This window comes from Zootoca vivipara, chromosome 14 (genome assembly GCF_965207765.1).
Source record: "Zootoca vivipara chromosome 14, rZooViv2.hap1.1, whole genome shotgun sequence".
Taxonomy (NCBI): domain Eukaryota; kingdom Metazoa; phylum Chordata; class Lepidosauria; order Squamata; family Lacertidae; genus Zootoca; species Zootoca vivipara.
In genome coordinates, this window is record NC_142597.1 from 3,859,210 (window position 1) to 3,991,099 (window position 131,890).

Sequence of the window (131,890 nt, forward strand, 5' to 3'; positions counted from 1 at the left end):
GCTTGAACTCAGGACGAAAGGGAGAAATGTGCTAAGAGGAAGGCACATTTGGCAAACCCTCACCGTGATTAACCTCCACATGGAAACCCACTGCAGGAGGACATGTGGATCCAGAATTGGCCTCCACAGTCATTTACAGACCCACTGTTAAAACCGTGTTCATGGAAGACAATCGTATTCAGCTACAAGTAATCACTAGAAGCTGTTGGGATTTTTTACTCTTTGAAGCAGCTTCCCACAGAAACAATTAATGATTTGGCCGAAGGCCAGAAAGACTGAGCAGAGTGAGTTATTCAGCCTGGAGATATGGAGCCTAGAAACAGTTCTGCTATTGGACGAGGTCACCCTGTGTGGTCTGAGGAGAGGTGTCTTGGTGATTGATTGTACTGTAGTTGGAGTTTGTTTGAGAGAGAGTTAAGATCCGTGTCTGTATCCTGTATATAGTAACTTGTGAGTCTGCTGTAAATAATATATATCTGTAGTAACCAAGTTACTGGTGAGCAGCGTTTGTTCCTGCTTCATCCTGCCAGCTTGCAACTGAATGCTTCTGGACAGCCTGCGTAAACTCTGCAATATTAAACAAAAGCAGCATGCATAGTTTGTACACAATGTGCAGGCTGCAATTCTATACACACAATTCAGTAGGGTTTAGTTCTGAGTAAACGTATGATTGCATTGCTGGAAGCTTCATAAAAACGTTCAGAGGTACCTAGGTCGTGCGATGCTACGGTATGCTTATCTACTCCAAAGTTAATTACCACGGAGTTCAATAAGGCCCACTTCTAGATGAATAGGATTAGGACTGCAATCTCAGTCTTGCCAGTTTGCTGCCGCTGAATTCATCCTAAAACGGGATGCTTCACCCGCCTTTCTTCTTTTTTGACCCCACCTAGCCTTTTTCACACAAATGCAGAGCAGCTTTGCGTATTCAGAAGCGAGTTTCTTGTAATGGTGAGAGACAGTGTATAACCCATTTCCTCCTAGATGACTGTGGAAGGGATGTTGCGGCGCTCGCTGGAGCCGGCTGCGCGCTTTTTGCGCCCGAGCCAAGAGGAGGAGGTGGCACTGAGCGGCTGCTCCAACCACACACAGAAAGAAAGCGCAGGAGAGGGGAGGAGAGGGGAGAGGAGGAGGAGGAGCTACAGCAGCTGCGGTTGCAATTGTAATTGCAGCCACCGCCGGCGGAGGGAGGAGCCTCCGCAATAATCGCCGCCGCCGCCGCCGGAAAGCAGAAAGGGGCGCCGAAGCCGCCGCCTCCCCGGGGAGCCCGTGCAGCCGCAGGCCGGGCCTTGCGGTACGTGCATTCGGCGGGGCGACGAGCCGGCTGTCCGTCCCTCGGCCGATTCCCGGGCCTCTCTCGCCGTTGCCCCGCGTGGCTCTGGCCGGAGACCCCCTGCCGCTCTCCGGTGGAGGGGGGCAGTGAAAGGGGGCGCGCGGCGGGGCTGCTTGGCGGCCGGGCAGCTGCGTGAAGCGGCCTCGCCGAGGGAGGGAGGGAAGGCGCGGCGCTGGGGCACCGCAAGGACGGAGCCTCCGGGCGGCGCCCCCTCGCTTGCAAGGCCCCCCGGACCCTGCAGCGCTTTCGCGGGGGCGGGGCGGCAAAATGGTTCCGATTCAAAGCAACCTCTTGACATAACTCGCCTGCTTCCTCGAGGTCTTTTCGCCCGTGGAGCAGCGAGGCCGGCTGCTCTTTCCCTTTTACCTCTTCCCTGCTCCCCACCCCTGTCTTTGTCTCCTAAAAGTGACCCCCACCCCCACCTCCACCCCCTGTCCTGGGTTTGCCACCCTGGTCAGTTGACCCATCAGACGTTGTCACTCGACGAGGTATTATTGGATTGTGGCTCAATACCGTCAGATGTTTTCTGGTGCTTGCTGTCTGCCTAACCCAGCTGCCTGTTAAAAACTTGTCTCTTTGAAACAGAGATGCTATTTTTCATGGATTCCCCTTTTTAAAGAACTTTGCAGCTGTCCCACAGCCCTGGTCCTTCGAGATGACACAGCCAAATAGAATGAGGAAGGGCCATAATAGCTCACTGGTTAGAGCAGTGTTTCCAGAACTTGGGTCTCCAGCGGCTTTTGGACTAAAATTCCCATCATCCCTGCCCACTGGTCCTGCTAGCTAGAGATGATGGGAGTTGTAGTCCAACAACAGCTGGAGACCCGAGTTAGGGAAACACTAGGTTAGAGCATGTGCTGGGCATACAGGAGCTCCAGGTTCAATTGCAGCATCTCCAGGTGGGGCTGAGAGACACTTCCTGAAATCCTGGAGAGCTGCTGCCAGTCAGTGTAGGCAATACTGAGCCAGGCAGACCATAAGGCAGCTTCCTATCTTCCTAAGAAGTTCACTAAGTCATTCACATTTCTGGTAACCTAACTCACCTGCATTCATTTTACAGCAGGTTGTTTTTAAAGTTACTTTTAACTGTTTTACAATAAATTTGCTTTTTCAAAAAAGAAATGTAACCTGCAAATGAATATCAAGCCTGTTGATTAACTTGTCATGCTTAACTGTTCTAACAAAGTGAATATGTTTCTTTTTAATCAGTCAGATGGCTAACCCTGCTTTGTCTCCTCCCGACAGGCCACCACCCCACTGTCACCCTGGCGCTGCGCTGTTTGGACGGTGTATTCCTTTCCCCCACGGAGAATGACTTTGTCAACAAGATTGTGGAGGAATTGGACCACTTCCTGCTTCACAACCAGCTGGAGAAGTAAGTGGCTCCTGTAAGCAGCTGGCGGATGCTGTCCTCGTCTGCTTTAGGCCTTTGTATGGTAGTCTGCCACAGGTGAGGCAGTGAGGTGCCCTCTAGATCCCTGACCATTGGCTATGTGCTGGCTGGAGGCAGCATCCAACACCATGCTTGCTAGCGCTGGTCTCCCAAGTCCAGCGCTGCAGGTGCCCAAGCTGGAAGGCGCCTTGGGTACCGACCATGTTCGGAAAAGGCTAAGGACCTAAGAAGAGCCATACTAGATCAGACCAAAGGCCTGTTCAGTTTCACATCCTGCTCTCATAGTGGCCCACCAGAATGCCTATATAGAAACCATGCAAACAAGAGCTCAGCACAACTGCAGCCTCCCCCCTTGTGATTAGGGTTGCCAGACTCAATAATAATAATAATAATAATAATAATAATAATAATAATAATAATTTATTATTTATACCCCGCCCATCTGGCCGGGTTCCCCCAGCCACTCTGGGCGGCTTCCAACAAAACAGAAATTCTAAAACACAGAAATCCATCAAACATTAAAATACAGAGATCCATCAAACATTAAAAGCTTCCCTAAACAGGGCTGCCTTGAGATGCCTTCTAAAGGTCTGGTAGTTGTTGTTCTCTTTGACCTCTAGTGGGAGGGCATTCCACAGGGTGGGAGCCACTACCGAGAAGGCCCTCTGCCTGGTTCCCTGTAACTTGGCTTCTCGTAGTGAGGGAACCGCCAGAAGGCCCTCGGAGCTGGACCTCAGTGTCCGGGCAGAACGATGGGGGTGGAGATGCTCCTTCAGGTATACCGGACCGAGGCCGTTTAGGGCTTTAAAGGTCAACACCAACACTTTGAATTGTGCTCGGAAAGGTACTGGGAGCCAATGTAGGTCTTTCAGGACCGGTGTTATGTGGTCTCGGCGGCCGCTCCCAGTCACCAGTCTAGCTGCCGCATTCTGGATTAGTTGTAGTTTCCGGGTCACCTTCAAAGGTAGCCCCACGTAGAGCGCATTGCAGTAGTCCAAGCGGGAGATAACTAGAGCATGCACCACTCTGGAGAGACAGTCAGTGGGCAGGTAGGGACTCAGCCTGTGTACCAGATGGAGCTGATAAACAGCTGCCTTGGACACCGAGTTGACCTGTGCCTCCATGGACAGCTGTGAGTCTAAAATGACTCCCAGGCTGTGCACCTGGTCTTTCAGGGGCACAGTTACCCCATTCAGGACCAGGGAGTCCTCCACACCCGCCCGCCTCCTGTCCCCCACAAACAGTACTTCTGTCTTGTCAGGATTCAATCTCAATCTGTTAGCCGCCATCCATCCTCCAACCGCCTCCAAGCACTCACACAGGACCTTCACCGCCTTCACTGGTTCTGATTTAAAAGAGAGGTAGAGCTGGGTATCATCCGCATACTGATGAACACCCAGCCCAAACCCCCTGATGATCTCTCCCAGCGGCTGCATATAGATGTTAAAAAGCATGGGGGAGAGGACAGAACCCTGAGGGACCCCACAAGTGAGAGCCCAGGGGTCTGAACACTCATCCCCCACCACCACTTTCTGAACACGGCCCAGGAGGAAGGCGCGGAACCACTGCATGACAGTGCCCCCAGCTCCCAAGCCCTCTAGACGGTCCAGAAGGATGTTATGGTCGATGGTGTCAAAAGCCGCTGAGAGATCCAGCAGAACAAGGAAACAGCTCTTACCTTTGTCCCTAGCCCGCCAGAGATCATCAACCAGTGCGACCAAGGCAGTTTCAGTCCCATGATGAGGCCTGAATCCTGACTGGAAGGGATCCAAATGGTCCGCTTCTTCCAGGCGTGCCTGGAGTTGTTCAGCAACCACTCGCTCAATCACCTTGCCCAAGAATGGAAGATTTGAGACTGGGCGATAGTTGGCCATATTGGCCGGATCTAAAGATGGTTTTTTTAGAAGCGGTTTAATAACCGCCTCTTTCAGCGGGTCTGGGAAGGCTCCCTCATGGAGAGAAGCATTTACCAACCCGCGAAGCCCATCGCCCAGCCCTTCCCGGCTAGCTTTTATAAGCCAGGATGGGCAAGGATCAAGGAGACAGGTGGTTGGTTTCACTCGTCCAAGCAGCCTGTCCACATCCTCGGAGGTAACAGATTGAAATTGATCCCACAAAACTTGACTAGACAGGACTCTAGCACTCCCCCGCCCCGGCCCTGCTCCCACGGTGGAGTCTACCTCTTCCCGAATCTGAGCGACTTTATCTGCAAAAAACTTTGCAAAATCATTGCAGGAGATCATGTGGCCCATACTGGGCCCGGATGGAGCAGGTGGTTCCGCTAAATTGCGAACCACCTGGAAGAGTCTCCTGCTGCTGTTTTCTGCAGATGCGATGGAGACTGTGAAGAAGGTCCTCTTCGCCGTCGCCATTGCCACTTGGTAGGCTCGAAGTTGAGCTCTAGCCCGTGTCCGGTCTGATTCAAAATGAGTTTTCCGCCACCGGCGCTCTAGCCGTCTCAATGACTGTTTCATCACCCTCAGCGCCGGGGAAAACCACGGGGCTGTCCGGGCTCCATGCAATCTGAGAGGGCGCTTCGGAGCCAGACAGTCAATAGCGCTGGTTAACTCCGCATTCCAGCGGGCCACCAGGGAATCAGCTGAAAGGCCATCGACATGGGATAAAACATCCCCTACCACTCTCTGGAAGCCAATTGGATCCATTAAGTAGCGGGGGCGGACCATCCGAATCGGTCCCACCTCCCTGCAGAGGGGAAGGGTTGCGGAGAAGTCCAGTTGCACCAGAAAGTGATCTGACCATGGCACTTCTTTTGTTTCGCTTTTACTTAATGTCAGATCACCACCATCCATAGAGGTAAACACCAAGTCCAAGGCATGTCCGCGGCTATGAGTTGGGCCAGACTTATTCAGGGACAGCCCCATGGTGGCCATGCTTTCCACAAAGTCCCGAGCGGCTCCTTGTAAGGTCGTGTCGGCATGGATGTTAAAATCCCCTAAGACAACCAAGCTAGGTGTCTCCAGGAGCACATCCGACACGACCTGAAGCAGCTCGGGCAGGGAATCCTTGGTGCAGCGGGGAGGTCGGTACACCAAAAGGAATCCTGTACTGCCCCTATTGCCCAACTTCCAGAACATGCACTCAGAAAACTCAGTCTTACCAATAGGACGCCTGGTGCAAACTAATGACTTCCTAAAAATCACTGCAACCCCCCCTCCCCGCCCAGATGGCCTGGGTTGCTGTGCATAAGAGAAACCTGGTGGGCAAGCAGCGCCAAGAACGGGCCCATCGGCTTCATCCAACCAGGTCTCTGTCACACATGCCAGGTCAAATCCTCCATCCACAATCAGGTCGTGAATGGCAGTGGTCTTATTCATCATCGACCTGGCATTGCACAGCAGCACCTTCAGGTCATGTGGGTATCCCTTGCTGATTCCAATATCCGTCCGGTCAGGACCAGACCCGGAGGCAGGGATAGTCCTCAGACAACGACTAAGTCTGCCTCCTCGGTAATGAATAGAGGACAGGACTTCTGTGCCTTTAATTGCCCTGCTCTCTTTTGAGTCTGGAAACCTTAAAGAGAAACCAGCAGACCCTTTGTTTAATTTCCAAGCAAAGGGTCTGCTGGTTTCTCTTTAAGGTTTCCAGACTCAAAAGAGAGCAGGGCAATTAAAGGCACAGAAGTCCTGTCCTCTATTGAGTCTGGCAACCCTACTTGTGATTCCCAGCATCTGGCCCTCAGCACCTGCTGCCTCTGACTCTGGAAGCAGAGTGAGGCCATTGTGGCTAGTAGCCACTTATAGCCCTGGATTTCTCTGACCCTCTTTCAAACCCATCCAGGTTGGTCTCCATCGCTGCTTCTTGTGGAACTGAATCCCACAGTTTAGCTATGTGGTGTGTGAATAAATACTTTCTTTTGTCCATCCTGAATCTTCCAATGTTCAGCTTCATTGAATGTTCTAGTGTTACGAGAGAGGGAGACGAGTTTTTCTCTTTCCCCTTCCTCCATGATGCACATCATTTGACACACTTCTATCATGTCTCCTCTTACTCACCTGTCCTCTAAATTAAAAGCCCTAAATGCTGTAACCTTTCCTCATAGGGAGTTTCTCCATCCCTTTGATCATTTTGGTTGCCCTTTTTGAACCTTTTCCAACTCTGCAATATCCTTTCTGCGATGAGATGGCCAGAACTGTATACAGTATTCTAAATGTGGTTCCATCATAGATTTGTATAACTGCATTATCCTATTGACAGTTTTATTTTCAGAATTTGCCTTTTTCACAGGTCCCACACATCAGGTCAACAGTTTCATTGAGCTCCCCACTACAACTCCAAGGTCTCACTTCTGGTCAGTCATTGCCGGTTCAGACCTCGTGTGAAATTATTATTTTATGCCCCTACTTTACACTTGCTTACATTGCCATTTTACTGACCATTCCCTCCATTTGGAAATGTCTCTTCGGAGCTCTTCCCTTTCTGTTCTAATGCCCTGCACATTTTAGTATCATCAGCATACATGGTCACCACACTGCTCCCCCCAGCTCTAGATTGCTTGTGAACAATTTAAATAGCACAGGCCCCAATACCAATCAGACACCCCACACCCAAAAATGGAAAAGGGAAAAAGAAAGGCTGAGCAAACACAAAGTGTGCCTTGCTCCTTACTTCTACCCTGTATCACTGACAGTTTCTCCACAGGGTTTAGGAGTCCTGTGCTAGTATATAGCAACGATTCGTTGATAAACCTGATTTAGTTCCATAACTTGCAGGCACAGAAAATGGAGTTCTTTAAAGGTATCTACTATTCAAGGTTGCAGTGAGACACTACCTGCCCAAAGATGAAAAAGAGGAAGGTGCTTTATATGGCTTAGATAATATGTGCACATTCTGTTTCTGCCATCGCCTATTTGTTGGCACCTGTCTGTCTCGAGATGGCGTGGTCCAAAGGAAAGCAGAGCAAGACATTTGGTACCAGTTTGGCGTACAAGGCACCATCCAACTGCCTTAGGGACTTCGCTCCGGCTTTGTGTAGGGTTTCCTCCTGGGTCTTTTCTTCTCCTGAAGATATTCCGCTAGGCAGCGGAGGCTTAGGATCAGAGTTTTCCTTCTCCTAGGTGGGCCCCCTTCCCAGGTAGACGAGCCCCACCTGCCCCTCACTTCCCTCAACAGCATATGCAGAAACTGCCTTCTTGACTGTTGAGCCCACTCTTGGTCTTGTCCGCTCCATCCACTGGAGCCTGTTTTCACATGCATTTATGCTTAATATGTCTGATATCTCCCTCCCCATTTTTTCAAACTACATTATCAGCTGTCCAAATGCACATTTTTTTCCAACCTCACATTTGGTGTTTGACTGCACAGTTATACCTCGGATTAAGTACACTTCAGGTTGAGTACTCCGCGGACCTGGAAGTGTTTACTTCCGAGTTCTGACGTGCGCGCATGCACAGAAGCATTCTGTATGCTTCGCACATGCGCAGAAGTGCTCTATCGGCGCTTCTTGCATATATGCTATCGCCACTTGGGTTAAGTACTTTCCGGGGTGTGAATGGCACCCTGGAACCAATTAAGTACTTAACCCGAGGTACCACTGTAAATGTTAATTTTTTTTCATCTACAATACAGTGGTACCTCGGTTTACAAACAGTCCTGTTTATGAACACCTCCGTTTATGAATGCCGCGGACCCGGAAGTGTTTACATCCGGGTTCCGCGACGTCAGAATTTATTTTATATTACAGTACATTGATTATTGCCTTCATTTTATGGATCAATGGTCTCGTTAGACAGCAAAATTTGTGTTAAATTGCTGTTTTAGGGGGTGTTTTTCATTGGAGCAGATTAATCCACTTTCCATTACTTTCAATGGGAAGTTCGCTTCAGGTTAAGTACGCTTCAGGTTAAGTATGGACTTCTGGAACCAATTAAGTACTTAACCTGAGGTACCACTGTACCCTAAAAAAACCACCCTTGATGGTTAGAGATGATTTGCTTTGTACTTCAGTGATATCTGGAGGGCTTTAGTCTTCCCCGACCCCCTTCCTTATGAATGTGAGCTGTTTTTACCCCAGCTGCAAAATGGCCAGAAATTGGGGAACATCTGGAACAACCTCTGGGGACTGGCTGGTGTGACCACTCCCTACTGACTATTCTGTCCTTTCCCTTTCCTTTCCCAGAGTCCTCTTGTTTCCTCCGTTGTCCAGTCGCCTCCGGTACTTGATCCACAGGACTGTGGATGATGTCGACCAGCTGAGCAGCTTTTCGGTTGGAGAAGGCTGGAGGAGGAGGACAGTGGTCTGTCACTCAGCGATCAGGTTGGACTCTCACAGTTCTACAGCCCTTGACTCACCTTCTCCCCAAGGAGAAACTTGCCCAGCCTGTGGGCTGAATTCTTACCTCCCACAATTCCCGTGGGGCATTTTGACAGGTGGGTTGAGCTGCTCACCTGTCAATTGTCTGCTGTCAGCAGCAGCATTTTTCTCAGGGGGTTGCAAGTGCTGATGGTTAGTGGGGTTGGCAAAACCCTCTTTCAGCAGACAGCTCCAACTTCATCTGCCCCACATCTTCCATATAGGACATCCGGTGTGGGGCAAGTGGGCATGGCCTTTGCAAGCCAAATTCAGACTCCAGTTGGGAGGTTTCCCACTGCTCGGCTACACATTGCATCCATTATGTAAAATGTAAGCCAGGCTCCTGAGTGTTGAGGAATTCAGAATTCTGGGAAACAGGAATTCTGGGAAACACGAGCTACTGGCTGATGGGATTGATGCTGACAGCGAGCCCCTTTGAAGCTGACATCGGGGGGGGGGGTGTTTGATAATTGGGTGGCCCATTGGAAAGGTCTATCAGCTCCTACTCTATAAGAAATATGTAAGCAGGACATGATGTTCATGCGCAGCCATGGTCTTAAAGCGGCAAACCAGGGATGTGGTCAGGGATGATGGGAGTTGTAGTCCCAGCAACATCTGGAGGGCCACAGGGAGATTTAATTTGGAGTAAACTTGCAATAGGGTTAGGTAAGGCTGGATTTCTTAGTGAGGAAAGCGCTTTGTTTTTGGGTCCCGTGCTGGAAAGGGAGCAGTTCACGGGGAGTTAATGCGTGACGAGCTCCTTGGAACATCTCCTTTCTGTTGCTGTTCTTCCTCTTTTGGGTTTAGGTTGCCAGATGAACCAGATGATCAAAATGGCTCCTGTAGCAGTGCCCCCAGCTCAGGCCACCCTCCCCAATCGAGAAGCAGAGGAGGCCGGCCCAGAGGAGGCCCACATCACATGGACATGCTGGCAGATGGCTCTCAAGCCCGGAGAGGAGGTGGCCGGGGCAGGAGGCAGCCCCGGAGGAAGCCGGACAGAGCTCTGTATGTTCCCAGAGCCATGCGCAAGAAGCCTGAGGGCTTGAGGCAGGAAGGTCCAGAGGCCTTTGCGAGTGAGGGGTCCGGCTTTGGGGTCAGTGAGGATGATCACCAGGTGTCCGGTGCCAAAAGGATTCCAGCTGCCAACAGCTTACCTGCCAGCAGTGATCCCTGCATGCCTCACCCAGAGGCTGAAAGCCCTAGAGAGATGTGTGCAGATAATTTGGAGCCCAGTAGTGTAAGTGGCGAAGGGGCTATGGAGCACTCAAGCTGCCTTGTGTTGGAATGTGCACCTAATCCATTGAAGCCGGATGGCCAAAGCAACGTCAGCCAGGCAGTCTCTGTGCTGGAGAGCAGCCCAAGCCTGATTGCACTGGGAAGCCTCAGTAAAGATAGCAGAGATGCTTTGGTCCTAGAGTGCTGTGAAACCTCAGGCCTTTCGGAAGAACAGAAGAAAGAGCCTTCTGGTGGGGTGCTGTCCAAAGAAAGTGGACACCATCCTTTGCCAGAAGGCCAGGATGAGAGACCTCTAGAAGCTGTTGCTCTAGAGTTGAGCGTAAACTTGTCAGTTGCAGAAGACCAGGATTCCCCTGTACTGGAAAGTGGTGTTTTCCCACCTGTACTGGAAGACCCTGTGAGAGACATTGCAGGTGCCATTTTGCCGGAGCCTAATAATGATCTCTCCCTTGCAGAAGATAAGGATGATGATTGTGCTTGTGCCACGGAGGTAGAATGTAGCGAGATGCTGCCCTTGCCGGAAGATGGTGCTGCTGTGAATGACCTTGCATTCCAACGAAGCCCAGAGGCATCAGCACTGGAAACCCAGGAGAAGGACTGCACTGAGGCCTTGGAGTGTAGCCAAACAGAGTCCTACGGGGATGCTCAGGGTCAAAGTAGTCCTTGTGGCTCTGGGCCAGATGGGGCACCCGCTCCTGTAACTGAAAATGGCAAAGATCGACCCCTGTTGGATCCTGAGGCTCCCCCCTTTTTGAGTACTTCTCTATCTGATCCTGATAAAGCCGTCCTCGTATTTGAAAGCCAGGAGAAAGCAGTGGTAGACCTGGAAGGCAACCAGTGGCCTGGGCTAGAATTCTCTTCTGGAGATCGAAGTGTGGGGCACTCTGCAGTGGAGGAAAAGGACAGCATCTTTGAGGATGATTGTGGCACTGAACTCTTACAAGAGGTAATAGTTTTAACTTACAGACTTGTTTCTGAGTGGGTTGGTTCAGGTGTAACAGTAAGCCACGGTTTAGCACTATGGTTGTGGAACACTAAGGCAGCTTTTGCTAATCAGGAGCCCTTTCTGCTGTGCTGCCTGGCGCTCAGCGGTGGAGCAAGCCAATTGGGCACCTGGGGTGGTGTGCGTGCCTTGTGCCCAGGGGCGGGGCTGGCCGGGGCAGGACGCTCCGTGGGGCCTCCAAGGGCCTGCCTCCTCCCACTCTACAGCCCTACAGCTGAGGGGGAGGTGGCGGGCGGACTGTTTGGGGCAGTGTGGAGCCTGCGGGCATGCTGCAGGCCCCACGGTGAGTGTCGCCCGGCATTTCGTCACCCCCCTCAGTGGTGACACCCGGGGTGGACCGTCCCGCCCCCCCTTCCTTCGCCCCTGCTGGCACTGATGGGAGTTGTGGTCCAAAACATCTGGGGGGCACCAGGTTGGCAAAGGCTGTGTTAAGCCATTCAGTATGGTTTCTTTTAGCCACTTTGTGCCCGGGCTGCTTGTTGGTGCACCCAGCTCTAGTAATTCCACTTTGCTGCTTCCTCTCTTCAGCAGGGAGACGAATCACAGTGCAGCTGGTTTGCATCACATCCCAACCAGCATTTGTGGCTTGTTTCTCCCAAAGAAGCCATGATTGGGTCACACAGAGCAAACCACATGGTTTTGTCCCCACTGGCATGAGCGCATGGGGGACTGTGGCTCCTGGGCTGAAAAGGCTTCCCCATCCTGGTCTACTGTGGCTGGCAGTGGTGCTTCAGGTTCTCGGGAAAGGGGTCTCCTGTCACCTATGGAAGCTCCTTTTTGTCTGGAGCTGCCAAGGGTTGACTCTGGTGCCTTCAACACTCAAAGCAGGATGCTCTGCCATGAGCTACAGCGCTTTCCCAAATGATTAAGAACTTATGAAGCTGCCTTCTACTGAGTCAGACTCTTGGTCCATCTAGCTTAGTATTTCCTACTCCAGGAAGAACCTCCAGACGTTATTGGGCTACAACTCCCATGAGCTAGCATGACCAGCTGTCAGGGTGATGGGAGTTGTAGTCCAACTACACCTGGAGGCATCACGTTTTCTACCCCTGGTCTACATTGATGGGCAGCAGCTCCCCCAGAATTTCAAAGGGGGTCTCTCCCACCCCTACCTGGAGATGCCAGGGATTGAACCTGGGACTCCGCAGGCAGATTTGGGTCCTTTATCCCTGACATAAGATCCTCCCTCAATTTCAGCAACAAGCAACCAAAATGCTAAAGTAGCAGCATAAAAAAGGATTACTCTGGGGCTCAGTCAGCACCCCAAACCCCTCCTGTGTAGAGCTGCCCTTTGGCACAAAAAAGGGAGAGTTGGATCAGCAGAATTGTGGGGGGAAACTGTTACTGGATCACTCCTGGACCATCCACTCTTGCCATTTTAGCAGTCATGGCTTCCCCAGAAAAATCCTGGGAACTGTAGCTGGTTAATGTTTTCCTAATTACTCTTAGCAGTCTGTGCAAACTACAGACCCCAGGATTCTTTGGAGGTTGCTACGGCTATTAAAGTGGCCTAACGTGCTTCGACTGTAGGGTGTGGATGTGTCTCTGGACTGTACCACTTGAGGCTGCAGGTGGAGTGTTGCACGTTTGAAGGCTCCCCTGGGAGGAAACCCCTAGGTTGTATTCAGCTGTGTCCTGCCTCAGGGGGTCTCCTCGGGGCAGGACTAGCACGGAATACCACCTGCTCTTTGCATGTAAAAAACAAGCTCATAGAGCAGGTGTGGGGATGTTGCTGAATAGGCTTTGGCGAGTTATAGTTTTCAACAGATATATCACCAGCTAAAAATTGTGAGATACCAATATAGCATGATGCCTGAAATAAGGAGGAAGGAGGATGTAAAGTGGGGAGGAAGCAGTGGCTGAGGGTTGGTTCCTGGATGTGGACTTCAGACCAGTCCTAGTTATTATAATCTACTCTCTCCTTACTGGTCTCTCTCAGCCAAGGCCAGTGGCTGGGCTGTGGAGGGAGGGAGATCAGCAAAGTCAGAGGTTTATGTTTTGTGATCAGGCGATAAGGTAGACTTGGCTTGGCTTCTGTGTTTGCTATGCTGGGTCTTTAGTCAGAGGCGAAAGGGCAGGCGACCCTGATCTTTGCACGTGGGCAAGCTATTGGGGAATCTTCTTCCCCTTCGGAAATATCGGGCACAATATATTACCAGGTCAAAAATTATGAAACGGTTATCGTGATCTGGACTTCAAACCGGTTTTGGACAATGTATCGATACCACACTCAACCCTATTGCTGAACTACAAGTCCCATCAGTTAGCATGACCGGTGACCAAGGCTAATGCAGTTACAGTTCAGCAACTTCTGTAGGGTCAAAGGTACCCCACAACTGATGTGGAAGAAAACAGAAGACTAGCATTCTAGTTTTCTACTTGCAGGGTGATTTTAATGGGGAAATGTTGAAAAATGCAGCAGTACACCTGCATGTTGAAGTGGTACAGTGATCTAGAAAAAGCTTTGGCACCTGTTTCTGCCGATGGTGTAGCTTGATCCTGACTGTATTCCATGTTCAGATGTTTCCTATTCTGCAAATATTTCTTGATCCTGCAATGTGATTTCTCTTCTTTTTTCCTGCCCCCAGATCACAAATTACTTGACCATAAAGGACATAAGCATTGAGAAAATCCAATATGATTACTCCAGCTATGGGGAAGCACAGATCAATGAAGGAGATTTTGGCCACGTGCTAGAGATATATGATTTTTCTCCCTTGCTAAAAACTGAGCATCTTCTGGAGGCCTTTGCAGAGTTCCAGTAAGTAGATGGGCAAGGGCTTTCTCTTCCTGATTGGGACTGGCTGAATGCTGGAAGCGGTGTTACACTGAATCAGACGGCTGGCCCATCTGGTTCAGGGCTGTACATACTGGCTGGTATCTATGAAATTTCAAGCAGGGCATGTGCCCAACTCAGACCTGGAGATGTTGGCAAGCCAGAGGCATGATGCAGAGTTTAGGGACACATTCCAGCCAGGGAAAAGCATTCAAGGAGGAAGCAAAGCAGGGCCAGTGAGAGGTGTGGCCTGGGGGCAAGGGTGTACAACTGGGAAGGTATGGGTGCCGTGGAGAGAGAGAGAGAGGCCCTCTGTTAATCCTCTTATCTGGGTGGAACTATCCGTGGCTTCATGTAACTGACAAGCAACACTGTGGTCTGTCTGTCTTTTAGAGAGAGTGGATTTAAGCTACAGTGGGTCGATGATACTCATGCTCTTGGGATCTTCTCCAGTTTGGCAGCAGGTAATTTTGGATTTTCTGTAGGAATGCCTGTGAGTTTAGGGCTGACCGATGTCTCTCCTGCTTTCCCCTCAAATTGTGTCTGGTGCAGTTCCCTCTCCTTCCCAGTCCAAAATAGGAAGTTGGGAAATGGAAATTGGAAGGGGCAATGTTGAGCCCAAGCCTTGCCTTCCTAATGCCAAACCATGGTTTGGGGTTGCATGGGAACCAAATGTGTGTGATGTGCATCCCCTCTGGCTCCTGCTGCCGCTTGTGCACCCACTCGGTGGCTGCATGTGTAGGCAGGAAGCAGCTACAAGGATATTCACCTGGAGGGGTGATGGGCGTGAACAATATTCCCATTTGACACTCCCAAGCACTGGGCAACAATCATGGCATCAAGCTATGTTTTGCTCCAGTAATAATTTGATTCCATCTGTGGCAACCCTGGGAGAGAGAGTTCAGGTCAGCCTTCCACAAGCTGGTGCCCTCCAGATAACGTGATTGGACTACAATGCCCATCAGCCCTAGGCAGCATGTGCCTGCTGGGATTGTTGGGAGCTGTAGTCCAAAACCATGCTTGGTCTTATTTCTGAAAAATCACACTTTCTTTTTCAGCTTCTCAAGCCTTGGAACAGAGCTATACCTCCCTAAAGATCCGGCACCTAATCCACGGTACAAGGCAGTCAAAAATCAAGGCTCTTCAGCGGCCAAGTAAGAGCATTTTTGAAGCTGCTGCTGCTGGGTGTGGTGAAAGACCTCTGGCACCCTCAAGCCCACCCCCCAATAGGCAATGACCTACTTATATATGTAGATGGATGTCTGTCACTTTACTGCTAAGGTCTAAAGCCCCATCTGCTCTGCATGTGTAAAGCAGTTTCATACCACTTTAAGTGGTAGTGACTTCCCCCAGTGAATTCTGGGAGCTGTACTTCGTTAAGGGTGCTGAGAGTGTTGTCTTCCATCAGAGCTACAATTCCCAGAGTGGTTCAACAGATAGTCCCTCTTCCCAAAGAACTATGTAAGAGGACGCGGGTCAGAGTGCTGCCCTTCCAACTTCCTCTTTTGTCTCTTTGTACTTCCTCCTCACAAAGAGGACCCTGGCTGGGGCTTAGAGGCTCATGGCTGCCAGGCCACCACTTTTCTGATCTGAGGTTCAAAGTCTAGCGAATGAGCAAACAAGGATCATACAGTGGTTTTTGAGCCTGGTGTGGCAGATGCAGGAACGCTCACTTGGGTGGGGTAAAGCAAGGGCTGGAAACTTCAGGCCCAGTGGCTTCTGGACCTCTCTCTGACCCTTGAGACTTTCCACAGGCCACATGCTCAGTGGCTCGGCTTTGCTCCTGCCTTGCTTGTTTTTCCTCATTGGGACTTGTCCTTGAGTTCTGATACTAATGGAATTGTTGAAGTGGGAGCTGTGATCTGGGACTGAAAGCTGTTGGCAGAGTTTGCCTGGAGCAGAGGTGGTGGTGGGGAAGTTGTGGCTCTTCTTGTTTCTGGACCACAGCTTCCATCACCCCTGACCATGAGCCATGCTGGCTGAGGCTGATGGGAGCTGGAGTCCCAACATCCTCTGCATGGCCACAGGTTCCCCACCCCTGGCCTATAGAGAATGCAATGGATAGTGTGAGCATTAATGAGGGTGAGACCAGCTGTGAAAGGCAGCAGCAGCAGCAACACACTGGAAAAGAGCAGGACTCAGTTGCTGCAGGGAGCCAGATTGTCAGCATATTGCATAGGAAGGGATATGAAATGTCAACATTGTGTGTAGAACGGATGCTGGTTTTATATTGTTTAAGCTTTAAACATATTCTGGTTTCAAACGCATCCCAGTTCACGACACAATTATGAAATAGTTTGCATTTGCCACAGTGGTTTGTTTGCTAAGTGGAGTTTCAACAAACCACAGTACCCCATGTTTGGATGTAATGGGAAGCTGTGGCTCGTCTCCAAGGTGGATGCCTTCAACGATTTCCTCCTCCACACATCAGAAGAGGGGAGAGTATCCAAGTCAGTTCACAAACACATTTGTTTATCGGGAAGCTAGAATTCCTGTTACTGTGAACTGGCCCAGTGAATTTAGCCAGGCACTTAGCAGGAAGTGGGCTGAGCTAAGAAGCTTTCTCTCTGAGGTGCTGATTTTCTTTTTTAATATATTTTCAGGGAAGTGATTGTGTTCATGCGTGGCTTTTTTTAAATAAATAAAAATTGTCTTAAAAATGATATTCATCACTTGCAATGTTATGCCCCATCCAACTGCCTTCATGTCTAGACCAGCCCATCTCCGTACTGTGGGAAGAGCACCTGGGAGTCCAAACCCCTTTTGCCAGACCCTTCACAGACTCCCCACCCCGGACAAGACTGCGTCTCTCTCCCACCGCACCCCTTTTGCTCCATGACTACTTCTCCTCTTCCATTTTCCCCCAGAGCTCCTTCAGCTGGCCAAAGAGAGACCTCAGACGGACGTGGCGGTGGCTCGGAGGCTGGTGACCAGGGCCCTGGGATTACAGCGCAAACCTCCACGGAGCTCCGGCTGGCAAGTGCTGGATCCAGCAGAAAGCACAAGCTTGCCAGAGTAGAAAACAGGTTGCCCTGTGTGGCTTGAGGTGATGGTCTGGGGTGGTATTAAAAAACTGTGTACTCCTCACATGGTGATTGCAGGCCTCCTCTGTGCTCAGCTGGCTCGGTGGTGGGTGCAGGTTTCTTTTAGTATTGAAGTAGTAAGCAGGTGGTGGTGATAGTGGCTGGTTGTGTTTGAAACTGGAAAGGGATTCCAAGCCCATGTGAGTTATTGTTGGGCACTGACCTTCCTGGACGTTTGCTGGGAAGGAGGCTGACCTTTATACAGACACCACAAGAGGGCGCTCTAGCACAATAAGAGAACTGTCCCAATTAGCCACGTGCAATACAGTATAACCGAAATACCTTACAAAGTTTTTTTCCCTATGTATATGTGACTTGGCTGATATTATTTTAATTTAAAAACCTGCGCTCTGAAAAGTTGGCCGGGGCTGGGATCTGGTGTTTTGTTTGCACGGGACGTTCCTTGGAGCCATTAAGGTGGAACTAAACAATTTTGGTTTTCCTTTCCATGTCTCTTCCAAACCTATCGTGAAGTGGAGAGGAGAGTGCGCAATTTCCAGGGGTGGGATTGCAGAAGGTGTACCCCCTGCCCCCTCCATTCACCCATTTCACGTTCTGAGTGTGTGTGTTTGAAAATCAGGTTTGGATCTCCTTGTGGGGGGAATGCAGCAGCTGAAGGATCAAGTGTTTCTCCCCTCCTTGCCATTTGTCCACTAGACATTCTCCCAGCAGAAGGACTCACTGTGCTTTGAAGAGATGAGATGGAGGCAGAATATATACTTAAGGGGTGGGGGACTCTCTGCCTATTGTTGGGTCGCAAATCCAACCATCTCTGACCCCAGTGCAAATGCTTGCTGGGCTTGACGGGAACCAGAGTCTTAACAGCATCAGGAGGGCCAGAGATTCCCCAGCTCTAGTCTGCTGTTGGTGAGCACTGGCAGGAAAACTTCCATTCAGTTATGTAGGAAGAACCAATGAGACACACATCCCTGCCCCCCCTCCCAGGGCTGTTTTAGTTTACAAGCAGACAGGAGAGAGACATGTTTGCAGGAGTCAATATCTTATTTACTGAAGTTTGTAAATATTTTTTTCTGGGTTTTCTTCTTTAAAATTAAAGCTGTTAATACACAAATCAACATGCACGGTGGTTTTTTGGATCCTCTGTTGCCCACTATCTTGTAACAACTACTTCCTGTTCTCTTCTTGCTGGTTCCTTTTTTGGGGGAAGGGGGCCCCTTCTGGATCTTAAGTTCTCCGTTAGTGATAAGAGAGAGAAAACTGCCCATTTGCTGTAAGTTGTGTTTGGAAAAAAAACAGCCTGGAACAAACAAGTATAGGAGTTCAATCCTGCCTGGCAGCCTACCCCCCCCCCCATTCTCAAATTGTGGGAGGTGGCTGTAATTCTTCAGTGGTCAAGAAGCGGCACTTGGGTCAGGTAGAGAGTCATCTTCTCTCTCTCTCTCTCTTTGGGTTGCAAGGCCACAGCCAGCACTTGACTTTGCCAAGCTGCGTGTTGCTGCCAGTTACCAATGGAAGAAGGGGAAAGCCGGTGGCGAGCTTGGCTTGGCTTAGCTGCAGCCTCAGGACCATGGAGCGTCATGGATTGGCTCCATGGCCGTGTCTAGCTCCCTGCTCCCATGCCGCTCCACCTCGGTAACCAGCAGCAATGCTCAACATTGGGAATCCAGGTCAGCCCATTGTGGCTCCGCTTGAGCCGGCCTGCTACTGATTAAGCCAGTGCTTCTCAAACTTGGATCTCCAACTCTTGTTGGACTACAACTCCCATCACCCGTAGCTAACAGGACCAGGGCTCAGGGATGATGGGAGCTGTAGTCCAACAACAGCTGGGGGACCCAAGTTTGAGAAGCACTGGAAGCCCTTGCATTGGACTGAGGCTCAGGGGCTAAATTGTTGAAGCACTGGCTCAGTCAAAGCCCTAGTCAGGAGCAGGCAGGGTGACCACTTCAGGTTCTACTTCTATTGCTCTGAACAAGGAGCAAGCCTTTAGCCTGCTTAGCTAAATTATGGACTGACCTCTGCATACCCACCTGTTTCACTTCAGCAATGTGGGCTCTTCCCAGAGTGTATGGGCACCAGAAGCAGCTTGAGGTCACATGGAAAGAGTTTGACTGCTGGCCGTATCAGCCAGGGAAGGAGGAGAACTGTAGAGCTTAAGCTGATAGCCAAGCCTTCAGTTACCATACTGAATTGAACAGCTGCATGAAGGTGTGACGGGTGAGAGGCATCTCCTGCTTGCATGCTTCTGTGCTGGCAAAGGACCGCAGCTCAGTGGCAGAGCACATGCCTTGATGCAGAAAATCCTATGCTAATCCTTGGCACCTGCAGAACATGGCTTGTTGATCTTAAAATTAAGTAGCCGGTGATGGAAGGCTCTCCCTTGGAGATCCAGGAGTGCCCCTGCCAGTCAGAGTAGATGGTGCTCAGCTGGATGGATAAATGGTCTGACTCGCTGGAAGGCAACTTTTGATGTTCCTCTAATCCCTTCTATTGATTGCCACTCAGAATGGCCACATCCTGGGCAGCATGGGATGTAGCTGTGTTCTTGATCCCAGTATTGCATAGGTGGTCCTACATTGGAGGAGCTGCGCTGGCAGTTACTTGGCGTAGCATAGCTGCCAGGCTCAAGTAGGTCTCAAGAACAAGCCTCCCTCTTCCAAAATGAGGCAAAGTTTCTGAGAAACTCCAGTGTGGTGGAATAGGTAGAATGCAGATTCCTGCCCCCCACTCCCTTGCAGAAGTAGTCCGAGACCTTGCCTGGCCCAGCTCCTGACAACATTTTTTTCTGTTTTGGTTACAGCATAATGGGAGCAACGGTGGAGGGATGGAGGTGGCCTATGTTGTGGTCCTCAGGCTATTCTAAACTACTCCTGTCAATCATTCACAAATAAGGCCTCTGGATATCTCATCCAGCTCCCTTCTCAACTTGGTGGATGCTGTGTGGCTTCTCCTGCCCCTCATGTGCCAGGCCTGCTTGACCCCCCCCCCCATAGCTTGCTTTGCATCATTGCAGTGTGGACTTTGGGTGACTTGACATACTGCTGGCTTTGGTTCCAGGTCAAATGATCACACTCATCACCTGCTGAAGGAACAAAGTGGCCAGTCCTAGCCTGGTTATGTGAACTGGCCGTTAGCCTCACAACACCCCTGTGAGGTAGGTTATATCATGGGGGAAAGAATAACAGACAATGAAATCCTCCTTGTGCATTACTGCAAAACATCTACAAGCAGTAAGCATCACCATCAAGTTATTCATATAGTACTTTGCATAGCTAAAATGTCTTTCCATAATCCTCATTTATCATGCAAAAAAAAAGGTCTAGCGACTCTTACTCTCATTTTGCAGCCTGAACTGGAGGATGAGAGAATGGGTTTGCTGTGGAAAATTCAGTCCTTGATTAAGAAGAGGGGTGAACCTAGTTCGCTTTTTAGACTCTCCACTAGCGGACAATACAATTCTGATAGCACCGTGTGTGGGTCTATAGTTCATTTCTCCAGTTATAGAAGTTTTTTTACTTTCACACATCACACAAGGGAGGTGATGGAGAGGTTCTAAGAAGGGAAAGCTCCCAAATCACTCTTGTGCTCTCTGCCTGAGCTTTAGGTATCCTTTTAATTCCTTCACTCATTGTACCAAAACAAGTGGGGCATAGAGCCTGTTCTACCAATGGCCAGTAGCTATGGCAGAACCTCTAGGGACAGATACAGTACACCTCTGATTTTTACCTTTTTACCTCTGATTACCAGGTGCTTAGGACAAACGGGGGACAGTTATCTTTGTTGTCCTGCTTTTTGAACATCCTGCAGCATCTGCCTGTCTGCTTCTGGAAGCAGAACGCTAGACTAGATGAACTGTGGTCTGCTCCACAGAGGCAAGGTTGATCTAATTCTGTCTTGCAGTCCCATTCTTTAACCATGCAGCAGAAGAGTAAACAAAACAAAATGCAATAAAAGGACACCAGCTGGTTCTAGTCACTGGCAATAGTACAAATCACACCAGCTCTTTCTTTTCCTGGACAAAAAGCACTTTAAAAGATTCAAGTAGGGTGTAGATTTGTTGGCACCTGTTGCAATGCAAGTGCATGGCCTCAAACCAACAGAGGCACATGTGCTCAGCACCATTATGCATTTACTAATGTGTATGTTTTAAAAAGCTCTCCCTCCCTGCACCATCACAGGATAGTCTGACTTAATAAGAAGGGATGTGTAACCTTGAGGGCATAAAGCCATTAGTTATCTTTGGTAGTGGGTTTCTTGTTTGCAGTATTCATGGTGGGGGTGGGAAGTGAAGGGGGTGGCAGGAAGGCATGGGTCAAAGGGAAAATGTAGGCAAGGGAATAGCTTACTGCCTTAAAAAAAAAAAATCACAGTCTAGTGGCATCAAAAACCAAGATATATGGAATGACTTGGTAGATTTTTCCTCACTGTGGTCTCTCAAACCTCCTGTCAAAACTGAGTGTCAGAGGAGGGATGGTGCCAAGGATGTGACAGTACAGGAAATTAATACGACAGAGTGCCTCAAGACCTCCGTGGGTCATGATTCCTTTGTTCTGCGTCAGTGGTGTAGAGTCAGATTTTTCAAATCTTTATCATGGCAGAACACAAAGGCCGAGAAAGGAATTCCCTTAAAAATGAAGATATTTTGGCAGCATCAGGCATCCTTTACGCAGCTTGTGGGCAGGTGGCGCTGCTGCCTTTGTGCACCGCAGTGAGCAAAGGCCTGATGAGAGCTTGCAAATAATTCCTTGTGAATAAGTTAGGATCCCCACGAAGGGTAGCGAGGTCTTGCAGGTAGTGCAAAATCGTCATTCAGCTGGAATGGATGTGAAATAAGTGTCAACCCGTTTTCTTCTGCTGAACACCATAAAGTAGGCATGGAGCACACACTTGAAAATAACTTACAAAGCTAATTTTAAAAGTTCATAGTTGTTTGCTTGATTACTTTAGTTTTCTGTGCAGTGGTTAGGGAAATCTTGAGAAAAGGCATTCTTCCTTCTTTGAAAAGAGGGCAATTAAGACACTTGGTTGTTTAGGAGTCCATTGAAATCAAACTGTTCTTCTATTTCTTCACTGAAGGCATCAGCTGTAGTCGGGGTGAGGGGGAGAAAAATGGGAAAAGACAGTGTCATAGGAAGTTTGGCTACCTGTGTCTGAAAGCAGAAGGCCATGTGTTAAAATTGTCCCTTACTAGGGTTGCACTTTCTTTAAAAAGTCATGTTTCATTTGTTTACTTGTGTAAATTACTCTAGCATTTTTTTGTAATGAAGTGGTACATAAGTTAAAAAAAACAAACGAATGAGAATTCAGATAAACAAGTTGCAAACAAAAACCAAGTAATTTCACTTGCAGCCTGTACAGGTCACAGAAATGTTACAGGGAGGAGTTAGGCTGAGTCTGCGTGCCTTGCAAACTGGAGACCCCAATCTGCGTGTCTGGATAGTAGAAGAGCTAAATATTTTGTGCCAGTTGCGGATGGAAAACACAGAAGCGACAGGCAGATGAGGAATAGTTGTGTCTCATGGGAAGCTCCTAGGGTCCTCATACAGGCAACATCCCATTTATGAACACTCTATTTGCACACAACTGCACACACACACACATGGTGCCGGGAACCTGGAAATGGGGAGCACCCTGAAGAGTCCTGGCTTGTGAGCAGACTCTCCCCAGAGCCTGAGGGTCTCCTCATGAGCCGGAGTCACACGGGGGCTTTGTTGAGTCCTCCTGACAGCTGATGTGTGGGGCAGCACGGCAGCAGTTGCCACTGCCACCTTCTCCCCACATGCCAGCTGATCAAGTCCTGGTTCCCCTTCAGGGTGCTCCCAATATAAGGGATTTGGGTTATGTGTGGGGAGGCCTGGAATGTATCCCCCGTCCAAATGGGGAGTTGCCTGTATTTTAAAACTGCCTAAGAAATGTAGATTTTATCTGAAATTTGGCTGGTATTGAAGGAGTAGTAGGATGCCTAGCAATGTCATGCCAACTGGGTGGGAAACTCCCAAGCAACAGACAGCGTTACAGGCCAAGTTTCACAATGACATCCATCACAAGAGGAAAATGAATGGGAGTTACAGAAGTGAATAAACTAGTGCCCATTAACTAAACAAATGACATTCTAACAAATGGGGGGCGGGGGGACAGAAAGGAAGGAATCCTTGTACACCCCCGTTGTTGGGAGACTCCAGCCCCCCCCCAGCCTGCCTGGTCAGGGGTGACAGCACAGCAACACCTGGAAGGCCCCAGGTCCCCTCTGAATCACCACCTTGATGCAAAGCTCATCTTTGTCACTAGACTCTTCTCTTTTCCTTCCATAATGAACTTACCTATATGGCAATTGTACATCCAGACCCGGTGAAGTTCGTACTTGCACTTGCACTTCATGACGTTATTGGAATAATCGGACTCTGCCACTTCTTTGTTTGGGTTGACAATGATCTGGGAAAGGACAGACAGAGGGATCTTAGGGCCATCTTATCTAAGACATAGATCCTGATCCAGAAGTGGGGAAACTTCTTTGTGCCATCAAGGTGCTTCAATTGTGTCTCTGATTCAGGAGCTGGGGCTGCATGTAGTCAAACTATCCTGTTTGCGGAGGTGTGGAATATGCAACTCAATAGGTCTACTCAAAGTATGACTAATTTTGGAGACCACAGTTCTCTGCACTCTCTCACATCCTGTTTCTTTGTGTCTGAACTTTTTCATCCTTTTTGAGAACTTAACATCACATATTAACAGCATAAACAAATGAAAACAAATCTATTTTCCTGAAATTATTTGCTACTCATTCTACACAACTTCAGACACAATTGTTCACCATTGTTGGGTGGGTTAAACACAACTAAATATTATTTATATATACGCTACAGAATTAAAAAAAAAACTGGATTATTTTAATGCGGTTTCATTATCATTTTTTAAAGACCTTGTCTATATATATAAAAATGTTCCCACTGTGCGCGCGGATGTAACACCCTTCCTCCGTAACCTCTGAACCGAATTGCATCAAATTAGGGCAAAGTGTATCTTGCCCATCAGGGAGGGATCTGGTATAAAAAAGTTTTTCCAAAAAAGCACACATTTCACGCCTAAAATAATGATTAAACACGAAAAAGTGGCGCCCAAATTAGACATCACCAGCAGAAGCTCTGAAGACTCCAGCAGCATCCAATAGAAAGGCAGATCGCCCACTGCTGCCTCCAAAGCCACACCACCAGGTGACATCACAAAATTCCACAGCAACCAACCGAAAACAGGCCTTTTGCAGCAACAAGGCCCAACATTGCCCAGCAGACTGAATCGGCTGCAGCAGACTAGGCCGCTTTCCAGACTAGGCCAAGTGGAGGTAGGGGCCTGCCTGGGTGGGGGGTGGGGGGTGAATAGGTCATAGGTTGGGACAGGGTGGGCCCATCACAGGGATGAACCAGGGGATGGGGGGAGGAGGGACAACAGGGTGGGGGGGAGACATGGATGTGCCTATGTAAACATAACACACGAAAAACGGGGATTCTGAAGGTGAGGGGCGTCTGAAGTGGGACTCTGAGGCTCCATTTAACAAACTGAGCCACTGCAACGCGTGGCAGGGCCAACTAGTTACTTATAAAAATCATAAAAACAGTCATGAAGGCAAGAGGAGTTCAAAAACAAGATAATAAAATAATAAAAAAGCTTAAAACAAAATGAATAGCATAAAATATATTCCATGCTGTGATGCAAGGCTGATACTTATACCAAACATATCCAGTATTTATGAATAGACCTTGATATTTAATGTGACCACAAGCAGGATTTTAAAAACTTATTCAAGTTGTCCTTTGCTTTCTATTTGCCATTAACTCTGAAGACGTATCTTGAGCAATGCATATTATGGTTTTGTAGGTTGCCTAATGGTCAGTTCACAAGTTGCAAAATATCTATAGGATTCCTAAATCAGGGACAGGGAACTGGTGTGGCCCTCAATCTGCTGCTGGACTCCAGCTTCTCGCCCCCCAACAAGCATGGCTAGTAGTCAAGAATGGCAAGTGCTGTAGTCCAACAACATCTGCTGGTCCCAAGTCAGCCACCCCTGTCCTAGAGCTGAAACGCCATTCTTAACTGGCCCCTTTTATATGGCTTTTAAACATGCAGTACTCCTTGCCATTCTCTGCAACCTGAATGCTACTATCCACCTAAAAGGTTTACTACCACTTGGTTTTGGTGATGGCATGAACTGGCTCTTAGCTACTCTGATAGCACTCCAGAATCTGAAGAATCCCAGCCTACCCGGAAGAAGTATTCTCCTGGCGCAAGATCTGTAATGTCAATCCACTGGCAGTCAATGTCATGCCGGTACACATCCCAGCATCCAACCGAGATCCCTTGCTCCCCAAAATTGGCGCATTCATATTGCTTCTGGAAACCTACAGGGGGAAAGAAAGCACACGTGGAAAAAATGTTAGCAGCAGTGTGGTGCCGAGAGGCCCTTTAGAAAGTCCTGGCTTCAGGTAAGTGTTTGGGCTGTAGAACTTGAAAGCCCAACCTTGTTGCGATGCTCCAGATGCTTAATTACAGCCCTGGATGTCAGGGGACCCTGGGAGGGGAGCGAATTCGCCCAGGAACAGGAACTAAGGGGACCAGCCGAGCAAGAGGGGGGCTGGCTGGAGCGCAAGCCGGAAGGCGGTGCAAGGGCTCTGAGCGAGGCGGAGGAGCTCTGGGATGCTACCGGCGCACGCGCAGGAGAAAAGGTGGCTGAAGGTACTGCAGCAGGGGAGGTATCAGAAGTGTGAGAATCAAGGAGGCTGTTTAGCAGTTCGAGGGAGGGGTCTGGTCCTGCTCCCTCCCCTGAGGTCCGTAGACAGGAAAAGCATCAGGAGCAAAGAAGGAAATGAAGCGGGCCGAGGTTGCTTTGCTGGCGTAGATCCGGATTCTGACTTGGAATAGGCGGTCATGTCTTTTTGAACTCTGAACTGTACATATGTATATAGCATTAAATTCTGAAAAGCCATCCCTGAGTCTTGGTGGTCTTTGGTCGTGGGAAGCTGCACACCAGCCCCTCCCAGGTTAGTTGGCAATGGCTATTTTCTCTCCTTTCCCCAGTCTTGCCAGGGGCTGTTATGCCTCCCCTCCAGCTCTAGTGTTCTGCTGAAAGTGTCAAGCAGTAAACTAGGGGTTCCAAGTGGGGATGTAACCATGTTTAAAGCAGAGCTAGTCTTGGGGCCTCTGGAGCAGAACCTCCCTTTCCAATGAGTCTCTGCCTCACCCCACTTGCCCCAATTGTGAATGAATATTGTCATCAATTTGCAACAGAAAGAGGACCGCAACACAGCCAAGTCAAGACAGCCAAGAATTCACATCAGTTCACAAGCTGACACAAAAATCCTCACACATTTGCATATGTGTTCTCATAATATACATATGCAAATTTGCCTGCTATACAATTTTTCACAAGCAATTTCACCCTAACTATATGCATTTTCACATGTTATGTTCAGGAATGTTTGCTTTCGGGGCCAAAACTTTTGTCAGTATAAACTGCTTTGTATGACTCTTCTAAACAGCTTTCAGGTGGTTCCCCCCCACCCCCCAATCAAGCAAATTTAATGAACTAAATAATAAACTTTTTGTTGCTCCTGTAGACCTGCACTGTCATTTGAAGAAGTGCAAATTTTGAAGGATTGTTACATTTCATTTTGTACATATTCTGTTTTGAGAATCACGAATTCTTAAATGTGAATTGCACATTTTTCTCCATCCATCTTTAGTAGACCCCCAGTAGAAATGAGAGCAGAATGGGTTATTTTACATTAGAGTGTATTTTATGAGTAAATTAGGAATGTATGTACCGTCTAGGCATTCACTGTCTTCCAAGCAGAAGCTGGCCTTGTGACCTTCTGCTACCTTTGTCCCATTGAGGTCCAGCAGATCATAATGTGTGAACACTTCCATGCTGTGGTAATGCCTGCAGGAGTAAGAAGAAAGCCAACATTTTGATTAAGGACAGGTTCCATACTTCTACAGTAATGCTGCCCAGATTTATTGAAAGCGCCACCTGGGGTGTAGCACCTCTTATTTTGGGAAGCAACTTCATCCCTAGATCTTCCTGCCTCGTGGGCTGTAGACTATCACATATCAGGACGTCATTATAGCATATGCAATGTTACAGCCAAAGCAAGAGCAACAGCTTTATTCACTGGGAGGAAAAAATGCTGTTTTCCAGTAGGATTGGTGATGTGGAGCCAGAAACATAGTTCTAATTCCCTGGAGGACATGCCATCCTTTCCTTAACCAAGTTATTAGCAGGCATTTTTCAGACAATGCTCAAAAGCCAGATCAGAATGTACCCCAAATGTGGGAATTTTGTAACAAAAATTTAGCCTTATAACATTAATATAGAAGCAGGATATTAACACCATATGCAGCCATTTAATCTGGGAATTCATGTTACTCTGACCCCAGACAACAGCACATTTGAGTCCATGTGCCATAGCGCATTGCACAAGATCAAGCCAAGCACATGCTTTAGGAACATAAGAGCAGCCTGCTGGATCAGGGCAGAGGTCCACCTGTTCTCACAGGGGCCAACCAGCTGCCTCTGTGAAGCCCACGAGCAGGATGCGAGCACGAGAGCACTCTTTCCCTGCTGCAGTTTCCAGCAACTGTTATTCAGACGGATACAGTCTCTGACCATAGAGACAAAAACATAGCCATGATGGCTAGTAACCACCATGAATTTGTCTAATCCAATGGGTGGTCATCACTACCTGCTGGGGCAACAAATCTCATCATTTAATTCTGCACTGTATAAAGAAGTACTTTCTTTAGTCTATCCTGAATCTTCCACCATTCTAGTTCTAGTATTATTAGAGAGGGAGGAAAACTTCTCAACCCACTTTCTCCATGCCAAGCATAATTTGATACTCATCTCGTTTCTAAAACAAAATGCCCCAACTGCTGAAAGCTTTCCGCATAGGGGAAATTCCCACTCATTTTGTCCTCGAGGACTGGGAATATTCTAGCTGGGTGTATCGTAAGCCAAAGCACCTGAAGCAAAGAGGTCCAACTCTGCTCTGCTCAGGCTCAAAACTGGGCTGCTCAACCCATGTGGCAGTAAAACAGTTGACAAGCGTGTTAAGTTTCTTCACAAGAGCAAGTTGCAGTTATTCCAAAGAATAAAATGCCAAAAAATAATCTGCACTCATGACCAAACTGCGGGAGGCAGGCAAGACAGGAGTGCCTGGCGTGCTCTGTTCAATGGGGTCACGAAGAGTCGGACACGGCTAAACGACTAAACAACAACAAATGGGGCAGATTGTATTGTCAGAGGTCCACAGAACCTCACTAGAAGCACTCAGCATATCAGTTATATTTTTGCTGGGTGCTTTCAGAATATTACTATTTTGGGCTGGGTTTCAATAACATACTGATAAATTAAAATTACACGATTAAAGTGTAACTCTTGTGCAACAAACCTCTCCCCGACTTTCTGCAAAAAGGAAAGTGACAGGGAAAATGCACTGGTCAATGTGAAACAACACTAGCTTGACACAACATCTGCATACGGACCATGTGCTCTTCGAGTGAAGAGGGTGAAAGGGGAAGCTGCTCCACCAGCCAACCCTCCCCTGCCTGCCTTCTTACTGACAACCAGCTCAAGGTGCGTCTCTGCCTCTCAGCTGCCTTCTCTTTAGTCTCACGGCTGCCCCCGTAGAACTGAGCAGCAGGAGCAAGTTGGCTCTGTCTCTATCACTGCCCCTGCCTCCCTGCCTCCCACCCCAACAGTGCCAATGAGCACCAGCCACCACTGGAGCTATGATCCCTCTCCAAAAAGCACAAACGTGAAACCCTTGACCAATTACTTGACGGCTATCATGGACTTGGGCTTGAGACTATTAGCATGGTGCTCTGCTCTACTGAGCTAGCTAGTGAGAAACCTGTGGAGAGGATGCTAAGGGAGAGCCATAGCATCTCTCAAAGAGCCACTGTTCCCTGTTTTTTGCCTTCAAAGCACCTAGCACCTTTATCCACGAGTTAAGCCCTACACTCAGGCAACGCTTGAGTCTAGACGAACATTGAGATTTGCCCCATTTGGAAACCAAGCTCCTCTAATGGACACACCACAGTTTAAGGGAAGGGAAGCCAAGCAACTGAAAAGTGGAGCTTGCTTGCTCTTTTTCACTTGTAAAAATAAACCATGGCTTAATATTAAAAAGCTGATATTCAGTATCAGGTAGCAGCACCTAGTACACCCATCATGTTTATTCTATTTAAATATGTTGACCTAAGGGGAGGGGGGGCAGAAAGGGAAATTTTAATTGCCCTGGAATCACTGCCAGATGTTCTTTGGTTTCCTTTTACCTGCCTGTTAAGTAGCCCTCCCTGCCTCCCTGGTTTTGTATCCTGGACAAAAATGCTCAGGAATAGGCTGAGATGGTCAGGGAGCGGGAGAAAAATTTGAGATGTCCACACTATTTACATTGAGGTTGGATGCTGAAAGTATTTCCAGTGCAAAAAAGAAAAAGAAATAAAAAGCTTTAAACCTCAGGTCTGACTCCGTTGCTAAAATATGTCTGCTCTTTCAGATAGTTGTTTATATTATGGTGTTTACAGACTGGAAATACTGAAGAGGAATGGAGTCTGTATTCCTTAGTGCAAACAGAGACTGGCTTAAACACATGGATGGGCTACAGCTGCCTCACTTAACTCGATCTTCTTTGGAAATGCCAGAGAGGAAGCGCGCTGGGGTGGGACTCGTCTTTTTCTTTTTCTGGTGGGCTCTGGGATTAAGCAGAAAGAGGCCTGTAGAACTCATGACCCACCCAGGTAGACGTGGCCCAACAGCCACCAGAGGTTGGTAACTGTTATGTGTTTGCAGCTGACTGAGTGCTGCAAAAATGGGGAGGATGGGGTCTGTCAAAGAGGTGGTGAGCCCCATAATGCTTGCTGAATTTGGTTTGGTGAATCACAAGTTATTCAGACGTGTGCTAGATGGGAAATGATGCACCCCTGCATAATTCAAGAAACTCACCCTGTCAGCCCAAAGATTACCGCTAGCATAACAGGACTCCCTCCCCCCTTCCACACATGCATTTTGATGTGATTTCGAACTGCTAGGTTGGCAGGAGCTGGGACCAAGCAACAGGAGCTCACCCCGTCACAGGGATTCCAACCGCCGACCTTCTGATCAGCAAGCCCTAGGCTCTGTGGTTTAACCCACAGCGCCACCTGGGTCCTGGTAATTAGGCCTAGTGGGGCCTAAAAATATATGCAGAAGAGATACTGAAACTAGCTCACTTGCTGCTGGCAGCTGTGGACATTGAGTTTTATCCAGCGTTTTATTCACAGGGCTGCCCTACATTTCACAAGGATCTTAATCTGCCTTTTATCGAATTTACTGAGGCCAGAACTCTGACCCCCCCAAGTTTTTTTCTACTGGGTAAATCCACAACGGTGGTGGTGAACAACAAAGTCTTGCCTGTGACAGTCATGCCAAATCCAGGAATGGCGTCCACTTTTGGGGCGGAAATCAGCCTGTCCATTGTTGTGGATCTGGGATGAGAAACGCAGGAGCCTTCTATAGCCAGTGGAAATGGACGTGTTGACAGCTGAGGAGGCCAGGCAGTTCTCTTCCAGGGCACACTGCAGCATGAACATGGGACGGTCTTCCAGGTATGATGTGTATTCCACTTCCTTGGCATTGAGGACAAGGTCAGCTGCAGCTGGAGGCCAGAAAAGAAAGGGCAGTTCTTAGTCCCAACCTACAGACTTTTCAGGCCAAATATGATGCCAGCACCCTCCATGTTGCATTAGCTGTGTTTTTCCGTACTGCACAGCTATGTTTTCCTAAATATCACTATGCTTCTTACATCCATGGGCTTAGTGAGGTTGTCCCAAATGTTGCGTGCAGAGCATTGAAGAGTTCTGGATTCTTTTTTGTTAAAGCACGACATCAGATTATTTCTTTTTTTAAAAAAAAAAAAGTTAAAAGCTTCATTTAAAAAATCCCATGTTGCTCTAACAACAACAAAACGCCCAAGATCCCTTTATAACTCCCTACACAGAGTTCTTGGGCAGCTTGAGATCTGCAAAGCCCTAAGCAGGCATCCCCAAACTGCGGCCCTCCAGATGTTTTGGCCTACAACTCCCATGATCCCAAGCTAACAGCACCAGTGGTCGGGGGAGATGGGAATTGTAGTCCAAAACATCTGGAGGGCCGAAGTTTGGGGATGCCTTCTGAAGAAGTGTGCATGCACACGAAAGCTCATACCAAAATATAAACTTAGTTGGTCTTTAAGGTGCTACTGAAGGAATTTTTTTATTTCCCTAAGGGGAGTCCTTTATGGGACTACCTTGTAAGCTTTAAAGTGAAAGGCATATTAGAGGTATTAGAGAACACAATCAATCACCAGAAAGACAAGCAAAACTACATACCACTCAGACACCTTTTAATTATATCACAGTAAGAAATACATAAATAATAATAATAATAATAATAATAATAAATTTTTATTTATACCCCGCCCTCCCCAGTCAAAAACCGGGCTCAGGGCGGCTGACACCAACAGAATTACAATAAAACATAAAAACAATTAATTAAAATACAGATTAAAATACAGTATTAAAATTTAAAGTGCAGCCTCAATTCAAGTATTCCATAAATCCAAGCCATGAGGGAGGAAAAACACAGGGGTCAAGCTGAGTCTAACCCAAAGGCCAGGCGGAACAGCTCTGTCTTGCAGGCCCTGCGGAAAGATGACAAATCCCGCAGGGCCCTGGTCTCCTGGGAAAGAGCGTTCCACCAAGTTGGGGCCAGTACTGAAAAGGCCCTGGCTCTAATCTAGCCATCTTATGGCTCGGGATCTCCAGAATATTGTTGTTTGTGGACCTTAAGGTCCTCCGCGGGGCATACCAGGAGAGGTGGTCCCGTAGGTACGAGGGTCCCAAGCCGCATAGGGCTTTAAAGGTCAAAACCAGCACCTTAAACCTGATCCTGTACTCCACCGGGAGCCAGTGCAGCTGGTAAAGCACTGGATGAATGTGATCCCGTGGCCGGGTCAGCTTTAAGGGCAGCCCCGCGTAGAGCGAATTACAATAGTCAAGCCTGGAGGTGATCGTCGCATGGATCACTGTGGTCAGATCAGGATGAGAGAGGTAAGGGACCAACTGCTTGATACGGCGGAGATGGAAAAATGCCACCTTTGCTGTGGATGCAACCTGCGCCTCCATGGAAAGAAAGAGATTCTGGAGGAAAGTGAATCCCTTTTATTTCCCCCCCCCCATTTCTTGGACCTATTTGTCTTCAGTTTGGCAGACATAATTTACTCTGGAGGAACTCCTGTGCCTAGAAATTCCATCCATTTTGGCCAAGAGGAAAAAGTTGTGGATTTTTAGATCCCTTGTAGTAGTGAATGGGGGAACAGACACCTTCACTTTATGCAGAGATGCTTCAAAATAATAATTTGAAGCAGAGAGCCCTGAGTGACTCAGAAACAGATCTTTAAAACAGAGTTTTAAAAATTCACCAATACATGGCAAATCTCGTTTATAATGGCAGCTGTCAAAACAAAACAAAACAAAACAAAACAAAACAAAACAAACAACAAAAGGAAGATCCAGGGTAAAAAATATAAATGGGAGGTTTGCCTTTCTGGTACCTAGGAAAGGAAGTTTCACAACTCACTTTCTGTGCAGGAAACGCCAGCTGCATAGCGCCCACCTCCTCTGGGGCAGGATACGTGAGTATCGTGGCGGCAGTGTGACAGGGCCATCTCTGTCCCAGAACATTTCGTCCCACTCATGAGGACATCACTGGCGCTCGTTTCTCCATACCAGTACCAGGTTTCCTAGCAGAAAACAATGGAAGCAGAATTTAACGCTAAAAAAAAGAGAACAATGTATGGTTTAAAATAAAAAATAATAATTGCAAGTTCAGGGAAACATGGGATTTGTCATTTTTGAGGCTCCCAAGACCCAGCAGCCTACTTTGCATGGAACACTTGAAGATGCTGGAGGCAGCTTCAGACAATGTCACCTTTTTCATTTTGCAGATTAAAAGGCTCCCCATCAAGGAGTCTGAAAATCCTGGAGCTTGCAGCAACAAAATCATTAAACTGCTTGTTCTCCTGATGCTAATGTATAGCACCACTCCTTTACTAACTAAAAGAGAGAGAAAATAAGGCACGTCCCTACTCTCCCATAGGAAGAGTGGCTTCAATATTCAACCTTATCAGTGCAAATGAAACTGGAGCTGCCTGGCCCAACTCCTCATGCCACAACACCCCCCCCCCCCATGATGTTGTTCTCATCAAAATGTCACCCCACACACCCAGGCCCACTTAATCCACATTTACTGTTTTCTGTTTACTTCTGTTTTACTTATCAGATTTTACCAGGACTGGCAAATCTGAATTAAACGGGAAAGCAAAAAGTGATGACGTTTTGATGCCGCACAAAACTTCTAGGCACGATTAGCAGCGAATACACAATCATTGGAGAGTGGAAGCACCCTCAGGGGTACGCGAGGAGCCTTTCAAGAACTCTCTCCTGCAGGAGGCAGTGATGGCCAGTAGAGGATCAAGCAAACACATGGAGGATGAAGCTAACAATGGCTACTAGCTATGAGAGCTACTGTCACTGTCAGAGGCAGGAGGTTTCTGAACACCAGGTGCTGAGAATTGCAGGTAGAGAGAGGGCTGCTGCACTCAGGTTCTGTTTGCAGGCTTCTCACAGGCATCTGGTTGGCTACTGTGAGAGCAGGATGCTGGCTCAGATGGGCCTTTGTATTAAGAAAATTTTAAAAAACTATCTTATAACTATCCCATGCTAATCAGTGTATGAGTCCCTCCCTACTAATCTAAATTGAGTTTGTTTTTTTCTAAAAGGTCTGTGAATCTCCTGTTGCATTAATCTGCCTTATAACTTAACACAGGCAGTGTCAGGACTCAGCTACATTAGTAAAAAAAAAACAACCACAGCATTTTGAATGCATTATAAACATGCAACACCAGATGGTGCTGTAGAGCAAAAAACTTTTCTATGTGATTTTACATAGTGTTTTTATTCTTTTGTTTTAACAATTTAATTTATGACTTTTCTCCTGTGTGTAGATCAGGCACCCCCAAACTTCGGCCCTCCAAATGTTTAGGACTACAATTCCCATCTTCCCCGACCACTGGACCTGTTAGCTTGGGATCATGGGAGTTGTAGGCCAAAACATCTGGAGGGCCGCAGTTTGGGGATGCCTAGTGTAGATCCACCCTCAGTCTGAATCTATTTGTGGTTTTTGTAGCTATTCCTTTGTTCCTATTGATTATTGCTATTATTCACTGCATTTCTTGAATGCTCAAAGTGCTACACCTTATAGTAGGCTTATAAGAGGCTACTATGATCACCACCACGTCTCAGCTGAGGCTGAGATAAAGCACAGGACTCCCCCAGTGTATTCCAGGAACTGTAGTTTACTCTTTAAAGGTAAAGGGTTGCGCGCTCATCTCGCATTATTGGCCGAGGGAGCCAGCGTATAGCTTCCAGGTCATGTGGCCAGCATGACAAAGCTGCTTCTGGCAAACCAGAGCAGCACATGGAAACGCCGTTTACCTTCCCGCTGTAGCGGTTCCTATTTATCTACTTGCATTTTGACGTGCTTTCGAACTGCTAGGTTGGCAGGAGCTGGGACCAAGCAACGGGAGCTCACCCCGTCACAGGGATTCGAACCGCCGACCTTCTGATCAGCAAGCCCTAGGCTCAGTGGTTTAACCACAGCGCCACCTGGGTCCCCAGTTTACTCTTTACAGAGCAACAATTGCTAGCACTGTTAACAAACTACAGTTCCCAGGATTCTTTGGGGGAAGTGATAGTGTATATGCAGTCCCATAACGTTTTGAAATCAAGTTTTGAAATTTGAACTTCCACAGCTGTGAAAGTTACAGAGCTGTACTCTTTCCTCTCACAATTTAGTAAGTAAACTCAATGCATGCTGTCATAGTCCTGGCATAGGTGGGGGAACAACGCAGAACAATGCTGTGTCAGTCATCACACATTCTTTACCCAGACATTATTGGGGGGTGGGGGTGGGGAATCTGCTGCCATTCATTGTCTCTTGCAACACCTAATTAAGCTCTCCGAGGTTTTTTTGCTACTATCTGATCCTTGGATCTAGGAAGCATCTATTTAGCAGCTGGATCCCAGACCGCTGACGTTTGCCCAAGAAGAATTAATTGAATTATGAGCAAATTAAAATGCCACCTCCTTGAACTCCCTGAGTAATGGAGACCTGGCACCTGTCCTGGAAAACAGGCAACAGCTCAGTGTCTTGTCATGCATTTTCTCCCATTGAGCTAACCAGGAGCCAAGCACAGGAGATGGGCTGAGGCTGGAGTGGCTTTTTCCTCAAGTAGCTGCCCTGCCCAAAAGTACAGGACTGACCACTACTGCAAAAAAAGGGGGGGGGACACAAAGCTGTGGTATGGAAAGCTTTAAGAAAATATCTATGCTCACTTAATAGAGGCGAGAATATTCCTTGCTCTCTTTTTCTGCTAGTTCTTTCAAATCACTGTATGAAATTCAACTCTGCACAACCCTCTGGTTCCCTGGCCCTCAGTCCCCACATCAAACCTTCATGAGACACTCCTGCCATTCGGAGGAATTTTTATTCCTGCCAAGCAAGCCCAATCTTTCACTTTCCACTCAGTAACTGCACATATAGTCACCATTCCATGACTGGCCCTTCCTCCACGGCAGTCAGAAAGTGATCAGGGGCATTACAGCAGCTTAAGCAATGGGAAGGCAAGGCTATGCAGCTGACAGCCAGCCAAATCTATGTACAAAGTGATAATATATTAAGCTCCTGTTAACATTTGATGCACCAAATCAGGCGTAACCTTACTTTATTTACAAATCTAAGCAGTGCTTTTTCTAAAAAATGTTTAGGGGTACTCTTATTTTCCTACTCATATTAAAATATTGCCCCTCAATGAGGCCAAACTTAGATTCACAAGATGTTTAGGGGTATGCATACCCCTGTTTCCCCCCAGAAAAAACACACTGAATGAATATAAGAGTAAAAGCAGAGGTAAACAGCAGGCACTCCTGCAAGGCAGCAGATATCAGACCCCTTTTGGGAGGCCTATCATCGCCCAGAGGCCTTTTCAGCTAACTTTCGACTTTCTCTGCCTTTTCTCCCAAACTACCAACTTCCATTTGCTATCTCCCCTTAGCTCTGCATGTGCAACCTTCCCTAAACTCTGATGAGTGTCTCATTCGAACAAAGATATCATCAACTATTTTCTAATCATAGATTGTATCCAAGGCAGGTCCCATTGAAATAAATGGACTTAAAAATTACTCATGGCCACAGATTTAAGCGGGTCTCCTCTAAGCAAGGCTAGTGTTGGGCACAATCCAATGAATTCCCATCTGTGTAGAGTTCACCTGGCTCTGAACCAGCAAGCAGTCTAATCAAGGACTGGCCAGCCAGCAATGTAGCACCATTATTAATATGTCAGTACATCTGCATGAGGGACGCGGGTGGCGCTGTGGGTTAAACCACGGAGCCTAGGGCTTGCCGATAAGAAGGCCAGCAGTTCGAATCCTCATGACGGGGTGAGCTCCCGTTGCTCGGTCCCAGCTCCTGCCAACCTAGCAGTTCAAAAGCACGTCAAAGTGCAAGTAGATAAATAGGTACTACTCCAGCGGGAAGGTAAACGGTGTTTCCATGTGCTGCTCTGGTTCGCCAGAAGCGGCTTAGTTATGCTGGCCACATGACCTCGAAGCTGTACGCCGGCTCCCTTGGCCAGTAAAGCAAGATGAGCGCCGCAACCCCAGAGTCGGTCACGACTGGATCTAATGGGCAGGGGTCCCAAGATTGGAAAGATTTCAAAATGTATTTTAAAAAGCATGGTAAAATTGAGTATTAGGAATGGATTTAGAAGTATATAAAAACTGCAGGTTAGAGAATTAGGTTAAATATGTTGTTAGATTGAGAGAATTGAAATTGGGAGGATTTTAAAATTATGAATTAGAAATTGCTAAAGATGAATAGAAATGAACCGCAGATAGGGGGAATTCGAGGAAGTCCCCTTGCAGAATGTTAAAGGGAAATAGTTTACTGTATTTTAGTTTTCTTTTTATTGTATATTTCTTATGTTGTTTTATGTTAGTGATATGTTTGTTTTATGTGTTGTTGGTTGTGTTTAATTATAAAATGAATAAACAATTATTTTTTTAAAAAAATAATGCTCAGGGGTCCCTTTACGTTTACCTTACACCTGCATGAGAGACCTAGTGTGAACATGCTAATGCTGGAACTGTACCAGTATGAGTGAAATTGTTGCTTCAGAGCTGAAGAAGGAAAATGGTCTTGGTAGGGATGGATGGATGTCTATTACTGGTCCATGTCAGTTTTGCATGTGTTCATTCCAAAGTCCTCTGTATTATGTTTCCACAGTAATCCACGATTAAAATAATAACAATTCTGCACATGAAGTCGTATTTAAAGAACAAGGCCAGTATCCAGGTAACACATCCCATTGGTGCAGGGATTTTCTATTGTGCAATGGAACGTTCCCCCTCGCTTCTCTCCATGCAGGCCACACACCCTTCCCAAATCTGCTCCAGAGGGTTGGGGGAACCCCTAGAACAGTGGTCCTCAACCTTGGGCCTCCAGATGTTTTGAGACTACAATTCCCATCATCCCTGACCACTGGTCCTGCTAGCTAGGGATCATGGGAGTTGTAGGCCAAAAACATCTGGAGGCCCAAGGTTGAGGACCACTGCCCTAGAACACATTTAGGGGGTGCACAGGGGCAGGAGGTGAGAAGTTCCATTGTGAAAACGAAATCATGTGTCAGTGGGAAATGATAGTTGACAATTGCCTACTATTTCCTCTCAAAATAGGCATTCATAAATATATTTATTTTTCATATGCATTTTGTTACATTTTTGTTATGTGAAGTACTGCCTCACAACATTCAGAAAAGTGCAAATTCCAAAGAATAACTGCATTCCAATTGTATGTCACTCTAAGTGCTGCAGATCAGCCCATTAAATTAGTTCTAGAATTCTCAAAGAATGGATTCCTCAAGCAGACCCACTCCAGCTGGACTTTCCTCCCGAGTTGTTAATATTGTTTATTGTGTTTTTAAAAGATATGACTGAATGCGACTTGTAAGGCACTTTGGTATGATCCAAGGGTTATCTCAAACTACTATGTTCTACTCAGAGTAGACACATTACAATTAATAGGACTAAGTAAGCAATACCCATTAATTTCACTGGGTCTTCTCTGAGTATAAGTAACACTGGCTATAAGCCTATACCCTGAAAGGCGATTGTAATAAATAAATAGCAAGCAACCTTTGCTGGGGACTGGCTTGGTCCTACAACCCCTGGTCTATCAAACAAGCTGGAAGGTTGGGAAATGCAACAGACTGTTCTTGAAGGTTACTCCAACCATCCTAGCCTCTCCTCCTCATCTGGTGGTCTGATGATGCAATTCATTGTGAATGCAATGATTCTGGACTCGCTATAGCAATTGGGCAGCCAAGCTTTGAATTCCCAACTCCACCCTGAAAACCACAAATCATCTATTAATTTATCAGCTTGATCTGTTTTGAGTCAGAAGTGCTGCCACAATAATATTGTTGCCTGTTGTATAAACGAGGCCTCCCTTGCAACATCTGTGTGTTTGGAAGGACAACAAAAAGTTCACTCTGTAGCCAAGATGCACTTTTATAACTAATACCATGGAGATGGTTTGTAAAGTATTGGAAATTATTAAAAGTTATGATAAGATCCTGAAAAGATGGACACCACGTCAATAGCAATGGGGCTGTTTTTAAATGCAATACTGACAATCCTTTTTTAGTACTGGAGGTGAAGTTTTCAGTGTGGTTTGGTTTTGGAAGAAGGGATGTCATTAATGCTTTAGCTGAGATTCCTGCATTGCAGGGGGTTGGACTAGATGACCCTTGGGGTCTCTTCCAACTCTAAGATTCTATGAGAAGCCAATTGTGAACGGGGCCTATTGGCTAGCTGCTGTGAGATCGCTAACACTCCAATTCCTGGAGCAGTTTTTTAAACATTATTACCGGTATTATTATTTTAAAGAATCTTGCTAGCATACCTTCCTTTTTATTTAGTTCCACACAAACACCTCATTTAGTTCTTAACTATATTTTGTTTAATTTTTTTAAACCTCCTGTTTGGTTTAAGGTATTTTTGAACTGATTGAAATGTTTCTGAGTGGCTCAGATTTACTTTCTAATGCTTGATAAATCATGCATGTGACCATCTTATTGAGCATCAGGCACACTGGCTTGCCCCTGCGATTAAGGGGGCCGGCACATGCAATGTGCTCACATCATGCGCACACACCACATGCACTTCACGGGACATGCCGGTGAGCCCCCGCCCCACATGGCTTGACATGTGACATGAGCATATAGGGAGGTGTGTGCATGAGTGTGGCATGTGCACATCACCATGGAATACTGAGGGGCTCGGCCCCCTCCTTGAAATTTTTTTTGGGGCCCTTGGCCCCTTGGCTCCCCCTAGATGCTGCCCCTACTGAGCATGCAGGAGAGGCATATGTGTGTATATGTTTGTGAAGACCGAGAGCTAACCTAGCACTGAACTCGCTGCCAAGCAAAAGACACATTGTGAAGTCTCTGGTAAAGGACCCCTCATGGCTGCTGTTAAGACATTATGCATGTCCCCACACTCTCAGCTTAAAGGTATTTTTACAGGAGACTGAAATTGGCTTTCTCTATATACAGGCAGTCCGCATTCCTGTATTTACTACATAGGAAGATGCCTTATACCAAGTCCATAAAGCTCGGTATTGTTTACACTGGCTGGCAGAAGCTCTCTGGAATTTCAAACAGCATTCTCTCCCAGAGCTACCTGCTTCTCAATAGTTGATGGAGACTGAAACTGTGACCTTTTACATGCAAATTGTGCGCCCTGCTCCTTAGCTTCAGCAACATGTGGTATAAATGCAAGAAGGGCATCAGATTAGCACTACAGTGGTACCTCGGTTTATGAACACAATTGGTTCCGGAAGTCTGTTCATAAACTGAAGTGTTCATAAACTGAAGTGAACTTTCCCATTGAAAGTAATGGAAAGTGGATTAATCTGTTCCAGACAGTCCGCGGAGTACTTAAACTGAAGTGTTCATAAACTGAAGCGAACTTTCCCATTGAAAGTAATGGAAAGTGGATTAATCCGTTCCAGACGGGTCTGCGGAGTACGCAACCTGAAGTGTACTTAACCCAAAGCATGGGTGTAATTGGTTCCGGAAGTCTGTTCATAAACTGAAGCATTCATAAACTGAAGCGAACTTTCCCATTGAAAGTAATGGAAAGTGAATTAATCCGTTTCAGATGGGTCTGCGGCGTTTGTAAACTGAAAATTCATAAACCGAGGTGTTCATAAACCGAGGTTCCACTGTATTGTCCTCTTTGGGCAAGATCCAAGGCAGGGAGGACATCATAAAAGGATATGCTTCTGAAGGGTGAACGAACTGTATGTACTATTGCTTCTGCAGTAACACATGGTCTAGTTAATTACATTGCCAATAGCCCCCTTGCACGGCTGCACACACACACACACACACATAGGGTGCGCCCTGTTCCACGCACAAGGGTTGCCGTATATTCCAATCAAGGGTACAGCCTGGAGGAACACAAGGGCCTTTTCTCTTGCAAGTATCAGTAGCCCCAGCCACAGGAAATGCCCCACATCAAACAGCACTGGCCCTGCTTATGTCAACACAGCTGAGAGATCAGAAAGCATGGTGTTCCATGGATGTAGTTGCCCTCAACTCTTGAACTAGGAATTGGCAGCCGCACAAGAAAATAAACCAAATCTCTAAAGTGAGGCCTTCCAGCTCCAGTTTTAAGAGGAACACACAGCAGACTGTAGCACTAGCTCCCCTTCCTGCCACCTCCTCTAGCCTTGACAATTCAGGTGTGTTTGGGCACCAGCTTATTTCCTGGGGAAATGTCCCAGAAACAGTTGGTGCCTTTTTGCATCATATTGGGGGTGGGGTGGGGTGGGGTCACCGAAGGGAGCTCCATTTTTGGGTACTGTTGCAAAACAGAATTCCTCATCTAAGAAGACCTCACTTCCTAGCAGCGTCCTGCATAATGTCTGAACAAGGTCAAAGGCTGTGGCTGCAGCCCTGCTCATTCTGCACCCAGTGTACTCTCACTGCTAATCCAACATCTAGCCTGTCCTTTCTTAGGAAATACTGCATTTCGATGCATTTCCCCTCAAAGTAGATTTGAACTGAATTGAGAAAAACAATGAGCTAGCTGTGTTTTAAGCTGGCATTGTGTCACAAACTGAATGTATGATCTTCTCCCTGTGAAGAGTTAATCCAAATTCATTGGCTAGGAAGGACTCTTTGTCATCACCTACCCACAACAGAATGGACAAGATCCACTGGTGAGGATAGGCTTGCCATATTTTGAAATGCAAAAAAGAGGATACGTTTGCCAATGGTTTTTTTTGGGGGGGGGGGCTGCATGTGCATTGGCCAGCAAGTGAAGCAACTGACATGAAGTTCTCTGAAACTAAGGAAGGAGAGAAGTGTCACGCACCTTCATGGAGGGAAGGGAAAGGATGTGCCCTGGCTTCCAGGGGGCAGATAAGCCATAGCGTTATTTTGTTTTTATTCAGTTTTGCTTCTTTTTTGGGTTATTTCCTCCCTTCCTGGCCCCCTCACACCCTTGGTTTCTCCACAGCCTCTCATGCTGCTAACTCACAGACTGGCACCTGGGAGCTCAGCCTGCCTCATGAGGGGGGAAGGAAAGTGGCTGGTGGGGTTGGAGAGGTTGGGGAAGCGGCTGTGGCAGCAACTGAAGAGGAGACGATGCTGGTCACAAGCCCACAGGACATCTTTGGGTTACCATGACCAGGACAGCAGAGGCTCTGGGCTGCCAAGGGGAAAGGCCAGCTGTCTCTACACATGTCCACCCGCCCACTCGTTCTCTTTACCATCCAGCCATGCACTCTGCAGACCTCGCCTGCTGCCTGCCTGCCTGTCTCCTCCCTCTTGCCTGCCTGCCCGCTCCTACACAACGCACACCAAGCACGCCGGCAGGACACAGATGCACTTTAGGAAAATAAGATTGCACCTGCGCATGGGGGTATTTAAGTGCCACCAGAAGTGCACACACCATGGAGGATGAAAGGGATAACACTGCCACCTGGACTGTGTGTGTGTTACATATGTGTGTGTATGCCTCCCCCCCAACCCCAACCCCCCAAACCCGGACATTTTGCAAAATTAAAAAAATCTGCCCAGATAGAAATATTAACACTAAGAAAGAGGATGTGTCCAGGAAACCCCAGGTGTATGGCCACCCTATGTGAGGGGAGCACTGGTCTATCTTCTCAAATGGAGCTGCAGGTGGCAAACTGGAAGTCTCCTAGACAACAGATTTACTCACCAGTAGTACCCAAGCCTGCTGTTTCATAGAGTTGCTTTTCTGCTTAGCAGAGCCTTTTCCATGCAGACAGAAACCAAAATTCTCTCCCAACAATAGTTTAAACCCAACACATTTTATAATATAGACCAAAAGAGCTCTAAGAATTGGAAGATTTGAGTGTTGCCTAGATGAAGATTTAACTTTCACAACCTAATTAATTAAGGTGTTATAAGTCTTGAGAATTTTGTGTCTTCCAATAAAGCAGGGCTGGGGAATCATCTGGACAGTGGGGCAAACCTGGCCCACCAGGCACCCCCCATTTGTCCCATGCTATGGGGAAGCCAAGCCCACAACTGGGGTTTCAAAGGGCAGACATGTTACACCATAGTGACGGCTGGTGATTGACAGTTGGTGGCATCTGTCAGATATAGCTTGCCAGGGGTGAGAAAACAAAGAGCTAGCCCAGGCATCCCCAAACTGCAGCCCTCCAGATGTGTTGGCCTACAACTCCCATGATCCCTAGCTAAGAAGACCAGTGGATGATGGGAATTGTAGTCCCAAACATCTGGAGGGCCGAAGTTTGGGGGTGCCTGAGCTAGCCCACTGGCCAAAAAAGGTTCTCCATCCCTGCAGCAGAACATCCTGGGAAGCAGAAAGTTCAAAAAGGAATATTTCTCCTAGAAAGGAACCAGGTGTTGTGAACTTTCTGGGTTAGCTAAAGTGGAAGGTTCAACTGAGGTCAGGAGGCCAATGCAATTGCAGCTTCCACAACTCTCTGCAGAGAAATGCAAGTTTCCCCCCTGGCAGGAAAGCCAAAGCGTGGCTGAAGAATAGCAATGTTTCCTTGAGCGGAAAATGCTTGAGTATGGCATCAAGTAATGAACAATAATTGTGAATTTAAGTCTTAAATGGCCCAGGAAATTAGGGCCTCGTCACAGCATTCAAAAAATATATCAGAAAATAAGTGGGTGACTGCATAAAAGAGGGGCCTGGGTTTGGGAAGAGCTGCTGACGCCTCTCCGTAAAATAGAACAATCCCCATTTATGTAACTCCCTGAGCTCCTTGGAGGAAGGGTGGGGATACCAATGTGATTAATCAATAAGCTCCATGACAGCTGATGACAGGCAAACTGAAGCCAGAAGCCAGAGGCCCAGAAGGGAAAGGACTTCAGGCAATGTGGATATTAAGGCAGGTCTGTCCTCTTAACAAGCATGGGACTACTGTGTTTCTCCAAAAATAAGACACCGTCTTATATTTATTTTTCCTTTAAAAAACCCCATGGTGGCTTATTTTCAGGGGATGTCTTTTTTTAATTAAGTATGTAATATAATATAATATAATATAATATAATATAATATAATATAATATAATAATATATATTATATTATATTATATTATATAAATAATAAGTATATTAAGTAGTTTAACCTACAAGTTTAAACTGCCTATCACTATGGCTTATTTTCGGGGTATGGCTTATTTTCGGAGAAACACGGTAGCTCTGCGCAGCCTACCTGTGGATTTGGTACCATCCTCATCCCAACCAAAAACACTCACCAAAATATAGGTGGTCTGCTTCTCTCGTGCGGTTGGATATGATTTCATCTTAAACATTCTCCTGGAGTTCTTTCATTTCTGTATTGCATTTTACTTGTTGCAGCAAAGCTATTATACTGTCCACTTTCTACCACAGTTGCTTGTCTTACGGTAATACTTCAAGAATTTTCAATGGGTACTGTAAGACCATATGGCTTATTTCACAAAGACATTGTAACTCTCCTGCAGTGACCTAAAACCAACACTACTACTGTACTTTCTCCCCATGGGTACAAATTGCCCATAAAGAAGAAGTGGATTATTTGGGTATGTATAGATGAATGTTCAATTTCCACGACCCATTTCAAGTCTCACATGGCTCAATAATTTTAGGCCTCCCTAGTTTTGCCAACTTTTAATACAAATGAGGTTGCGATTCTCTGATGTATGACTGGAACATTCCTTAAAAGCAGAAGTTAAGGCTGCTTGTAGCTCATGCTATTGGAATTAAGGTTAAGGTCTATTGACAGCTGGGCTGCTTGTACACACTGAAGCCAATGTGAAGCTCCAGGTAGTTCCCATCATGCATATGAAAACCTCAGTGCACTGTGGACCAAAAGTTGAGTGTGCCCCTAACAAAGGAAGGGGAACCGGAGGCCCTCCAGGTTGTTGAACTAGGGCTCCCATCATCCCTAAGCATTGGCCAAACTGAGTGAGGTTGGTAGGAATTGGAGCCCAACAATATTTGGGAGGCCACAGTTTCCCATTCCTACAAAATGCAGCCATCATTTTTTTTCCTGTATTTTTTTTTGTAAAAGAAATATGTGGATGAAGAACGTTTTGTGTTTGTGTTTGCAATTATGTTGTTTGTTAATGTTTTTAACAAGAAAATTAATAAAAACCTATTTTTTAAAAAGAAAATGATAGGTGGTTCCCATGTAGCAGGTTAGTGTTCAAATTGGATCCTAGGTAATACTGCTCTTAGAATAGAATCATAGAGTTGGAAGAGACCACCAGGGCCATCCAGTCCAACCCCCTGCCAAGCAGGAAACACCATCAAAGCATTCCTGACAGATGGCTGTCAAGCCTCTGCTTAAAGACCTCCAAAGAAGGAGACTCCACCCCACTCCTTGGCAGCAAATTCCACTGTCGAACAGCTCTTATCCCATTGGCCCACTAGGAAACCAGCCAAGAGTTATCAGCATACCTGGAAGGCATGGGCAGCATAGCCAAGGCCCAGCTGGCGACAGACCACCATGGCTTCTATTGTGCCCCATTTGTCACTGCAGACTGTGCCCCACTTGAGTGTGCCATTGTGCTCCCGGAGGACTTCCACCCGGCCTTCGTAGGGTGTGCGGCCACCACTCAAACGTATCTGTAGATTATAAAAGAAGAAAAATAAAAATAAAAAGTGATAGCTCCTGTCACCAAAACAAACCTGGTCCTGTGCAAACAGCAAAGGGGACCAAAATTCCTTTCCTGTTGAAACATGTTACTTAGAAACTTAAATCTTTTGCGTTTCTGCGCTGGGATAAATATGAAAACCTTTCGGAAAGCACTAGACAAACAGCAGTGTGGACAAGCAGCTATGCACTGCCTCCCGTGTTGGAGGTGGATGGCCTGTGAATACTTTGCTGGTAATGAAAAGCATTGTGCTCCTTCCTGCAGGCTTCCCATCAGCATCTGGCTGCCCATTGTGAGAACATGATGCTGGGCTAGCGCTCTTCTTATGTTCCCACGGAGTTCAATGCAGCTTACTCCCAAGGAAGTGTGCACAGGGCAATTCTACACAGAGCACTAAAATGGGGAAAGGAGAACAACAAGAGCAACAAGAACAGTCCCTGGCAAATAAACTTATTAAAAGTCAGTAGCATCTTCCCGGCTGGCCTGTGTGATTTCTAACAGCTAACACAGTTCTGTCTCTAGTTGACTTGCAAGCATCCAGATAATCATCCGAAGACCTCCAGTTCGTAATGGCTGAATTGCACAAAGGGTTCATCCACACGTCTGTTTGTCCTGTTCCTAGAAAGCACAAGGCTGAGTGGTTTTTTTGCATGTTTGGTGCTTTTAGGCACAGGGCTGAGCAGTTTTGGCTTTGCGCCACTGCTTTCCCCTGGAAAGCCAGCTCTTTAGAACTAAATAGGAACAAAATGCAATCTGTGGGAAAGCCCAGTTGCCGTTTGTTCCAATTCAGTGGTTAAGCAGCAGGGCAAACGGAGGTGTGGATAAGCCCAATGTTGATATAGTTTATGTAGAACTATGGGCAAGATCACGGACCCAGGTGGCGCTGTGGGTTAAACCACTGAGCCTAGGGCTTGCTGATCAGAAGGTCGGCGGTTTGAATCCCTGCGACGGGGTGAGCTCCCGTTGCTCAGTCCCAGCTCCTGCCAACCTAGCAGTTCGAAAGCACGTCAAAATGCAAGTAGATAAACAGGAACCGCTACAGCGGGAAGGTAAACGGCGTTTCCATGTGCTGCTCTGGTTTGCCAGAAGCAGGTTTGTCATGCTGGCCACATGACCTGGAAGCTATACGCCGGCTCCCTCAGCCAATAATGTGAGATGAGCGCGCAACCCCAGAGCTGGTCACGACTGGACCTAATGGTCAGGCGTCCCTTTACCTTTACCTTTATGGGCAAGATCACTATGCTGGGATGTGTGAAAACATTCTGAAGTTCAACAGTGGCCAGTGCTTTAAGTGCCCAGGGTGTCACTCCATTCACTTAGAGATCAGCTGGATTTAGCGACCTTCCGGCCTCCTCTGGGACCTACAACCTTTTACAATTGGCTCTAATGCTTCATCGGTGGGTTTATGGGCTGAGATGATTGGGAGCTGCTTGACTTTTTGCTTGCTGAACTTTCCACTTCTCTGCATCACTCATTATAGGAACAACTTTTAAAGGCCTTTCTTGCCCATCTGTCAACCGCCCCCTTAATGCAATTGCATATCGATTGGTGGTTAATTTGCCAGTAGCTGTGCAGATGAAGTCAGTCATGTGGGACCTGGGAACTTTGCTGTTATTTTTGACTTCAGCAGACTTGTGGACTGGCCACCACTCAGGATCGGGTCTCAGAGTATGCCCCCTTCCCCCAGGACATGGGGCCTGGGTTTAAGAAAAGCCTTGTACATAGCAGAAGTTGCAGAGCCTCTTTGGCTGAGGGTCTGAAACAGATGTTGATGTGATCTATGCCTATAAGTAATCTCTAATGCCAGGTATCACAGAGATGGGCACAAATGTTTAAGTGTGAGAAGGGCTTCCGATCAGCTCCAATTGTTTGGTACAAGGCAGCTTCCTTAGTGTCATTTAAAGTTGCATATTTGAGAAAGTTTTAATGCTACCAGCAGTGAGAAGCACCGGAGTGTTTATGAAGCACAGATCTTGAAGAATGACTAGCATGTTCTGCTCTCTGGCTCTAAAAGAACACAGATGTTAAAGTGAATGGAACAAGTAGAGTCTGGCCAAATGATCAGGATACAAATCCCACAACTTCAGTGGTCTGCTTGCCAGCCAAGATCTTGAGCCAACATTTGAAGGTGACCTCAATGTGAAGGGATGAGCAAAACCTCTTCTCATTCTCATTAAAACTAAATACATATTTAGTAACACTTTTAAGAAGTAGTCCAAAGCATCACCTTGGGGTGGGGTGGGGACACAATAGCTACCTGAAGAGCCTTATTTGAACATCTGCAGTGAGGTTGAATATGATATGATGGCCTCTTCAAGTGGCTGCCATTTTGCCAATATAGTACTGCAATGTAGCACATCAAGTGCCCATTTGCAAATATGTTAGCACCATTACATAGGACTGTAATGGATTTTGTCTTTTGCTTCAGCCTAGACTGGAGTTGCCCTTAGCTCCTTGACCCATACTACTCTGCTGCTATGATCCCCCCCCCCCAATACAGGTAGAACAACAAATCCACAAAGACATTCCCAAGTGTTCTTTTGGCACAAAGCACATCCCTTGTGTTTCCTTAGCAACACTACTGAACAAGCAAGTTGTATCCCAATAATACTGAAGGGGAATAGCTCAGAGTAAAAACATCCAGCACTCTTCTCAACATTTTGATTGTGGCTGTACTATTTTGTGCTTCTAAAATTGAAAGAAGCCTATTTTCTTGGTGTTGCCGTAATTATCAATGCATGACATGTCATTGTGGCATACCCAGGGCTTTTTTTCAGCTGGAACTCACCGGAACTCAGTTCCAGCACCTCTCAGGTGGGCACCATTGCCATTCTAAAAGAATGAGGAAGGTTCCCATGGTGAGTTCCAGCACTTCCTTTTCTAAAAAAATACCTGATGAAGGAAGTAACATTGATCAGAAAGCCATGGGCACAATCTGCTTGGAAGTTCTCCTGCACCTTGAGATGTCCTTTTGACTAGAGATACAAATACTTCAACCCTGAGATCTTCAGCACGCACAACTATTGTCTACTATTGAGTTATGGATCTTGATATGACCAGGCAAGGGATGGAGAGATCTGCATTCAGGTTAATGTTGCACGACTCCTCCTTCTATACTCCAGCTTAAGTACTGCAGCCTTGAGGATAAAAAGACCATGCCGCGTTTTCCCTTCCCTTCTGCTACCACTTTGTTCAACATCTTGTGTGATGAAAAGTGCAGGAGAATTCAAAAAGCTTGCCCAAAACTTTCTGACATTTTGGTTGATCCTAATAAAGCTGTTGTGGCACTGTGGATTTTGGATTTCACCCACAATGGGAAAGTTTTGATGTCATAATAAACACTAGTTACAGGTAGGTAGCCGTGTTGGTCTGGCATAGTCGAAACAAAATAAAAACATTCCAGCAGCACCTTAAAGACGAACTAAGTTTTTATTTTGGTATGAGGTTTTGTGTGCATGCACACTTCTTCAGATACCAAAATAAAAAGCTCATACCAAAATAAAAACTTAGTTGGTCTTTAAGATGCTGCTGGAAGGAATTTTTTTATTTTGTTTCGACTATGTCAGACCAACACGGCTACCTACCTGTAACTAGAACTATGGAAGGCACCACATTGAGCCACATGAGGTATCTGAAGAAGTGTGCATGCACAACGAAAGCTCATACCAAAATAAAAACTTAGTTGGTCTTTAAGGTGCTGCTGGAAGGAATTTGTTTATAATAAACACTAGTTTAGCATGACAAAGACCTACTTCAGAAAGCCTCAGGTTTGCTCATTCCCACCTCTTTTCTCTTCCTCTGGTGCTTAAATGCAGCTAGTTGTTTCATAAACTAACAACCTGTATATAGTGGGTTATGAAGCTAGTTTGTTTATTTTTAAAAAACCATGGTAAACATTAGTCAAAGGCTAGCTTAGGATACCTATGGCAACTAAACTGTGGTTAAGGGAAATTGGAAGCAAAAGCCATGCTAGAGGAGAGGCAGGCAGGGAAGCATGCAAGCCCTTCCCTTGAACTCATCTAGCTTCATTCTTGGCATGTTCAACTATGGTTTAGTGTGACATTTTGAAATGGTCAGCATGGTTTGAACTTTCCAACTTTTGCAGTAGCTGTGGAAAAGGGTGCTGGCTTTCTGAAATATTCCTGTGAATTAGCTCCTGTGAGTTAGCTCAGAGTTTATTTTCACACTTGTTTGTGTAGGGAACTGTTGCTTGTGGAAAATATCATAAATACCAAAAAAAAGCAGAAAAATGGTTCTCCCATTATAGACAAGACAGCTCTGTTCCTTACCTGGTTTTGGAACCCCATAGCTGGAACATTGCATCGAACAGAAGCATCTTCTTCATGAGTGCAACTTCCTAGCTGTGTGCTGAATTTGCAGTCTGTGAAAGACTTTTCAAATCCTTTGCAATTTGCTTCAGTGACATGAATGGGGCCCATACCTTGAAGAAGGAACACAGACATTCTCAATTTTCTACAGCAAATAAGATGAAGAAACAATGGATTTCGGATATCATACTTCAGAACTATAAACTTATCAAATCCCAAGATCTAGAAACTTCAGATACTAACCCAAGAAGACCACAGAGTAAGGATTTCTGCTAATGCTTCATGCCACTTTTTAAAAACTGCTTGAGAAATCATTTCCAGTAGTTTATTTTGCTACAAATAAAGAGGCCAGAAAGAAAAGAAAGGCCAACTTTCCACCTCTCCATCATTTACAAACTTCAGCTCGGGAACTGAAAGCAAAATATATATATTACCCAGCACTTTTGGCAATTTCTTCCCTGTCAGGAACCTGCATTTGATCAAGCTCTGACATTTCAGTGGGAACTAGGATACTTTTTCCAGGGCAATATAAAAGAACAGAAAAACAAGTAACTTCAAATACAGGTGGGCTACTTGAGGAGTCCAAGATTGTTTGGCCTTCTGAGAATACAAAAGGATTCCACAGGATGTTTTGAGCTTCAATAAGGCTTCAATAAGTATTTTATCATCAAAAAAAATTTGGTTTTTTGGGTGTAGAATGACTCACACTTCCCACTTTAACATAGATAAAACCAGGACCTAGTTAGCCAAAGTTGATTGCTTGTTAAGCCTGAGGCCCTTTCTCCAATAAATCTGTTGCAGCCTGGACCTATGTGTATTTACTGAGAAGTCTTGTGGCATTGAATCATAGAGTTGGAAGAGACCACAAGGGCCATCCAGTCCAACCCCCTGCCAAGCAGGAAACACCATCAAAGCATTCCTGACAGATGGCTGTCAAGCCTCCGCTTAAAGACCTCCAAAGAAGGAGACTCCACCACACTCCTTGGCAGCAAATTCCACTGCCGAACAGCTCTTACTGTCAGGAGGTTCTTCCTAATGTTTAGGTGGAATCTTCTTTCTTGTATTATGAATCCATTGCTCCGTGTCCACTTCTCTGGAGCAGCAGAAAACAACCTTTCACCCTCTTCTATATGGCATCCTTTTATATATTTGAACATGGCTATCATATCACGCCTTAACCTTCTCTTCTCCAGGCTAAACATACCCAGCTCCCTAAGCCGTTCCTCATAAGGCATCGTTTCCAGGCCTTTGACCATTTTGGTTGCTCTCCTCTGGACACATTCCAGCTTGTCAGTATGCTTCTTGAACTGTGGTGCCCAGAACTGGACACAGTACTCCAGGTGAGGTCTGACCAGAGCAGAATACAGTGGTACTATTATTTCCCTTGATCTAGATGCTATACTCCTATTGAGGCAGTCCAGAATTGCATTGGCTTTTTTAGCTGCTGCATCACACTGCTGACTCATGTCAAGTTTGTGGTCTACCAAGACTCCTAGATCCTTTTCACATGAACTGCTCTCAAGCCAGTTGTCTCCCATCCTGTATTTGTGCCTTTCAATTTTTTGCCCAAGTGTAGTACTTTACATTTCTCCCTGTTAAAATTCATCTTGTTTGCTTTGGGCCAAGTTGTCTAATCTGTTAAGGTCGTTTTGAAGTGTGATCCTGTCCTCTGGGGTAGGTCCCTACAATACAATAGAGGTCTTAGTCTCTAACGCATTCATGATGATTTGTGTTCACAATGCTATTGGGGCAGTCACACATGGTTCTGCTTTCAATATTATTTGCAAAACCCTGCAAAGGTTTTGGTGCAATCTTAGCATTTCATTTCCAGTGAGTGCATATCTTGTAGGCAGCTGCCTAGATGTCATAGCTCTTCATACCACAGGTGTTCACATAGAAGGTCGGCATAGTTCGAATCCCCGCGATGGGGTGAGCTCCCATTGCTCGGTCCCAGCTCCTGCCAACCTAGCAGTTTGAAAGCACGCCAAAAAGGTGTTTACGGTGCGCTGCTCTGGTTCGCCAGAAGCAGCTTAGTGATGCTGGCCACATGACCCGGAAGCTGTCTGCAGACAAACGCCGGCTCCCTCAGCCTGTAAAGTAAGATGAGCACCGCAACCCCAGAGTTGTCTGCGACTGGACTTAACTGTCAGGGGTCCTTTAAAAGGTAAAGGTAAAGGGACCCCTGACCATTAGGTCCAGTTGTGACCGACTCTGGGGTTGCGGTGCTCATCTCACATTATTGGCCGAGGGAGCTGGCGTACAGCTTCCAGGTCATGTGGCCAGCATGACAAAGCCACTTCTGGTGAACCAGAGCAGCACACAGAAACACTGTTTACCTTCCCGCTGTAGCAGTACCTATTTATCTACTTGCGTTTTGACGTGCTTTTGAACTGCTAGGTTGGCAGAAGCAGGGACCCAGCAACGGGAGCTCACCCCGTTGTGGGGATTCGAACCGCCAACCTTCTGATCGGATAGCCCTAGGCTCTATGTTTTAACCCACAGCACCACCCTTTTACCTTTTTTAAACTGATGTGAAAATCCCCAGTTTGCCAAATCATAGAATCCTAGAGCTGGATCTGCAGGATCCTGCCACACAGGATGCAGTTATAGCATCCTTAACAGAGGGCTCTCCGGCATCTGTTTTAAAACCTCTAATGAAGGAACCTCTAATACCTGAGTCAGCCTGCTGCAGTGTCAAACGCCCCTTACTATTAGAAAGCATCACCCACTGTCTGGCCGAAATATGTCTCTTTGCGATTTCTACCCATCAGGTCCTAGTCCTGCCACCTTGAGACACAGACAAGAAGTTTGCTCCATATTCTGTTATGACAGCCCTTCAGATATTAGAAGACCACAATCACGTCTTCTCTTCTCTTCTCCAATCTAAGCATATCCAGCCTAGATGGGTTTTAAGGACTTAAGAAAGGCCTAAAATCCATTTACGCTAGCATTTTGCCCCCAACATACAAAGCCACCTTATTGGTTACAGCATCGATCCATCAAACCAAATATTGCTTGCTCTGGCTGGCAGCAGCAACTTGCCAAGGCCTCAGGTAGAGAAAGGTCTTTTTCAGCTCAGCCACCCAAGACGGTTTAAAAAAAAAAAAAGAGTTTCCAGGGTCTGACTGTGTAATGTGGCAGCAGGCAGCACGCTTGAGCTCATCACGTGGCAGCCAAAACTTTTCGGGTGATGGCTGGCACTTCTGCAGCCATAACTGCAATTAAATTCACATCAGAGAACTCTTGTGTGCTGCTTGGCTGGCAAGCCTGCATTTTTAAGATTCCAGAGAGCTGCAGTGTGTCTCATACGTTTTTATTCCTTTTCCTTTTCCTTCACCCCAAACCACACAGCTCTGGAGGCATTTCACCCTTCCATTATGTTTTATGGTGTGGCTTTTGGTTAGGTAGTGGATAGTAACACAGGCCAGGGGGACGATTTGGAGGCTTGAGGAAGAGTCCGTGGAAACAATTGCCTCACAAAGCTGCGAGGAACCTTTTCCCCCAGCTTGAGGACCATGCTCCCTGCTGGGGGCCACATGCCCGCAATGGATGGGGCCACAGGCAAAACTGGGTGGAGCAGCCCTGGTAACCTTTACCCTGCATACAGCAGGCTACTTTCTATCCCTGTGGCCCTCCAGATGGTGTTGGACTCCAATTCCTCTCAGCCCAGGACCGCATGGCCAATGGCCAGGGGAAGATGGGAGTTGTAGTCCACCAACACCTGGAAAGTCATAGAGTTCCCCATTCCTGTTCATCCCTTGAGTCTTTGTCAGGAAAAAAGACAGGGTATAAACAAATATAACCATCATCTTAATACTCTCAATGGCAGCAGCTTTCCAAGGCTTGCCCAGCCCTTGACACTTGGTCCCTTTATTTAAAACCAGAGGTGCTGGGGAGTGAACCTGGCAATTTCTTCACACAAAGCAGATGCTCAGCCACTGAGTTCTTCATCTTGCTGTCCCGATAGCCCACCCTGAAGGTCCCTTCACAGGAAGCATGCTTACCTTGCCCAAGCCTTGCACCCATAATAGCCTCTTTGGCAGATCCAAAGCCTAGCTCTCGGCAGACCACACTTGCAGAAATGAGGTTCCACTGGTCATCGCAAACAGTTCCCCATTCCCCATTCATCAGCACTTCAATGCGGCCTTCACCAATCTTGGCTCCACCCTTTAACCTCACCAGTGGAAACTAAAAGATAAAGACCAATGGAAAAAAACCTTTAAGTTCATAGGAATGTAACCATCACAGGCAACTGTCTATAACGTGGAACAATTTGCTTCCTACTAGGAACTGGAGATGAAATGAACTCAGTTTATAGATGCAATTTTCCTGAATACACTACTGGAGGTGGCAAATTGTTGTTAAAACACACATTGTTTTGTAAGGAGAGAAGTTTAAGCGGTGCAGCAACCTAGGGCACGATTCATTGTGGGGATAGAGGAGTCGTTTCCTCAAATTTTCAATCTTTAAATCAGTTCTTCACATTTTCACAGCAATTTGCTATTTCTTTTTTAAAAACAAAACAAAATCATACACAGTTTTGTACAAATTATTTGGTCAGAGAACTGCATCACAAAATTTGGGGAATGCTGAATCTTGAAGAATAGATGTGTTTTCAGTTTATATACTGGTTTGAGAAATGTGAACAAGGTAATTTCTCATTCAAATGCAAACAAAATGAATTTTTCCCCTCCCCCCAATTTATGGGCACTTCAAGGAATATGAGGTAGTTCCTGACCTACTTTCTTTTTAAACTCTGCCTTAAAAGGGACAGATTAGGCTTCGCAGTAGTTCACAGGTCAAGAGGAGCTTCTGCGTCCCCTCCCTATGACTAGCTGAAGCAGGCTAGATTGTGTAACCCAAACACATATGTGCACATTTTCTAAATTTGGATGGAGGGGGGGTGAAAGATGAATTTGCATGATTAATTTGATTTGTTTGACAGTATTTTGTATCAGGTATAAAGATCTCATCTTTCAGCCTTTACTAATAATGATAATGATTTTTGAATTCCAGCTCCTGAAAAGTTGGAATTAAAAAGAGACAGAGCTATGTCCACTCTTATGCTCATGTTCCTTCAGGTCCCCAAATCCAACAAGAACATCCACAGCTGTGAGCCATAGGAAATATTTTAAATAAACTGAAAACAGGTTCCTCATCCAAGGACACGATGTACACACTCCCCCATAAGGTGAGAGGACTGAAAATCCATGCTTATATATATATACAAAACAAATAGAGCAATTTTTGGTGCTGAAATAAATGCACTCTCTGATAACTCATACAGGATAACAGGGCTGTTCCAGGAACTCCACCCTGGCTAGGTTAGTCTGAGATTCCATTAGGGGGAAAAATCCTCCTACTCCCACAGAACTCAGGTGTTTTGTGGATGCATTTTGGAATCAAATGATGGTGTGATAGAGTCATCTGAGCCAGACCAGAGTCTAGTGATGCAGTGCCTTGAAATTCCACCAGAGGGCTGGAGCCTCTCTCTGATTGGCTACCAAGAGGGGGGTGGAGCCAGTGCTTTGGGAGGGAGAATAAAACGAGCCATTTTCTAAGATAGTTGAGCAGATAATTTAAGGGAAAGAGCTGGAGGGGTAGTCAGTTCTGGTCTGTGTGTGACATCCACTCTGAGGAAAATATCTCCAGCTAGAGAAAGGGGTGTCTCAGTTTAGATGGGAAGACAGGCTGTCATGTCTTGGGAGTGTATTCAGGCAGGAATTAACTGGAGGGCTGAGTCTGAGCCAGGGAAAGCAGAAGCTGCAAGGATACCGTCTCCTTGGGTCTCATTCCAGTCATGAGGGGAGAGAAGCTTTTGCAGCTGCATGATTTGTGAAAGGCTGGAGATTTAAAGAGCATCAAGTGTTTGTAATCTGGAGATACGTACTGTAAACAAGGCAGGCTTAAGGCTTGTGAGTTTACAGCTTAGTGAGTATTTCATCTCCACAGCACTAAATGGAAAGGGCAGGTGGGCAGGTGGTCTGCCCTAATGCTTGTTACACAAATAACGTCACAGTGCATTGCATTGCAAGGATGTTTCTCATGTAGATCTAACGCAGGCACCCCCAAACTTCGGCCCTCCAGATGTTTTGGACTACAATTCCCAGCATCCCTGACCACTGGTCCTGTTAGCTAGGGATCATGGGAGTTGCAGGCCAAAACATCTGGAGGGCCGCAGTTTGGGGGTGCCTGATCTAACGTCATCAGTGCTTTCTTTCTTCATTTACCCTTAACATGGAGTAAATATGCAAAATCTCAAATGGTTCTCTGAGGCCCTCCCACTCAGCTCTGGATGAAACAAATGAGATGCAAGGAGACCACTCCCACCAACTAAGGATACCTCCAAGTACCACCAGGCCACAGCAGCTCAGGTCCCTGACCTGCTGCATCAAGAACATACCATAGGAAGTTGCTTTAAATTGACTCTGTACAGTGGTCTCCCTAACCCAGCATGGTCTATACCAGGCATCCCCAAACTTCGGCCCTCCAGATGTTTTGGACTACAATTCCCATCTTCCCCAACAACTGGTCCTGTTAGCTAGGGATCATGGGAGTTGTAGGCCAAAACATCTGGAGGGCCGCAGTTTGGGGATGCCTGGTCTATACTAACTGGCAGATAAAGAGGAGTCTCGCCCAGCCCTGCCTGGAGATGCTAGGGATTGGACCTGGGATCTTTGCACAAAAAAAAATGTGGTCATTCCACAAGCTAGGAGCTAGGTCCAGGGAGGGAGGAGAATTTTGTTCAGTCAGCCCTTTTGAGTGAACCGGCCTAATTCACACCTTCCGGACTAATACACGGATCAGAACATAACTCTCTTGTAGATTTCAATCGTCTCTGAATTTTGTGATATAGTTCTCAGCTCAAAAGAAGAACCAATATGTGTGAAGAGATCCATAGTTTAGAATATAACACCTTCAGATATACTTATATTGAGATATAATACATATTTAAATATGAATGTTCATATGGTTGTTTTTTTAAAATCACAAATTAATGTGGAAATGGCAGAAGAGACTCATAAATAAGCACATGTGAAACTGACATAGACTAGAAATAGACCAATCTGCCCACCCCTGGCTAGCTGTGTCTGGTTGAATGTGCCACAGAGACTGTACTACACTCCCTTTTAATCAAAACCTGCTGCTCACACCCACTTAGAATGGTTGCAACATTTTGATTTCCAAAAGGTCGGGCATCCTGCCAGTTGCTTTAATTTGCTCTTAATAGCATCTGCCTGTTCTGGGCAAAATCTGGGCAAAAGGACCCAGCACCGGGGCCACCGCTGCAGCAGTGAAGGCTGGACAGGGCGACATTCCTTAAACTTGCAATCGGGCCCAGCCTTCACAGCTGCAGCGGTGGCCCCGGCACTGGGTCCCTTTGACAATGGGGGGAAGGTGGGGGGGAAAGGAGGGAGGGCAGGCGCAATTGGGATCCACGTCAGCTGTGCGGCTCCCTTTGACATGGGGGGAGGGGGGAGAGCTGCTTGGGGGGAGAGAGCTTTTGCCTTGCTTTCCTTCCCCCCCCCCTACTTAAACCATAGCTGCCAAGTTATCCCTTTTTAAAAGGGATTTTCCCTTATGCTGAATAGGCTTCCTCGCGAGAAAAGGGAAAACTTGGCAGCTATGCTTAAACTCCCCCCTCCCGCGTCCAGTTAGCCACCACCTTCCACACAGCACCCTGCGCAGGCTCCTGGCCCCTCCAATGACAATGGGTAGATCACTGCCAGTTTTTTATACTGGGAGTAGATCGCAACCTTTTGTAAGTTGGAAGCGCCTGGCCTAGGCTAATCAATCCAGCTACATACATCTGACTACAACCTAAATGGCATCATGCTTCCTGTGTTGCAATTTCTATCTCTCCTATGAATGTAGGAAGCAAGGTGTGACACTAAAGCAGGGGTCAGCAAACTTTTTCAGCAGGGGGCCGGTCCACTGTCCCTCAGACCTTGTGGGGGGCCGGACTATATTTTGGGGTGGGGGAAATGAATGAATTCCTATGCCCCACAAATAACCCAGAGATGCATTTTAAATAAAAGGACACATTCTACTCATGTAAAAACATGCTGATTCCCGGACCGACCGCAGGCCAGATTTAGAAGGCGATTGGGCCAGATTTGGCCACCGGGCCTTAGTTTGCCTACCCAGGCACTAAAGTGTGGCAGCTTTTTTCTACAAGATGGGATCATGGGTCCATAATCTCCAGGAGTGATGCTAACCAGTTTCACCAGCATCAAACATTCATCTATATAAAAAAAAACTCAAAACCAATGCTTGTACTGTATGTTCCTTTGGGCAGTTTATCCATTACAAGTCACAGTTATATAACGGAAAGGAATTGTCCACATTTAACATTTACATAGCAAGAATAGCAGAGAGCACAAGAAAAACAAGGAGCTGCAAGTTCAGCCAAGCCAGCCAGCTCAGCAGTCAATTGGCTTGAATAGAAGAATTTTGAACAAGAATGTGGCAAGTGTTTTGCCAAGAGGCTTGCCATTTCCAGCACTAAATGGAACGGACGCTTTCCTCAGTCAAAAAGCATCCCAGATCAAAATATGAGGGAGCCTATAAACAAGGCCTTGCACAATAGGAAGACTAGCATTGCTACAGTACAAATGTTGCTCTGATGGACTGAAGACAGATGGAACTTTTTAAGTAGTAAATGTAGCTTGAGTTGAGTACATCTTCCCTACCAACAAACAAACATGCATGCATTTCTGGTAAGCTTTGGAAAACAAGAGGTTCAGCGTGGTTGTTGCTTTCTTGCACCATTCACTCTGAATTGGGGTGAGGGGCTAGTTGCGATGAGTACTCATTGGTTAATGCCCATGATATCACCAACGAAACCATCCCTTAATTCCTGCACCACTTTTGCAACTGGATAGATGAAAGATGATAGATAGATACCGTAGATAGATAGATGATAGATACAAGTTTCAAAGGTGGGTTCATACTGTGGTTGGAGAATCTACTAAGGCAACTGTTGAGAACACTGTTATCCCGTCACTGCATCCCAGAGAGTATGTGTATTCCTACAGCTCTGTAAATAATGCCCAAATATGCACAAGGAATTCATGGAAAGGTGCAATGAGTCACACTGGAATATCTTATTCCATTGCTCATGGTTGTGCAAACTTTCAGTCACATTAACTGTAAAAGAAATAGGCTTAAGCTACAGTGCTGTGGGCACTGATGTACCCAGTTTAATTGCAAGAGCTTCCCCCAAGGACATCTGAAGGCTGCCATTTTGTGATGAGGATACAAAGAGTTTCAGGGCCGTCTTAAGTATATTTGGCGCCCTGGCGCCGTGGTGCGACGGATCCCTCCGGCGCCCCCGCCCTGCCCTGTTTCCCAGCGCAGTGGGCGGCCGGAGCTCCGCGGCGCCCTCCCCTGGAGGGCAGGCGCCCTGGCGCCCTGCACCACCCAGCCTGGCCGTAGGGCCGGCCCTGAAGAGTTTTCTTTTAAAGATCCATAAACCTCTCACATGGTTCACTCAGCTCCCAAGATGCCATGGCTGGCTAGAGCTGACAGGAGTTTGCAAAGTCCAAAGCGTCCAGAGGACTTTAGGCAGACAAAGGCTGATTTACAGTGAAGACATGTTTGAATGCAAGACATTCAGCGAACAGGACAGCAATAGTCCACTTACTCAGGCCCCAAACTCACCAGGTCATGGTATCATTGGGCATCTCCCGCTAGGAACTCAGCCAGGGAGTGTATGCCCTCTCCGTGGCTGAAGAATGTGGGCAGGCATTCTCCCATTGGGAAATTAGCCAGTGTGGTGTAATGGATTAGACACACACTTGGCCTTGGATTAAGGAGACAATGGTTCAAACCCTTTCACAGCTATGAAAGTCACAGAATCACCTTGGACCAGTCATTAGCTCTCATCATATGAACATAAAAAGGGGAGGGGAGAGAACAATGGATACCTCACTGAGCACCTTGGAGGAAAGGTGGGATACATGAGCCACATGATTGGTTGAATACCCACAGCTAATTTCAAGCTCCACAAGTTTATGCTCCTCAGCAATAGCTGAACATATTTCTGTCTCTCTTACCTCGGGTTGGAAAGCTTTTCGGAAACCGCTGTGGCTGCCAGGGGCAAAAGCATGCCCAGGGTAGCAGCTCACCACTGCAGGCATCCCATTCTCACATGTTGCGTTCCCACTAGCTGTACTGATGCGATTGCCCAGTTTGCAGCTGGAGATGTGTGCCTCATTGCCTGTGCAGTCCATGGAATAAGCCCAATACGTGTGCTTTCTTCTGGCTGCCGTCATCCTTGAAGGGAGGAAGAAACTGGAATCACTGAGAGCCACATGCTGAGATGACAAAAAGTTGTGTTTAGCCAGATTAGTCGAAGCAATAGGTTTGTCCTTATGGGCCAAGTCCTGTGACACTCACATGCAAGCCAGGTAAATTTACACAATCAAATAAATTAAGCATATTCATCCAAATGCATATACAGCTGAGATACAAGAAAGAAACAGGGAAGAAACTCATTAAGAACACATCTCTTATACATAAAAGAAGAGCTCTCAATTCAGGACCAGGGTTTGAGCTACTTCAATATGGCTTTAAGGATTCGACTTCTTGTATAGCAGGACAGGGGAACCTGTGGTCCTCCACTTGCTAATGGACTCCAACTCCCATGAGCCCCAACAGGCCTGGCCAATGGTCAGGGACAATGGGAGAGCAAGTCCAACTGAATCTGAAGGGACCTGGTTTCACCATCCCTGCTACACATGGCAGTGAAAATCTCAGAATGCTGTGTTGTGCAATGCTTTGAGGAAACCTTCCACTCTGCCTAAATCCATGTAGTTTTTTTAAAGGAATTATCTACTTGTGTCAACAATTTAGATTGTGAATTGACAAAAGAGACTTCCAGGTATGCCTCTGAAGCTCAGATACCGTGGGGCCAAGGTAGGGAAGGACGTCAATAGCCCAGGTTCAATCCCTGACATGCATGGGTCTGGGAAACAGTCCTGACTGAAAACCTGGAGAGCTGCTGCCAGTCAGTGTCAAAAATACTAAGACAGATGGACCAGAAGCCTGACTTGGTATAAGGCAGCTTCCTATGTTTCCCATGGACAATGGTCTTCATGTCCTTCTTGTGGGCTTCCCAGAATCTTCGGGTTGACTAGTGCATGAAACAGGATGCTGGACTAAATACACCATCAAGAAGGGCTCTTCTCAACTTGGGTGGTTTTAAAAGAGGATCAGACAAATTCATGGAGGGTAGGACTATTAAGTGGCTACTAGCCACGATGGCTATACACTGCCTTCACCATCAAGGTAGCATAAAAACAGAAAAAGCCTGCTGGATCAGGCCACCAGCTCCCCTAATAGAGCATCTTGTTCTCAAAGTGGGAAGCCCCAAAACAGAACACCATACCAATTTGGGATTCCCCGAAACCACTGTTCAGGGATATACGTACTGCCTCTGACAGTGGGAGCAGAATAATAAAAAAGGTAAAAGACCCCTGGACAGTGAAGCCCAGTCAAAGGTGACTATGGGGTGTGGCACTCATCTTGCTTTTCAGGCCAAGGGAGCTAGTGTTTGTCCACAGACAGCTTTCTGGGTCATGTGGCCAGTAGGACTAAACCGCTTCTGGCGCATGGAGGACTGTGTCAAGTGATAAATAAGTATTGCTGCTGCGGGAAGGTAAACAGTGCTTCCATGCGCTCTGGGGGTAGAATATAACTATTGTGACTGGTAGTACATCTTGAACAGCAGTTGCACAAATAGGGTGAGTTCTGTTGAGCTCAGGTCCTCCTCGCAGGCTTCCTTCTCATGGGCATCTATTTGCCCAACGTGAGAATAGGATGCTGAACTAGACGGTCCTTTGGTCTGATCCAGGGGGCCTCTTCTTATGCTCTTATGGTACAAGAATGAGTTAGAAAATGGCCTCAAAGAGTTCAATGAAACGAACAGTAGGATAGGAAACTCCCAGAGCTTTAAAGTTTGTTTTTCCTTTAATTATAAAACTGCACTGTCAAATGCAGAACCCAAATTACATTCCAGGGTGAGAGTTTGGCAGCAAGGACGATGATGAACTAAGTTGTTTTCTTTAGCGAAATGAGGCATCTGGGAATCTTTTGGCTTCCCACCATCGTGAAGTTCAGCAGTCTCACGTGGAATGCCTCAGCATGTAAAAGCTGAGGTTACGCTTTGGGAATAAAAATTCTTAGTTCTGCGGGCAAGAGAGGTGGGGAAGGTTCCTTTTAACCCACAGCCCCCAAAAGTACAGTCAGCTTATTGGAGTAGAAACCCATTTTGGAAACTGGTTTTCCAGCTGTGGAAACCACTGTGTCAAGGAAAGGCCCCACCAGTGGAAAAGGCTAGTTACAATATTATGCAGAGTGAAACCAGAGAAATTAGAGGCATGTTAACAGGGCTTCAGAGTCACGTGCAAAAAAGACTGGATCCAAGTGACTGGAGTCTTTGCATTCCCTTTAAGGCAGTATGTGAAAATACAAAGGCAGTCATAGCTGCCAAGTTTTCACTTTTCTCGCGAGGAAGCCTATTCAGCATAAGGGAAAATCCCTGTAAAAAAGGGATAACTTGGCAGCTATGAAGGCAGTATTAAGGAACACACTGGGAAAAGAGAGAGCTGCTAGATACCAACCAACATCTGGAATCCTAACATGGGTATTCTGGGGCTCAGCCTTTAAAGAAACTCATACCTCACATCCCTAGCAAAATTATTCTCAAGCTTTTCTGCCTTCAGAGACCTCTATTCCACATCTCCCACAAAAATGACCTCCACTATTACAGAAGGTTCTGTGTCATGTTTAAATGCACACGCTGAGTTTCATGTCAGGCACATTTAGGATTGCTGAATATGTAAATTTCAGTTTCTAATTTTTCCAATATTAAGTTCAGTTCACTACATTTCCACATTAGTGTGCAAATAAAGTCCTCCTGAAAATTCATCAGCATGTTAGAGCTAATTTCTTCTACTATGCATATCTTGCATGCAATTTTCTCCAATATTTTAAGATTTTTTTCACTAATATGTGCATTTATATGCACACTTTACCCTAGTATGTGCATTTTATACACATTGCTAGACATCAGAACTGCATTGCGATATTCAGGAAACACAGAATCTTTGCATGGATGAGACAGTTCCTAAGTGCTGCATGGGATACAAGCCATTGCCATCAAATGCCAGCCTATAATCTGCCCCCATTTAATCTGGAGATGTTCAGGTGGGGCAGGATGTAGTACTTTGGCACTGCCACTAAACCTCAACTTTTGCAAACCGCTGCTGTAGGGCACCAGTGCATGCAGAGCGCAGGCTGACAAGATACAATTTCTGGTAAGGAGCAGATGACCAGATATAAATTGACAAAGCACCACATCATGTCAGCACCATGTCAAAAAGAAGCAAGTCTCTCTCTCTCTCTCTCTCTCTCTCTCTCTCTCTCTCTCTCTCTCTCTCTCTCTCTCTCTCTCTCTCTCTCTCTCTCTGGATTCTTTCACAATGCATCAGGCTGAAATATAAACAGTGGGTTTTGAAGATTCCAAGAGGGGAAGAGAGCATTGGCGTAAACATGTGATATTCTGTCCCCATGCACTGGACACAACACCACGTCACCTGGAAGCACTTATTTACTGATGCCTGTGGAAAAAAACAAAAGCATCTGGACTTTGAAAAAGAAAAAGCCTTTCCATGCTGCTTTACATGATTCCAATCCAGGAGGCTTTCTGTTTTGACTTTTCTCACTAATGAAGAACAACAAGAAACATAGTGGAATCCTGTAAGCAGGAACCTTACTGGGAAACAGCCTTTTGACAAGCCAGAAGAACAAGCATAAAAACCGCAAATGTTGAGCCTTTGGACCTCCCTCCACAGTTGCCTCACAAATCATGGTCTTCAGGCAGGAAAAACAATACAAACAGTTTCCTAACACAAGCTGTTCTGCAGCTGCCTGGGGGCCTCCCTTGTTATGAAGGAAATTAAAGGAAGAAAAGAAGCTGCCTAATACATTGACAAGGGGGTGGGGGACACCAAAGCAATTTGCCTAGGTTTTTGCCACTTCTTTTGGAAACCTCTAGCTCTAAGCAGGGACCAAGAACACAACCATCCCCTTTTAAAACCCTTTCTTACTTGTAGACTCTGACATTGTATTTCTTCTCTGATGGAAACCCAAACATGCCACAGATAACACGTGAGTTTTTTGTGGTCCAGTTCCTGTCACAGATTCGTTTCCAGACGCCTCCTTCTTTCACTTCCACGTAACCCTCTGTGACGGGAACGCGCTTGCGAATAGCAGAGAGGATGGGTCGGATCTGGGCATCTTCCACCTGGATGTTCATGTTCTAGGAAAAGGAGATGGAGACAGGAAAAGGTTTGTTGCTAATCCACTGGCCACAAGGCAGATACAAAGCAAGCAAGCAAGAAATAGATCACAAACAACAGATTTGTTGCGCTGATAAAACAAATATTATTATTACTATTTTTATTATTATTAATTATTCAATTTATATACCACCCTTTATCAAAAGATCCTAGGGCGGTATGGGTGGTTGTACACACACACACACACACACACACACACACACACTGCTTTTTTTCCTGCACAGGAGTGTCTGGCCTAATGAGCATAGCAACTCATCTCTGACAGGTCTTGTCCCCATGAAGCAGTTGCAGAGACGGAAAGTCCCTCCCCACAGCTGCCTAAGTCCCCTCTTCTCCAAGGTTTACCCTAAGCAATCCGAGACTGTCCTTGTGTGAAACTAACTTCTGCTCCACCCTCTTCATGCCTCTCTTGGTCCTCCAGGAGCTTGTCACAGCAGGAGAGGAAGACGCCTGTGCCTCTTCACCAGCCTGACTCATCTCTGCCTCTTGGCCTCCCTCCTCTCCTGCTTCCACTTCTACCTCTGAGTGTGGACTTCTCTCTGTCATGGACCACCCCACCCTGTGCTCACTAAGCCCTGTTTCCTCTTCAGCTTCCGACACCTCCCCTTCTTATTCTTCTCTCTCTTCTTCCTCCTACCACTCACCGTCGTCCCACCACCAATCCCCGGGCTCTGAGCCTTCTTCCCTTGGGGGCTCCCCTGCTGGTGCCTCCCACCATTCCTCTGTGCCCAACCAGTCTGTGGCATCTGCGGGGCTACCTTTGGCAGACACAATCTCTAGACACAATCTACATTTGGGTAGCCTGATCGGGGGTGGGGGTGGTAAGGAGTTTCCTAGACAAGTAACCAGTTAGTGTGTGAACACACACACCCAACCACTAACTATTGTTGCAGCCCTGTGGCTAGTTGAAAGAAAGTGACTTTTAATGAACTAATTATAACTGAATCATAAACTGGAAATTAAAATAATGCTGCAATTGTAAGCATGAGTTGACTTTCAACTCCATCAAAACTAATACAATTTACTTCAGAGAAAATGTGTTTCAGATAGGAACTATTTTAAAATACACCATTATTTCTTTTGCAGGAATCTAACATGTGGCGCAATCCTGCATCCTGGTTTACACTATGATTCTGACTTACTCTTCAGTCCTGACTACTGGCTATTCCCACAGATTCTAGCCCAGCTCAGAGGGCTGCCTGGAAACCTTGTTCATGTGCACCAGAAGGACAGGATACAAACAACCAGATAAATAAAATTTGCTGGCTAAAATTACGCTGTTTCTGCTTCCAATAGCTATGCCTTGCAAGAGTGGAAAGGGTAGATAGGTTTAACTAGCAATTTCCTAGGATTTCTGTGCTTGCCTCTGTGAAATTAATTCTCCTCTGGAGCATGTCTGGATTTCCCTTTCCACTGAATTGATGGGTTATGAGTCACGAAGAGAGACTGATTTTCACATCCAGGGCCTACGTGACAGCAGCAGCATGCAAACCTCATAGGAACTTCGACCCCCAAAAGCTAGAGCAGGCCAGGTGGGGGGCTCATAGCTGCAGAGACAGGCAGCAAAAAGGAAGAAAAGGAATCAGGGGTGGGGGTGGGAAGCTCACTGGAACTTTCATAAAGTACCCCAAAGAGCTTGTTTTCCTTTATATACACGGTTTGTTTGCCATTATGTCACGACTGTGGAATTTCCCCCTTCCTAGGTATTTATAAATGTAATACAGTATCCCTGAAAGTGAATTGGGTAGCATTGTGAAAAATAGTTGCTATTTTTTAAATCTACTGTAATCAAATGTAAAGAAAAGCTGTTAGAAGTAAGTTGCATATGGCCTCAGCTTCATTAACTACAAACCCCAAAATCTGGGATCCTCTCAAAACTGGTTTTTGCAGTGAATTTTGCAGTGAAAACCCCACATTTTGCAGCACCACAAATGGAGCAATAGACCCCCTGCAGGGCTGGAGATGGAGTCCTTCCAGCTATGGCCTCCTGACTTGGGAACACCCCAGGCTGTCTGGCACCTACCCTGCTCTTCATTAAGTGTAGGGCAAAGGCTCTTATAATCTCTTATGCCTTCCCATATGGCATTTGTGTTTCTATTGCTGCTCACAGCTGCCTTATAGCTTTGTCCTTTTAACATGAGCAACATGGGCTCTACCAGAGGGGAAAGGGAGAACACGGTTGCTGTTTCTTTTTACTACTACACTGTGCACCGTAAAATGAAGAGCAAGATCAGACACTTATTGAATGTCTTTTTATTACATTTATATCTTGCTTTTAATTCAATGAGCTTATTTATTTATTTAATAAATAAAAATAATAGAATCACAGAAACGCAGAGTTGGAGGGGATCCCAAGAGTCATCTATTCCACACCCTGCAATACAGGAACCACAGCTAAATGAGGTACTTTCTACTCTGCTATTTTATCCTCACAAAAACAGTGGTTGGCTCAAGGCACCCAGAGAGTTTCATGGGTGAGTGGGGGATTTTGTTGGAAGCCGCCCAGAGTTGTTGTTGTTGTCTACCAAGTCCAATGTTCTAACCACTACTCCATGCTGCCTCTCTCTATGAAACGCTCTATAACATATACATTTTTGGACCGTTTGTATATAAACAGAATATGGAAAGATGGGCTCAATGTGGCACATCCAATGTGGCTCCCCCCTTTCTAACATCTAATGGTGGTTTTACCCAGCCCTTGTTTTCTCATGGGGCGTTTCCAACAATCATGCAGTAGTTTGGCTGTTTGAATTTTCCACCACCTGTCCATGATAGGCAGGCAGCACATGCAATTGAGCAGGGTGGGGGGCACACTTTTGCCTAAAGTCAGTTCATCACCATGCAAACAGGTCATATGTTGTCTGAATTTTTGTAACATATGTTGATTTAGCCAAAAATTGCCTGTTTCCCCTACAAGCAGTCATGCAAATAAATATCGACCCTGCTGAACATTAAAGTCATGAATTCAAACATTTGTTCCAAGGATTCAGCTAAAATTTCCGGATTAAAAAAACTACTTTTCCCCCTCTTCTTCGCAATAGATTTCCAGATTTGGTGTTCTTCAAAACCAGGCAAAGTTCTGGTTCAGCAGAATGTCAAAGAGAGAAAGTGATGAGTCCCAAGCCCAAAGCAGAACGAGTTGGACTGGACAATCCTATCAATCCACTTTAGCTGAAGAGTTGTAAACAGTTGTCTGGACTCCCTGAAGCTACAGCATAAATCTGATCCCTTCCTAGAGGAAATGGGCCAACTATCTCCATATTCTGCTGGAAAAGTCCCTATAGCTCAAGTGGAAAACTAGTGATTCTCCAAGTGTTGTTGTATTCCAACCGCTACCAGCCCCCAAGCAGCAAGGCGTCCTCAGGGATGATGAGAGCTGTAGTTCAGCAACATCTGGAGGGTCACGGGTCCTTCATCCCTCCCCAACTGCAAACCCTCATTACTAGAAGAGGCAACTGCAGTGAGACATTAGTTTATATTAGTTCATAACTCACACAGTCTTTGGTCTCTATCTGCTGGATCATCCATCGCTCTACCTCCTGCTCCTTAGCAACACAAGTGTCCTCCTTATGCAGTATTGTTTTATGGCTGATTGCTGCTGGAACTAGGATGAAGTAGTCTGCTTTTCAGTATTAAACAACCCCGCCTCTCACTTTAATAGCTGAATGGTGAAAAAGAGACAACCCCATCACAGATACTCCGTCCCCTAAAATATATTCAGTGAATACCTGGAGATATTGGTCTTAGTACAGTACTAAAGAATTTCAGAAGCAAGCCCTGAAAAACACGTCAAGATTGCTACCCTGTGCAATGGTGTTGGCCAGGCATTGTCTTCAGGCAAGTAGCTGGAAGCAGAATTAAAAGAGAAGTTGTACACAGCACTTAGAGTGATAACTTTCTTCATAGCCAAAGTCCTTCTGTGACGACCCTGGTCCCACTCTACCTTACTATCACTGCGACACAGGAATCCAGAGGGGAAAACACCTACCCTCTTCTCCTGGCGCCTCAAAAAATAAACCCCTTTTACTAATGGGTTTCTTAGTAAGGAGAGCCTTCCAGCTTGCGTGGCCTGGTACCTTGAGAAACTCTAGGCTGTCCCCCAGGAATAACCTCTTGCCTCCAGTAAAGGGTCTCCCTCAGTTGGATTCCCCCCACCGTAGAAGTTTGCCCTATGCACTCTGGCAACTTCTTGGCACCTCAGGTTACCCTTCTTAGCCTCCTCCGTGTAACTTCAGGACACAAACCACCACCTCCCTGCCTGAGGTGAGTTTTGCCCTCTCTTGAGTCACCACGGTTGTGAGTCCTGGTACCTCGCTGGAAAAATACAGACGGACCTCTTGTTGGCAAAAACAGAGATGAAGTTTTATTGTGTTAAAAACATAAGTGATTCTTTAACGTGTCATTTATTAATTAGCTTTGTTCCAGTTGTACAAAATAAACTCAGTCAAACATTTAACTTTAAGTTTTCCTAGCCTCTTAACTGTCTTCATACAAGCCACCTCATAACACCACACCACACCTTCCTCCCTCTCCCTCCTAACTGACCAAAACCGACACTCCCTCCTTTCAAACCGGGCACAGTCCCGCCCCCATCAGAGTTCTATGCCAGTCAGGCTGGAGGTGGGTTAACTCTTTGCCAGCCGGGCAGAAATAAACATTTTAAAAGTGCTTCAATTTGTCACATATCTCCCCCACCACAAAGACATTGCGTCGGCTTGCTCTTAATTAACTAGAGCAATGCCAAAGCAATGGGCTTGGGGTCCAAAATACTTCAATGCATTCTATAACATTCATATTACAAAGTCAACTAAATTAACATCTCATAAACTTGTACACAGATAAACCATGTTTGGCATGTGTCAGATTATAACGCCTAAGCACAAATGTTCTGCTAGGGTTATCACCGTTTCATATAATCATTTGCACCATTCTATACCTCTCAAAAATACCTGGATAAAGCGTCCGCTATGATGTTTTCCTTCCCACTTATGTGCTTGACATCAAAGGTGTAATCCTGTAACTGCATGCTCCACCTGATTAACTTGCTGTTGTTACCCTTCATTTGGTTTAGCCATTTCAGCGGTGAGTGATCGGTATATAGGGTAAACTTTCGGCCCCACAGGTAAGGCTTCAGTTTACCTACGGACCACAAAATCGCTAGGCATTCGAGTTCTATGGTAGAGAGGTGCTTTTCCCTCTCCAATAGCTTCCGGCTGATATATAATACTGGGTGTAAAAACCCTCCTTCTCCCTCCTGTGCCAGCACTGCACCTAAACCAACACCTGAAGCGTCCGTCATTAAATTAAAAGGGCAAAAGAAATCAGGTGCTTTTAAAATGGGCTCTGTCATCAGAGCAGCCTTTAAAAGTTCAAAAGCTTGTTGACACTGTGATGTCCAGATAATCTTGTCCGGGCGGCTTTTCTTCGTACAGTCACTCAACACAGCCGCGTGAGTGCTGAACTGGGGGATAAAACGCCTATAATAACCTATAGCTCCTATAAAGGCACGCACCTGCTTCTTAGTTTTGGGAGCCGGCCAGCTTCTGATGGCTTCCACTTTGTTAGTATCTGGCCTGATCACTCCCCCTCCGAGAACATGGCCTAAGTATTTAACCTGTCTTTTCCCCATCTGACACTTAGCCGCTTTTACTGTTAAACCTGCCGCTTTTATCCTCTGGAAAACCACACTTAGGTGTTGTAAGTGATCTCTCCACGATGGGCTAAATACCGCTATGTCGTCAATGTAAGCAAGGGCGAACGTATTCAGACCCCTTAGCATCCTATCGATGAGTCGCTGGAACGTGGCTGCCGCGTTCTTTAATCCAAAAGGCAACACTTTAAATTCAAACAACCCATCTCTAGTGATGAAAGCGGTTTTGGGCTTGTCTAAGGGATCCATTTCCACTTGCCAGTACCCTTTTGTTAAGTCAAGTGTAGATATATAATTCGCTTTTCCTATGGTCTCAACCAAGTCGTCCACCCGTGGCATGGGGTAAACGTCCGGCACGGTCACCTGGTTCAACTTTCTGAAGTCTACACAGGGACGAAAGGTATTGTCTGGCTTCCTGACCAAGAGCAGGGGCGATGACCAGGGGCTGTAAGAGGGCTCAATCAATCCCAGTGCAAGCATCTCCCTGATCTCTGAAGAGACCAAGTCGGCGTGCTCCCCCGTCACTCTGTAAGGAGGGGTAGCTATGGGTCTTGCTTCCCCCGTATCTATTTTATGAGTTGCTAGGCTGGTCCTCCCTGGGATGTTTGAGAAGATCTGAGCAAACTGAGCAAGGACTAATTTTAACTGCTCCTTTTGCTCTGGGGTCAGACTTTCATCGAATGACACCTCTGCTAGAGTTGTGCCCTTACTTAGTTCTCCCCACCCAGTTAAATGAATTCCTTGTGTCACCTTCCCCTTTACTTGCAACACCAACTTATTTCTGTCAAAATAAGGCTTAAGTAAATTTACATGAAAGTTTTTACATCGGTTCCCTTCCCCATCTAACTCTACCAAATAGTTCACCGCTGATATCCTCTCGACCACTTTGAAGGGACCGTCCCACGACATCTCCAACTTCTTTCGACGTCTTGTTCTTAACACGAGCACACTGTCACCAGGCTGGAAAGTTCTGTCTCTTGCGTGTGCATCATACCACTGCTTCTGTCGACGCTGTGCCTGTTGCAAGTTGTGAGCAGCTTGCTCCCGTAGCTCTTGAAGGTCGCTCTGCAGCTCCTGTAGATACGTCACAACATCAGGGCTGTCGATCTGCTCCTCCCCTGACCACGCTGCTTTCATCAAGTCTAGGGGTCCTCGTGGCTGTCGTCCAAATAGGAGTTCAAAAGGACAGAACCCTGTGCTCTCCTGCGGCACTTCGCGATAACCAAATAGGAAGTGTTGCAGCCTCTCATCCCAGTCGTTAGGATGATTGATGGAATAGGTTTTTAGCATCCGGCTCAGGGTCGAATTAAATTTCTCCGTCAAGCCATTCGACTGTGGATGATAAGCCGTAGTTTTAACATGCTTAATTCCACAAAGAGTTAAAAGCTCTTCCATGGTCTTGGACGTGAAGGATGTCCCTAAATCTGTTATAATTTCTTTGGGGAATCCAAGCCTTAAGAACACCGACATGAGGGCTTTTGCTACAGTCTTTGAGTCAATGTCCTTCAGAGGTATTGCTTCTGGATAGCGCGTAGCATAATCCACGAGGCATAAAATAAATTTATTCCCACTTTTTGTAACTCTGGAGATAGGCCCGAGGATGTCCACTCCTACTCTGGAAAAGGGCTCAGTAATTACAGGAATAGACTGTAACAAGCCTCGCGTTTTGTCCGCTCTTTTGCCTGCTTTTTGGCAGATCACACAGGACTTGCAATACTCTTTGATGTCTTTGCCCATCCCAGGCCAGTAAAATCTTGCTTGGATTCTATCACTAGTCTTTCTAATGCCTAGATGCGCTGCTGAGGGTGCGTCGTGTGCCATTTGTAGCACTTGCAACCGGTATGCTCTTGGCAACACTAACTGTTTCTTCCTTTCCCAAACAGCAGCAGTTTTCCTCCTCCTAGAAATTCTATACAGTCTTCCCTCAATGGTGGTAAATAAGCAGGGGTTCTCCACAGTTACTTCTGCAGTAGGACTTTGTGCTTTACCCCACAGCTCTTTTATAGTTTCATCCTCTTTTTGATCACTCAAGAATTGGGCACCGTGCTCCTGGACCACTGGCACGCTAATCAGCCCTTCATCCTCACCAGGTTCTATGGGTGTCTCTATAACTGCAGGAGGATTACTCTCAGTGACTTGAGACTGTGACCTAGTTATCACTTGAATACGGTGCTTCTGACTAGCTAGGTCATTCCCTATTAAAAAGGGTACCTCCAATTCATTTAGGATTCCAACTCTCCATTTGCCACAAAATCCTTTGTAGGTAATATCAACTTCAGCTAATGGTACTTCAAAATGTGGGCCCCATATGCCTTTTAAACTATAGGACTGACCCTTGAGGTACTGCTCCTTTGGAACAAATTGTGATTTGACAAGTGAGACTTCTGCTCCTGTGTCCCTCAAACCTAAACAAAACTGACCATTTAATTCAATTGGCTCCATGTAATCTTGGTTGCACTCCTGCTCAGCCCTCCAGACCTGCAAGACTTTAGAAGTAGTCTCAGCTGGACTGTCTGTTTTCTCTGAGCCTTCTGTCTGAGGCGAGCTATTTTCCTGTGACTGCATTACCAGTTTTACTTGTTTAGCTGCAGTAGGTGTAGTTTGCGACTTAACCAGCAGGGGGCACCTGGCACGTACATGGCCCTCACGATTACAGAAAAAACAAGTGATTTTCTTAGACCCTGTCTTGTCAGAAACTGATTCCCTGACAGGAAAATTTTCTTGCCTGTCTTTATTTTCTCTGTTTCTCCATGGATTACCCTTCTGTGAGTGTTTTGGGAATGCTATTTCATTGAAATCTCCTTGTAGTTCGTCTAAGACCTCAGCAACCCCTGCCACAGTTTTCAGTTTTTTATCCCTCAAGAACCAACGTAAATTGCTAGGGATTTGCTTAAAAAATTGTTCTAAACAAATTAATTGTTTTAACTCATCAAAGTCCTTCACTCCACTCCCTTGAATCCATCTGTCAAGTAATTTATCTAAGCGGCTAGCTAGTTGGGCATAAGTCTCTTTATGTTCCTTTTTTGCCTCACGAAAAGCCTTTCTGCTTTGTTCAGCCGTGAGTCCACATCGAACCCTGACCCTTTGCTTAAATACTTGGTAACTTGACAGCTCTTCTTCCCTCAGGTCAGCATAAATTTCACTTAGTATCCCACAAATTTGAGGTCTTAAATAAAGCATCCAGTTCTCCTCAGGTATTTGAAATTCCACACAAACGCGTTCGAAGGTAAATAGAAACGATTCGACATTATCGTCTTTTCCAAATTTGGGGAACCTTTTTAAATTAATTGCGATACTATCATTATTAACTGGGCTACTAGTTAATTCTGATCGCAAACGTATCTCTTCAAGCTTCATTCTGTCCTGTTCTAATTGAACCCTTAACCTCTCGGACTGCATTCTCTCCTCAGCTTCAATTCTAGCTTTTTCCCTCTCACTATCAATTCTAGCTTTTTCCCTCTCACTTTCAGATGCTATCTTTTCCCTCTCAGCTTCAATTCGGGCCATCTCAATTCGTAGTTTCATCAGTTCTACCTCAGAACCTGGGCTTCCCTCAGCCCCTTCCGTTCTTTCATCTCCTTTTGCCTCTCTGGGTTTTCTTACGTGAGTCATTTTCCTCACAGGAAAATCTTGACAGACTCAAACCAAACTAGGCGCGTGAGCTTTTAATTTCGATCACGACGCTGCCACCAAAAATGTGACGACCCTGGTCCCACTCTACCTTACTATCACTGCGACACAGGAATCCAGAGGGGAAAACACCTACCCTCTTCTCCTGGCGCCTCAAAAAATAAACCCCTTTTACTAATGGGTTTCTTAGTAAGGAGAGCCTTCCAGCTTGCGTGGCCTGGTACCTTGAGAAACTCTAGGCTGTCCCCCAGGAATAACCTCTTGCCTCCAGTAAAGGGTCTCCCTCAGTTGGATTCCCCCCACCGTAGAAGTTTGCCCTATGCACTCTGGCAACTTCTTGGCACCTCAGGTTACCCTTCTTAGCCTCCTCCATGTAACTTCAGGACACAAACCACCACCTCCCTGCCTGAGGTGAGTTTTGCCCTCTCTTGAGTCACCACGGTTGTGAGTCCTGGTACCTCGCTGGAAAAATACAGACGGACCTCTTGTTGGCAAAAACAGAGATGAAGTTTTATTGTGTTAAAAACATAAGTGATTCTTTAACGTGTCATTTATTAATTAGCTTTGTTCCAGTTGTACAAAATAAACTCAGTCAAACATTTAACTTTAAGTTTTCCTAGCCTCTTAACTGTCTTCATACAAGCCACCTCATAACACCACACCACACCTTCCTCCCTCTCCCTCCTAACTGACCAAAACCGACACTCCCTCCTTTCAAACCGGGCACAGTCCCGCCCCCATCAGAGTTCTATGCCAGTCAGGCTGGAGGTGGGTTAACTCTTTGCCAGCCGGGCAGAAATAAACATTTTAAAAGTGCTTCAATTTGTCACACCTTCCTAAAGTGTTTATTCACAATTAAGATCCCTTACAACTTAAATTAAAAGTTTTATTTCTGCAAGATTACTTCCCAGTTCAGGGGGGATTATAGTGGGGCAGTGAAGGCTTCAATTTCTGGAATCCTCTCATTTTTTTTCTTTTATTTCTTTTAAGGGAGGACAGAAAGTAGCTGAACAGAAAGCACAAAAAGAAAAATAAATGGCACAACAGGCAAGGAGGAAGCTTTAAATTACAAGCACAGTAGCCCCCCAAAGCCTTAATTATGCTTTGCCTCTCCACAGTAGACAGAATGCTGCTGCAAATGTAACATTTTACTGCAAAAAACCACTAGCAAACCATGGATGACATCTGAAAAAATACATGAGGACAGCAGAAAAACCACTGCAAAAATCTAGCTACAACACAGTTAATGCTTTATAAAAAAGTGAGTAAATAGATGATTACACTGCCAGAGGAAAGTTTAGTGTGAAAGCCACCCTGATCTTTCTGCTTTATAGGCAAACATGTCAGGCTCGTATACTAACAATTGTAGCTAGTGAAATCACTTTTAAATTGGCCTTGAGAAATGAGTTGCCAACACATTGGGTATTGGTGTAAAAGGAAAAAATGCCACTCTGGGAAATTTTCCCTGCTTCTGTGGCACACCAGTCCTTGTTTCTCTTCCTTAAAGTTTCTAGTCCAAAAAAAGAAGATTCAAGTACTGCAAAATAATAATAAAAAATCCATCCCTCTTTTGCTCTGATTTTCATCCTGTGTTGGCTAAGAACACATATGAACAATTTCATCAGCAATATTTCATAGCTTTTATCCTCAGAGGATGTTTTAGTCTGCTAATGATTTTACCAGGTCCACAACTCAACATTTAAGATCTGCCTGAAACGCTAACTTAAGCCTTTGTCCCATTTTCTTTCCTGCTTCCCAGTTCAACTTCATACAGGCACACAGTTTGCACACCTATAAAACAAAATAGGCCCACTAGATCTGCTCGTGTAATATTACATTGACTAAAATGATGGTGTAAAAGATATCAGTTGAGTGTTTTTCCAGACTAAATACTGTTCCTCATCATGGAAAATGAATTTCTGGTGCTAAGGGAAATGGTGGGCCCCATTTTAACTTTTTTTTTAACTTGTTTAGCTGATTAATCAATTATGGTCAATTTAATTTAAAACAATAAGATTGACTAAAAAGTGTCAGCAGATTTTGTTTTTCAAATCAAGCTCTTTTAAAAAGGGGAAGGACTGTGATTCCATGAACGGCTATGTGGTTCAGTGGTTTGCATGCTTCACATGCAAAATGTCCCAGGTACAATCAGTGGCATCTACAGGAAGATGGGAAAGCCCCCTGCCTGAAACCTGTAGGGCTACTGCCAGTCAGTGTGGACAATCCTGAGCTCAATGGGGCAGTGCCATGGACTGGCTGGATGAAGGGAAGTGTTGGGAGGCACCAGCAGCGAAACCCCAAGGACATCCCCAGGGGAAGAAGGCGCAGAGCCCAGGGATTGGTGGTGGGACAATAATGGGTGGTCAGAGAGAGAAGAAGGAGAAGACTGGGAGGAAGAATTGTCGGACACTGAAGTGGTAACAGGGTTTAGTGAGCAGGAAGCTGGGGCACAGAGCAGTCCCGATTTAGAAGCTGGAGAGGATGGAGGGCCAAGCGACAGAGATGAGTCAAGCTGCTGGAGAACCCAGGGAGTCTCCCTCCACCTGCTGTGACAGGCTTCCCCTCCCCCCTCCCCAAACATGCAGAGAAATGAAGAGGGTGGAGCAATGGGAGACAAGACAATGGAGTCTTAGGCTGCTGGGGAAGGAATGGGGGAAGAGGGGCCTTAGAGAGGGGTGGGAAAGCAGAGACCCTCAGTCCTCGCAACTGTCACATTGGGGCAAGATCTACAGGGAAGAGTTGCTGTGATCATTAGTGTTATGTATTAGCGTACATAGTTTAGGAGGGAACTTTGAATTATGTTAGATGCATTGTTTGAGCCAGCCTCTATAAAAGCAGGCCAGCTCGACAATGCGGTTCAGTTCAGTTCAGTTCAGAGCTTCTTGAAGAATCGCTGAAGTTTGTGAGTTCAGGTGATACAACGTACCATGAAGCAAAAGCTTCTCTCATCTGCATGGAAGGAGAAGAGGGGGAAGCACATAAACCCAGGGCCCACTGGGTCTTGTTCCTCCTCATTCATGCCACGCTGGTATGATTTAGCATGATGTCAAATGCAAACAATTTCCTCTTCGACTGGCAGCATCTTTCTAGGGTCTCAGGTACAGCTCTGCCCATCACCTGCTACCTGATCCTTTTACTTGCAGGTGGCCCCAGGAGTAAACCTGAAACCCACTGGATGCAAAGCAGATGCTCTACCATTGAACCGGCTCTGAACATTCCCAATGAATGAACTTGAGATGCCCAAGGGGGAAATCAACTAGCCATGGGAGGAAGAGCTGGATACTACACTGGGGTGAACATCTGAATATTTTGAAGAACTCTTGTACTGTATATATGTACAACTGACAGACGGAGAGTTGGAAGTTTCTTTTCCTTTCTTTTCTGTTCTTTTATTATTTTCTCATTCCTTTAATATTTATATCCCTTTGTTATCTTTCCTTTTCGTTTTTTGCTTTGTTCTTGTTTCTGCTTTGCTCTGTTCCATCATGTTTCTTGTTGTTATACACTCGGGGTTAATGAGGGGTTGGCATGTAGATGGGGGTGAAGGACCCTGTGGGAGAGGCAGGGAAGAAAGTCAGGGTGGGAGGCTGGGAGAAAAAAGGGAAGGGTTCACCTCTCTCTGTGTGAGACAAGAGTTAAGATCTACCTGTGAGAGAGGACTTTGCATTCTTCCTCCTTTCTCTTTTTCTGCTTTTATTAGTTTCTTTTTTATTGCAATGGATTATGAAAGGTCTTAATAAAATCTTATTGGAAAAAGGGAGCCTCCTCTGAACATTGTGATCACTTTGCCTGGCACAAACGTTTGCTTAGGGTATCCCATTCCTCTGTCTGAATTTTCCCATGGGTCTGGACAGCCACAGCAATCTAGTGTTCCTTCAAGAAGCTGAAGAATCCAAGGAATTTCACACCAAGTACATTTACGTATGTACGGTACTTAAGAGTGTCTCAGATGTGACGTTAAGGGGCCACATCAGTGGCAGCTGCTATCATCATCCGGCTACATACACATTTCAACCTTTGATCATAGAACTATTTTCCATGCCTGTACTCCTACACCACACTCACAACATTTTTTTCTGGCAGTAGTTATACAAGTGTTATGGGCATATGTACCACTGGGAATTATACTTGTGATAAGAAGCACTGGATTTGTCAGCCTGTTGTCTCAGCTAGTGGTCATAGGAACTTACAACAAAACACGGAATGGATAAAAAATTCAGAAAATGTAAGATATTCCCATAACATGATAGAAAGTAAACATGAGGAGCATGGAAATGCATTGAAATACATTCTTGTTCTACAGCAAGCACCTATCAGCATCTTCATCATATTATAAACTAATAGCAAACTCAGTTCTCCAACTGTGAGTTTGTAGAATTGCACCATACATGAACATGATGGAAGCGTTAGCAAGTTTGCAGAAGTACAGTGATACCTCGACTTACGAAGACGATCCATTCCGCGGCCGTCTTCGTAAGTCAAGGTTTTCGAATGTCAAAGCGCTGCTCGTGTGCATGCGCGAAGCGTGATTTCGCACTTCCGGGGGGTTGTCGACTTTGGAAGTCGAAACCTTCGGAAGTCGAAGTGTTCGGATGTCGAGGTATGACTGTATAGGAAAACCTTAGGAAAGAAACCCCAAAACAGCCTAATGAAGACTGAACATACTGAATACTCATGAAACACTGTCTGACTGTTGCAGGGGAGGAATGGAAGACTGGGAGAGGGGAATTTAATAGAGTGTGACGAATCTGCTGGCAGGAATCTGCCAAGAATCCGCTGGCAGGAACCCTTAAGAGCAGCACTGCGCCTGGCCACACTTCTAATACTGAAGCTGGAGTCATAAATTAGGGGTTAAGTCACTTGAAGGTAACAACAAAGTGGAAATTAATACAATGTATTATTGCCAAGGGACGTGGGTGGCGCTGTGGGTTAAACCACAGAGCCTAGGGCTTGCCAATCAGAAGGTTGGCGGTTCAAATCCCGTTGCTCGGTCCCTGCCAACCTAGCAGTTCAAAAGCACGTCAAAGTGCAAGTAGATAAATAGGTACCGCTCCGGCAGGAAGGTAAATGGCATTTCCGTGTGCTGCTCTGGTTCACCAGAAGCGGCTTAGTCACGCTGCCCACATGACCCGGAAGCTATACGCCGGCTCCCTCGGCCAATAAAGCGAGATAAGCACTGCAACCCCAGAGTCGGTCACAACTGGACCTAATGGTCAGGGGTCCCTTTACCCTTTACCTTTATTATTGCCAAACAAAAACAGTTTCTGCTGGAGCTCCTCTCTGTTTCTGCTCTTGGCTCCCCACTCATCCCCCAGGGATTATCTCTATAACGCCATCCTTATGTTCTCTGTAAGAAAGTCTCTCTAAATTACAACAACCATTCCTGTTGGTAGTCCAGATAGCTGGGCAACAAAGTGGCACCACCCAAAGATAGGTCAAGAACTTCTGTCCTAGGAAATATTGAGGGTGTCTTGGGGGGCCATGTTCAAGTGCTTTCTTTTTTTTTGTCTTGGTGGTTCTTAACAAAACCCCACACTTTACTACTGAATCAGAGCAAACAATCCATGGGAAAACCCAAATTGCATGCTGACTAGAGGGATAAAAGAATGGACACCTCAACTGGGATTTAAAAGGCCACAACTTTACTGATTTCAGATGTTGGTGAACCTTGGCATAAGCATTGGGTGTGGAGACGTCCCAGACCCCTTGCAGGGGACTGGGGCATGACAGGGTCTGGTTGGGTAGAAGAATCCATTGCAAAACATGGGTTTATGCAGATGGGCCAACCCAAAGGCTGGGGGAAGCTGTATGGCCCGCTAGTCAACAACCTCTGGCTCTATGGACAGAGACTTCCCCTCAAGACCCCTTTAACGGGGTACCCTGTAATTGCTGCCGCAGAGAGGGGGGTGAGTCACCATTCCACCCCCGCCCTGGTCAAGGATGGACTAAAGGATTCCACCCAAGGCCTAAACCCAGTGCTACAGGAAAGGCGAAACTTGCGGGCAGGGGAAAATCCTTCCCGGCTCCAAGTACGGCAACTGTCAGAAGACCATAGCAAAGCCTGCAGAGGTAGAAAGGAAAAGGGTGAAAGGAAAGGAAACCCACATGAGCAACAGCACAGGGGTGGGGGTGAGCTCCAGGGCTGACTGGGCTTCTGCAAGAAGCGTCGGCCTGCTTTTATGCCCGGGGAGAAAACATGAGCGAAGTCTAGGATTCTCAGGTCCGCACCCCAAGCCCCGCCTCCCGAGTCACCGCTGATTGGCTGAATTTGAACTGTGGGCCTAGTGGTGCCCACAATGCTCTGCAGCGGCTGGGGAGGTGCGACAATAGTTGCGGACACGTGACAAGGCTCTGTGGGCTTTGGAGGTGCCGCAGTGGGCCACAACCGCCACTCACCACCAAAACAGGTAAGCAGCCTTTGTTGATTGTTCCGATTCAACATTAAAGAGTGGGTTTTCGTGGGGAAAGCGCTTCCGGGGGAGGCCTCCTCAAACACAGTGCTTTAAAGCATGGGGCAAAAGGTTAATGGTGGATGAGCCCCTAGATAACCAAACTGACAGGTCCTTCTTTCCCAATCTGGGACCCTCCAGACATTGTTGGACACCAGCCCCCACCATCCCTGACCATTGGCCATGCTGGTTGGGGCTGATGCGATTTGGAGTCCAGCAACATTTGGAGGGCGCAGATCCGTCACCCATGCTTTAGTGCTATGTAGCACAGCTGATTTCCTATCCATTCTGAAGGAAATCAGCCCTGAGTGCTCACTGGAAGGACAGATCGTGAAGCTGAGGCTCCAATACTTTGGCCACCTCATGAGAAGAGAAGAATCCTTGGAAAAGACCCTGATGTTGGGAAAGATTGAGGGCACTAGGAGAAGGGGACGACAGAGGATGAGATGGTTGGACAGTGTTCTCGAAGCTACGAACATGAGTTTGACCAAACTGCGGGAGGCAGTGCAAGACAGGAGTGCCTGGCATGCTCTGGTCCATGGGGTCACGAAGAGTCGGACACGACTAAACGACTAAACAACAACAACAACAGCAGCACAGCAGATGTAGCACAAACTGCGGGAGGCAGTGGAAGACAGGAGTGCCTGGCGTGCCCTGGTCCATGGGGTCACGAAAAGTTGGACATGACTAAATGACAACAACAAAAGCACAGCAGATGAAGCTTTGGGTTGAGTAGGGAATAAAATAGTTGACTTTTCATCCCTCCCTGCCTATTCCCATTTGGCTCCAGCTGCAAGTCGCTTAGAGACCTGAACAGGAATGGGGAGGGATATGCTGCACTTTGTGTTGCAAGTCTCCACCTGCAAGTATAAGGCTATGATCACACCAAGACAAGCTGAAATATCATATGAAAGCACACAGGGCATTCTGTTCTCCCCGCCCCGAATTGTGGTTTGTCAGTTTTGTGTGTACACATGCACACAGCCTCATTCAAATAAAGCTGAAAGAACCTGACACAGGCTGCAATCTTGGGAAATCCTTTAGCTGTCGACTGCAGAGGTTCCACCTCCAGCTGATGGAAATGGGTCCTCCTTCTCTAGCCATCGGTTCATTGGATGAGGTGCTATGGAATGTATTAGGAGCATTCCAACTGCTCAGAAGTTTAAAAAGAAATAGAAATGCTAAGCATAAAAGGCCTCAGGATACCCAGGGTGTTGGTAGGAAGCAGTGAAGAGGAGGGAGGGAATGGCACTAACAGCAGAAAACTGTAAGACTTAAGAGTGCAAATGGGTATCTCTGTTTGCGAGAGGAATGGGTGGATGAGCCCCTAGATAGGCAGGAAGGGGAGAGTGAACACGTACGTACGTGTGTGTGTGTGTGGTTATATTTTGTGGAAAGGATACAAGTGTGTATCAGAAATTTTGGTTTGTGCAACTGAAGTGGATCAAACTGCTCTGTCGTAATGAAACAAATCCACTTTAAACACCTAGAAAGAAACTCTGTGATCACTAAAAGTCAGCATGGGTTCCTGAAAAATAAGTCATGTCAGACTAATCTGATCTCATTTTTTGACAGAATTACAAGCCTGGTAGATGAAGGGAATGCTGTGGATGTAGCCTATCTTGATTTCAGCAAGGCCTTTGACAAGGTGCCCCATGATATTCTTGTAAAGAAGCTGGTAAAATGTGGGCTAGACAATGCTACCATTCAGTGGATTTGTAGCTGGCTTACTGACCGAACCCAAAGGGTGCTCATCAATGGCTCCTCCTCATCCTGGAGAGTAGTGACTAGTGGGGTGCCACAGGGTTCTGTCTTGGGCCCAGTCTTGTTCAACATCTTTATCAATGACTTGGATGATGGGCTTGAGGGAATCCTGAGCAAGTTTGCAGATGACACCAAATTGGGAGGGGTGACACCAGGGGTGGCTAACACCCCAGAGGACAGGATCACACTTCAGAATGACCTTAACAGATTAGACAACTGGGCCAAAGCAAACAAGATGAATTTTAACAAGGAGAAATGTAAAGTACTACACTTGGGCAAAAAAAATGAAAGGCACAAATACAGGATGGGAGACACCTGGCTTGAGAGCAGTACATGTGAAAAGGATCTAGGAGTTTTGGTTGACCACAAACTTGACATGAGTCAGCAGTGTGATGCAGCAGCTAAAAAAGCCAATGCAATTCTGGGCTGCATCAATAGGAGTATAGCATCTAGATCAAGGGAAGTAATAGTACCACTGTATTCTGCTCTGGTCAGACCTCACCTGGAGTATTGTGTCCAGTTCTGGACACCACAGTTCAAGAAGGATACTGATAAGCTGGAACGTGTCCAGAAGAGGGCAACCAAAATGGTCAAAGGCCTGGAAACGATGCCTTATGAGGAACGGCTTAGGGAGCTGGGTATGTTTAGCCTGGAGAAGAGAAGGTTAAGGGGTGATATGATAACCATGTTCAAATATATAAAAGGATGTCATATAGAGGAGGGAGAAAGGTTGTTTTCTGCTGCTCCAGAGAAGCGGACACGGAGCAACGGATTCAAACTACAAGAAAGAAAATTCCACCTAAACATTAGGAAGAACTTCCTGACAGTAAGAGCTGTTCGGCAGTGGAATTTGCTGCCAAGGAGTGTGGTGGAGTCTCCTTCTTTGGAGGTCTTTAAGCAGAGGCTTGACAGCCATCTGTCAGGAATGCTTTGATGGTGTTTCCTGCTTGGCAGGGGGTTGGACTGGATGGCCCTTGTGGTCTCTTCCAACTCTATGATTCTATGATTCTATGATTCTATGAACTATAACAGAAATGCACTAAAAAGTGTGGGGTGAACAAACTAACAGGAATACCTTTGGTGACAGACATCTTAGTCAGACCAGAGTCTGGTGATGCAGTGCCTCGGAATTCCACCAGAGGGCTGGAGCCTCTCTCTGATTGGCTACCAAGAGGGGGTGGAGCCAGCGCTTTGGGAGGGAGAATAAAAAGAACCGATTCTGAGAAAGGATTCAAATGGGGAGATTGATTAAGAGAGAGCAGGAGGGAGAGGAGAGTCAAGCATAGTCAGGTGTGCAACAGCCACTCTGAGGAAAATATATCCAGCTAGAGTAAGGAGCCTCGTAGCTTAGATAGGAAGACATAGTGTGGTGTCTTGGGAGAGTATCCAGAGAGGAGTGAACTGGGGGGCTGAGTTGGAGAAGGAGAAGCTGTGAGGATACCGTCTCCTTGGGTCTCATGTCAGTCAGTCAGGAAGAGATCTTCTAGGAAGAGAAGAATCCAAATCCAGTCACCGGGGGGGGGGGGCATCCTGGGTCTGTTATACTTCTAGAGGTACCTCAGGAGTGGGAGTAAAAAGAGTTTGGGAAACAGACAGAAGGTTCCACCTTCTTTAAGAACCAAAATATTAAGCTGTAGCACTAGTGCTATTTTTTTTTCTAGAAAAAGAGGTTCTGGAACTCACCATTGAGTTCTAGCTGAAAAAAAGCCCAGCGTAGCACCTATGAAACAACCAAGTTGAGGAACTGAAGCAACCAAACTGGAAATAAGCTGAACATTTGCCATCTAGTCCAGCGTTTCTCAACCGCTGTTCCGCGGCACACTAGTGTGCCGCGAGACGCTGGCTGGTGTGCCGCGACGTGCGGTGACGAGAAGGGCGATTTGCATTGTCACGTGTCTGGCGGCCGCCAATACTGAAGACACTAACCCGCCAAAAAGCAATATTTCTCCTCCACTTTCCCAAAGCTCAGTGCAAACGAGCCTGGCGGCCGCCAATACACAACGCTGAGCCGCCGGACGGCTTGTGAAGCCTTATTACAGGAGATTGCAACCAACACAGCAATTGGCAAGTGTTTCTTACAGTCATAATTATAGTCAATATAGGGCGGCACAGAGTTAAATTTTTTAACTTTTTTAATGGTGGTGTGCCTCATGATTTTTTTCACGGGACAAGTGTGCCGTGGCCCAAAAAAGGTTGAGAAACACTGATCTAGTCTAGAAACCTGTAACACCTAACTGAAGAGTAAGAAATGAAAATAAGCAACTGAAGTTTAAAATAAGCTTAAAACACCCTCATTCTTGTAGATGGTAATCTTGGTAGCTGTTTTGACATTCTTCTATAAATGAGAAGATTAAGCTGCCTGGGTGTATGGAATCAATATGTTGATGCTCTGCTAATTATCTAAGATTGAATGCCATGATTTATTCTTATTTTCAGCCTTAGATCATTAGTGGACCTTTGAATTCTTGATTGCTCTCCTCATGACTGGGGGCAGCTTAACTCTCCCATATATGTGTACACATGCCCCTATTGCTTATTAACCCCACAGTGCTCTAGATATAAATGTTGGACCTGAGATCTAGGTCCTATTACACCTGTACCTGAATCTGCCCACAGCTAGAATGCTGCTAGAATTCAGAGCCATTCTGTTTACACAGTGGCTTGATATATTTACAGTAGTAACAAGACCTATATTAAGCAGAAAAGGGCAAAGTCAACAACTATTTTTTTTAAAAGGAATGTCTGGGAGATTATTTTAAGAAACATCTGTGTATGTGTGTGCATGAGCACGTGTGTGTGTGACAATTTAAAAAAATATAAATAGCAGGGTCCTAGGCCCATTAAATTGCTGGATAGCATGGCAAAGTGGCAAGCCATGAATACCAGGCAACTGATCGTGCAGCATGCAAAGCAGATGCTATACTACTCTGCTGCAGCCCTTCCTACCACCAACTGCAATTCCTAGGTATGAAGTGCATCTCCAGTTAGGCATGACTCCTGCCTGAAATCCTGGAGAGCTGCTGCCAGTCAGTGTTGACAATACTGAGCTAGGTAGACCAGTGGGCCTGACTTACCGTACCTAATGTCCTAAGCATCTTCAGAAAGCGCCGCAATATCTAATTCAGGCAAACTTTTTTTTTTACTGAGGGGGGAGAGCAGTGGGGTCTTTAGGGCTGGACTGCAACAAATAATACACATGTTTAAAAAATTGATTCTGCATTTCTGTTGTTACATATTCCAGAAACTTCAGGGGTAAGAAATGGTGGTGGTTTGTTACAACAGTCAAACAGAATTGCACAGCATAATGCTTTTTGATGAGCTGATAAGGTTTTTTTTTTTCAATCTTTACAGTACTACCGTATACAATGAGTGGTAATAACTTAAGCAGCTGTGCGGCCAGGTCTTGTCAGTAATGGTCAGCTTTTCCATTACAGAAGAATCCCTGTGGTGTTAAGGGAAGAAAAGTCTGAGGCTTTGCATCCACATGCATAGACGTCTACTGCCGGATCTGGGACAGCACAGTGCCACGTGCCGAAAGCACGGCTGCTACGGTAGAAGGGAGCAAGTGGCCACGGAAGATATGATGCCACTCTCAGACTAGTTTTAAAAAGACCAAAGGGGAGTAGTCTGTTGGCTCACAGAGACAGGCTAAACTTTCTGCAGCTGAAACACTGCTGTAAAAGTTTCCTTTTGCTTCCCGCTTCCCCAAGCATTGAAAAATCCAAGGCAGGTTTTTAAAAGTTAAGTATCCACTGCAGAAGAGAGCATGAGAGGCCGATGGACTGTTTGATCAAAACATACTCAGGTTGAGAAAACAAGAGTAGGAAGCAGGTAATGCAGGCAGTGCGAGTCCACAGGAACCGGAAGGCAGGGAGACCGAGCCAATGACAGGCACAGCCACCTACTTCAGGTTTGGTTGCTATCCCCCTCCTTGCTATGCTTGTCCCAGGTCTAGAAAGCATGGCACAGAGCAGTTTTGCATTTACTCCACAGCTTTACCCTGGAAAAGATGCTCTTTACTGATGAATCAGAACGAACAACAATCCACGGGAAATGCAATTGCCATTTGGTCTGATTCAGTGGTAAGTTGCGGGATTCCGCAGGGGAAAACAGCGGGGCAAATGGAGGCATGGACAAGCCCTGAGACTAAGGAGGAGGGGGAAGGTGTCAGGCAATTCCACCCCTTAGGCTGATTGTAAGTAGGAAGGCAGGCAAGTGAGGGCAAGTGGTTAAGGAAAGGCGGAGATTAGTGAAGCAGTCCCCCACTTGCTCTAATGGACCAGCCTCCACAGCCTGCAGAGGAACCAGGACAGCCCCCAAATCCAAAGAAGTCAGACTAATCTTCAGCCAGCCTTACCATCCAATGTCTATCATGACTCCAAAACTCTCTCCCGACTCCTGTATCAACCATACCTTTAAGACAGGAGCGGGCAACCCTTTTGCTGTTGCTGTTGCAAGCCCTATTTCCTTGGGGGGTAACCTGTAGTAGGTCGCATGCTGGTGGTACGTAAAGCCACAACCAGTTGTGGATGCAACAGCACCTTTCAGGGTGAAACATTAGGAAGAACTTCCTGACAGTAAGAGCTGTTTGACAGTGGAATTTGCTGCCAAGGAGTGTGGTGGAGTCTCCTTCTTTGGAAGTCTTTAAGTGGAGGCTTGACAGCCATCTGTCAGGAATGCTTTGATGGTGTTTCCTGCTTGGCAGGGGGTTGGACTGGATAGCCCTTGTGGTCATCATCATCATCATCATATCTCTCTCTCTCTCTCTCTCTTGTCCCATTTTGTGCCTTCTTGTCACCAACATGAAACTAGGCCAAAGACCACCAGGGCACGGGATAAAACAGACTGCCCATCCCTGTTTTAAGAGCCATCAATTATTGGTTTCCATACTCATTATGAGGCAGGAGGCCTCTTGCTGTCCTCCTGCTCTGCTTATGGCCTGGTGCAGGGATGGGGAACTTCAGACCAGGGGCCAAATTTGGTCCAGCATTCCTCTCTATCTGGCCCTTTGGATTCTTCCCCAGCCATACCCCCACTGGCCCTGCTTCACCCCCCAAATGTTTTTGCCTGGTTGGAATGTGTCCTTGAACTTTGATACAATGGTACCTCAAATGAAATCTGTTCTGGAAGCCCATTAGACTTCTGAAACGTTCGAAAACCAAGGTGTGGCTTCCCATTGGTTGCAATAGCTTCTTGCACTCAGTGGAAGCCACGTCGTATGTTCCAAAAAATGTTCGAAAATGGAAGCATTTACTTCTGGGTTTTTGGCATTCGAGAACCCAAACGTACATGTTCCACTGTAATGCATCTTGCTTATTTGGATGAAGGACAGAGATGAGCGACTGAATGTTGTAAAGACCAAACTACTGTTCAATGCTCACATTTTCCTTTGTTGCTCTGTTCCCTTTTGCTTCCTGCTTCTGCCCACCACTTACATGTGGCCCCACAAACATATACCAGAGGGAAATGTGGCCTTTCAGCTGAAAAATGTTCCCCACTCCTGGTGGAAGTGGAAATTACTCCAAGGTGATTTTTCCTTGGCTTGTGAGAGTGATCACCATCTGTTGGGAGTTTGTTGATGTCAGGCAATTCCACCCCTTAGGCTAACTGAGTCTCCAGGGCCTCAGGCAAAAAAATCCCCCAGACCTGCCACCTGAACTATTTTTTCCAAAGTGGAGATACCCAATGTGTGTGTGTGTGTGTGTGTGTGTGTGTACTGGTACTCACCATGAAGTTGTTACAGCAAGTGCCACACTTTTAACAGTTGGGTGGGAAAGATGCTGGTACTGCATACCCTTGAGTACCCCCAGGAAAAAAAAGCACAGGATATACCAAGATTTGATCCTCTGATGAAGGACAAAGCTAAGCATAGGGCAGTGTGAACTGCAAGGAGTTTTCCTACCAGTTTCCAGGTCAATTCATGAATGCAAGACACAAAATGTCAATGCATGGAGGTAACAGGCACCAGATCAACCAGAGGCCTGTGAATGTTCTGATACACACACACACACACACACACACACACACACACACACACACAAGCCAAGGTCTCTGCTCCTCTACCTCCTATGCAGATAATTTATTTCCCATTTCCTCCCACACCAAAGTATGATTTTTCAAGTTCCTAGGAAGAGTTAGGTCAGTGCAAATGGATTCATCAGGGGAGAATGGAATGGCCTTGAATTAACCCCATACACTTCAGTTATTAGCAAATGGAAAAGCAGTAGGCAGAGAAGCTGACTTGCATGATTAAATATATGAAGAATTCCAGAGATAGCTGACCTCTGTCTAGACATCCATCTTTTCCCTCCAGTCTCCGCTCTGAGAATGCAAATGTGTCCCTGGGGAAGCCAGTGACTACCCAAGCCATCTTAGACATTCTGTGCCCTCCCCAAGTTGAGTCATCTCCAAGAGAACCAGGGTGGAATGCAAAAAGCCCACACATTCAAGAAAGAGAGCAAAAGGCATTCTAATCATGCTTGGTGCTTCTCTAATACAACATCCCCAAAGAGGCATATGGAGAAATCCAGGGTGAAGAACAGTTGTACATATCTCACTTGCAGTAAGTGGATCTACCGGTATACTTACTCCCTTGGGAAAGATGGCCAAGCCACCAAACTAAGTTGAAATTGGGAGCAAGAGGCTGTTCCGCCTTCCTTAGGAATCCAGCTGTTGATTGGCCAGGCCTTGTGAGAATCATGTAACCCCTCCCTCCTGCCAGCTGTGCAGAGTGATCTGCACCTTCTGTCTTATTTTGCACCTGGTCAACCTGATTTAAATGTAAAAGCATTGTAGGTATCTTAAAATAAAAGCTAACTAGTGAAGGGAAAAACCTTCACTGGAATCAGAGTCAGGTACATGTTGTTGGGAAAGATTGAGGGCACTAGGAGAAGGGGACGACAGAGGACGAGATGGTTGGACAGTGTTCTCGAAGCTATGAACATGAGTTTGACCAAACTGCGGGAGGCAGTGCAAGACAGGAGTGCCTGGCGTGCTATGGTCCATGGGGTCACGAAGAGTCGGACACGACTAAACGACTAAACAACAACAACAACAACATGTGTTAGAAAAGAGTCAGTTGAGGAGGAGAAAAGCCCACACCTGGTTAAAGAGGCATCTATATTTACCCTATGTACAATGTATTTTGTACATTTTGTATAATGTAAAATAAATACAAGGAGCCTTGCCTTCTATCCTTATCTGATCAATAGAGCTGCTCCCGCCTGCCTGCTCCAGGGTTTTAGCCCTGAACATTGATTCTGGGATCCTGCTGTGGAAAACACCTATCCTAAATCGGCCTACAGATACACACACACACACACACACACACACACACACACACTGCCACTGACTTGCTTTTAGGAACCCAAGTTTGCAAACACGGCCTAAAGGTGCATCCTACCTTAATCCATATTTTATTGTTCATTTATCAACATTCTTCTAAATAGAACTTGAGAACTCTGCACCCTGACTACAACAATGGTTTGCCAAATGAATTGGAGGCAACTTGTTCTCACAGGTCTAAGCAGCTGAAGCTTCAGGGGGTGAGCCCTGCTTAATACCGAGCTGTGCTTACCTCTATTTGGTTGAGCAGGGAATCATCAAACTTGAAGCCAGGGATTCTCTTTTCACTGCAGACCACACCTACATCCTCGGTGTGTTTGCAGTCTGATACGCCCCAGCCGTTCGAGGTGCAAACAGCCAACGAAGCCTCTCTGCCATTACAGTGCACGTTGTCTAACCAGATTCTGCCTGCAGAGGAAAGACAAGAAATAAAGTTCCCGAAACTGTGCCACACATTTCAATTACTGTGGCTGAGTGGTCATATATTGTCCTTCCAAGATATCAGGGTGGTCCAACTTTTCATACCAAGTGGGCTGTGAGAATACTTTGAGACAGAACTCCTGGGGGGCGGGGAGGAGCGAGGCCAAAATTTGACGGGCCCCTCCTGGAAGAAGGTGGGAGGCTCTGGCAGGTGCTAGAGCCCTCCCACCTTCTTCCCAAAGCTGTCAAAGCATTAACTAGGCATTGAGAAGAGAAAGAGCCTGGAGGACTCTAGGACCTTGTCAGAGCCCTCCCACCTTCTTCCCAAAGCCCAGCACCTTGCTTACCCGGCTTTGGAAAGGCAGTGCAAGGGCTGTTGGGGCAGGACGCATCAAATGTTGCCAAGGGCTGCCAAAAAATGGCCCGGGACCCCATGCAATATATATTGAAGGCCACCAACCTGGACAGCTTTCAAAAGAGGATAAGGCCATACATGGCTGCTAGACAAGATTGCTATATAATACCTCCAGTATCAGCATGTCTCTGAAGACCAGTGGCTGGGGATCATGAACAGGAGAGTGCGATAGTTCTCATGTCCTGCTCATGGGCTTTCCAGAGGCACATGTCTGCACAAAACCCTCACTCCCCCCCCCTCCTTTCTGTGTCAATCATCTGATGGTGCTGTAGCAGTTTACAAGGGTCAGGATAAAGTGACCTTTATCACAAGCTTCCTCCCATTGAAATCTGCAAGTGTCACTTCACAATGCAGCAATGTCACCAAATTCCACTAGTTTTGCTGATTAGTCCATAGCCTCCAATTATCCAGGCTGAAAAACCATCCTTTTATTTACTAGCAGCTTTCACATCTATCCAAAGGCACCAGCTATTCAATAAACAGCTGTAGGGGGGGGGGTTCAGTTTAACCACTGTCTGAGTCATCTAAATGGAGAGGAGGGTAGTATCCCATCTGTCTTGGGAGACAATGGAGTGTGCCTCCAGGGGTGAAGTCAAACCACTGAATTAGCAGCACCAAAGTCAGGATGCAAGCTTGGACAGTGTGTATGCACATCCTGGGCTGGCCAGACAACATGACCCCCCTCTGAGTCTCACTGATGTGGCCCAAAGGAAAGCAGAGCAAGACATTTGGCACCTGCTTGGCTGCAGGAGTCGCCCTCTATCCAGTTCTTGGGGTTCTCCATAGGGCACCCCCCTGTCCAGGATGCACCCTGCTCCAACCCCACAAGTGCTTTTGTCTGGATGGAAGGCAACCTTGAACTGTAGATAAAGCCTCTTGCTTGTGCAGATGGAGAGGTGTGGTGCTGGTGGTGATGTGTGGGTAGAAACCTCTGGCTTTTGTGTGCCTGCATTGTAACCTGCTCTACAAAGGTTAAGAGTCACATCGATTGCTCTGCTCACCACTGCTATGTGGACCCCTAAGAAAAGGTTCCCTGCCTCTGGGCTAATGTTTGCTAGCAGAAGGCAGGAGAAAGCAAATGCTCTTCATGCGCAGGAACATGGAAAAGCCTTACCTTCTCCCTTGCCATATTTAGAAGCAGGGCTCCAGGACACGGCCTCCACGTAGCCCAGCTGCCGACAGACCACATTCGCAGCATGGAGGGTGAAGTCGTCATCACACACGGTGCCCCACTCTCCATTGTAGAAGACTTCCACCCGCCCTTCATTGTGCTTCCTCTTCTGCCCTGACAACCGCAGCTGGATTTGAGGGGCGTCAGCTGGCAGGGGAGGCAGCTGCTGCTGTGGTTGTTGCTCAGGGTAGTGCGGCCAATGTTCATATTGGGCCAAGGTCAGGTGGCTCAGGCATGCAAGGAGGAGCAAAGGGAACAAAGAGTGGTTTGGGCTGGAATCGAGGAACCTTTCCATTTTGGGAAACTGTGGTAGCCCCAGAAGCCAAGTCCTTTATCAGCTGAGTTTAGTAGAGAGAGGATCCGGAGGCAGCAGGGCTGGTTTCCTGGAAGGAAAGAAAGAAATGGGCTGTGAGAAGGATGCCAGCTGCTAAAGACTGTTGAGCAACGGATTCAGCCAGGCATCCCCAAACTCGGCCCTCCAGATGTTTTGGGACTACAACTCCCATCATCCCTGACCACTGGTTCTGTTAGCTAGGGATCATGGGAGTTGTAGGCCAAAACATCTGGAGGGCCGCAGTTTGAGGATGCCTGATCTAAAAGGTTGTCACATGGAAGACAGAGCAAGCTTGTTTTCTCCTGCTCTGGAGGCCAGGACTCGAACTAATGACTTCAAGTGAAAAGAAAGGAGATTCTGACTAAACATCAGGAAGAAAAACTTTCTGATGGTAAGAGCTGTTCCAGCGGAATGGACTGCCTCAGAAAGTGGTGGACTCTCCTTCCTTTGAGGTTTTGAAGCAGAGGTTGGATGGTCTGCATTGTTGAGATTCCTGTATTGCAAGGGGTTGGACCAGATGACCCTTGGGTTCCCTTCCAACTCTACAGTTCTATGGCTTGTGCTGAACCTCAGATGCCCAGGAAAGAGAGTCATCCCACTGCTTTCGCAGCCATCAGAGAGACTCACCACAAGATCAGTCAGTTCCCCTGCCCTCCTCCTGGGTCTGGAGAACGGCAGGGGAATCTTCCAAACAAGGGGAATTTCCCAGGGCTCACACTGAGCTTCAGGAAAAGGGTAAGGGAACTCTCCAGGCCAGCCAAAGCCAGCAGCCAGCTAAAAGTTGAAAGAGAAATACTGTAGTCTTAACTGGTTGTAATATTGCATTTTGACACGGCTGTGTAACCCACCCTAAGACATTATGGTGAAGTGGTAGGTAAGAATGACTGTTCCCCATATAAAAAGGGGTACACATTTTGCACGGTCGCGCACAGCCCCTGGGAACCACTGGACAGCCCCCAGCAGTTTGGAGGCTGGCACCACCTTCCCGTGCTGGATACCTGTGGTCTCCGCCCACACAGCCAGTGGTCCAATCCAGCTGGGGGAGGTGTTGCCAGGGGGGGGGGGTTGGCCAGGTAGGAGGAGGTAACCATCCAGTGCACACAGCAGAAGGAGAGACATACCTGGGTAGCAGCCGACTTGTGAGGAACAAAAGTACAGTGGAATATAAACACAAAGCCCTCAATAACTTAAACGCTTAACTCTGTTAATTAAATAACACTGTTAATAGGGCTCAAGGTTTAAATTAAGCCCAAGATGTTTAATCAATGAATCCAAAGGATGTCTCATTCAGGATACTCTTTTCCCTTTCCTCATTTTTGTTGTTGTTGATGTCGTTTCCCCCCCACAATAGTCAATTCACTTTCTGTAGTGACTGAACATGCTTAACCTTCATTGGCCTGTTTTGGGGGCTGTTTAGTCCAACAGAAGTTGTTCCCCCCCTGAAGTTGTGTGTGGTTTGTTTTTTGTTTTTGTATTTCTGCAAAAGTTTGGGCTCTTCTGCGGTTACTAATAACCTCCATCTTTTTGCAGGTGATGCCATTTTGGTGACTAAAAGAAAAACACCTAGAGAACTGAGTTTGCTGTTAGCATTTATGATGAAATGCTGGATCCACTGAGCATGGCTGCTTTGTCTGCATTCCTGCCCTCCCAGCCTGCCACCCAAAAAGAACTGATGTGGAGGATTTTGATCTGTTTAACAGCTTGCGCTGCCTGCTTGGTGCTGTTGTGTTGCAGGGCCTTCGTGGCAGCGGCTTCCTGGTGAGATGCAGCCACCTTCCTCATTATTAACATTTAGGAGGAATTTTAAAACACTCCTGTTCACCCAGGCATTTGTTGGCTGAAAGAGACTGTACCCAGCAGACTTGAGATTATTCGCTGTGTTGCTGTTTTAAAATGCTCTCAAAGTTTTCATATGCTTGAAGTATTTTCATTTCATTTTAAATTGTATTATTCTCTGTTTGTAGTCCTGGGCTGCCCTGGGAGGAAGGGTGGGGTAGAGTTGTAATAAACAGAAACCAAAGATGATATAAGCAAACAGTTCCTTTAAACTGTGAGTTGGGTCAATTCTTTCTCTTTCATTCCTCACTTCTTTCTGTGTCTCCCTCTGTACCATGTTTAATAAAAAAAGAAGAAAGAAGTGGCAGATCCTCAAATAAATAAATTCTGTGGCCCACTGTTCACAATAGAGAGAATATCCCCCTCCCACAAGGCCCCTGATATGATGTCATGTACTGAGTATTTCCATTACTGAATGTCTGGTTTTAACCACAGGACCACCAAAAAGACCCAGATGAGATTCTCCCCTCTCCAATTTTACGGAGAGTGGCCTGCCACCCCCTGCCTGTGCATCATTCTCCTCCCTGGCCAACAAGTCAGTTTATGTTGGGGGTGGGGGGGCAGGGGCTGAAACCACAGGGACATGCTCAGAACATCTCAAGACCCTCTGATTCAGCCGGGGAGGGACTTAAAAAGACAAGGAAGAAACATGAGCCTGCCTTCAAACTGAGCCCGCTGGTTCACTCGCTGCCAATTTCTTTTGTCATCCTTGCAACCGGCACGTGAAGCGGTCGGAAGGGCCATGTGTGTGGAATAGCTTCCACGTGAAGCGAGGCCAAGCAGCAGCGAGAGAAGCCCACCACTTGATTTCCCAGAGTAGGATTACTCTCCCTAGCAGCCGCCAAAACACAGGAAAGAATCAGCTCATAAACAGACATCTAGGGAAAAGGCTGTTTTCAGCACCAAGTGCAAAAAACGTGATAAGGAAATGACAGAGGAAAAGAGAAGACCAGCCTTTTGCTAAGCATTGCACTCTTGGAGAGGCAATGTGGTGTAGTGGCTGGAGTGTAAGACCTAGGAGACCAGAGTTCAAAACTCCACTGGGCCAAGAAGCTCAGTGGGCTAGTCACTGTCTCCCAGCTGACCCTACCTCACAGAGGAAAGAGGGGATAAATGTAATAATAAATGGATGTTGTTGCCAGTTTTGCTGACATGCCTGATCACTCCAAAGGTCTAAACCAGGCATCCCCAAACTGTGGCCCTCCAGATGTTTTGGCCTACAACTCCCATGATCCCTAGCTAACAGGACCAGTGGTCAGGGATGATGGGAATTGTAGTCCAAAACATCTGGAGGGCCGAAGTTTGGGGATGCCTGGTCTAAACCAAGATCTTGTTTCCCACAGGAGCCAACAAGGAAGGGCACAAGCAGGGCATGAATGCAATAGCTTTCTCCTGTTGTTGTTACCCAACAACTGGTATCTAGAGATATACTGCTTCTGAACCTGGAGGTTCACCCATGTTTCCTAAAGAGCAATGTTAGACAAGCTTTGCAGGCCTGAGCTGATAGAGCAAAACATGACTTGCTTGCAAGAGCACAGCTTCTGTTCAGAATTCAAATAGAGACACTCTTAATCCAAACAGCTGAAACTCAGATGGGGTTAGAGTTACCAAAGCAGGTCCGGTCATGCTATTTGGGGTGAGTGTAATTGTATGTGAACGCCAGCATTCCTCAACCTAGTTTTCCAAATTTCCCCCATCATCCCTGATCACTGGCTATGTTGGCTGAGGGTGATGACAGCTGTAGATCAAAAAAGCTGGAAGGCACCAGGTTGGGACGGTTGGCGTACACCTTTTGGTACCCTGAAAGGTACAACGTTTGCAGTTTTGAGAGCCCCACTTAACAGGGCCATGCAGGGATCCCGTCATATCTGCACCTTCCATGCATGGTGTGTGCTATTATTTCCTGCTCTCATGAAAGCAGAAGCTTTAAAACAGCCACATGCTGAAAAGCTATTACAACAGATCCCCTTCCTCTACTGCCAGAGATGATTAATTGGGTTTAATAGCTTTTCAGTGTGGTTTATCCTGGAAAAAGAAGGCAGTTCTTCATGTTTCAGAGCATTGCAGAACCTTAGCCAGGTCAGAATCAAACATTATTGGAGTCAAGTTTCCTGCTCTAAGGAAGGATTCTAAACATCTCAGTCCCCACCCACCCCTGCATATTTATTATGTAGAATCCAACTGGTGGGCATGTGCTGGTGAAAGAACTTATGGTCCAACAAGAACTTATGGTCCAACAGATACATTTGCTAATACATCCCACCCTCGCAGGGAAGACTGGGAGGAGGTAGCCTCTGGGCCTCCTGTCAGATGCTAACTGTTGATGAGCAACTTCAAGGCCCCTACTTTCTCTTTTTAGGGTTATATTTAAACCTGGCAGGCCAGGCAGCCCTTCAAATAGAAAGCTGTCCTTTTACAGAGCACTATTACAGACGCAGGTGGCGCTATGGGTTAAACCACAGAGCCTAGGGCTTGCCGATCAGAAGGTCGGCGGTTCGAATCCCCGCGATGGGGTGAGCTCCCGTTGCTCCTGCCAACCTAGCAGTTCAAAAGCATGTCATAGGGACTGCTCTGGTGGGAAGGTAAACGGCGTTTCCATGCGCTGCTCTGGTTCTCCAGAAGTGGCTTTGTCATGCTGACCACATGACCTGGAAGATGTATGCTGGCTCCCTCAGCCAATAACGTGAGATGAGTCGGTCACAACTGGACCTAATGATCCAGTCCCTTTACCTTTAACACCTGTAAAGTAGCACACATGGCCCCCTGGCTCAACAGGAAGTCATAAACCAGTAAGCATCTGCAAACAGGAAACATTTAATTAATGTTAAAAAGCATCTTTGTGGAACAGGACTTAATAAGAAACCACCTAATTCATACTTCTTCAACCAGTACTATGTGAACCACAGTACAGCTACCCTTTGAAATTTGCACTTCTCTGAATGTTGTCAGGCAGTTCTCCACCAAGCAAATTAGGGGGAAATGCATTAAAATGCAGATGAGTGAAAATGGTATAGAAAAGTGCATTATATTAGGGGAAATTGCTTGAAAATGTGCACATTAGTCAAGCCTGTATACAAAAGTGTGTTTATTGGGAAGAAATTGCACTACAATACTGATGAATTTTCATGAGGATTAAAAAAAACAACCCACAAATTGCTGGGGAAATGTGGAGAACAGAATTTAAGATTGGAAAAATGAGAAATTGAGAGGATCCAAATTGTAAATACTCTTGAAGGCTGTTGGGTCTGGGTATTGCTAGATAATACAGTGCTATAAGATGGCCTGTGTGGAACCTCCAACTTGGTTTGGCTTTCAGTCAATTGCCCCAAAAGCAGTGGCTCAGCAGCACTGAAAATTCATTGGAATTTTCTCTCCTCGTAAAGAACAAACAAACCCAAATAATCTAAAAGAAAACAATGCTGGTGCCACTGATCCAACCCACCATGAGCCAGGGTGACCCAACAACAAAGGCCAGCATACTAAAAAGCACCACTTTAATGATTAAGAGATTGCGCTGCGAGTCAGAATATCCTGGATTCACCTTTCCCCTCAAACATGAACTAGCCTGGTCACCTTATGCAATCCAGTATGTACCGTATTAGTCTCAGCCTCCCCCTCCCCCTGCACCTGTAATATGAAGATAATAATTCTGAGCTCCCTTGCTAAGAATTATGATTATGATTATGATTACTATCATCATCATCATCAAGAAAGGATCAGGCTATAAGATGTTCCTCCACAATGCTAAACTGAACAGACACATCAGTTCTTGTGCCAGTTGAGACCTCGGCTTCCAAATGAGGTCATGTATGAATGCTGCTGCCGTCAGAGAACAGGGGCTGGCCATTCAAAGCCCCTACATTAACTACAAGAAGCTTTGTGAATTCCTTTGCAGAAAATCACAAAGGGGTAAAAGCAGAACAGATTCATGGAGCTTGGCTGGGCCCACTGGGAGAGATTCAGCTTCCACTACATGCTGGTTTTTTTGCTGAGTGGCCAAAGCCTCCAATGAAGAAATCTTGATCCGGAATGCAACATAATAGGGCTTGCAAGTTTTCATGCTGAACTGGAAGTCCTGGCACCAGGAGCCGGTGTTAAATCTCTGAGCCCAGGGAGCTGCATTCTGCCATGTCAGACAACTGGTCAACCTAGCTGAGCTTTGTCTACACCAGGGATAGGAAACCTATGACCCTTCAGATGTGTTTCATGGGAACTGGAGTCCAACTGTGTCTGGAGGCTCCTAAGTTCCCCTCCCCATCCGATCACAGGATCTTCCCAGCCCTAGCTTGAGCTGCCAGGGATAGCACTGGGGGACCTTTTGTATGTAAGGGAGGTAGAGATGAGTGTGGACTAGGAATGGGGCACTTGCTTTCAAAGGGTGAGATGGAGTGTACTCTTTGCTGTTGAGTGAAACTTACATAGCCAGAGCCAGCTTGAAGCAGTTTCTCTGGTTCAGTGTGCTTGTGGTCCACTAAACTCTACATATCTCAGATAATGGGGTTTCTTTTCAGTTCATTGTCCTTTGCCCTAACACAAACCAGAGACGAGCCAAGAGGTTCAAATGCTCTTGGGGGTTGATTTCCTCTTTCAAACCTTATCTTTTAACTTCTAGATTAAGGGTTTGTCTCTTTTGTGAGGTGCACATAAAGTCACGATTCCTGTAGCCTTCCTATTCATAGACGGTGAGGGTCTGCAACAGTGTTTGGAAAGTTCATTTTTAAATAGAACTAGTTCTAGTTCAGCATGTCCAAAAGGAACTAATTCCTGTCCACACCCATAGCTTTACAAAATGAAGTACTGTCATTCATGTTCAGTTCCCAGTTCCAGTTCACAAGACCCTCAGCAATTTTTCCTTCAGCATTCAGACTATTACAAGCTGACGTGCCAAAATATAGAACAGCAAGCCTAGGAAAACATCAAAGCACACACACACAGTGGAATGTGAATTCTTTAATTTATTTCCCCCAACAATTATGAACTTCAAGCTCAGGGACTTGCCTGCCCATGAGGCAAGATGGGGTGACCATCTTGAGCGGAGGAAGCCCCCAAGGTGGAGCCCCCCAAAGTGTCCCACCTCCAGTGGAAAACTGCCACGCCAACAGCACCAGTTTCCAGCAAGATCTCACCAACATTTCTTACAAAAGAGGGCTTAACTTGAAGTGTGAACAGGAAAGCACCTATTTTCTAGAATCCAATCTTGCTTATCTTTAACCCCTGTATCTTTCCTTGATAATTTCATTTATAAACACCGGGATAGTCAGATTCCGAGTACACCCACTGAAATAAATGACTTCAGAAGGTCTTCTCTGAGTATGGCTAACATCAGATCTCACTCTTAGTCTTTAAAGTAACACAATACACCTTGCTTCTCCCCTGCTCCCCACACAACAAAGAAATATAGCTACCTGACCTGGGGGAAAAACATGCATTTCATCACATGGGCCAATGACACACATACCTCTCAGACATGAATAGAAAGAATGATAACCTACACACACAGGATACAGATCATTTCCTACATAGAAGTGCCTTCCACACAGACATTTTGTGACTCTCCAGATAACCCCCTTAACTCCTCCTCAGCCCAGTTATTACCACCAGCTTCAATCTCCATGCTCTTTGTATATATCTTGCTTACAAAGTCACTTTATCTAAATTTTGGCCCTCCCTTGTGCATTTCCAGAGGTTCCAGACACACACTTCAGCAGGTGACACCTGTTACTTGATCCTCAGAAGAGGCAGGAATCTCCTGGAGCCATGAACCAAAGCACTACATAAGGGCTGCATTCAGTCCTGATAGAATCCGTCAAAATGACGTTTATATTACAGTCCCCTGAGCTCGTAGACACATCTGGGAGTACTTTGGAAAAACCACACACACCTCTGATTCAGGATATTCACCATTTGAAGGCCATTCCAAATCCTTTTTGAGTCTGGCTCAGGAGTGACGGATACAACTATCTATAGTGGGTGTTTTCAAACTTCTGACTTCCAGGAAATACACCCCCCTCTCCATCTCTGTGGAGCCAATGTGTTGTTATGATGTTGGACTAGGATCAGGGATCCCCACTCGGCCATAACATTTACAATGTAACTCTAGGATGATTATAATATCTCAGGCTAACCTCCCTCACAGGGTTGTTGTGAGGATAAAATGGGGGTGGGGGTGGGAAGAACTATGGTATGTATGCTGATTTGAGCTCCTTGGGGGAAGTGCAGGGTAATAACACACACACACACACTTGCCTGGCGATTGCAAATGATTCTGGGGAGTGTTCTATGGGGAGTGCTCAGTTCACATGGGGAGCTGGCTGGTTCTCAGGGGTCATATCACTGTCCAACAAGAATCAAGAGAGCACCTTAAATAAAGCTGTGTTAATACTCTCCTTCCATTCATAGGCCAAGGGAAGATGAATAGGAGTGGGAATCACTCAGGAAGCATTCTTTGCCATTGCTGAGTGTCTTATTGAGGAACTCCCAATAAGGGCAGAGTTTAAAAATTACTGCTCTGTTCAATACACCACACACTCCGAAGGGCTGAATATAAGGGTGGCCACCAGCTTGGATGGTTTTCAGAGGGTGTGTGTGGGGGAACAGAAGGGTTTCCAGGTAAGAGAGAGGTTGATGTGCACCCCAGGACCTGTTTATTTGCTCTTTCTCAAAGAATATCACTGAAAGAACAGTGATCGCAAAGCAATGAGCTGCTTACTCCATTTTTAGTATATCACTCCACTTTACTCAAAAACAACAAGAAGACTTGAGGCACCTTAAAGGCTAAAAAGTTATTAATGCATAAGCCCTTGTGAACTATAGTCAGATTCAGTAGATGCTCAAAGTCTTGAATTCATTTGCTTAAAACCCAAACTTCTGGCAAAACATTGCTTGCCACTAGTGAAGATACATCCCAGAATTTCTTTTCTCCCCCCCCATTAAATATATACTTTATTTAGAATTTCACAATAACAAAAGTAATAGTTACAATAATACGAAAAGAATATCATTCACTACTACATTTCTTCGTTACGATTGACCCGCTTAACATCAGCTAAGTAATAGTATATTACTTCATTTTAGATTGTCCAGATATTGACATTCCACTTTTATCCCTTTGTCTCTCTCTTAGCAGGTCTAACACAAAGAACCCCACAAAAGAAAGAAAAAGACTTCAAAGGGGGGGGCAGAGAGGAGAGAAAACAAAAAAGGGGGGAAGGGGGGAGGAGAAGATACAAAACAAAAATAAACACACTTGACTTCTGATTAGACTCGTTGCGTCATTATTTCTTCCAGTTTTCCACACACAGTTCCACATCATTATATTGTCTTTTTAATTTTATCCGCATATAACAGCATTATAATTTTTATCTTACAAGGATCATCTATGTCTGCCAGGAGATGTTTGATATTGTTTAGGGAGGCAGCCCTGTTTAGGGAGGCTTTTCATGTTTAATAGATCACTGTGTTTTATTTTTCTGTTGGAAGCCGCCCAGAGTGGCTGGGGAAACCCAGCCAGATGGGCGGGGTATAAATAATAAATTGTTGTTGTTGTTGTTGTTGTTGTTGTTGTTGTTGTTGTTGTTGTTATGCTGTTCCAAATATTCTTTAAAGACTTTCCATTCTTTTTGTATTTTTTGATTCGGATAACCTCTAGTTAGAGATACATCCCAGAATTTCAAGGGAGTGGGAAATGCATCTCTTCCCAAAATGTTTTTGACACAGCATCTCATGTCACAAGCCGGTGTTACACCACATTCACATGCACACATTTCCTCAGTCTCGCTTGCCTCTAATTGAGCTTACTTTCAGCCTGAATAATTGCCTTAGTAATACTGTAGTACCAATCTATTTTGCCTTGGTCAGACCCCAACTGGAGTTACTGTATCCACTTCTGTGCCCATATCTGAAGGGTTATCACATGGAAGATGCAGCAAGTTGTGTTTTCTGCTGCTCCAGAGGGGTAGGACCTGAACCAATGGATTCAAATTACAAGGAGGGGGATTCCAACTAAACATTAGAAAGAACTTTCTGATGGCAAGAGCTGTGCAACAGTGGCACTCACTCGGAAGGTAGTACAGTAGACTCTCCCTCCCTGGAGGTTTCCAAACAGATGATTTAGCTGTGGTTGCAGGGGCTTGGACTAGATGACCCCCAAGGTCCCTTCAAACTCTACCATTATAGGATTCTATCACTTTTACATGGCTGGTGCCCCCTCCATGTCCCACTGCCTCTAGTTTGCAATGCACATTTTTCATCCTCAGGTCATATCTAGCCTGTGAGGTTATCAGTACTATTCATTCCCACTATTCGCCTTGTCTTTATCTATCAGATTCACAAACACTGCACATCTGATTCCCTTAAGCCAAACCCTTCTGAACATTCACTATGAAGCCTGAGAGTGGCACCATCAGCAGCGTCATGGGGCAGAAGTTGGGGAACCCACTCAAGCACCAGGTCTGGCTCACCATATTTTGTAAGAGCTGAATTGACACACGATTCTGATCTGTGGCTTCCTAAGGTGAAACAAACACTAACAACAACATTGCTGAATGCTTACTGCCCCAACTTGTGGGCAATTAGCAATCCTCTCTTTCTGCCTCATTAGGTCAGGGACTGCAAGGTGGAAAGATTCAGTCTGGCAACAGACTCATATCTGCAAAGTCACAGCATTTTGATATTGGTATTTTTATATATAAAATCTTTGCATTTCCCATTAACACATGCTGCCCTCCGAGGACCCCAGAGCAGGATTTGTACGTAGCTATCTATTTATTTAGATTTATTTTGTAAAATAAAATAAAATCATAAATTCTTTCTGTCCTCACAATAGCCTTGTGAGGTAGGCTAGGGTGAAATATGTAGACAGGCCCAATATAAATAAGTGAGCTTCGGAACTGATCAGGCGTGTTTGAATACGGGTCTCCTCAAATACAGACTTTTATCTCCCCCTAATACGTATATTAGGGCCCAGGTGGCTCTGTGTGTTAAACCACTGAGCCTAGGGCTTGCTGATCAGAAGGTTGGCGGTTCGAATCCCTGTGGCGGGGTGAGTTCCCGTTGCTTGGTCCCAGCTCCTGCCAACCTAGCAGTTCGAAAGCACATCAAAATGCAAGTAGATAAATAGGAACCGCTACAGCGGGAAGGTAAACGGCGTTTCCGTGTGCTGCTCTGGTTCGCCAGAAGTGGCTTTGTCATGCTGGCCACATGACCTGGAAACTATACGCCGGCTCCCTCGGCCAATAATGCAAGATGAGCGCGCAACCCCAGAGTCGGTCACGACTGGACCTAATGGTCAGGGGTCCCTTTACCTTTACCTTAATACGTATATTGGCTCCCCTTGTCCAAGAACAAAGAATGGAAAAGTGGCTGTGTTCACACTCCCCCTTACTCTGCATCCAGTGTACTCCCAGTGCTGGCTTGGGAAGTTAGCCACAATCCCTATCTATCCTTCATCCCATTGTTTCTTTGGGAATTAAGAAAATGAGCTAGCTGCATTTTAAGTTGGAGTGCACTGAGTTGTAATGAAAACTTTTTCCAGCACCCTGGCCCCACATATTATTCAATTTTATCCTCTTATGCCCAGGACAGTTCATGATGTTGACAGAAAGTTTGAAGGCAAGAGCAAAAGGTCTCCAGCTGCTCTGTCTAAAGCGGCTGTTCAGAGGCTGATTACCCCAGTCTCTGAAAAAAACATTCTGCCAGGAGTGCTCAGAACCTAGGAAGCAGCCAGTCCGGAGAGCGAGACACTACGGTTCTCCAGAGTTTCAGACAGGAGATGTCTTTTCCAGTCTTAGCTGGAGACCCCAAAGACTGAATCTGGGACCTTTTGCTTGCAAAGCACGGGGTGGACGGAGCAATGCCCCACACTCTGCATGTTGACTCCTCCAGGTTCCTGAATGCAGATGGTACCAAAGGCAAGGAGAAAGCAAGAGAGAAATGCACGTGCCCACAAACACCCGGAGAGAAAGTAACTCTCCCTGGTTTGCTGCTGACTCTGTAGCTCCATCAATTTAAGTACAGTACAGTACATCATTACACGCATTAATTCTCTAGTGGTTGCTCTTACCTAGCAGTTACTGGCAGGACACCTTGCGGGGAAACGATCCTCTTGCATAAAGCGCCTCTCCCGGACTGAGCCTCGCAGCAGTTGAGGAGAGCCTCTTCTCCTTGCACATTTCACGGGAGTCTTCCTCTCTCAGGGCAGGCAAGCCCCTCCCAGGGCCCACCCCCTTCACACTCAGCCAACACCAGCTGAGGCTCAAGTGGGTGATATCATGTGCTTTTTGGCTGTAATCTGAGATCTGCCTTGTGGCATTCCTAAAGCACAGACATTGAAGCGGGGGGGGGGGGGTGATGGGGAGGGGGCGGAACTGGCTACTTTCTAGGAAACATGTATTTAAAAGTTGGCGGGCGGCCGGGGTGGGGGCTGCTCTCTGCTTTGGATGATTCATACTTTAAGATTGTAATGCAGGGGCAAAGGTGTGGGAAGGCATGTGAAAGGGTGTCAGGATGGTCATTTTATTTATGTATTCATTTCATTCCTCTCTTGGCGGGATGTTTTTCAGAAACTACAATTGGTGATCACTCCCCACCCCCACCCCAAATTCTTCAGTCCTCAAAAGTGTGTGCTTTCTGTGTAAGTTTCTGGGAGACACACACACAGAGAAATAAAATGACAAAACAAAACCCGCAAATTAAATCAAAACCAACTTTAAAGCAGCACAGTTTAAAAAACCAGCATAAAACAGCAGCAGTGAGGGGAGATTCCTGCTGGGACCCCTGCACTTCAGGGGGTTCGACTAGATGACCACTGGAGTCCTTTCCAGCTCTACAATCCCTTGATTTTTATGACATTCAGCGACATCAAAATAGGCACCAGGTGAGTCGCCCTGGGGACTAAATCTTGCAGTTGAGGGGCCACCAACTACAGGCCCTTCCCTGAGAGCCACCCAGAGGACGGCCTCTGTTGAAGGTCTTATTTGTGCAGGTAGGCACATTTGGATCAAAAAGTCCTTTTCTTGACATGAAAAATGGGATATAAATTCTTTTAATTATTCACACCATCCTCATACTAGGGAGGGAATGAAAGGCAAAAAAAAAAGACTGCTGGCTCCAAGATTTGGGGTGGGGGTGGTGGATTTGGAGAAGAGACTCTCCATGAGCCTCTTCTATGCAGGTGGCACTGTGGTCTAAACCACAGAGCCTAGGGCTTGCTGATCAGAAGGTTGGCGGTTCGAATCCCTGTGATGGGGTGAGCTCCCATTGTTTAGTCCCAGCTCCTGCCAACCTAGCAATTCAAAAGCACATCAAAGTGCAGGAAGGTAAATGGCATTTCCATGTGCTGCTCTGGTTCACCAGAAGCGGCTTAGTCATGCTGGCCACATGACCTGGAAGCCGTACGCCAGCTCCCTCGGCCAATAAAGCGAGATGAGCACTGCAACCCCAGAGTCGTCCATGACTGGACCTAACATCAGGTGTACCTTTATTCCCTCCTTATTTATTTAATTATTTATCATTTCACCAGCAGGTGCCAGAGTAAGTTACAACAATTAAAAATTCAATATGAAAAACAATGTCTAAAAAATTACCATCTCAGGCGCAGAGTCAGCGGGTCTCAGATGTCAAAGGCCAGGATAAAACATACAGTGGAAACTACATAATGAAGGTGCCAGACACAGCTTTGTGAAGAGGGAATCCCACAGCCTCCCAGTTGCCAGCACTGCCCATTGATCTACTATTTCTCTTCAGCTACTCTCTCTCTTCAGCTACCTGAAGATGAATGGAAAAGAGGATGCTTGTTCCAGCCAGTCTTGTCCCTGTTCATTTGCTTAGACAAGATAAGGCAACAGGCAGCAACAGTGAGGAGGAGGAAGGCCAGGGATTCGAGGTGTGTGGCACCAGGGGCCCTCGTCACATGGGAGCCTTGGCAGGGGTCTAACAAGGTCCTCCACCTCCACAGACTTGTCATAGGAGTTACCATAGGAGTCCCAATTGTGTTTGGTCCGTAAGCCCATTTCGAATTTTGAAAAAGCACTAAGGGCACCACCACAAAATGGCTGTCGGGGAGTGGGGGGGGCATGCCCATTCTCACAAGGGCTGCCCTAGGGGGCATGGGCAGACAGAAGGAAACTGGTGAAGCAAAAAAAGACTAGGAAGGAAGTGAGCACAAGGGATAGGTAGGGTCTGAGTCCCAAAACACAACAGCAAATCCTTGGAACCTACAGCTTTCTGCTCCAAAAGAACCCTTTCACAAAAGGCCACAAACCGAAACAAATAACATTTCACAGAAGGCAAACTCTTCCTCTCTGTCAGCCAACTCACGCCACATCTTTCTCTCTCCCACAGTGGATCATTATCCAAACACACCTGCCCCTGCCCCTCAGGGCTGCTCTCTGCCCTGTTTTTTGCCCTCATCTCTCCCATCAAGGCTACTCCATTTTTTAAATCTCATTTTCTGTCCTCGTGGTTGCTCCATTCCTCCATCATACTGCATCCCAGGTAAATGGGCATAAGATTTCAGCCTGCCTAACAATGCAATCTTTTGCAATTTTACTCAGTTCAGTGAGATTTTCTCCCAGGGTAAGAGTGAACAGAATTCCAGCCTTTGTCAATTCAGAATCTTTAATTTATTCCATAATGTTAATCCCTAAAATATAAAAGATTGTGTGGTACTGTTTTGAAAGTGACCTTAAGTATAAGCAGGGTCTAGGCATGCGGGAATTACTGTAGGTAGTGAAATAGACCAGATTACTACAAAATGCAGGTGGGACTTACCACTACTTTAAAACAACAACAAAAAAACCTCCATGCAAAAGTATAAAGTTGTCACAGCATGGACCTAGAATCATAGAATCATAGAATCATAGAATCATAGAGTTGGAAGAGACCACAAGGGCCATCCAGTCCAACCCCCTGCCAAGCAGGAAACACCATCAAAGCATTCCTGACAGATGGCTGTCAAGCTTCTGCTTAAAGACCTCCAAAGAAGGAGACTCCACCACACTCCTTGGCAGCAAATTCCACTGCCGAACAGCTCTTACTGTCAGGAAGTTCTTCCTAATGTTTAGGTGGAATCTTCTTTCTTGTAGTTTGAATCCGTTGCTCCGTGTCCGCTTCTCTGGAGCAGCAGAAAACAACCTTTCTCCCTCCTTTATATGACATCCTTTTATATATTTGAACATGGTTATCATATCACCCCTTAACCTTCTCTTCTCCAGGCTAAACATACCCAGCTCCCTAAGCCGTTCCTCATAAGGCATCGTTTCCAGGCCTTTGACCATTTTGGTTGCCCTCTTCTGGACACGTTCCAGCTTATCAGTATCCTTCTTGAACTGTGGTGCCCAGAACTGGACACAATACTCCAGGTGAGGTCTGACCAGAGCAGAATACAGTGGTACTATTACTTCCCTTGATCTAGATGCTATACTCCTATTGATGCAGCCCAGAATTGCATTGGCTTTTTTAGCTGCTGCATCACACTGCTGACTCATGTCAAGTTTGTGGTCAACCAAAACTCCTAGATCCTTTTCACATGTACTGCTCTCAAGCCAGGTGTCTCCCATCCTGTATTTGTGCCTTTCATTTTTTTTGCCCAAATGTAGTACTTTACATTTCTCCTTGTTAAAATTCATCTTGTTTGCTTTGGCCCAGTTGTCTAATCTGTTAAGGTCATTCTGAAGTGTGATCCTGTCCTCTGGGGTGTTAGCCACCCCTCCCAACTTGGTGTCATCTGCAAACTTGCTCAGGATTCCCTCAAGCCCATCATCCAAGTCATTGATAAAGATGTTGAACAAGACTGGGCCCAAGACAGAACCCTGTGGCACCCCACTAGTCACTACTCTCCAGGATGAGGAGGAGCCATTGATGAGCACCCTTTGGGTTCGGTCAGTAATCCAGCTACAAATCCACTGAATGGTAGCATTGTCTAGCCCACATTTTACCAGCTTCTTTACAAGAATATCATGGGGCACCTTGTCAAAGGCCTTGCTGAAATCAAGATAGGCTACATCCACAGCGTTCCCTTCATCTACCAGGCTTGTAATTCTGTCAAAAAATGAGATCAGATTAGTCTGACATGACTTATTTTTCAGGAACCCATGCTGACTTTTAGTGATCACAGAGTTTCTTTCTAGGTGCTCACAGACTGTTTGCTTAATGATCTGCTCTAGAATCTTTCCTGGTATTGATGTCAGGCTGACTGGGCGGTAATTGTTTGGGTCCTCTCTTTTCCCCTTTTTGAAAATAGGGACAACATTTGCCCTCCTCCAGTCTGCTGGAACTTCGCCTGTTCTCCAGGAATTTTCAAAGATTATTGCCAGTGGTTCTGAAATCACCTCTGCCAGTTCTTTTAATACTCTTGGATGTAGTTCATCTGGCCCTGGAGACTTGAATACATCTAAACTAGCCAAGTATTCTTGTACTACCTCTGCAACCCACTTTTCCCAGCCCAGGAATGGCCATAGTTAGCCAACCATCTGCAGACCGTCTGCACTACTGAGGCCAACTGGGTCTCCACAACAGCTTAGAATGGAGATGTACCTCCAGACTAGGCACTTGCTATGTCTGAGGAGTGCTATTCCACCTAGAATAGATGGTCTAGCTAATTCTGGGACACAGGAGCAAGCTACCCATAGGGCGAGTCTTACCAAGAGTCAACCTCAGTTTACTGGTCCTCATCAAACATGTGTATAGCCCAGGGGTCCCCAAACTAAGGCCCAGGGGCCGGATGCGGCCCAATTGCCTTTTCAGTCCAGCCCACGGACGGTCCAGGAATCAGCATGTTTTTACATGAGTAAAATGTGTCCTTTTATTTAAAATGCATCTCTGGGTTATTTGTGGGGCATAGGAATTCATTCATATTTTTTTTCAAAATATAGTCCGGCCCCCCACAAGGTCTGAAGGACAGTGGACCGGCCCCCTGCTGAAAAAGTTTGGTGACCCCTGGCATAGCCTCTCTGGATTCAGATGCAATGAAGAGCCACAGCTGGGTGTCATTTGCATATTGGTGGCAGCATGTCCCAAATACTTGGACGCTCCAATTTTAAGAGCATGGGAGACAAGTTGGAACCTTGCAAGATACTGCTGCTCTCTGACTCCCTACTCTCCCTGAATGCTACTTTATTGTAGCGACTCTCAAAGTAGGAGCAAAACCAGGGGCACCATCTGGGGTTAATCGGGGGGCCTTCACCCCCCCCATTTTTTTCAAGGGGCCTGGACCTCCTCAAACTTCCATGGTGATGGTCCACCTGGAAGGTGCCCTGGTGATCTCAAAGGAACGTGCCAAAGCACATGGAGGGCTGCCAAGAAGTGCGCACAAGGGGTACTGATGTACCAGGCTCACAGTCAGCATTCCCCCCAACTGGGCAAAAAACACACATACATTTTTGAAAAAGAGTATGTCTCTGGGCCTCCTAGAAAGAAAATTATGAAGCAGAATGTGCAGGTACTCTTCTAAGTGAGATGAGCCAGCTTGGCTGCTCCCATCTTTCAGTAACCTTTTCTGAAGCAGGCAGAACAGATTTTAGAAAACGGATTCTGCAATTCAAAGTGCTGCTTTAGACCTGCTAACGGAAATCTGAGGGCTCCCTTGGACAAAACAAGACTCCAGGCAAGAATATCAGAGCAAAACAGCAGCCAGTACTATAAAGCCTTAAACAGCTCAGGACTGCAATACCTCAAGAACTACCTCTCCCCATATAAACTGACTTGGACCCTGAGATCACCCTCTGAGACCCATCTTTATGTGCCTCCTCCATGAGAGGGTGGCAACATAAGAACAGGCCTTTTCTGTAGTGGCTCCCCATCTGTGGGATGCTCTCTCCAGGGAAGTTCGCCTGGCAGTGGCATAACTAGCTGCTTGGGTGCCCGGGGCGGTGCACACGCCCTGCACCCAGGGGCAGAGCGAGCCGGAGCAGGGTGCACTGTGCAGAGCCTTGCAGCCACCTCCCCCTCAGCTGTAGGGTGGTTGAGGGAGAAGCGGGCCCCACACTGCCGTTTTGGGCAGGGTGGAGCCTGCAGGTGCCCGAGCCACCATATCACTCACAGGAGAGACGCATGGCCTGGGCGTGCTGCCCCCACGGTGTGGCACCCAGTGCACCCCCCTGCCCTCCCAGCTACGCCACTGTTGCCTGTTGCCTTCAGTATAGTCCTCTAGGTGCCAGGCGAAAATGTTCCTCTTTAACCAGGCCTTTGGCTGATGGACATCCGGTGCCCTTTTAAATGTGTTTGAGGAAGAGGGGGTTATTGGTTTGTTTTATTCTTGTTCCTGTTTTTATTATATATTTTGTGCTTTTATTTTGTATTTTTGTGCTGTGAACTGCCCAGAGTACTGATGAAGGGTAGTATACAATTTTTAACAATAACAAACAAACAAACAAACATCCTTTTCAGCATGGTCAGTTTGAATGAGTTGGCTGCCTAGGAAGAGACCTTCTGATCAGCCAAAGTGATGTTCAGGGATGGAAGACCTGCAGCCCTAATGGACTGTGACTCACCTCTGCTCCAGCCAGAATGGCCAATGGTCAGGGATGGCAAAATTTGGATTTCAGCCACATCTGGAGGGCCACAGGTTCCCTGTCACTGGTGTAGTGGTTAAAGAATCAGATGAGGCCTTGAGAGAACCAGATTGAGATCCCACTCAGCCATGACAACAACAACAACAACAACAACAATTTATTTGTACCCCGCCCATCTGGCTGAGTCTCCTCAGCCACTCTGGGCAGCTCCCAGTCGAGTATTAAAACAATACAGCATTAAATATTAAAAACTTCCCTAAAAAGGGCTGCCTTCAGATGTCTTTTAAAAATAGGATAGCTGCTTATTTCCTTGACATCTGTTGGAAGGGCATTCCACAGGGCAGGCACCACAACCAAGAAGGCCCTCTGTCTGGTTCCCTGTAACTTTGCTTCTCGCAGCGAGGGAACCGCCAGAAGGCCCTCGGCGCTGGATCTTAGTGTCAGGGTTGAATGATGGGGGTGGAGACGCTCCTTCAGGTATACAGGACAGAGGCCGTTTAGGGCTTTAAAGGTCAGCACCAACACTTTGAATTGTGCTCGGAAATGTACTGGGACCGACCTTGGGCCGGTCCTGCTCCCTCTCAACTGATCTCATATTGTTGTTGGATAAACTGTGGGAATAGGCAGAACACTCAGCTGCTTTGGGGGAAAATTGGGCACAAATGAAATAAATTCTGGTAAAAAGTGTGTGCCCAACACACTTTTAAAGCCCCATCTGTACTAATGTAAAACGGTGCTACAATTCCCAGAGATCCTTGGAAAGTGAGATTGGTTGGTAAACCAGTCTGGAGGGAAAGGAAGTCTCCAAACATCTCTCAGCCCTCTTAACAAAGTACGGTTTCCAGGGTTCTTTGGAGATCCACAGCTGTTTAAAGTGATGTGTAATGCCTTAAATGTATAGTGTGGTTGGGGCATTTGTCTCAATCCCCAGAGCAACTGTGGAATGGTTTATAATTTAGGGGTAGAGTGGGGATAATGGGAGGGCTGAGCAAATGTGTCAGCTTCCATTACGCTTAACTATTGGGCAAAAGGAAGCACAAGGCTGCTAGCTGACCCAGTGTTTGCTCTGCTGGAACTGACATGACCCAATTTCAGGTTCACACCACTGGTAAAGAATCCATCCTAAAAATGTTGCCTCTGTCTCCATCCATTGCTAAAGGTTGGATGCCTCAGCAATGAAGATCCTCTGGCCCAAACACAACCTTACCTTTGACTAATTCTAGCCGGCTGCAGCTGGAAAAAGCTAACAGAGCAGGCTTGAGCTTGGTGGCCTGGGCATCTCTCCTGTACTAACAGCTGTGCACACGTGGAACGAAACTGAATAGGGAGCTGTGATGCGATCCAGACACACAAGGGAGTGCCAGCTCATTCCCCAGAAAGGATGATAAAGCAAGCATCGATGCTGGTAAACAACAAGAACAAGCAAGAGGTGGGAAAAGCTATTCCTTTGAGTACACCTTCCAGTGGAAAAACAACAACCTTATTGCCTCCAAATATTTGTTTTCAAGGAAAAGAATGTGACATTTCCCCTGTAATCAAAGCAAAGCTCTGAAATACCTTGATGGGATAAGTGCAAGTTTTAATGCTGAAAAGGGGAACAATAAGAAATGAACCGTAGTGTCAAGAGACAATTAGATTGCCAAACACTGTGATGTCAAGAGCATTGAGAACTCTCTCTAGTTTCTGGGGTCATTCGGGGATGTTTTCTCCAACTCTCACATTTCAGTCCTGTCATGTTGCTTTCCTTTACACACACAGTTCCACATCCCCCAAGTATCCCCTGCATATTGGTTTGTTATAAGATTCTATATTTTTGATAGCCAATGATCATTATAACGTAAATCAGAAAACAAAATACATGTACAAAAAAACCCAATAAATTCAGGAGGAAGTTAACCCAGATTTTCAGAAATGCACATTGTCAAAACATGAAATGGGAAAAGTGCCCTACATTTTTTAAATTTTCCATATTTGAAATTCTTTGTGCCCATTGGGGTCTGCTCTGTTTTTGTATAGTTAAGGAAAAACATAAATTAATAAAAATATAGCCTTCCTGCACTTAGAATTGCTCTTTGTTTTTAAAAGCCTCCTGACAATTTCAGATCAACAATGTAGCCCAGCTCCCTATTGCTGGTGTAAATCAGCCTACCCTTTAGGTAACAAATGTTTATTATTTATTGACAAATGTATAGACTGCTATTCAACCATGTTGTCAGGGAAGTCTAAAAAATACACAAAAGATTAATGTACCCTCTAGTTTAGATTACTGCAATACATTATGTGGGGCTGCCTTTGCAGACAGTTTGAAAACTGCAGCTAGTGCAGAGATTGGTGGTCAGGTTGATCGTTGGAGCAACAGAGTCTGGGCACATTGCACTGATCCTGGTCCAACTGCAGTGGCTACTGATTAGTTTCTGGGCACAAATGTGCTGGTTGTGGCCTATACAGTGGTACCTTGGGTTACAGACACTTCAGGTTACAGACGCTTCATGTTACCGACTCTACTAACCCAGAAATAGTACCTTGGGTTAAGAACTTTGCTTCAGGATGAGAACAGAAATTGCGTGGTGGTGGGGCGGCAGCAGCAGGAGGCCCCATTAGCTAAAGTGGTGCTTCAGGTTAAGAACAGTTTCAGGTTAAGAACGGACCTCCAGAACGAACTAAGTTCTTAACCCGAGGTACCACTGTAAAAACTTAAAGGGATCAGGACTCCAGTACCTCTGCTGACATAAACCAACCCAGACCCTGCAATCATCATCTTTTGGCCCTTAATTTGAAGGTTTCATAAGTATGTGTGGTCTCCTTTGTCGAAAGAAAATAAAAAATTCCTTCCAGTAGCACCTTAGAGACCAACTAAGTTTGTCATTGGTATGAGCTTTCGTGTGCATGCCCACTTCTTCAGATCCTTTGGTGAGGCAGGAACTACTAGACTTGTCTCTCATTTCTAGAGATGTGCTTTGTTGTGTTTATTGTAATTGGTTGTAGTTTTTCTATTGTGTTTGCAAGCCGCTTTGAGTCATTTCTGTGAGTAAAGCAGCTGAGAAATATAAATAATAGTTTCCAGTGTTTCACGGAGGAAACATTTACCATAGGAAAGGTCAACAGAAGTGCTTATCTGAATGTGACCCACCAGGCATGGGTGTTCATGGGGTACAAGAGGGCAGCGGCGTAGGAAGCCGCTTGGTCACCCGGGGTGGCAACCTGCTCCATAGTGCGCATGTGCAGCGTCGCTACGGAGTGATGCATGCACTCCGTAGTCACTCTGTAGCAATGCTGCACATGCGCACTATGGAGCAGGTTGTCGGTGATGGCGCTCCAGTGGCAGGATCCTCTGCTCGCGGCGGCACTAGAGTGACGGCGCCAGCAAATCGCGAGCAAACCGTGGAGCGAGGTTTTTTAAAAAGCCTCGCTCTGCAGCTTGCTTGCTCACCTGCTAGGCTCATTCAAGAGGAGGCAAGGGGCAGGCCCCTTCTGGCCCGTCCCTTGCCTCTGTCCCAACAGGAAGAAGCAAAGCATGCCGGCTGAGCAAGTGAGCAAGCAGCCAGCCGCCAAGCGAAGCTTTTTACTGGGCGGTGGCTGGCTGCTCGCTCACTCGTGGGGGAGGTGCCAAGTGTCACCCCCCCTCCAGGGTGGCACATGGGGCGAACCGCCCCCTATGCCCCCCTGCTATGCCCCTTCAAGAGGGGCAGTTCCCCCCAAGTTGATCCAAAATCCTCAGATTCCCAGCTTTAATTTTTTTAAAATGGTAAGCTTCAAGTATTTCTGGAACCTGGGATTTAAAGTTAGTTGTGCAGACATTATTCTCATTTGGTTCATGAGAAGCTTGCCTGCTCCCACCTTTTGGTTACGTGTATATATTTATTTATTCATTCTGAATATTTCTCTCTCTGCACAACCCCCTGGCCCAGGAAAAGTCCTGTGGATGCCCCCGCTCCCCATCACCAGGCTTCTCAGTCTGGCTTGCTAGACTTTCCACAGGCTACCCCCTCCCTGGCTATTGGGGTGCTGGCATATGTGTGTGAAAGAGATGCAGGGGCATAGCAACGGGGGAGCATAGGGGGCGGGCTGCCCCACGCTCCACTCTGCGGAGAGCAGCGGCAGTGCCCCCTGGCCCCTCTGCACCTCCACTGACGACGGCCGCCACGGCCGCCATCATGGAGAGGCCACCCCGATGCTGCTGGCTGCCATCCGCCACTCAACAGTGGCCCGTGGGGGCGGGACCACACGCGGAGGCAGAGCTTGCTGGGCTGGGGAGGTGATGGGCCACTGCTTCGCTCTCCGCACGTGGGCAGAGCTTGCTGGGCTGGGGAGGTGATGGGCCGCTGCCCCGCTCTCCCCTCCCTCCCTGAGTTGGGCAGAGCCGCCCCTCCATATGGAGGTGCCGTGTGGACTGCGTATGCACCCCGCCATGTGCAGAGTGCGCACACGCGGGATGCCACATATGGGCATACCGCACGGGGCGCCACGCAGGCGCTGCCCCCGGTATCAGCTGGGGGAGGAACGCCACTGGAGAGATAGAGTGGCCGCTCAAACTTTGCCAAAACTTTTGCACTTTGCAATTTATATCTCTGTGTGCACATTTAGAAACAATTATTATAATTTAAATAGAAACATACCTCCCTATGGTGGGAAAGACAGTGGACTGGGCAGTGGCGGAACAAGCTGATCAGGTGCCTGGGTTGGCGTGCGTGCCCTGCGCCCAGGGGCGGGGCCAGCCACCTGCGGGGGTGGGGTGAGCTGGGGCAGGACACTCCGTGGGGCTTCCAAGGAGTCTGCCTGCCTTTTCCCACTCAGCCGCCCTACAGCTAAGGGGGAGGCGGCAGGTGGACCGTTTGGAGCAAAGCAGAGCCTGTGGGCACCCAAGCCACCGTGTCACTCCCAGGAGACACATGTGCTTTGGGCGTACTGCAGGCCCCGCGGTGAGTGCCCCCCACCATTTTGTCACCCCCTCAGTGGTGACACCCGGGGCGTCCCCCCCACCCCCTTCCTTTGCCCCAGGGACCGGGTGACCTTGGGGCCTGATCCATCTCCATTCCATTCCTTTCCGAAGGCTCTTCTTTATCTTTAAACCAGACTTGGACCAGACAGCCCTTAAATAGAGGATGTCTTCCAACAAAGGCCTGTCCTCTGTGATGCAGGAGGGGAGGAAGGAGAGGTAATGGATGTGTGTGTTATCTGGTCCACCCACTTTGGGCCTTCAGGAAATGCAAACTTTTTTGCTAGAGGGAGTGTTCTCACCCTGCACTGAATGTTACGGAAGGAAAGACTTTCATCCACCAGCTTTCTTTTTACTCTGCAGCAGCCTGTTGTTCAGCAGTTTAAACAGCCAGGGTGGCGGTTTGTGCTATAGATGAAAAAGATATGCTACGAAAACACAGTTGTCCTATAACCTGTCATTGAGAGTTCAAAGCAAACCTCCAAAGAGTAGCACTTGGAAATTGTTTATAGACTAAATGTTAGGAAGAACTTCATGGGAGTGGAAGTAGGAAACGGGGCAGAAATTCAATTCACTTTGCATTTTAAGGCGAACCTACCTAATTCACACTTTCTGAAACATTGAGCAAACTGAAACAGAGCCATCCTTTGAAATTCACGCTTTCCCAAATTTTGTGATGTAGTTCTCCAAACAATGTTTACAAAAAAGGATCTACTAGGGGCAAGTGTGCATAAAAATGAATACAGTCATACCTCGGTTTAAGTCCACTGCGGTTTGAGTACTCTGCGGACCTGGAAGTGTTTACTTCTGGGTTCCATGGTGCGCGGATGCGCAGAAGCGATCTGCGCAGCATGCGCATGCGCAGAAGCGATCTGCACGGCACACGCATGCACAGAAGTGCTCTATCAGCGCTTCGCACACACCCGGAAGAGGCACTCTGTTTAGGTACTGCTCGGGGAGCGAACGGCTCCCAGGAACCAACTGCATCCTTAAACCGAGGTACCACTGTATACAGTATTAGGGGAAATCCCCTGCAACAATGTACAAAAAAGTGTTGTACACAACAATGTGTACAAAAAAGTGTTTATTAGGAGAAATCAGCACTAGAGTGCTGATGTCTTTTCATGAGGATTAAAAGAATGAACCTGCAAATTCCTGCAGAAATTTGGAGAACTAAGACTGGAAAAATGAGAACCTGAGGAAACTGAAACGGACCGATGATTCCACCCTTCAGTGCAAGCTAGTTGACAGCAGGAGGCATCTCCCATGGAAGTGAGATGTTCTTCATTAGAACTTGCCACTGATGGCAATGGATCAGCAATATTGGAGCAGCGCATTTCCTGCATTTGTAAAAGGTTGGAGCAGATTAGCTTCAAGACCCTTCCAACTGTATCAGTCTTTCATGTGCAAAGGATGCCTTTCCCACACATTGAGAGAGCCACCTGGTGGTTGATCATTTATCATGTTGGCCCACCAGCTAAGCCACAGGTTGCTGGGCAGAAGCCCACCAGAGAGTAAATTGTGCCTGGTTGCAAATGCCATAAAGGAAACTCCCTTCAGGTTGGGCACGTAATGGAATGCAAGCGCTGCCGCTAGTCTAGGCATGGAAAGGCAAAGGGCAGCCCCCAGCAGGAATGCTTACAGCATGCCTAGCTAAAGTGGAAGGTCGGGTAAGGATAAGGCATCCAGCATTCTGCCAATGGAATGGTTGGATTTCCATGCTAAGTGAGAGATTGACAGAAAATGAACTGAAGTGCTTGAGGTGAAGTCGTGGATCTTGTCGTAACTTGTCGGCAGTTGCTCCCATTTGGACTGTTTGTCAAGGTAACAGCTGAGGCAAACCACGGCAGATGCTAGCATTGCAGCTTCCAACAGAACTGTTCTGCTTTGTAAAGAACTGTTAAACCATTTTAGGATTATATGTAACCTTCTAAAGCTACATTCCCATATCCGTTATCAGAAAAATGCTAACTACAGTACAGTATATTATTATCTGAAAAGCAGCAAATTGATATATACTGGCGGCAGCCTTGTTCCCGGCATTGCTAGGAAATGCAAACAAACAAACATCAGCCCAGTTTTTAAATCAGTGGTTAAAATCTGTGCAGTTTTGAAAGGTTCAGTCCACCATCTTGATTCAAAATGGTGCCCACTTGTATCCAAACATAGATTAAAACCTGCTAATTGATCTCAGGAATTAGCATGCAAAATTTTCTTATGCTTGCTTAAGAGGTATCAAAATGCGTAGTGAGTAAACAACAACTTTCAAAAATTATTATTATATTATATTATATTATATTAAGTTTTCCTCAAGGTAAACCTATTGTTTATTAATGTTTATTGTTTGATGGTAAGATTACATATGGCACAACGCCTGCATTTGTAATGGCCTTGAATCTTATTAGGCTGAGGTTGAATCTCACTAGTCATATCCGCGTGAACGTGTAGAACGTTCTAAACCTACAGAACATCCTTTGACTTGGTCTTTAGACTTTACCCCATTATCCAACTCTATAGCCAGAATTATTAGAAAACACTGGCATATTCTACAAGAGGTCCCAGGTTGTCCTAGTACACCTCCACACATTGGTTTCCACAGAACCAAGAAACTGAAATATATTCTAGTACACGCGGATATGACTAGTGAGATTCAACCTCGGCCTAATAAGATTCAAGGCGGGCGTTGTGCCATATGTAATCTTACCATCGAACAAAAAGAATTCACCACCCCTAATACCAATAAGGTGATCCAATTAGAAAATTTTACAAACTGTAACTCCCGAGGCGTGGTATATGCCATCCAATGCACATGCAATCTATGGTACATAGGGAGCACTATAAGAATGGTGAAGACTAGAAAAATGGAGCACAAAAGCCGCATAGCAAACCAAATTATCGAAGCTCCGCTCACATCACACTTTGTAAATGCCAACCATGAATTCACAGACTTCAGGTGGTTTGTTATCTATAAACATACTCATGAAGAACCAAACCTGGATATACTGCAAAAGAATCATAGAGTTGGAAGAGACCACAAGGGCCATCCAGTCCAACCCCCTGCCAAGCAGGAAACACCATCAAAGCATTCTTGACATATGGCCGTTAAGCCTCCGCTTAAAGACCTCCAAAGAAGGAGATTCCACCACACTCCTTGGTAGCAAATTCCACTGCCGAACAGCTCTTACTGTCAGGAAGTTCTTCCTAATGTTTAGGTGGAATCTTCTTTCTTGTAGTTTGAATCCATTGCTCCGTGTCTGCTTCTCTGGAGCAGCAGAAAACAATCTTTCTCCCTCCTCTATATGACATCCTTTTATATATTTGAAAATGGCCATCATATCTCTTCTCCAGGCTAAACATACCCAGCTCCCTAAGCCGTTCCTCATAAGGCATCATTTCCAGGCCTTTGACCATTTTGGTTGCCCTCTTCTGGACACGTTCCAGCTTGTCAGTATCCTTCTTGAACTGTGGTGCCCAGAACTGGACACAGTACTCCAGGTGAGGTCTGACCAGAGCAGAATACAGTGGTACTATTACTTCCCTAGATCTAGATGCCATACTCCTATTGATGCAGCCCAGAATTGCATTGGCTTTTTTAGCTGCTGCATCACACTGTTGACTCATGTCAAGTTTGTGGTCTACCAAGACTCCTAGATCCTTTTCACATGTACTGCTCTCAAGCCAGGTGTCTCCCATCCTGTATTTGTGCCTTTCATTTTTTTTTGCCCAAGTGTAGTACTTTACATTTCTCCTTGTTAAAATTCATCTTGTTTGCTTTGGCCCAGTTGTCTAATCTGTTAAGGTCATTTTGAAGTGTGATCCTGTCCTCTGGGGTATTAGCCACCCCTCCCAATTTGGTGTCGTCTGCAAACTTGGTCAGGATGCCCCCAAGCCCATCATCCAAGTCATTGATAAAGATGTTGAATAAGACTGGGCCCAAGACAGAACCCCGTGGCACCCCACTAGTCACTTCTCTCCAGGATGAAGAGGAGCCATTGATGAGCACCCTTTGGGGCCGGTCAGTCAGCCAGTTACAAATCCGTTGAATGGTAGCATTGTCTAGCCCGCATTTTACCAGCAAGGCACCTTGTCAAAGGCCTTGCTGAAATCAAGATAGGCTATATCCACAGCATTCCCTTCATCTACCAGGCTTGTAATTCTGTCAAAAAATGAGATCAGATTAGGCATGACCTATTTTTCAGAAACCCATGCTGACTTTTAGTGATCACAGCGTTCCTTTCTAGGTGCTCACCGACCATTTGCTTAATGATCTGCTCTAGAATCTTTCCTGATATTGATGTCAGGCTGACTGGGCGGTAATTGTTTGGGTCCTCTCTTTCCCCCTTTTTGAAAATAGGGACAACATTTGCCCTCTTCCAGTCTGCTGGAAGTTCGCCTGTTCTCCAGGAATTATCAAAGATTATTGCCAGTGGCTCTGAAATCACCTCTGCCAGTTCTTTTAATACTCTTGGATGTAGTTCATCTGGCCCTGGAGACTTGAATACATCTAAACTAGCCAAGTATTCTTGTACTACCTCCTTACTTATTCTGGGTTGTGTTTCCCCTGCTGAATCATCTGCTCCATATTCTTCAGGTCGGGCATTGTTTTCTCTTTTGGAGAAGACTGAGGCAAAGAAGGCATTGAGGAGTTCTGCCCTTTCTCTGTCCCCTGTTTGCATTTCACCATCTTCTCCTCTAATTGACCCCACTGTTTCCTTGTTCTTCCTTTTGCTACGGACATACCCATAAAAGCCCTTTTTGTGCTGGCTATGTGTTTGAATTCCTCTCTGGTGATTTCCCCCCTTTTCCATTTTTTGTACATACCCCTTTTGAATCTTAACTCAGTTAAAAGTTCTTTAGATAGCCACCCTGGCTTCTTTAGGCACCTTCCATGTTTCCATCTCATTGGTATTTCCTGAAATTGTGCTTTTAATATCTCCCTTTTAACAAACTCCCAACCATCATGAACTCCCTTCCCTTTTAGTATTTCTGTCCATGGGATCTCACCCAGCGTTTCCCTAAGTTTTCTGAAGTTGGCTTTCTTAAAGTCTAGGATTTGAGTCTTAGCATGCTTGGTTGCTCCATTCCGCTGAATAATAAACTCCAGAAGAGCATGATCACTTTTGGTTAGGACCAGATCTAAAATGGCTGATCCTCTTGTTGCTTCTCCCACTTTCTGGACAATGAAATTGTCTGCAAGGCCAGTGAGGAATCTGTTCGACCTTATGCTCTTGGCTGAGTTTGACATCCAACAAATATCAGGATAGTTTAAATCCCCCATTATTACTATCTCACTTCCTTTTGTGTCCTCAGTTTGGCTTGGGGATCTATAGTAAACTCCCACAATGAGATCACTGAAATTATTACAAAAAGAAACATTCTAGATAAAGGTTCACATCCTTGATGCCTACAGGCCTAAACACTAATATTGATTTCAGTCCTTTCTTATACCCTGTTTCTCCTAAAATAAGACGTAGCCAGAAAATAAGCCATAGCAGGATTTTTAAGCATTCAAGGAATATAAGCCATACCCCGAAAATAAGCCATAGTGATAGGCAGTTTAACTTTGTAGGGGTAAGTATCACAAACAATAGTATTTCTAATTTTTTGATCTAGAGCGCTTCCAATGTTTTCCCGTGTTTACAAACCATGATTGTTCCTTGTACTTCATAATAATAAGTTTATTCTCCTTATATTAAAATTTTCTTTGTTAGAAGTCCTTTCGAACCAATATTAAGTAAGTTTGTTACAGTTAAAGTGTCTTTGGACACGCCTTGGGATAAAAAATGGTCCTAGCCCTTTAAGTAAAGAAGCTCTATTTAGTATATAAACCAGGAACCAGGAACACTCATTAGCAGTCTGAACAATGTTGTAGTAACAGCTTTACTGGGGGAACTTTTGTATTTTTTCAGGAACAATGATACTCAGTAATTTAAAGCTTTTAGGTTAGCTAACCTTCTGTTTAAGTAACGTTAACTTTATTTGGGGGAAATTATCCCCAACTGCTCATTTATGTTTATGTTTAATTCCTGATAGCTTTTCCTAGCTTCTATTTAGTTATTATGAACTTATTCTTTCAGCAATTTCCCTCTGAGGAAACAGACATTATGTCCAGTGAAACGAGTAATGAGCCGGCATCTCGTCAGGGTTGACTTTAGTTCAGAGGTTATTTTGTAAATTTATGTCCTTATCTTATCTGGTCTTTTGAGAGGTTTATACCCATTATATTATTTGAGTGGTGTTTGGTTTAAGTTCAGTTTTTTTCACTATAATTTCATCTCGTTTCAGGGATTTGTCACGGCTGGGTTCTAATTTTTGTTCTTATTATATATCCCGTGACTGTCTTTTTTGCTGAGTTTAATACCATAGCTGTGGCTTAGCTCATCTTGGGAGGAACTAGGTAATCGAGTCTTTCTTCTTCCTCAATCTACCCAAAAAGCTCAATGCATTAAGAGGTTCTGAGCTGGTCACTCCAGCTTAGACTGCATGGCTCTCAACAACCATTCCTGAGTTCTTATATACCAATAATTTAGGAGCTTTCACTACTTTGGAACTCAACTAAGTATTACTGCCTGTGCAACTTTTCTGACTGATGTACAGAAAAGAACCTGATCTTGGTATCCAGGAATTCTCATTTTTATAGATCTCTTCGCCCCCCCTTGCACCAGCAAAATGAACCTGCAGGATCTCAAGGGCCCAGAGGAGACAGATGGCACTTCCAAACTGGAGTGTTGCTAATTGTTGTGGTTGTTTTCGCTGGTGTGTTCTGAAACGTGTCATAGATGTAATAATAGCACATTAGTGGTGGATTTTATACTGGACTGGACTAACAGGGAATTAAAGGGGGTAAAGGGGACCCCTGACCATTAGTTTTTGTTTTGTTTTTAAATTATCTTTATTGACATTTTCCAATTTAAGATTACAAATCATCACATCACATGATACTATGTAAAAAGATTTAAAAAAACATTAAAAAGGAGAGAGAAAAGGGGGGGGGACAAAAATAGCTCAAAAAAAAGACTGGACAAATTTCCAGAAAGAAGGAAAAAAGGGAAAAATATTCTAATATAAATGACATTATAATAACTTTAACTTCCCCGTTCCATCCTTCCCAAGTCTTATTATATCCCATCTTGGCAATTTTCATGCTTCTACTTACATAATTCCAAAAATATCGATTTAAATCTTATAATACTAATTTAAATAAAATCCCTTAAATCATATTACCCACATTTTAATCCCTAAAATATTCCTTTAGCCTCTTATTTTTCACTAAAAAATATCCTCAATTCTCCATTCTAACAATTTTAATGTAACAATTCTAACCAGATGCAATACTAAAACCACCCTCCTTCACCCGGGTGACATTTCTCTGGATGTCCCGACCAGCATCTTTAAACAGACCAATTCTAAACCATTTCATCCATCCCTTAATTATAATGTCCTCTGAGAATCAACCTACTCCGTCTCTCGACCACTCCAGCCCACTCCCCTCTTTCCAGCAGCCATTCTGTTGCCCCCACGTTATTTGTCCTTTATGCATAAAAAGTGCATAAAGAAACATATTTATGCATAAAAAGTGAGGTTTACAAGATGCCAAATTCACCAATTTTGCCTATTCTAGGCAACTAAATTAAAAGCAATTATTGTGAATCCCCCCAGTCATTTCCAGATCTCCCGCTTATTGAGCATAAACTTTAATCCTGTTTAAATTAATCCTATTTTAAATTGATTTAATTGCTGATTTAACTGTGCTGTTTTAATGAGTGTGTTTTATTTTAACGATCTTTTTTGTAATTGCTTGTATACTTGTAAACTGCTTAGATGCACCATAGCAATTAAGCAGAATATAGATAAATTCCAATTTGGTTGCAGGGAGGTTAGATGATGTTGCATCAAGCAAGTATTGCCCTGCACTTTCCAGTGCATTATCCTTATGCCAGAAAGCCTGAGGTTTTGAGGAAACCGGCTTGTTATGCAAGGGCTCCACATCTGCTTTAATTTCACAACTGAACTTGCTGGTATGTCACTGAATCCTGGGTGAAAATAGTGATGATTTGGAAGCACTCCAAGTTTCTCATACCCTTGAGGTCTAGAAACACCTTGTGATGGTGATGATGAAAATATGAGATTTTCAGAATTCCAGATGTGCCAACAAAGTTTATGCTAGGCAAAAAGCAGGGACGTGGGTGGCGCTGTGGGTTAAACCACAGAGCCTAGGGCTTGCTAAAAGGCTGGCGGTTCAAATCCCTGTGACGGGGTGAGCTCCCGTTGTGCGGTCCCAGCTCCTGCCAACAGTTCGAAAGCACGTCAAAGTGCAAGTAGATAAATAGGTACCGCTCCGGCGGGAAGGTAAATGGCGTTTCCATGTGCTGCTATGATTTGCCAGAAGCAGCTTTGTCATGCTGGCCACATGACCCAGAAGCTGTCTGCGGTCTGCGGACAGATGCCGGCTCCCTCAGCCAGTAAAGTGAGATGAGCACTGCAACCCCAGAGTCATCCATGACTGGACCTAATGGTCAGGGATCCCTTTACCTTTATAGTTTGAAAGCAAGGTTGTGAACAATTGCTGGACTTCCCCCACTGAATATCCATGGCCTTGGGATGCACATGTTAGCTTCCTGGTCCTCGCTAACCGGTCATTTATTCTTTCTTCTCAAAATTGTTAGCTCTTTCCAAACATTGTGGAGGGGTGATTTAACAGCCTTGGTCCTTTATCTGCATCATCTAGACTTCCTGGAGCCACAGGTTCAAGCCTCATCTAGGTCACCTCAGCCTTTCGTATTGACTAAAGCACATGAATGGAACTTCTGAGCAGCCTGATCTCTACAGAGATGACTTAGGTGATAGCTTGAGAAGAACAAGCTTATTCCTTGTGAGAGCGCACTAGCAATCCACACCGCGCTTCTCCCAGTAATGGTCTCCAGGAGAGATAAGTTAACCTTTTAAAAAGGGATTTCCCATGACTACAATCCATTTGTGCAAAAGGGGCACTGCCTCACCAACCTCAGTCTGCCTCCTGCCTGCCTTATTTCTTACAACCAGTCTAAGGGATGGCCCTGCCTGTCAGCTTCCTCCTCCTCCTCCTCCCCCTCCCCCTCCTCCTCCTCCTCCGTCTCAGCATTGCCCCTTGTAGGACTGAGCAGGGAGGCAGATAGGGACAAAACTAGAATTAGTTGGCCCCACCTATTATGAGCTCTGGCTCCATCTACTGATTGGGCTCCTTGCCTTACACCCCACTAGAAACATATAAGTGAGGGGCATGATGTTCTGGCTCCCCCACCTGCAGATCAGATTGCTGCTATAGCTGAAAGTTTTGAAAGCTTTAGATGGATCTCTAGGCCCTTCTCCTGGATCCAGAATTCCACCTTCCAAGCAGCAAGGATCTTCCTCTGGATCAGAACCTTCCTGGGACCCACAGCCCTCATTCCTCAACCCCTAGGACCTTCCCTTGGATCAGCCTCCACCAATTCGCCAAGCTCCTCCCATTCCTTATCTGGCCACCTTGACGTCTCCATGGGACTCCTCACTCCAGTCGAGCCAAACTGAGCCCCATTGGATTTCAATTGAAGATCTGAGTCATAGAATCATAGAGTTGTAGAGTTGGAAGGGATCCCAAGGGTCATCTAGGCCAACCCCCTGAAAGGCAGGTATCTGCTAAAGCTTCCATGACAGGTGGCCATCCAACCTCTGCTTTAAAACCTCCAAGGAAGGCGAGTCCACAACCTTCCGAAGGGAGACTGTTCCACTGCTGAACAGCTCTTGTTGACAGAACATTTTCCCTGCTGTTTAGTTGGAATCTCGTTTATTGCAATTTGAAGTCATTTGTTCAAGGCCTACCTCCAGAGCAGGAGAAGACAAGCTTGCTCCCTCTTCCATGTGACAGCGCTTCAGAAATATGAAGATGGTTGTCTTATCTGAAATTTACCCTCTTGTGAAACTTAGATCAAGTCCTGCTCTGTAGAGCAGCAGATAATTAGTCTTCTCCCTCTTGTGTGTGACAGACCTTCAAGTATATTTGAACAGTATTATCATGAAAGGTTAGTCAGTGTTATTATATACAGGGAGTTGATTTCATAAGGACTTTAACAAAACGTGACAACCCCTTAACCTGATTTTTGAAGTGGTTTTGTCCATGGAACCACCTCATTCTGTAGTATAAGTAAGCTGGGGTGCAGATCAGAGGGGGAAACCATTATGGCTGGGGGTGGTGAGAGTTGGAGTCTGACTTTATATATGGCTTTCTGTCCCAGTCATTGGCCTGATGAAACAAAGCATGTTTTTTAATGCTCTGAGTCCTCTATTCTATTTGCACTGGCTACTGAAGCAAACCTAATAAACATTTGTTTTTAACACTGCATTCCTCCCAAGACTTTACAAGATTTGAAGAAACATTTCATAATGCTCACTTTGTAGCTCTGGCTCCCAGAGGTTGGAAACAGATGTTTTTGAATCAGATATCCTATTTTAAGTTAAAATTGGGTTGAAATTTAATGAGGGATAGTTCCTTTTAACTATTGTCCGCTGAGAATTAATAGGCGGCTTTATCATTGTTATTGATTGATGTCACGGCATGTCTAAGTCTTGACGTGCAGTAACAGAATTTAGCTACATTCTTAGTGCACTCTGGGTTAAAATCCGCTAGTAGGTATCTAGTAAGCGTTACTGTTGAGCAGCCTGGTAAGTTTTTTTAACAAGGGATCAATTATCTCCTTCCTCATGTCTCGATACAATGTGCAATGGAGGAGGACATGACTTATCGATTCGATCTCCTTGTTATCACAAGGACAAAGTCTCTGTTCTACCGGAATCTGGAGATATCTACCAGTTAACAACGCCGAGGGTAGAGCATTGAAACGAGCCCTGGTGAAGGCCCACCGATATCTCGGATTTTCTAGTGTTTTTAAATAATTAGCTAGATGATTTAATCGATGCTCGTACAGTTGTCTATGTATTAAGGAAAGTCGGGTTAGGTTGTTTTGTCGATCAATATCCGAGATTCTTTCCTTAATTAGCTTTTTTGCCCTTTCCCATCCCATGGACAGAGTGGGCCCCACCGGCAGTCCATAAGAGATTAATTTCTTTTGGATGGTCTGCTCCCATGTAGATCGGAATCTATCAGTGAAGATTAGGGGGAGAAGGCCATTTGGGGTCTTATTCACTTTTAGCCAGTACAGTAGAGCTGATTGCCATACTTTAGATTCTACTTCCTGTAGTCCAGCTTCCAATCATAAGGCTGCATTAGGAACGCATTTGGGCGTGAGGAATATAGATCTTAAGAATCCCGATTGGATTTTCTCATACGCATCCAATTTAGAGGTTATCATAAATGGGGCGCCATATAGTAGTTGGGCTAGTGGTTTGGCCGCAAATAACTTGAGGGCTGCTGGGATATAATTCCCCCCTGTTGAGCGATGGTATCTTACAATCGCAGCCGCATGGAACAAACATGTTCCAAATAAAACCAGAAATTAATAGAAGCAATGAAGCTGTTTAAGATTTCTTGATGGTGTGGACGATTGCCCATGAAAGTTTATGCCATAATAAATATTTTAAGCTATAGTCCTACCCATGTTGTCTCAGAAGTAACTTCTATTAGAATTAAATACAGTTTACTCCCAGGTTGGGATGGACAAATCGGTCAGTTTCATTTTCTGTCAGTTTCTCATTCTTTTAATTTTAGTCCTGTTCTCTACATATCCAAAACTAGTTTGCATGTTGTTTAAAAAGTCCTCATGGAAATTCGCCAGCATCCTAATGCAAATTTATCCTAATGTAACATTTTTCTATGCAATCTTTTCTAATATGCACATTTTTGCAAATAAATTTTCACTAATACAACACATTTCTGCAAGTTACTTTCATTAATATTTGCAATTACAGAAGATTTAAAGAGAATGATTGCTCTTGGATGCAACTACCAATGATGACAAACCCTGACAGCTACAGTAAATGGAGCTTCCCTATTAAGAGGGGTATCATACGGTAATATCTATGAGTATCCGGCTTTCATAGAATCCTAGAACTGGAATCACAATGGCCATCTAGTCCAATCCCCTGCAATGCAGGGATCTTTTTGCCCAATGTGGGGCTCAAATCCACAACTCTGAGATTAAGAGTCTCTTGCTCTGGAGCTACCTCCAGTGGTGACAAACTGGGATGAGCTCTAGTCCTGATGCCGCAATTGTCAAGCTTCTTGGGAGCATCCAACTGGCCACACCTGGAAACAGAACGCTGGATTAGATCTGATCCAGCAGAAATCTTCCTTTGTTCCTAAACTCCAGTCTCAATCCTCCTTTGGTCTCTTTTCATCCCTCTCCACCACTCTAGCGGCTTGGTGTGTGCTGAGCACAATCCTAAGCACCTCACGTGGCACCACAAGCAAATACTTTGCACTAATGAAAGAAGGGACACCTTTGAAAAATATCTGGCTGGGTACCATGTCCTTTATCTAGATAACCTGCTAGTTGGGCAGAAGCCACCTGGCACAATTAAGGCAGGCATGTTTCTACATACAATACACAAGGGCCAAAGCAACATCATCACCTGGTTGTACCTTGACTTCACCTCCTGAAGTGAAGCCAGACATCCAGTACAATGAGACATTGAAACAACAAGATGGAGATGACATTTCCACTTGCACTCTGTCACCAGACTGTGCATTGTTATATGTGAAGCTGTGCGCACTCTGCATTATTACTATTTTTCCAAAACCTATGCCAACCCAATATTCTGTGCCAGGAAAAGCTAGACGTTGTGATCTCAGTTTATTATTTTTATTATTATGGCTCTGTTGTTATGTGCACTGAAGACATAGCTCAGTCAGCTCTGGCTTGGGTGGATTTCATTACAGTCTCACAAACATGAAGCTTATTTTGGTTTCATAAGGGCTAGAACCCTTATTATTGTTATTAGGAACCTGGAAGTTCTAAAGATACCAAATTCTGGGACCGGGACTCAGGTACTGATGGCCACTAACTTGGATGACTTTAAAAAGGGATTAAACAAATCCATGGAGGATAAGATTCTCAATGGCAGCTAGGAGCTATGGTAGTTATGCTCTGTCCTCAGTGCTGGAGGTCGTCGTCTTCTTTGCCAATCACTCGTATCCGAGTAAGATTGTCTTCCATAAACACTGTTTTAACAATGGGTCCGTAAGTGACTGTGGAGGCCAATTCTGGATCCACACGTCCTTCCACAGTGGGGACTTTGGTTTCCAGTCGGGAGTTGATCACGGTGTGGATTTGCCAAGCATGCCTTCCTCTTAGCACGTTTCTCCCTTGCTTCCTGAGATCGAGTGTCTTCAAAGCCCATGACACCTTTGGTAAAGGCTGTTCTCCAACTGGGGCGCTCGCAGGCCAGTGTTTCCCAGTTGTCAGTGTTTATACTTCATTTTTAAAGATTTACCTTGAGACAGTCTTTAAACCTCTTTTGTTGACCACCAGTGTTGGAGGTAGGATGCCTCTGAATACCATTTCTGGGAGTTAGGGATGGATGAAGAGGCAAATTTTGGTTTCTCATTTTCCTAGTTTTAAATTCAGTTCTCCACATCAGTTTGCAAATTTAATTTTAAAAGCCTTCATGAAAATTCACCAGCATCTTAGTGCAAATTTCTCCGAATATACAAATTTCTGTATGCAAGTTTCCCTAACATGCATTTTATATGTTACTTTCACTAATATATGCAAAGCTTACACTAATATGTACGTTTTTTTACACATTGCGTGTAGAGACCCTTTAATTTAGGCCTAGAAATAAAATCAGACATGATTCATATTTTTGGGTTTGTTTTTGGCAGAATTTAGGCCACAATTTTATTGATTACAAATAAAGTGAGTGATTGCATAGGCTCTGTTTCCAAAAACTACCTAGGGTAGCACTGACTCTGGGCGCACCATAAGTCAGCAGCCAGGTCCACACCTGGGATGGGGAACCTGACTAGTGCCAGGCCTGATTCCCCCATGTGTGCCCAGAACTCTGGAGAGGGCACACCCCGCTTGGGGGAATACCAACCAGTAGTCCAATGGAATCCTTTAAGAGGAATACCTGTGGATAGGGTGGTAAGGGATCGTTCCACCCCTATCAGCATGAACCAGAGCCTATCTGCCAACCGTACAAGTTGTGATGAATTGCTACGCAGCAGGCAAAACCCAAGTGGCACCAGCCAATCAGCCAAGTGGGGAAAATTCCTGCTGTGCCCCTGCAACAATGGCAGACAACACACGACAGCATAGCAAGGTCAAGCGAAAGCCCTAAATTAGGGAGAGTTGAGAGGGTGTTCCGGTGCACTGTGCCGAAGAAGGTGGCTCTCTACGCACACGTGCAGTGCTTAAATAGTGGTCCATCTGACTCCTTTGACTGACGTGCCCTCAGCCCAATTGCACCCCATCAGATGGACCGCCAATAGGGTGTTGTGGCTGCTCCAATTGTCCCTGCCCCAAAACCTAGACCTAGTTGCCTAGTTCAGTTGCAGTGGCAGAGTGTGGGTTATTAGTACCTGGGGCCACACAGAGGAGTGAATGAAAAGCAGGGAAATGTGCATTCAACTGCTTAACTGCATCCACCTCACTCAGGAGATTGCAGCCACAGAGATAAGAAGAGTTGTTCCATTGTCTGGAGAGGTCACTTCCTGGCTCTCATGGAGAAGCCATTTTCAACAGAACCCAGTGATGGAAGCACAAAGCTGTATTGAGGCAGTATTGGGTGTTGAAATCTTGCGCCTCCTAACAATCTTGCACCCAGGGCAACTGTCCCATGCCCTCCCCCTACTCTACACCAGTGCTCAGTCAGTAGAACACGAGACTTGTAATTTCTTTTAAAAAAATATTTTTATTAATTTTCCAATTAAAACCAATTATATCACATTCAATATTTCAAATTATACACATATATATATCAATCAAACCGAATGTTATGCCAAATCATCTAAAGAATTTTTTATTTGGGTTCCCATGCTTCAAGAAATTGGGAATTCCTCGCAACTGTCCACTGCCGTCTTTTTTCTAAAGTTCAAATCGTCCTCCAAGTTCATAATAATCCAGATCTTCCCCTTACAGTCACATAGATGTTTTCCACTTTCATCCGATTGTTTCCCAGTTGCTGAGATAAATATCAAACAAAGTTTCACAGATGTTCTTTCTCCTGTGTGAGTTAATCAGTCCAGCCTCCCCATAAATCTTCTTAATGGAGCTCCCTGTTGCGTCGGAGCAGCCCGAAGCAGCGCCATCTTGAAAAGCTCAAATCACTTTCGCTTTCTCTCATAGCCATGAAGATTTACGATCATTATAGAATTTACAGCTTTTTCAGGCAGGAGACCCAAACATCAAACCATAAACTCTTGGTAAATTAATGGATCTCCTTGCCCTATAGCTGAACTTAGCTTCAGGTCGCTGCTCCAATTTAAAGTGCGTCACAGCTCATAAATCCTCCGAGCGCGTCCAGAACTCCTTCCGTCCGACTAGGGGGGGGGCTTTTCTCATCGGCAACTCCACATCTTTAAAAAAATATGCTCAGTAACAACAGTTATAAAGTTCAACTCACACAGTCTTTTGCTTCTCCTTCACTCCAAACAAGCCAGGACATCGCGTCCGGGAAGGTACGAGGCAACAATATGAAGGAAAATAAAAATAAAAACTCACTCCCCTTATCGCTCCGTCCCCATCAATCCTTCTTCCAGATGCAGTACAATCTTTGACTCCTCTCCCTCAGCAACATAAATTTCTCAGCAGTAAACAGCGCTTCTTCCCCTCCTTCTGAAGTATGTCCATAGATTTAAGCCTAATTATCTTCTTTAACCATGGAAATCCCCGCCATGCAGATTAGCGTCCGGGAGTCCTGGCCCTCGTAAGTGCTCAGCCCAAGCTCCCCCCACTCCAAAAGCAGTCGGAGTGGGTCTGGGGGCATCGCGGGCCAGTGGCCCCTCTCCGTAACCCCCGGAGAGGGTAGGGGGTTGCCATTTACTCCCCTAGCAACCGCCAAATTCCTTACGAAGGTCAGAGAGATGGAAAACAGGTCCGCCATTCCTGCAGGCGGAAACCGGAACCTCGAGACTTGTAATTTCAGGGTCGTGGTTTTGAGCCCCATGTTGAGCAAAAGATTTCTGTACTGCAGAGGGTTGGACTAGATGACCCTCGTACCCCCTTCCAACACTACAATTCTATGCTTCTATCATCACACCTTGTTTCAAAAATATGTAAATTAGGTAAGAGCACATTTAAATGAAAATTGAATCAAATTTATCCTCCATCCTTACCGGGCACCTCAGTATTCATATCCTTCTTGTGAGCGTTCCATACTTGGCCATTGTGAAAACAGGGTGCAGGACTAGATGAGCCTTTAGTCTGATCCATCAGAGGTCCCTTTATATTCTTTTGTCAACGACAGTTAAAAAGGTGTAGAAGATCTACACTATTCTGGCTATACCTTGTTTGCCCTGGATGTTAATAGAGCATATCACATATGAAACAAAATACAAGGCAGTTTCTCCATATTGCACCAATTTCCTCATTTGCTTGAACACTCACCTCAGCTCCTGCTTTCTTTCAACCAGAAACAGGTGTGAGAAAATGTTGCAAAGACTTGGGAAAGGACTTCAGATTAGTTGCACAATGACACAAGCCACATGGTCAGGCCCCAGGCGAAGACACCAGCTCCTACAAAGAGCAGCTCTGCACAAATGCTGCCTGTCCATCAGTGCTGCATATGTCCAAATTTGCACACACAGACCAGGCCAGAAGGGAATGGACATGTGCAGAGCTGACCCAAAACATTTTACCACCTAAGCCAAAGAACATTCGGAAATGTCCAAAAGCATATCAGACGGGATGACTAGGGATGGGCAAATCTGTTAATTTCCATTGGATTCTCATTTTTCAAGTCTTAAATTCATTTCTGCCCATTCATTTCTTTCAATGGGAAAGTTCGCTTCAGGTTAAGTACGCTTCAGGTTAAGTACGGACTTCCAGAACCAATTACACTCATACTTCAGGTTAAGTTCGCTTCAGTTCAAGTACTCCGTGGACCGTCTGGAACGGATTAATCCACTTTCCATTACTTTCAATGGGAAAGTTCGCTTCAGGTTATGTACGCTTCAGGTTAAGTACAGACTTCCGGAACCAATTGTGTACTTAAACTGAGGTACCACTGTATAACAGAAGAAATAAAAGAAGCAATAAAAAGACAATTAAAAATCAATATGCATATGTTTACAGACCACTGGTGGTCCACAGACCAGTTATTCTAACGGTGGCCAAGTTTACACCTGAATCTTTCAACTTGGACTTGTTTTCAGCCATAAGTTTCAGATGCA

At 46.0% G+C, this 131,890-nt stretch overlaps 2 protein-coding genes across 3 annotated transcripts; one reads left to right on the top strand and one right to left on the bottom strand.

Moving 5' to 3' along the window:
* Positions 1-1,028: 1,028 nt before the first annotated feature.
* R3HCC1 (R3H domain and coiled-coil containing 1) lies at positions 1,029-18,206 on the top strand. Of its 2 annotated transcripts, XM_088657818.1 has the most exons (9): positions 1,085-1,294; positions 2,579-2,708; positions 6,972-7,035; positions 8,863-9,000; positions 9,844-11,218; positions 13,864-14,036; positions 14,445-14,515; positions 15,110-15,205; positions 16,919-18,206. In XM_088657818.1, exons 5-9 carry the CDS (start codon positions 9,956-9,958, stop codon positions 17,068-17,070), a joined length of 1,755 nt encoding a protein of 584 aa, XP_088513944.1. In that variant the 5' UTR covers positions 1,085-1,294; positions 2,579-2,708; positions 6,972-7,035; positions 8,863-9,000; positions 9,844-9,955; the 3' UTR covers positions 17,071-18,206. The 2 variants fall into 2 exon arrangements, with proteins under 2 accessions (XP_060124586.2, XP_088513944.1); XM_060268603.2 differs by lacking the exon at positions 6,972-7,035 and having other exon boundaries at positions 1,029-1,294.
* A 3,780-nt stretch (positions 18,207-21,986) lies between these two features.
* On the bottom strand, positions 21,987-103,388 carry LOXL2 (lysyl oxidase like 2). The gene is made up of 14 exons (XM_060268311.2): positions 103,202-103,388; positions 90,915-91,354; positions 89,198-89,373; positions 63,877-64,088; positions 59,821-60,040; positions 53,767-53,950; positions 49,724-49,875; positions 45,238-45,405; positions 32,742-32,904; positions 30,537-30,780; positions 26,908-27,023; positions 25,349-25,485; positions 23,413-23,524; positions 21,987-22,175 (listed from the first exon to the last, which is right to left on the bottom strand). The coding sequence occupies exons 2-14, from the start codon at positions 91,264-91,266 to the stop codon at positions 22,105-22,107; spliced, it is 2,307 nt and encodes a 768-aa protein (XP_060124294.1). The 5' UTR covers positions 91,267-91,354; positions 103,202-103,388; the 3' UTR covers positions 21,987-22,104.
* Between the last annotated feature and the right edge of the window lie 28,502 nt (positions 103,389-131,890).

Bases quoted from the DNA above. Each gene is read 5' to 3' on its own strand.
- R3HCC1 (XM_060268603.2), top strand. From the start codon at position 9,956: ATGGACATGCTGGCAGATGGCTCTCAAGCCCGGAGAGGAGGTGGCCGG. The intron at 11,219-13,863 runs GTAATAGTTTTA...TCCTGCCCCCAG, and splicing joins GCACTGAACTCTTACAAGAG to ATCACAAATTACTTGACCAT. The intron at 14,037-14,444 runs GTAAGTAGATGG...TCTGTCTTTTAG, and splicing joins GAGGCCTTTGCAGAGTTCCA to AGAGAGTGGATTTAAGCTAC.
- LOXL2 (XM_060268311.2), bottom strand. From the start codon at position 91,266: ATGGAAAGGTTCCTCGATTCCAGCCCAAACCACTCTTTGTTCCCTTTG. The intron at 27,024-30,536 runs GCAAGACTTTGT...TTACTCCTGCAG, and splicing joins ATTTGGCATGACTGTCACAG to GCATTACCACAGCATGGAAG. The intron at 22,176-23,412 runs GTAAGTTCATTA...CCCCGACTACAG, and splicing joins GATGTACAATTGCCATATAG to CTGATGCCTTCAGTGAAGAA.